This window comes from Dendrobates tinctorius, unplaced genomic scaffold (assembly GCF_039654945.1).
Source record: "Dendrobates tinctorius isolate UK_male_01 unplaced genomic scaffold, ASM3965494v1 ptg000250l, whole genome shotgun sequence".
NCBI classification, from domain to species: domain Eukaryota; kingdom Metazoa; phylum Chordata; class Amphibia; order Anura; family Dendrobatidae; genus Dendrobates; species Dendrobates tinctorius.
This window is the reverse complement of record NW_027361917.1, coordinates 42,123,061-42,267,239: the sequence shown is the minus strand read 5'-3', so window position 1 is coordinate 42,267,239 and position 144,179 is coordinate 42,123,061. Positions and strand designations below refer to the sequence as shown.

General features: G+C 44.1%; 1 protein-coding gene across 1 annotated transcript; it reads left to right on the top strand.

Annotated features, from left to right (window-relative positions):
* Positions 1–32,099: 32,099 nt before the first annotated feature.
* LOC141063377 (visual pigment-like receptor peropsin) lies at positions 32,100–120,875 on the top strand. The gene is made up of 6 exons (XM_073557399.1): positions 32,100–32,355; positions 38,215–38,420; positions 88,509–88,608; positions 111,248–111,352; positions 116,982–117,205; positions 120,347–120,875. Exons 1-6 carry the CDS (start codon positions 32,235–32,237, stop codon positions 120,797–120,799), a joined length of 1,209 nt encoding a protein of 402 aa, XP_073413500.1. The 5' UTR covers positions 32,100–32,234; the 3' UTR covers positions 120,800–120,875.
* The last annotated feature ends 23,304 nt before the right edge of the window (positions 120,876–144,179 follow it).

Here is a 144,179-nt window from a genome sequence, read left to right as displayed (position 1 = left end):
ACCACGCGGTTTAAACGAGTCACTTAGTTTTTCACCTATTTTATAGACTATTCATTTCTGCCTTCTAAATTGAGGTGTCTTCCCCTTTTTAATTTTATTTTCCCTGTTTTAATATTTTAACATTTTTCTAATTGCACGTTTTTTGTTCATTCTATTTATCCTTTATCCGACTTTAGATACAGCGGCGTATATTGCCTGAGTTGTGACCCTGTTCTTCAGTGGCGTCATCCATCATGATCACAGTGAAGCATTAACGGAGATGAATCAACCAATACTCATGACTAGTGTTGAGCATTCCGATACTGCAAATATCGGGTATCAGCCAATATTCGCGGTATCGGAATTCCGATACTGAGTTCCGATACTTTTATCATATCGAATACCGGAATCGAAAGTTCCCATAATGCTATGAGCCAGTTTGATTTGATTCAGCCAATGAGGAATCCTAAGAAGTGTGGGCACATCCTGTTAGGCATGTAGGCATGTTAACCCCTTCACGACCCATGACGCCTACGTAGGCGTCATGAAAAGCAGTGCCCAAACGACCTATGACGCCTACGTAGGCGTCATGCTATAAATAGCCCCCCTGCGGGTCGGGTGACCGGGGTCACTGAAAGGTCACCCGACCCGCACACAAAGGACCCTTCAGAGTTAAAACCTGGGGGTGTGGCTTAGCCCCCACATGCCTACGATCGCTCTGATTGGCTGTTAAAAGTGAAACTGCCAATCAGAGCGATTGTAATATTTCACCAATGAAAATTGGTGAAATATTACAATCCAGCCATGGCCGATGCTGAAATAGCATCGGACATGGCTGGACACCGAGACCCGACCCCCCCCCACACCGACTGACGGCACCGATCGGCTGCCGCCACCGTCTGACGGCACCGATCGGCAGCCGCCGTCATGATCTGCCCCTCCGCCTTCCCTCCGCCCCCCCAGCCCTCCGATCGCCCCTCCGATCACCCACTCTCACCCTCCTTTGTGCCTCCGACCTCCCACTATCCGTCCCGGTGTCCTGCCGTCCAGCGTCATGGGCGCCGCCATCTTGCAAGATGGCGGGCGCATGCGCAGTGCGCCGAATCGAATCTGCAACGCTGCAGATTCATTCATTTATTTTGACCACTATGATAAACTTTCATAGTGATCAAAATAAATAAAAAGTAAATCACCGCCCCCCTTATCACCCCCATAGGTAGGGACAAATAATAAAATATATTTTTTTTTTTTCCATTAGGGTTAGGTCCAGGGCTAGGGTTAGGGTTAGGGTTAGGGCCAGGGTTAGGGCTAGGGTTAGGGTTAGGGTTGGACCAAGGGTTAGGGTTGGACTAAGGGTTAGGGTTGGACTAAGGGTTAGGGTTGGACTAGGGGTTAGGGTTGGACTAAGGGTTAGGGTTGGACTAAGGGTTAGGGTTGGACTAAGGGTTAGGGTTGAACTTAGGGTTAGGGTTGAACTTAGGGTTAGGGTTGAACTTAGGGTTAGGGTTGAACTTAGGGTTAGGGTTGGAATTGGGGTTAGGGTTGGGTTGGGGTTGGGATTACGGTTAGGCTTGTGGTTAGGGTTAGAGTTGGGATTTCGTTAGGGGTGTGTAGGAATTAGGGTTGTGGTTAGGGTTATGATTAGGGTTAGGGGTGTGTTGGGGTTAGGGTTGGAGATAGAATTGAGGGGTTTCCACTGTTTAGGCACATCAGGGGCTCTCCAAACGCGACATGGAGCCACCATTTATTCCAGCCAATTTTGCGTTCAAAAAGTCAAACGGTGCTCCCTCCATTTCGAGCCCCGACGTGTGCCCAAACAGTGGTGTACCCCCACTTATGGGGTATCAGGGTACTCAGGAAAAATTGCACAACAACTTTGGGGGTCTAATTTCTCCTGTTACCCTTGGGAAAATAAAAAAATGGGGGCTAAAATAATTATTTTTGTGGAAAAAAAAGATTTTTTATTTTCACGGTTCTGCGTTATAAACTTCTGTGAAGCACTTGGGGGTTCAACGTGCTCACCACACATCTAGATAAGTTCCTTGGGGGGTCTAGTTTCCAAAATGGGGTCACTTGTGGGGGGTTTTCACTGTTTAGGTACATCAGGGACTCTGCAAACGTAACATGACGCCCACAGACCATTCCATCAAGTCGGCATTTCAAAACGTCATAACTTCCATTCCGAGCCCCAACGTGTCCCCGAACAGTGGTCCCCCCCCATATATGGGGTATCAACGTACTCAGGACAAACTGGACAACAACTTTTGGGGTCCAATTTATCCTGTTACCCTTGTGAAAATAAAAAATAGTGGGCTAAAAATCACTTTTTGAGGAAAAAAAATATTTTTTTATTTTCACAGCTCTGCGTTATAAACTTCTGTGAAGCACTTGGGGGTTCAACGTGCTCACCACACATCTAGATAAGTTCCTTGGGGGGTCTAGTTTCCAAAATGGGGTCACTTGTGGGGGGTTTCCACTGTTTAGGTACATCAGGGGCTCTGCAAATGTAACATGACGCCCACAGACCATTCCATCAAGTCGGCATTTCAAAGCGTCACTACTTCCCTTCCGAGCCCCAACGTGTGCCCAAACAGTGGTCCCCCCCCATATATGGGGTACCAACGTACTCAGGAAAAACTGGACAACAACTTTTGGGGTCCAATTTATCCTGTTACCCTTGTGAAAATAAAAAATAGTGGGCTAAAAATCACTTTTTGAGGAAAAAAAAATATTTTTTTATTTTCACAGCTCTGCGTTATAAACTTCTGTGAAGCACTTGGGGGTTCAAAGTGCTGACCTCACATCTAGATTAGTTCCTTAGGTGATATAGTTTCCAAAATGGGGTCACTTGTGGGGGGTTTCCACTGTTTAGGTACATCAGGGGCTCTGCAAATGTAGCATGATGCCCACAGACCATGCCATCAAGTCTTCATTTCAAAGCGTCACTACTTCCCTTCCGAGCCCCAACGTGTGCCCAAACAGTGGTCCCCCCCACTTATGAGGTACCAGCGTACTCAGGACACACTGGACAACAACTTTTGGGGTCCAATTTATCCTGTTACCCTTGTGAAAATAAAAAATAGTGGACTAAAAATAATTTTTTGAGGAAAAAAAAATATTTTTTTATTTTCACGGCTCTGCGTTATAAACTTCTGTGAAGCACTTGGGGGTTCAAAGTGCTCACCACACATCTATATTAGTTTCTTGGGTGATCTAGTTTCCAAAATGGGGTCATTTGTGGGGGGTTTCCACTGTTTAGGTACATCAGGGGCTCTGCAAACATAACATGACGCCCACAGACCATTCCATCAAGTCGGCATTTCAAAACGTCACTATTTCCCTTCTGAGCCCCAACGTGTGCCCAAACAGTGGTCCCCCCCACATATGTGGTACCAGCGTACTCAGGACAAGCTGGACAACAACTTTTGGGGTCCAATTTATCCTGTTACCTTTGTGAAAATAAAAAATAGCAGGCTAAAAATTTATTTTTTGAGGGAAAAAAAATATTTTTATTTTAACGGCTCTGCGTTATAAACTTCTGCGTAGCACCTGGGGGTTCAAAGTGCTCACTATGCATCTAGATAAGTTCCTTAGGGGGTCTAGTTTCCAAAATGGGGTCATTTGTGGGGGAGCTCCAAAGTTTACGCACACTGGGGCTCTGCAAACACAACATGGTGTCCGCTAACGATTGGAGCTAATTTTCCATTCAAAAAGTCAAATGACGCTCCTTCCCTTCTGAGCCATGCCGTGCGCTCAAACAGTGGTTTTCCCCCACATATGGGGCACCAGTGTACTCAGGACAAACTGGACAACAACTTTTGGGGTCCAATTTATCCTGTTTCCCTTGGGAAAATAAAAAATAGCGGGCTAAAAAATCATTTTTGAGGAAAAAAAAATATTTTTTTATTTTCACTGCTCTGCGTTATAAACTTCTGTGAAGCACTTGGGGGTTCAAAGTGCTCACCACACATCTAGATAAGTTCCTTCGGGGGGTCTAGTTTCCAAAATGGGGTCACTTGTGGGGGAGCTCCAATGTTTAGGCTCTCCAAATGCGACATGGTGTCCGCTAACGATTGGAGCTAATTTTCCAATCAAAAAGTCACAAGGCGCTCCTTCCCTTCCGGGCCTTGCGGTGCGCCCAAACAGTGGTTTATGACCACATATGAGATATTGATGTACTCAGGAGAAATTGCCCAACAAATTTTAGGATCCATTTTATCCTGTTGCCCATGTGAAAATGAAAAAAATGAGGCCAAAAAAAATTTTTGTGAAAAAAAAAAGTACTTTTTTTTTTTTACAGATCAATTTGTGAAGCACCTGGGGGTTCAAAGTGCATACTATGCATCTAGATAAGTTCCTTGGAGGGTCTAGTTTCCAAAATGGGCTCACTTGTGGGGGAGATCCAATGTTTAGGCACACAGGTACTCTTAAAACAAGACATGGCAACCGCTAAACATTCAAGCATATTTTACATTCAAAAAGTAAAATGGCGCTCCTTGCCTTCTGAGCCCTGCCGTGCGCCCAAACAGTGGTTTATGACCACATATGAGGTATCAGTGTACTCAGGAGAAATTGCTCAACAAATTTTAGGATACATTTTATCCTGTTACCCATGTGAAAATGAAAAAACTGATGCTAAAATAAAATTTTGGTTGGAAAAATTAAAATGTCCATTTTTTCATTCCATGTTGCTTTAGTTCCTGTGAAGCACCTGAAGGGTTAATAATCTTCTTGAATGTAGTTTTGAGTAGCTTGAGGGGTGCAGTTTTTAGAATGGTGACACTTTTGGGTATTTTCTGCCATTTAGACCCCTCAAAGTGACTTCAAATGTGAGGTGGTCCCTAAAAAAAATTGTTTTGTAAATTTTGTTGTAAAAATGAGAAATTGCTGGTCAACTTTTAACCCTTATAACTTCCTAACGAAAAAAAATGTTTACAAAATTGTGCTGATGTAAAGTAGACATGTGGGAAATGTTATTTATTAACTATTTTGTGTCACATAACTCTCTGGTTTAACAGAATAAAAATTCAAAATTTGAAAATTGCAAAATTTTCAAAATTTTCGCCAAATTTCCATTTTTTTCACAAATAAACGCAAAAATTATCGACCTAAATTTACCACTATCATGAAGCCCAATATGTCACGAAAAAACAATCTCGGAATCGCTAGGATACGTTGAAGCGTTCCTGAGTTATTACCTCATAAAGGGACACTGGTCAGAATTGCAAAAAATGGCCAGGTCATTAAGGTCAAAATAGGCTGGGTCATGAAGGGGTTAACTAATGGAATGGCTGTGATTGGCTGCTGAAATGATGTCATGATGCACTATAAAAGCCGCCGCCACCGCCATTTTGGGTTCACTCTGCTGTGCATTCAGTTAGGAACAGGACGCTGCTCTTCTGACTCTGAGTGACAGTTAGAGATAGCGATTTGCTTTATTTTGCTTTACCCAGGCTACTGTAGCAACCCCTGTGTGAAGCTTTCTTTTGCCTTGCAGCACTGTTCACAGCTGTCTGCAAGGTCTGTGTGTGTGAGTGCAGCTCACGGTGTAGTGTGTTCTGCAGCCACCTCTTGTTGTAGGCCGTTCAGCGTGCGTCACGGCCTCATACATATTTTTTTTTTTTTTAGAGCTGCTAATTTTTACTGATTTCTCCTATTAGTGTGCATCCATCCGTATCCATCTACATTGGTTGCAAACACTATATAGGAGTAGATAGCGGAGTCTTTCTGCAGCCTTTCAGTGCTAGTGCACAGTTCTCTGCACTGTAGTGTTCACGGCTGTCTGTGAGGTCTGTAGTGTGTTCTGCAGCCACCTCTAGTTGTAGTCCTCTCAGTGTGCTTCATTGCTTCATACATTGTCCTTTTTTGCTGTAGTGCTGCTTATTTTTCCTGAATTTCTCCTATTAGTGTGCTTCCATCCAGCTAGATTGGTTGCAATCATTATATAGGAGTACATAGAGGAGCCTTTTTGCTGGCTTGTGCCCTGCAGCCCCAGCCAGGTTAGTATTAGCCTATTTTTTGGAGCCTCATCTATTGCATTGTAGGTTACCTTCCTGCATTGTAATAGCTCCAAAAAGTTTGTGATACTATCGCTTTTACTTCTTTGGTCACATCCTTTTTGTTTTTTGGAAAAAAAACACGTAAATAAAGTTCACCAAACACTCCACTTTACAGTTGTGTAGGCCACATTAGCTCATAGTAAAGTGTAGTCCACACACTTTATAAAATTAGTGTTTCTTATACCTGTTAGCAGCTGTTAAGGAATAAGCACACTATGCCCTTAGTACTTTTCTGCCTATCTTTATCAGTCTACCAAGATGAAGAAGGCAGGGAGTAAGGCACGTTGTCGTGGAGTTTCAGCAGGGAGAGGACGTGGGGATTCTGTGCCTGCTGCGGGCACCAGTGACTCAGAATCCCCCAGTTTTAACAGGGAACAGTCCTTTATGCGCAGCTTTGTAGGAGCTCGCCGTACCCCACTGCTGCGGGAGGAACAAATTGAAGCAGTTGTCGGATGGATGGCAGCTAACGCATCGACTTCAATTACTTCCACATCCTCTCAGGTCCAGAGCACTGAAGAGCAACAATCTGTCTCTTCACCACCTGCCAAATTGCCCAGGCAGTCAGAGAGCCCTGGACAGGAGCCATCTCATTCTCTACTTCTGTTCTCTGAATCTCTTGGCTTGGAAAGAGGGGGCCAGCCAAGCAGCATTCTAGAATGTGAAGAAGAGGGAGTATGCAGTGATGCGCAACAGCTTTGTCTCTCTGAATCTGAAGAGGCGGGTGGGCCAGTGCCTATGGTCAGCACACCTCAGTACGCATCTGATGATGAGACTCAGGTGCCACTTTCTGGTGCATACTGTGCTGGCAAGACTACCCAGGAGAAGCAGGTGTTTGAAGAGGGTAGTGTAGATGATGAGGTCCTTGACCCATCATGGTGTGAGGAACAGGAAGGTGGTGGGAGCAGCTCTGAGGAAGAGATTCCCCGAATGGCCAAGACAGGAGGGAGAGGGAGGGGGCAGACTTGGTTGCCTGTTGGCTCCACTTTGGCACCCATTGGGAGCATTCCTCTTCCAAAACCCAAAACGGGTGCTCCCAGAACTTGCAGTGCGTGGTCCTTTTTTGACACAGTTGCAGATGACATTTGCTTTGTCAAATGCAAGCTGTGTAATCAGAAAGTCAAAAGAGGGAAAAGTGTCAGCAACCTCAATACCACAAATATGTGGAAACATGTGCGGACCAAGCATGTGGTGGAGTTACAAAGACACACTGAAGACGTAGGCCAACCTACAGCACCACCTACCACCTCTTCAGCTTGTGTTGTAGCCTCTTCCTCCAGCTCACACACAGCTGGTTTGGCTTCCTCACAGGATCGCCAAGGAAGAACCTCTGGCACTGTTGTACAGAGACCCAGTGTCATTACACCCACAGCACCACGTTCCCTGTCATCCTCACACTCCCAGGCCACTCTACAGCCATCGGTAGCACAGGCATAGGAGAAAAGGCGGCCATACTCGGCAAACCATCTCCGAGCACAGGCTCTGAATGCTGGCATTGCAAAACTATTGGCCCTTGAAATGCTCTCATTCAGGCTGGTGGAGACTGACACCTTCCGTAACTTCATGGCATTGGCAGTCCCACAATACAATGTGCCCAGCAGCTTTAATTTCAGCAGGCAAGCCGTCCCTGCCCTGCAAAAGCATGTGGAGGGAAAAATTAAACATGCGCTACTAAACGCCGTCAGTAGCAAGGCCCACCTGACCACCGATGCGTGGACCAGTAACCATGGACAGGGACGATACCTTTCCCTCACTGCCCATTGGGTAAATGTTGTGAAGTCGGGTACAGATCTTGAGAGTGGCGCTGTACGTGTTCTGCCAACTCCAAGGATTGCAGGAATCCAGTCTGTACACATTGACTCCTCCTCATACTCCAGTTCCTCAGAATCAGAGCTGCAGGAGCCGTCACGGTCTACCTCCACATGGACCCGTGAACGCTTACCTGTTACGACCGATATGAGCACAGCCGTGGCCAAACATCAACAGGCCGTACTGAAATTAATTTCTTTGGGGAATCGAAGCCACACAGCGCAGGAGCTCTGGAATGCCATCAAGCAAGAGAGCAACGTGTGGTTTGTGCCAGTGAATCTCCAGCCAGGCTTTGTAGTGTGTGACAATGGCCGAAATCTGGTGGCAGCTCTGGGCCTAGGCAACCTCACTCACATACCATGTCTGGCACATGTGCTCAACTTGGTCGTGTACAGTTTTTTGAGGGACTATCCGGATCTTGATGCACTGATGCACAAGGTCCGCATAGAGTGCGCTCACTTGCGGCGTTCCAGCATGGCAAGATCGCGCACTGCAGCTCTGCAGCGCCGATTCCGCCTTCCGGAACATCGCATCATATATGACCTACCCACCAGGTGGAATTCAACGTTACATATGTTGGAGCGGTTGTGTGAGCAGCAGGCAGCAGTAATGGAGTACCAGCTGCATCAGGCGCAAACAAGTTGCACTGCGCGCCATTCACATTTCACCACCACTGAGTGGGCCTCTATGAAGGACATCTGCCACGTTTTGGATGCCTTCGATGATTCAACGCGGATGGCGAGTGCAGATGATGCACTAGTCAGCATGACTGTCCCCCTTATCTGCCTGCTTCAAAAAACACTGCCAGCACTAAGGGAGGAGGTTTTGGAAGAGGTGGAGGATGAGGAGTCACAAATGCCATCTGCTTCTGGACAGTCTGCGCAACGTGGTTCCTCACAAAGGCCTAGGCAGGTGACACTTTGTGAGGAGGATGAGGAGGAGTCAATGGAGGAGGAAGACATCTGTCCAGAGGAGGGAGGTACACAATGCTCTAGTAGTCAGTTTGTAGAGCAAGGGTGGGGTGATGCAGAGCAAGCAGAGATGACGCCTCAAGAAGTGGACAGCGTTTCTTGGCCAGTTTAGTCTGCAGCACATGGTTGATTTCATGCTGCAGTGCCTGAGAAACGACCACCGCATCTCCCACATTCTCAACACGGCTGATTATTGGGTGTACACCCTCCTAGATCCTCGCTACCGGGACAACTTACAAAGCCTCATAACACCGTTGAACCGGGAGAGTAAAATGCGGGAGTACCAAAACACACTGGTGCATTCCATCATGTTCTCCATTTCACCAGAGAGCAGTGCTGCTAGTGCTTTACAAAGCAGCTCTGTGCGTCGGGGCAATGGAGGAAGCTTTGCACAAAGAGGGAGCAGAGGCAGCGCCTCAGCACAAGACAAGGCCAGTATGGCCCAAATGTGGCAAAGTTTTGTGTGCCCGCCACAAATGTCTACACCATCACAGACGGCACCAGTCAGCAGGAGGCAACGTTTCCGTCAAATGGTGACAGACTACATGTCTTGCCCTCTCAGTGTACTCCCAGACAGCTCTTCCCCCTTCAAGTCTCTAAGCTGGATACATGGCCAGAGCTTAGCCAGTATGCATTGGAGGTGCTGACTTGCCCTGCTGCTAGTGTATTATCGGAACGCGTGTACTAACAGACCGTTGCATGCGACTATCCTCCGATAACATTCACCGGCTTACTTTTCTGAAAATGAACAAGGCCTGGATCTCGCCGGAATTTGCCAGTCCTCTTCCAGATTAAATAATTGGTTGGCAACAGTATCCAGGTCTCCTGTTGTGTTCATGTTTCTACCACCTGAACTGTAATCCCTGGGCTCCAACACCGCCAGTTGCTGCTCAGAAGTGCCATCTGCACAGAGAAAAACACTAGCTCCTGTGTTAGTGGGGTTCAGTAACGCCAGCTGCTCCCCTGCTGCGTGTCCGGCAATATCTCCTGCTCCCTCCACATTCATCCCAACATCAGATATTAAACATGCTCCAATTAGGCCTCAGCCTACACCATGATTGACCCTGTGCTCCAACACCGCCAGTTGTTGCTCAGAAGTGCCGTCTGCACAGAGAACAACACTAGCTCCTGTGTTAGTGGGGTTCAGTAATGCCAGCTGCTCCCCTGCTGTGTGTCTGGCAATATCTCCTGCTCCCTCAAAATTCACCCAACATCAGATATTAAACTTGCTCCAATTAGGCCTCAGCCTACACCATGACTGACTCTGTGCTCCAACACCGCCAGTTGTTGCTCAGAAGTGCCGTCTGCACAGAGAAAAACACTAGCTCCTGTGTTAGTGGGGTTCAGTAACGCCAGCTGCTCCCCTGCTGTGTGTCCGGCAATATCACCTGATCCCTCCATATTCATCCCAACATCAGATATTAAACTTGCTCCAATTAGGCCTTATCCTACACCATGATTGACCCTGTGCTCCAACACCGCCAGTTGTTGCTCAGAAGTGCTGTCTGCACTGAGGAAAACACTAGCTCCTGTGTTAGTGGGGTTCAGTAACGCCAGCAGCTCCCCTGCTGCGTGTCCGGCAATATCTCCTGCTCCCTCCACATTCATCCCAACATCAGATATTAAACATGCTCCAATTAGGCCTCAGCCTACACCATGATTGACCCTGTGCTCCAACACCGCCAGTTGTTGCTCAGAAGTGCCGTCTGCACAGAGAACAACACTAGCTCCTGTGTTAGTGGGGTTCAGTAATGCCAGCTGCTCCCCTGCTGTGTGTCTGGCAATATCACCTGATCCCTCCATATTCATCCCAACATCAGATATTAAACTTGCTCCAATTAGGCCTTATCCTACACCATGATTGACCCTGTGCTCCAACACCGCCAGTTGTTGCTCAGAAGTGCCGTCTGCACAGAGAACAACACTAGCTCCTGTGTTAGTGGGGTTCAGTAATGCCAGCTGCTCCCCTGCTGTGTGTCTGGCAATATCTCCTGCTCCCTCAAAATTCACCCAACATCAGATATTAAACTTGCTCCAATTAGGCCTCAGCCTACACCATGACTGACTCTGTGCTCCAACACCGCCAGTTGTTGCTCAGAAGTGCCGTCTGCACAGAGAAAAACACTAGCTCCTGTGTTAGTGGGGTTCAGTAACGCCAGCTGCTCCCCTGCTGTGTGTCCGGCAATATCACCTGCTCCCTCCATATTCATCCCAACATCAGATATTAAACTTGCTCCAATTAGGCCTTAGCCTACACCATGATTGACCCTGTGCTCCAACACCGCCAGTTGTTGCTCAGAAGTGCCGTCTGCACTGAGAAAAACACTAGCTCCTGTGTTAGTGGGGTTCAGTAATGCCAGCTGCTCCCCTGCTGTGTATCCGGCAATATCTCCTGCTCCCTCCACATTCATCCCAACATTAGATATTAAACTTGCTCCAATTAGGCCTTATCCTACACCATGATTGACCCTGTGCTCCAACACCGCCAGTTGTTGCTCAGAAGTGCTGTCTGCACTGAGGAAAACACTAGCTCCTGTGTTAGTGGGGTTCAGTAACGCCAGCAGCTCCCCTGCTGCGTGTCCGGCAATATCTCCTGCTCCCTCCACATTCATCCCAACATCAGATATTAAACATGCTCCAATTAGGCCTCAGCCTACACCATGATTGACCCTGTGCTCCAACACCGCCAGTTGTTGCTCAGAAGTGCCGTCTGCACAGAGAACAACACTAGCTCCTGTGTTAGTGGGGTTCAGTAATGCCAGCTGCTCCCCTGCTGTGTGTCTGGCAATATCACCTGATCCCTCCATATTCATCCCAACATCAGATATTAAACTTGCTCCAATTAGGCCTTATCCTACACCATGATTGACCCTGTGCTCCAACACCGCCAGTTGTTGCTCAGAAGTGCTGTCTGCACTGAGAAAAACACTAGCTCCTGTGTTAGTGGGGTTCAGTAACGCCAGCTGCTCCCCTGCTGCGTGTCCGGCAATATCTCCTGCTCCCTCCACATTCATCCCAACATCAGATATTAAACATGCTCCAATTAGGCCTCAGCCTACACCATGATTGACCCTGTGCTCCAACACCGCCAGTTGTTGCTCAGAAGTGCCGTCTGCACAGAGAACAACACTAGCTCCTGTGTTAGTGGGGTTCAGTAATGCCAGCTGCTCCCCTGCTGTGTGTCTGGCAATAATCTCCTGCTCCCTCAAAATTCACCCAACATCAGATATTAAACTTGCTCCAATTAGGCCTCAGCCTACACCATGACTGACTCTGTGCTCCAACACCGCCAGTTGTTGCTCAGAAGTGCCGTCTGCACAGAGAAAAACACTAGCTCCTGTGTTAGTGGGGTTCAGTAACGCCAGCTGCTCCCCTGCTGTGTGTCCGGCAATATCACCTGCTCCCTCCATATTCATCCCAACATCAGATATTAAACTTGCTCCAATTAGGCCTTAGCCTACACCATGATTGACCCTGTGCTCCAACACCGCCAGTTGTTGCTCAGAAGTGCCGTCTGCACTGAGAAAAACACTAGCTCCTGTGTTAGTGGGGTTCAGTAACGTCAGCTTCTCCCCTGCTGTGTGTCTGGCAATATCTCCTGTTCCCTCAAAATTCACCCAACATCAGATATTAAACTTGCTCCAATTAGGCCTCAGCCTACACCATGATTGACCCTGTGCTCCAACACCGCTAGTTGTTGCTTAGAAGTGCCGTCTGCACAGATTAAAACACTAGCTCCTGTGTTAGTGGGGTTCAGTAACGTCAGCTGCTCCCCTGCTGTGTGTCCGGCAATATCTCCTGCTCCCTCAAAATTCACCCAACATCAGATATTAAACTTGCTCCAATTAGGCCTCAGCCTACACCATGATTGACCCTGTGCTCCAACACCGCCAGTTGTTGCTCAGAAGTGCCGTCTGCACAGAGAACAACACTAGCTCCTGTGTTAGTGGGGTTCAGTAATGCCAGCTGCTCCCCTGCTGTGTGTCTGGCAATATCTCCTGCTCCCTCAAAATTCACCCAACATCAGATATTAAACTTGCTCCAATTAGGCCTCAGCCTACACCATGACTGACTCTGTGCTCCAACACCGCCAGTTGTTGCTCAGAAATGCCGTCTGCACAGAGAAAAACACTAGCTCCTGTGTTAGTGGGGTTCAGTAATGCCAGCTGCTCCCCTGCTGTGTATCCGGCAATATCTCCTGCTCCCTCCACATTCATCCCAACATTAGATATTAAGCCCATGTATATTAAAGGGTATAATATCCATAAATATACGATGGAGCAAAGACTAATAGGTCATAAATAATATTGCTTACCCATAACAAAGGAGGATCAGCATAAGCCCACCAGCACGGCCCCAACGCACATTTCACATATAGCTTCCTCAAAGGGAGGTGACTTTTGGTCATTGTATTGTTGCAAGGTGAACCTCCATCCCTGTCTCAATTCACTGACAGAGTGAAACAGATTTTGCTCAAGAATATCCCTGTAATTCACACCATCCATCTGCCCCTTGATTCAACTATTTTCTCTGTCCATGGAACAGAAAAACATTCCCACAGCTTTATACTGCCACCACCATGTTTTACTGTGGGGATGGTGTTGTGATGATCTGTGTTGGTTTGGTGCCAGACATAGCGTTTACCTTGGTTCAATTTTGGTATCATCTGACCACAACACCTTTCTCAATACATTTGGGGTGTCTCACTCATGACTTTTGGCAAACTGAAAATGAGCCTTACAATTTGTGTGTGTAAGTAAGTTCTTTTTTCTGCCCACACTTCCATAAAGGCCACCTTTATGAAACTTATTGTGGACTTATTGTGGTTGTATGCACAGATACTCCGATATCGGCTTGGAAACTCATTAGCTTCTTCAGGGTTACCAGTGGTCTCTCAGCTGCCCCACTGATTAATGCCCTCCTTGCATGGGCTGGGAGTTTTGGTGGCAGAGCATCTCTTGGCAGCTTTGTTTTGGTACCATGTTCTTTCCATTTGATGATAATGAATTTGATGGTGCTCCCAGGGATTATCATATATTGGGATTTTTTTTTATAACCCAACCTTGACTTGTACTTCTCCACAACTTTGTCCCTGACTTGTTTGGAGATCTCCTTGGTGTTCATGGCATTGTTTGTTTCATGGTGCCTCTTGCTTAATCATGTTGCAGCCTCTATGGCTTTTCAGAAAAGGTGTGTGTGGAGACATGGGGGGATTAGTGGGTACTCTTATCCGCTGGCCCGAGACTGCATGGACCAGGGCTCATCCCCCTGAACGCCCGCATGGGCATAATACTACTCAGAGAACACAGGGTGAGGGTAAAACAGCATGGCAATACCTTATTGAACCACCAAACAGACAATAACTTATAGAACAATCACAGCAAAATACCCAAGATGATGCAAAATTACAGAGTCTCACTCTTCCGCTGACACGTCGGGATAAGAGCTGCTGCGACATCAGAGCTTCCAGGGCCAACTACCCCCACCAGTGGCACTCCGCTTTTGGCGTGCACCCAAAGAGAGAAGGTAATGACAATCTTAGGAAGCTGACAGTCCTTTGAGGCATGTGGCCAGGTGACTGGATGGTCACAACTTGCCTTCTCTGAACATATTCATGGAGCCAGGTGACCAGAGGGTCACACTTCTGGTTTCCCCAAATGTCTCCATGGAGCCAGATGACCAGAGGGTCACAATCCTGGCTTCCCCAAATGTATCCATGGGTTCAGTAGTAGTCAATGGAGTAGATCTAGATTCTTTCAGCTGGGGCTGTAATCCCTTAATCTGTGCATTGTTAAATCTGTGTCCCTCTTGATGGAACCATGTTGTCCTGGCAACTGTTCTTTTATGGAGTTCTGCCTGTAGTTTTAAAAGTAAAGCCTCTCTGATTCTTATTGCAGAATGATAGAAATCCCTTTTTATACCCACATTTGTGACTCAGGTCATCATCCACAGGTCAGGGGGGAGGTGGGATGAGTTTAACTATCATTATTTGATTATTAAATCAATCTACATAGTTCGTCCTTCTCTGTTTTGCAGGTCAACAAATTAGCTAGCCTGGTGCAATGAGCAATCAACATATTAACAAACGCCTATTATTGCATGACCCTGCGTCCCTGTCATCCAGAGATTGCAGACAATAAGTTATAAGAAACATGAACTCAAAAGTCAACATCCTGGCTTGTACTGACAATAATCTGTGTTTCTTGACCAATCAAAGAAAAACACATAAATTTAAAAGTAAACATAAAAATAATAGCCTAAGTCTCTGGGCCTCCTGAATATACGTCTGGATAATTAATATTGAATGCTATCTCATCACAGTGTGTATATACCAACAAAACAAATGACAATTAGATTGCACACAAGTGGACTTCCTTTCAATAAGCATGTGACTTTTGACGGGAATTGATTGCAACAGAGATATTTAAGAGCTACATAACAAAAGGGGTGTACATATATGCATATGCAAATTTTTAGTTATTTGATCCCATAAATTTAATTTATGCCTATATTTTTCTCACTTCACGAACTTAGACTATTTAGTGTTGATGATCACATACCAATCAGATTACAAGAATATTTAAGCACAGATTATAATGTAACAAAATAGGTAAAAAGCCAAGGGGGTGTGAATATGCGGTGGGGTGGGGGGGCAAATACTTTCGCAAGCCACGCTATCTATTTATTGCTCTACCATGCACACCCTGGGCTCCTTTTTAAAAAAAATAAATCCTAAAGCTAACCTCAATATGTTTCACCATGGCTTGCTTTACATAAGCCTGTAAGTATTTATTGCTGTGAATTCTTAATGGGTGAGTCACATCTAGGAGAACTACAAGTTACTGAACGTTTGAATCAACGGAGGGATTATAAAGGCATTGAACAAAAAACAAACTCCCCGAACTTCTCATTGTTTTGCCCATCAACACAGAGACACACACAAAACAAGAGCACTTAACCCAGAAAAAAAAGATCTTCAACCTGTCCAGAGCTCCAGGTCTGTTCTTTCTTCAGCTTTGCCTTAGGTTGCCAACAACTGTCTCATTAGTTAAAAGACTCCAATCTTTGAAGAAAGCTTGTCACATGTAACTCAATAAATGACAGCTAATTAGCATGTGAACTTTGAAGAGAGTTTATGAAAGTACAATGAAAGGTAGTGGATTAATGAGTGCTTCTTTTTTTCTCTCCTTTCAAAACCTACATTTCTTTTGTCTTGTGTGTACTTGCAGAAAAAAATTGAAGGGCATTGGGAAGGATTTACTTTCATGCCGTAAGCCACGGATGCACATCAGCCATGAAAAACAGCCTTCATGAAATTAAATCCATAACCTTTCCTGCAGTTTAGTGTGCTTGGTCAAACATTAATAGGTCACTGTATCTGCTATAGTCATGGGAAGTTTTTGAGAATAGTCTACAGCTATTCAATATGCTTTATGTTCCTGTCAAGTCTGTGTGTAATAATACATCTGTGTAAACTTTTGAATGGGGATAATATGGGAAAAAATGGATTCCTTCTTTTAAAAAGGACCTGTCACCTGATTCTTGCTGCTCAAACCACGATAAACATGAATTAGAACCTGGTTGCACAATTATAGCCAGGTATATTTTTCTCTTAATTGCTCTGGGATTTTAGAGAAAGTACACTCTGAGATACTAGGAGATGAGACTAGTTCATGATGCCCCATCCAGATTTTCCCAGTTCAACAGCAAGTGATTGACAGGTCTCTCCCATAGCAAGACATTGGTCAAAGGCGTAGAACGACGCTTGGAGAAGCTGGCTGTTGGTGAAATTAGGGTAGTCTCGTCTACGAATTCTTAAAATATACTGAAAGTGAAACTGTTTTTTATTTTTATTTCATAAATACTCATGAAAATAAGCAACTTTGTAATATATATAAGGCCTGTTTCACACATCCGTTTTTCCCCATCAGTCAAAATCTGCCGTTTTGCAAAAAAAAAAGGATCCGCCATTTTTCTTGGCGGATCGTTTTTTTTTCCCCATTGGCTTGTATTAACGGCGGATATCGACGGATGGTCATCCGTTCGATCCGGTTTTTTACGGATCCGCCAAGATTTTGCCGTCCGCTGAGCGGACAGGACGGACAATGAAACGTTTTTTTCCTCGGCCGGATCCGCATTTTCTATTGCGCATTCCCGGTAGAAACGTCTGTGTCTGAAATTTAACCCTAAACTCAGTTCTGGCGAGTCTCTCTCTCTCTCTCATTGTGGTCAGTACATAAACGGATCCGTTGTCCGCCATTTTAGCGGATTTTAACTGACCGAAAAAACTGATGTGTGAAACAGGCCTAATCAGAAAAATTAGCTTTTTTCCTCTGACAGAATTGATCATTATAAAAACTTTCAATTCTGAGGTAAAATCTGCATTCAGTGAAGACAGACATTCCCATTACTGAGACAGAAGATGGCAGCGACTACTGATGAGATTCTATCTAGATAGGAGGAGGCAGGAAAATCTCTGCCTCTAGCTTCTTCCTCCTCTTCCGGTCTACATAGCATTGTATCTGTAGGAGCTGCCATCTTCTACCTCAGTATTGGGAAAGTCTTTCTTCTCTGAATGCAGATTTTACCTCAGAATTGAGAATTTTCATGACTGATTAATTTTGGCAAAGAAATTAACACATTTTATTTTACTAATAAAACACATTACAGTTGCTTATTTTCTTGTGTACTATTGATTTTAGAAATAAAAATTAAAACAATTGTTACTCTTCATGACTTTTGATGTAGCCTATAGGTACGTTATGGAGATTGTGCACAGCAAAGGAGCTGTGCCAATGTGATCGCCACTGGGAGCTCAGCTTACATATTATCCGAGTTCCAGCTCTCACAGGCATGAGCGGTAACTGCACCATGCCAGGCTGTTTAACCCCCTAAATACACAATCAATAGCAATCACAGAATTTTGAAGGCTAGGAGAAGGATGGGCTCCCTCACCCGTCCAATCAGTGCCCCGCTATGTCATCTCAAGGGCCCAGTAGTTGTCATGGCAACCATGAGAGTGGTCTAAGAGGTTTGTGTCAGTGTCATACAGACAGGTATATTGCATTGCAGTTCTGGTACATTGCAATATATTATACCAGTGATGAGTGTAATGAAAGTTAAAGTCACATAGAAGGACTAAGTAAAAATGTAACAAAAACAATGTAAAATATCTTTAAGAAAATCATGAAATAAATAAAAAAAATTATATCAATAAATAGGTATATTTATTTATTTTTTAAAGGAACTTTGACATCACCGTGTCCAAACGACCTGACCTATAAAACTTTCCCACTAGTTAACCCCTTCAGCGAACACCGAAATAAAAAAAAAACATGGCAACTGTCATCTTGTCTCTCAAAAACCAAGTCACCATACAGCTCCATCAGCAGAGAAATTAAAAAAAGCTATAGGTTGCAGAATATGGGGATGCAAAAACAATTTTTTTTTCTATAAAATAGTTTTTATTGTGCAAAAGTAGCAAAACATAAAAAATGATATGTGATATCGCTGTAATTGTACTGACCTGAAGAATAAGACTGTCATCACTTTTGCCACACGGTGAGCGGCATAAAAATATTCCAGAAAACAATTCCTCAATTTCTGTTTTTTGCTCATTCTGCCTCCCAAAAATTGGGAAAGAAAGTGATCAAAAAATGTTCTGTGCCCAAAAATGTCAACTTGTCCCTCAAAGAACAAGCCCTCACATGACTCTGTCTGCAGAAATATAAAAAAATTATAGCTCTCAAAATATGGCGATGCCAAGTTTTTTTGTTTTTAAAAACATTTTTATTTTATGAACTGCCTGCTTAATTTATGGATGCTTGTCTCCAGAAGCATGAGCTGGGCATAACATACTGGTCACTACAATTGCAGATTTGCAAATTTCAGCTTGCAACATGCACTGCTGCATGTTCCTGGAAAACACCCATGGAGTCAAAATCCTCAATGCACCGATAGATAAATTCCCAAGGTGCAATTTCCAAAATGCATTCACTTGAAGGGGGATTCTGCTTTTCTGGTACTTAGGGGCTCTGTATATGGAGTCCGCAAACTATTCTACGATAATTGGTTCTCCGAGAGACAAATAGCGTTATGTCCCTCCTGAGTCTCGCCATGTGGCTAAGCAGTACTATACATCCATATATGGGGTATTGCCACCATCAGCAGAAATTGTGTGTCAAATTTTGGTGCCATTTTTATCCATCTCCCCATGTGAAATTGTAAAGTTTGTACTAAAACCAAATTTTTGTGCTAAAAATGTAAAAAAAATTTCTTCACTGCTCAATAGTTTTCAATTCTGTGACAGACCTATGGTGTCAATATAATCCCTACACCCTTAGATGAACTCATTGAGAGGTGTAGTTTGTAAAATTGGGTCACCTGTAGGGAGGTTCTGCTGTTCTAGAACCTTAAGGGCTTTTCCAGTGGGTTACGGCACCCACAGATCATAAGGTTATGTGCACACGTGTGGAATTCCCTCGGAAATATCCACAGGAATTCTGGAATTCCATGCCACGGGAAATATGCGAGAAATCCTCATTTTAAATTCCCACCTATTTCCCGCGGAAAAACTAGCGATTTGCAAGAGTAATTAGCTTGCAGAATGCTAGCGTTTTCCAAGCGATCTGTAGCATCGCTTGGAAAACTGATTGAAAGGTTGGTCACATTCGTCAAACATAGTGTTTGACGAGTGTGACCAACTTTTTACTATTGAGGCTGTCTATGCAGCCTCAGTAGTAAAAAGATCTAATGCTAAAAATAATAAAAAAAATAAAAAATAGTGTTATTCTCACCTTCCGGTGTCCCCCGCAACGTTCCCGATCCTCGCGATGCTCCCAGCAAGTCCCGGTCCCAGCGATGACTTGCGACATCCCCCCATTCCCCACACAGCATCTCTTCACCCCCCCATTCCCCAAACAGCACCTCATCATCATCTTCCCTATGCAGCCCCACTCAAGTAACATCAACCCCTTTCCAAAATCTATCCTCAGAGTACTCACACCGAGTCCTTGGTCTTCATTCCCATTTGTACAAAGGTCCATGGTGCAGCCCCTTGATACTCTCCTCACATGGCTCCATAGTGCAGCCCCTCATTTCCAGCTTCTCTCCTGCAGCAACCTCAGTAAAACACAGCTTCCTGCTATGGGAGCCTCACTGGACTGAAGGAGGCCCCGCCCCTTCCGGTTACATCATTGCCACAAAAATCAACTCCATTTTAGTCGCTACTGTCATAGGTTCAATTGTACTCATGTCTGTAAGATGTGAGTACAATTGATCCCTGGGAGCCGGTGCACTGCAGCTTCTCTGTGCTGGCTGTCAGTTTGACAGCCGACACAGAGAACAGCCGAATCCCAGTCCAGGGGGTGGCAAAATGCAGTCGCCAGGGGAGACTCTGCGGACCGCCGCATTAGGTGGCCCTTCTGTACTCCCCTTTCGGCTGCACCCGGGGCACATGCCCCGGCTGCCCCCACCAGATACGCCTCTGCTTGGCTCATTGATTGTAACAACCCTGCTGGCATCACTGCATGGCCTCCCATCCCCCGCACACCAACTTACTTTCTCCTTCAAGCCATGCTGTTAAATCTGTCTGTTGCCAGCCCTGAGCTCCATGTGCTATGCCTCTTGTTTTCCTGCTTGCTCTCCATGTTTCCTGACTGTGTGTATAGGGGGGCGGCGCCTGAACTCTCTGGTTCTTATGCAGTCTGGGTGCACCTGGGTAATCTGTCCCTGACCAATCACCTGGAGCCCTTGACTATTTAGTTTCGCCACTCCCACTGAAACATTGCCTGAGCAATGTCTATACTCAGTTAGTATCTCGCTCCTGAGGAAGCCAGGCCCTGTTCTGTGTGTCTCCTTCTCTGGAGGATTACTCTAGTCTTGCCTTGTACCCTGTCTGCCTGCCAGGAGGCTGAATATCCTGGCCCTTGAATCTTGTTCCCTGTACCTTGTCCGTACTCTGTCTGCCTGCCAGGAGGCAGAATATCCTGGTCCTTGTGTCTTTGTCCCTGTGCCTCTGTCTGAACTCAGTCTTACCTCTGTCTGTCAGTCTCCTTGTTTGTGGTTCCTTCCCTGCCGTGTCTTTCCTTGTGTCCTCTTTATCTGTGCATCTGCATGCTCGCAGCTTTATCTGTGCATCTGCACGCTCGCAGCTTTATCTGTGCATCTGCACGCTCGCAGCTTTATCTGTGCATCTGCACGCTCGCAGCTTTATCTGTGCATCTGCACGCTCGCAGCTTTATCTGTGCATCTGCACGCTTGCAGCTTTATCTGTGCATCTGCACGCTCGCAGCTCTATCTGTGCATCTGCACTCTCGCAGCTCTGTCTGCACGGCTCCCTAGCCGTTCTGCCTGCTCCGCACTCCTGCGGCTCTGCCTGCTCCGCACTCCTGCGGCTCTGCCTGCTCCGCACTCCTGCGGCTCTGCCTACCTGCACCTCCTGTGTGAACAGGCCCAAACCTGTTCCTTCATATTCCATTCCTTCCTGCCTATATCCATACCTGTACCTCCTGTGTGAACAGGTCCAGATCCTGTTCCAGCATACACCACTCCCTCCTGCCTACACCTCCTGTGTGAACAGGCCCAAACCTGTTCCTTCATATTCCATTCCTTCCTGCCTATATCCATACCTGTACCTCCTGTGTGAACAGGTCCAGATCCTGTTCCAGCATACACCACTCCCTCCTGCCTATACCTGCTGTGTGAACAGGTCCCTACCTGCTCCTTCTCATACCACACCAATCTGTCCTGTGTCTGCAAGCCGTGCCCGCCTGTCCTGTGTCTCCAAGCTGTGCCCGCCTGTCCTGTGACTCCAAGCCGTGCCCGCCTGTCCTGTGTCTCCAAGCCGTGCCCGCCTGCCCTGTGTCTCAGCCGTGCCTGTCGTGTCTACCTGCCTGCCTGTCGATAGCCTCTGTCAAGGTGTCCTGTTCCCAAGTGGGATCAGCAGCCACAGCCAGACACCACCCTGGAGTGGCACCCGGTAGCTACCTGCCGCACAAGCCTGACCTCACCATCAGAGGCTCCAGTGAAGACCAAGGAAGCTGCCGTAGTTACGCCCCTTCCAGGGTAGTCTGGTTTGTGGCACAGTGGGGCCACAACCCCCCGGCTCGCGCCATTCAGCCAAGGCGCGAGCGTGACATTGATTTATGTAGAGGAGGGGAAAAGTAGTGAGGGTGTTGGAAAACCAGATTGTGTTGTACCCATCCAAAGTGCTCCGTGCAGCAATTATGCCATCTGATGCCTTATACAGTAAAAGCACCTTCTTTTTGTACCCCACAGTAAAAATGATCCCAATAACAGTGCACATTTTGCGCTCACTCTGCCCGTCCACATGGTTATAGTCCCCGCTGTGTCGCTTCACATGGTAATAGTGCCCCCTTAATGCTTCCATATAGTAATAGTGCCTCCTTTGTGCCTCCACAAGTTAAAAGTTACAAGCAAAGGACATTTTTACTGTAAAGCAGTTTTGATGAATGAGGCGCTGTAAGTTATATTCAAAGCACACAAGGGGACACGGGTTTGTTTATCATGGCTTGACTACTATTGTAATCCCTCATCTGAACATTTAGGTAACGATAAATTGCTAGAGATATATAGATAGACATAGTGTAGTAGTTCAGGTTGAGATACTTGAAAATTGAACTTGAAACAAATAGACTTAATAAGCTTTACAACAAAGGTCATGGTAGTCAGGACTTCAGAAAATCACTTCGTCACAGCTGGAGAACTAACTAAGCCTAAAGCCAGAAAGTTGAAATCTAAACTGCCCCAGAGCAGGTCGCCAAAAGGAATAGACAGCCCCCAAACATATATTGTCGGTGAGACACAAACACAGGCAGAAAACAGACTGAGCAAACGGTGGGGCCCAAACTGTCTAGACAGGACAGGACTGAAAAGATACTGTCTGCAATCACGCACAAAACCCTAAAAAAATCCAACACTACTGATATACAAAAAACCTGAGGCCACTCTGGTATAAACTGGAAACAAAGCAAAAGATGCTAACATAACAGGGGACTGAACAAACTGACACAAGCTGTAACATATGGAGCAGAGCCCAGCGCTGCCCCCAGCAGGGAGTACGCTGAACCCTAGCAACAAAGCAGAAAGCAAAAAAAAGGCACAACCAGATTAGATTCAAAGGATTAGCAAAAGAATCACTTAACTGAACCATGCAGATCAGGCAGGGGACAAAAGAACTCCAAATGCACAAGGAGGAAATCACCAGCAACCACCAAGAGCAGCCAGCTCAATTATATGCTCCCAGCCGGTAATCCCAGGTTCCCAATTATAGTCGTCAGGTGGGGAACTTCCAACAACCTGGCCAGCTCCACTACTCTCAGTAACCACCAGAGGGAGCAGAGGGAGCTTCGGCTCAGAAATCCGAGCAAGGGAGTTCACAACAGACACCAGTCTTGTATTTCCAAAGCTCCGCTGCCATGAAAAGAAAATAGAAATTTGTTAAAGGGAACATGTCAGCAGGATTGTGCACAGTAACCTACAGCCAGTGTCAGGTCGGCGCTGTTATACTGACTAAAATGATCCCTTGGTTGATGAAATCCATCTTGTGGTTGTTGTTTAATCTTAATTTTCAGTTTTGAGTTAATGATATGCTTGTGCCCAGAGGAGGCCTGTGGGGGTCTTCATAATAATAATAATAATAATAATAATAATATAATAATAATAAATTTTATTTCTATAGTGCCGACATATTCCGCAGCACTTTACATTTCAGAGGGGACTTGTACAGACAATAGACATTACAGCATAACAATAATCACATAGATCATAACAGATACCAAGAGGAATGAGGGCCCTGCTCGCAAGCTTACAATCTATGAGGAAAAAAGGGAGACACGAAAGGTGGGTGGTAACAGTTGCCCTGATTGTATGGACCAGCCATAATGTTAAGTGTGTAACAGTACAGATGCAGAGGGCTAATGGATGCATAAAGCATGTGGGAACATGATGCGGGGAACCTGGTTATGGTAAAAACTTTTGGCTGTGCCACATAGGGATAGATTATGTTAATGTGTTGAGGCGGTAGGCCAGTCTGAATAAATGAGTTTTCAGGGCACGCTTAAAATTGTGGGGATTGGGGACTAATCGTATTGACCTGGGAAGTGCATTCGAAAGAATTGGCGCAGCACGTGTATAGTCTTGGGGACGGGAGTGGGAGGTTCTGATTATTGAGGATGCTAACCTCAGGTCATCAGCAAAACGGAGGGCGCGGTAGGATGGTATACTGAAACAAGGGAGGAGATGTAGAGTGGTGCTGAGCTATGAAGAGCTTTGTGGGTGAGGGTAATAAGGTTGTACTGGATTCTGGAGTGGATGGGTAGCCAGTGTAATGACTGGCACAAGGTAGAGGCATCGGTGTAACGATTGGCGAGGAATATGATCCTGGCAGCAGCATTCAAGACAGATTGGAGGGGGGAGAGTTTGGTAAGTGGGAGACCGATTAGAAGAGAGTTACAATAGTCGAGATGAGAATGAATAAGAGAAACAGTAAAAGTTTTTGTGGAGTCAAAAGTAAGAAAAGGTCGAATTCTGGAAATGTTTTTGAGGTGCAGGTAACAAGAGTGATCATATGTGGGGGACAAAGGAAAGCTCGTAGTCAAGTATGACCCCAAGACAGCGGGCATCTTGCTGGGGAGTAATAGTGGAACCACACACGGAAATGGCAATGTCGGGTATAGGTACAGTACATTAGTAGCGGGAAGAAACACAAAGAGTTCAGTCTTTGACAGGTTCAGTTTCAGATATAGTAAGGACATGATGTTAGACATAACGTTTAGACAATCGCCGGTGTTTTCTAGAAAGGCTGGCGTGATGTCAGGAGAAGAAGCATATAATTGGGTGTCATCAGCATAGAGATGGTACTGGAAACCAAATCTACTGATTGTTTACCCAATAGAAGAGAAGAGGAGGGGGTCTAGGACTGATCCTTGAGGAACCCCAACAGTAAGGGGAAGATGAGAGGAGGAGACAGTAAAGGAGCTGTCAGAGAGTTAGGAGGAGAACCAGGAGAGAACGGTGTCCTGGAGGCCAATGGAATGAAGTATAGTGAGGAGGAGCTGATGTTCCACAGTGTTGAATGCTGCAGAGAGATCCAAGAGAATTAGCATGGAGTAATGACCATTTGATTTAGCTGTTAGTAGATAATTAGAGACTTTAGTGAGGGCAGTTTCAGTAGAGTGTAGAGAACAGAAACCGGATTGGAGAGTGTCGAGAAGAGAGTTATCAAAGACATAGCGGATAAGATGGGAGTGGACCAGGCGTTCCAGGAGTTTAGAGATGAAGGGAAGATTAGAGACAGGTCTATAGTTAGCGGCACAGTTTTGGTCGAGGGATGGTTTTTTAAGTAGTGGATGTATGACGGCATGCTTAAATGAGGAGGGAAAGATACCAGAAGCGAGAGAGAGGTTAAATATTTTAGTTAGGTGAGGGGTGACAGCAGGGGAAAGGGGCTGGAGTAGATGTGACGGAAATGGGTCACTGGTGCAAGTGGTTGGGCGAGAAGATGCAAGGACCCTGCTTACTTCTTCTTCTGTGACTGGTTCAAAATCAGAGAGTGAGCTAGATGCACTGGGGGAGGGAGGACAGTGCATGGTATGAGGTGATTGGGAGATAATTTCCTGTCGGATCTGGTCAATTTTTTCTTTGAAGTAATTGGCCAGATCGTCAGCTCGAAGCTCCGTGGTTGGGGCCTGTACTCTTGGCTTGAGTAGAGAATGAAAAGTGTCAAAGAGACGTTTAGGGTTATTGGACAGTGAGGTGATGAGGGTGTTGAAATAGGTTTGTTTTGAGAGGTGAAGGGCAGTGTTGTATGTTCAAAGCATAAACTTATAATGGATGAAATCTTCGGGTAGGTTGGATTTTCTCCACAGACGTTCGGCGCACCTGGAGCACTGCTGCAGGAAATGTGTTTGCAGGGTGTGCCAGGGTTGTCGCCATCTGTGTTGTGGTGTTCTATGTATAGGAGGTGAAAATTCATCCAGGGGACTTTGAAGTGTTTCATTGTAATGCTTCAATGCAGAATCAGGACATGAGAGGCAGGAGATAGGGGCCAATGAAGACTGCAAGTTCTTCAAAAGTTTCTGGGTTTTAATGGCCTGTATGTTTCTATAAATATGGACAGTGGGGGTGACCTGAGCAACCTGGCAGTTCTTGATAGAGAATGAAAGAAGGTTGTGGTCAGAGAGCGGGAGAGGGAAGTTTGCAAAATCATCCACTGCACAAAGCCAAGAGAATACAAAGTCCAGGGAGTTTCCGTCTTCCTGCGTTGGAGAATTAGTAAGCTGCAAAAGGCCAAACGAGGAGGTTAGAGATAAAAGGTGAGTAGCAGATGGGGAAAGGGGAAAAGCAATGGGGATGTTGAAATCGCCCATGATGAGGGTAGGGATGTCACAGGAGAGAAAATGTGGAAGCCAAGTGGCAAAATGATCCAGGAACTGATGGGAGGGGCTGGGAGGACGATATACCACCGCCACTCACATTGAGAAGGGCATGTAGAGTCTGACGGCATGGACCTCAAAAGAAGGGAAGACAAGTGAGGGTACTTGAGGGATAACCTGAAAGGTACATTTTGGTAATAGGAGCAGACCAACGCCTCCACCTGCTCTATTGTCTAATCTTGGGGTATGAGAGAAGTGTAGTCCACCATATGAAAGAGCAGCAGCAGCAGTAGTGTCTGACTGCTGGATCCAGGTTTCTGTAAGAGCCAGAAGGTTAAGAGAATTAGAAAGGAAAAAGTCATGAATGAAGGAGAGTTTGTTACACACTGAGCAAGAATTCCAAAGGGCACAATTAAGAGAGACAGATGGCAGGCAGGGAATATTAATAAGATTAGAGGGGTTTCTGAGTGTAGCAGTTGGGGGGTTTGACTTTCTATAACATGGGGGACCAGGATTGGGAGCAATGTCTCCTGCGACTAGGAGAAGGAGGATAGAAAGAGTGAGCAGATGGTTAAGTGATTTGTGAGAGCATCTCTGATGTTGAATGGTGGGACTGAATGGATTTGTGCTGTGTAGCAATGTGAAAAGAGCATGAGTGCTATACATAGGAGAGGAAAGGAGTAAGGGGCCAATATGGACAGAGTGTAGAGAGTTAATACCAGGGCGGTTGATGTGTGTAAATGCAGCGGCCAGGATATAAATTATACAAATGCATATGGTAAATATTTGCGGTAGCCCAAATGTACAGGGAATAGATTAATTTATTTGTCTTACCTGTCTCTTGCCCTGTCTAACTGCCATGTTATAACTGCCAGCGTACTTTGATACATGTACTTCAATTACTTGTACATAAATGCCCCCCTGCATAAATGCCTTCCCCAGGTTAGCTCTGAATTTATAGAGGGCCAGTTCTAAGATCTTCCTTTTTTTTCTCTAATTACTCGTTAGCAATCAATCAAACTAAGCTAGGACAGCAGGACACAATAAATGTATTTAGCAGATAAACAAGTGTCCAGGCCTACATGGATCATAAACCACTTTGAAAAGTTACTTGACCTCAATAGCATAAGAGGACAAGCAGGGTGAGTTGAAATAACTATATACTGTACCTTTATATATGCTGCAAAGATGAATGATAGAGGTTGGACACATGCAGGATTCAGTGAAGTTGCTGGAAATAGTTAAATACCATAATATATGCTGCAAAGATGAATGATAGAGGTTGGACACATGCAGGATTCAGTGAAGCTACTGGAAATAGTTAAATACCATTATATATGCTGCAAAGATGAATGATAGAGGTTGGACACATGCAGGATTCAGTGAAGTTGCTGGAAATAGTGAAATACCTGTATGAAGAGAATAGAGATGCGTGTTAGATTCAGCCATGTTATAACTGCCAGCGTACTTTGATACATGTACTTCGATTACATGTACATAAACGCCCCCCTGCAAAAAAAAAAAAAAAAAAAATTCATGTGATGCTATTACTAACTATTCATACTGAAGACTGCTGACAGGTCACTGATACCTCACTGACCTGCCCCCTAGTTTACATGATGAATATTATATGCACATACTGAAAAAAAATCCTTCTGCAGGAAGGCGCCATCCGTGGCTCCTGCGCTGCAGCATAATCTCATATGTACCATTTTCCGCCATTTTCAAATGGATTTTTTTCTTTTTTTGGAATATCAGGATAACTTCAAGCATATTAATTATATACACAGTACATATTCAGCTATGCTGCAGCGCAGGTGCCAGATCTGCAGGAGGGTTTAGTTTCAATATGTATATAAAATATTCATTATGTAAACTAGGGGGAAAGTCGCTGAGGGATCAGTGACCTATCAGCAGTCTTCATTATGAATAGCTAATAAGAGCACCACATGAAGACCCCCACAGGCCCTCCCTGGAGCACTGTGCACAATTCTGCTGACAGGTTCCCTTTAAGGCCTGTTTCACACTTCCGTTTTTGACCATCAGTCAAAATCCGTCAGTTTTTGAAAAAAACGGATCTGCCATTTTTTTTGGCGGATCCATTTTTTTCCCCATTGAGTTGCATTACTGGCGGATCTTGACGGATGGACATCCGTTTGATCCGTTTTTTTGCGGATCCGCCAAAATGTTTGCGTCCGCCGGCATTCCTGGACGGACCCTGCAACGTTTTTTTTGCTGTAGGATCCGCATTTTACAGTGCACATACCTGGAGAAAGGAAGTCAGCCGGAAATTTAACCCTGAAATCCTTTCTGGCGGAGGAAAAAAAAATTCTCTCTCTCTCTCTCTCTCTCTCTCTCCTTCCCGGCCAGCGGTTCCTTTAAAATTCTTCATTCGGCGGATCCGTCAAAAAACGGTGGCATCCGTTCACATCAGTTAGGAACGGATCCGCTTTTCCGCCTTTTTGGCGGATTTTAACTGACACAAAAAACTGAAGTGTGAAACAGGCCTAAGCGGTGCTAAGTTGTTAAGGTTGGGTTTATCACTAAAGTAAAGAAGCAAAAGAGAATAACATTTTATAGAAAATGTATAAGGTTTTTCAGACAAAAAAACTATTACCTGTATTTTCTTTTTTTCAATTCTTCTTTAGCTCCCTGTAGCCATCGTTGTGGTCTGTTATTGTTTACATCCTGAACTTCCTGCAAGTTCATCCAAACTACATTTCCCAATTTCCCAAGAGGCAGAACTGAGTCTGTGCCACAGCTTCCTCACTCTCACCTTCAGTCCCCTCTCATTCTACCCACAAAGCACCATCCTGAGACTTCCTACACAGTCTCAAGATAGATAAATCACTTCCCACACAGTTTCTCCCTCCTAACAGTCCTCCCAGTTCACCTGGCATGAGCAACACTTAGACTCTCCTGCAGTCAATCATACAGGTGCTGACACTGGCATCACACAGGCTCAGTGTACTTAAGGGTAGCAATGAATTATATTTTTTTTCATTCATTTCAATGCCATCTAGCACTCAGCAATGCCCATTGCCATCTCCTCTTGCCAAACGCACTAAACAATTATTATTTATTATTTAGCAGCCTTAAGCTCTGTCTTAAACCATGGTGACTTGATAAGTGAACGCTTTGTAGGAAGATTGTTCTTCTGCCAGCTTAGATAGGTCCACCTGCATCTTCTCTGCCATTATCTTGATAGTATGAAGCTATAGGGTTGCTGGTCTTCCTCCTCTACTTGTTCCTTAGGGTGAAAACTGCAATGGAAATAAAATATAATAATGAGCATGCAGCAGATTTCAAATCCGCACCATAATATCATTTTCGTGCAGATTATTTTCATCATAGTGTGACTGGGATTTTGAAGAAGCCGTTTACAGATCCATGATGTGTGAACATGGACTAAGTTTCATTGTGCTCCTTTGGTTCTACAGAGGCAAAGCGCAGTTTGGACCACTAGCGTGACTATTCCGCTGGTCTAAAAAGTCAATCTTCAAGAGCGCACCACACTTAACATGCAGGAAGTCAGGAGGTTGAAGATGAGAAAACTCCTTTAAAGTTGCAACGTCCTGTCTTAAAAACAATTTTGTTTATTTTAAATGCTGCGCTTAGAGAAATAATACACACTGAGGTTTTATTATAGTGATTTTGGAGCAATCACATTTTCAGCTATAGATGTAGTACACTTAAGTGTTAAAACTGTATTTCTTAAGTAAGAAAAAATTAAAGATTTCCCATTTGTTAAGGCTTATCTTGCATATAGCCAGCAATATAATGTGATTCTAATTGGAAATTCTGTTGCACAACCCTAAAACAAAGTATGTAGTGTCATATTTTTGGGAAATACTGAATTCCTGTGTAAATGTAGACATTTTTCCTGTACAGTAAAATATAAATCCTCATATTTTTTTCTTGTGTAACTTAAATAGTTTAATCCCTAATGAGATTAACCTACTCTTACCAGGAACTTAAGGCAGCAATAATATTCTTGGAATTGAATTCTGTTTTAGTTTGTTCTATGCATTCTAAGAGTGGTCATAAAAGTGATATAGCTAGTATCCGGAAGCAGGTCATTTTATATGACAATTAATTTTTTTTTCACCATTTACTGCCTTTAATAGAAAATCAAGACACAAGGAAAGAACCAAGGTTGATACTAGAAAAGAGTGGAAAACATAAATAGGATGTTTATAAACTAATAAACACATAAAAATAGTCAAAAATAAAAATAAATATAAAATTGAACCTCAAAATCCTTCTTCAAGCCCACTTAGGGTATGTGCACACATTGCAGATTCATCTGCGGAACCGCAACATATTTGGCCCTGCGAATCCGCAGCAGTTTTCCAAAGGATGTACAGTACCATGTTATCCTATGGAAAACAAAAGCCGCTGTGCACACACTGTGGAAAAATCTGTGCGGAAACGCAGCGGTTTATTTTCCGCAGCATGTCAATTCTTTGTGCGGATTCCGCAGCGTTTTTACACCTATTCCATTATAGGAATCCGCAGGTGTAAAAACGCAGGCGAAATCCGAACAAAATACACATGAAATCCACAGGTGATCTGCAGTAAAAATGCCGGTATTTTGACCTGCGAATTCTGTAGATTCCACGCGGAAAAATCTGCAGACGTATCCGCAAAGTATGCACATACCCTTATACCACCATGACAATCCAGTTAAGTGTGATTTTGCATGTTCAGTACATCACATGCCAAAACAATAGCTGCTAAATCTCAAATCCATGCAAATTGTTCGTTGTCCCAAAATGTCTGCTAAAACAGTTCTAGGTACAAATTGAAAATTAGCAAATACCGTAGCACAGCCATGGTCCAGGTTAGTGCTCTCTGGCTGCAGACAGAACTGTGTGAATTTCCTGAGCTTCCGGGTACCATTTGATTTTCTGGCTTGGGTAATATTGTCCATGTTGCTTGCAGCGCACAGGTGACAATGCTCCAGGATAGGAAATCATAAACTGAGCCTGGAATCCCAGATCGGGTGATTCATGCAGCTCCTGTCCACCGTCAGAGAGCACTGACCTGGGCCGTGGTTACTCAAAGCGATCCACTCATCTCCAATTGGTACCTAGAATTGTTTTTAGCATACATTTTAGAACTATGAATTATTTGCATGGATTTGAGTTTCCAAGCATTTTTATTATTTTCAGGATTTATTACATGGGAATGTGATGTCCTGTACATGCAAAAATAAGACTGGACTGGATTGTCATGGCGGTACAAGTGGGCTGCAAGAGAGGTTTAATTTTTGGGTTACATTTTCTACTTATTTTTACTTTTGATTATTTTTATGTATTTAATGATTACTTTATAGACATACTGTTCTTCAGGGCCCGATTATACTTCCATTTAGACAAACACTTTAACCAGAATTTGTTGCCACTTTTCTATTGAAAACAGAGGAAGAAATCTCAATATTAATGGTGGCCTCGGCTTTTGGACAATTACAATTTGTCTATTATAAACAAAAAAAACCTCCTTAAAAAAAAGTAATGCCCCTATAAAATGTCAATGCTATGTCTGTTGTCAGTGTATTTTATTTTTCAGTCTCCTTATGAGAATTTGGGAATAAAATCAGAAAGATGGCGGCCTTAGTCTGTCACCCCGTGTATTACCTATTTTAGCGATAGTTAAATATTGCAATTTATTAAGAAGACTAATGGTGCCTTAAGTAAAAGCACTCTATCATTAGCACTCAGACTGCCCTGTCTTAATTTGATCTATATCCAGTAATGATAACAGACATGTCAGGTAAACCTATCTATTATATATGCTGTTCAGTGACATGCTGTGATGTATTTATAGCCCGGATTACAGAATGAGGAGGAGGGGGTCAAACGTTTACACCGCTCCTGTCTGCTCAGAAGATTTTCAGCCTTAATTTGTTAATCTTGAAACGTAAGACACAAGTGATTTCTAAATGCTGGACAGAAAGAAAATTCTCTCAATTCATGCCATCCTATAGGTAATTTATTATTTTCATTCAGACCACATATAAAATGTCCATACAGTTTCCACGGCCAGCACCATGGAGGAATAATAATATGACCCTACCACAAAAGGAAAACCCACTGTCAGAGCAAGGGGAGACGATAATAGGCGTATATCTTCTATCTCTAGGTATGTACAGACAGTATCACGTCTCATTATTACACATGAACATGATACTTTTTTTGTGTATGTTGGGTCCCATAAAGTTGAAACAATCTATCTACCTACCCGTCTGTCCGTCCATCGATCCATCTATCTACCTAACCAATTATCTTTCTATCCACCTATCTATCCATCTACCTACCTATTTATCTATCTATCTACCTACCTACCAATCCATCCATCCATCTATCTATTTATCTAGCTATTATTATTATTATTTATTGTTATAGCGCCATTTATTCCATGGCGCTTTACATGTAAGGAGGGGTATACATAGTAAAAACAAGTACAATAATGTTAAACAATACAAGTCATAACTGGTACAGGAGGAGAGAGGACCCTGCCTGCGAAGGCTCACAATCTACAAATCTATCTCTTTGCCTATCTATTGATCTTAACCATAGGATTTTGGGAATACAGTACATTCAGCGCATGTAATGCTTCTTTCATTGCCCTCAGGTTTTTTTCACTGTTAATTTTCTAGTATTTTTCAATGATATTTTGATGTTAAGGTTGTCAATGATATTAATATTGCCATTAGTTGTATCCTCACTGCCTTATAGTTGTTACATATGTCAATTCATTTGATACAGCAATTCACCTACCAGGATACATCAGCACAACTATGATAAGTAGATCTGTCATTAATATAAGTGGATCTGTCAGGATAACTGAGCAACAACCTCTTCCACTACACTCATGTCCTTTACAAAATATATATCAATGGAAGTACTTATCTCATTACATAAGTTACTTGTGTTTTCCTGCAATCAAGTACTTCAAGGAGACAAGCTAAAGTCAAGAAAGTCAATTCAGGATTTTTAATAGAAATACGAAATACTTGTGATGATAATGATGGATAGATATGGGATAGATAGATAGATAGATAGATAGATAGATAGATAGATAGATAGATAGACTATACAGATACAATTATAGGGGCAGACCACTTAATAATAGAATTCAACTTTTAATTGAGTCCCATTGCTGGGGCCAGCCAACCAGCTAATATTTATGGCAGACTCCTGACTTAGCCCTGACAGATAATGTTAAATAACAACACACAATCTTATTATCAATCATCTGTTATAAGCCATTGCCATAGCTGTCTGGCAGTGGCTTTCTCCCCTCTACCTATTGAAAGCTCATCTATTCTCAGCTGAACTTAATGTGTTTGGAGAACCTGGAAAAAAGATAATTTTTGGCCAAAAGAGCTTTCGACAGCAGTTATCTTCTAAGGTGTTTGGGAACCTTTAGTGGAAGAGGGAAAGATAGTTTAAACTAGATTAATAGAAATAAAGAAAGTGAGAAAAAGATGAATTACTGAGTAATGTATTTTATATAACCTGGGAAGAAGAGAAAATAAAAACTTTTCTGACCACATTCTTGGCTTACAAAAAATGGTTTCTAGTTGATTCAGGGATTGGACTGATAGACTTAAGGGGCATTTACACTGCACGATTATCGTAAAATATTGATAATCGTGCTGTCTACAGGATCATCTGTTGAACAAGTAAAATGTTCCTTTCTTGGCTTAAATTATATTTTGGTTTGCACAAAATATTAGAAGCGCATAGTCTGAGCTGCTTAGAATAATATCAGCCTATGTTTACAGAACTATTACAGATCGTCCAGTGTGCATTCAACGTTTGGTCTGCCTGTGTCTAGGCTTTTTGCCGATTAGCAAACAAATGGCGGATTGGTGGTTGTTTACTGCCACCTGTCGGCTAATGTTAACCGACCTTAAAGGGAAGGTGCCATAAAAAAAAAAAAAAAACATTTTCTCAGCAATCGAAAACATGTAAAGTATTAATGTTTTTATTTTTTTAAAATATTATAGTTTATTTTTAATTAAGTAAAATCTGAAAAATAATTTAAAAGGTTTAGTTTTCCACTTTTAAACACTGGGCAGAAAACCTAGTATATAACTAGCTTACATTACAACTGCAGTAAATATGGGTGGGGCCGGATCACATGTGTGTGATGTCATCTCGTTCATCCCCTTCTGGGTGTTTGCAAAAAAATAAGAGAGGATGAAGTTTTCGCTCACATTGCGAAGCCATTTTGTTGGTGACTACAAGGTGATACTACTGACAAATTGTCACTGAGGATGGCCGGCAGTGCTGATTCTGTTGGTTGATGCTGCTCACAGTAAGCTGGGGTTACATACGTGAAGTTTATCACATGAGTGATTAGATACGCTTAGAGTAACACGCAAGGATTATATTCAGGATTAAGTGTAATTTATCACATGATGGGATTAGATATTGCGCTCAGCAGAGTACATCACACAGGATGGGATTAGATATGCAGTATCTAATGGGTGACACCGCTCCATCCATTTCTATAAAATCTGTGGTGTAGTTTATGACTCCACTCCATCCACTTCTATGGGAGCAGCAGTGTAATGTGTGACCCCGTTCAGTCCACTTTTATGGGAGCAGTAGTGTAGTCTGTGACCATATTCTGTCCACTATATTACTACTCCCATAGAAATGGACAGAGCGTTGTCATGCATTATACCACTGCTCCTATAAAAGTGGACAGCATGTGGTCACGCATTACATCACTGCCCCCATAGAAGTGGACAGAACAGTGTCACACATTACACCACTGCACCCTTTGAAATGTGAAACCCTGCTCTGTCCTGCTTCGTCCACTATATTAATACTTCCATATTAGTGGATGCAGCACGGTCACACATTAATTGCATCATACAGTCCTCCATATAGTCCAGTTGGCTCCACATAGTGCTTTATAGTATAATTGCCCCACATGTAATATAAAAATATATAGATATCCTGTAAATATACACTGCTCAAAAAATAAAGGGAACACTCAAATAACACATCCTAGATCTGAATGAATGAAATATTCTCACTGAATACATTGTTCTGTACAAAGTTGAATGTGCTGACAAAAAAAATCACACAAAAATCATCAATGGAAATCAAATTTATTATCCAATGGAGGCCTGAATTTGGAGTCACACACAAAATTAAATTGGAATGTAGTGTCCTTAAAACAAAGTAAAATGAGGCTCAGTATTGTGTGTGGCCTACACGTGCCTGTATGACCTCCCTACTCTATAACACCTGGGCATACTCCTGATGAGGTGGCGGATGGTCTCCTGAGGAATCTCCTCCCAGACCTGTACTAAAGCATCCGCCAACTCCTGGACAGTCTGTGGTGCAACGTGACTTTGGTGAATGGAGCATGACATGATGTCCCAGATGTGCTCAATCGGATTCAGGTCTGGGGAACGGGCGGGCCAGTCCATAGCTTCAATGCCTTCATCTTGCAGGAACTGCTGACACACTCGAGCCACATGAGGTCTGGTAATGTCCTTCATTAGGAGGAACCCAGGGCCAACCGCATCAGCATATGGTCTCACAAGGGGTCTGAGAATCTCATCTTAGTACCTAATGGCAGTCAGGCTACCTCAGGTGAGCACATGAAGGGCTGTGTGGCCCTCCAAAGAAATGCTACCCCACACCATTACTGACCCACTGCCAAACCGGTTATGCTGAAGGATATTGCAGGCAGCAGATCGCTCTCCACAGTGTCTCCAGCCTCTGTCACGTGTGTCACATGTGCTCAGTGTGAACCTGCTTTCATCTGTGAAGAGCACAGGGCGCCAGTGGCGAATTTGCCAATCCTGGTGTTCTGTGGCAAATGCCAAGCATCCTGCTCGGTGTTGGGCTGTGAGCACAACCCCCATCTGTGGACGTTGGGCCCTCAGTGTTGGATTGCGACATCACATGTTAAGATTTCCTATGGAGTCGGACTGCAACCTGCAAAACAAATGTCACATATGTTTCCAAATCCATTGGAATTTCTGTCACTAGTGGCAAGTCTCACATAACTCTCTTGTCATAGACTTAAATACAAGTCACGTACCATTGCAACTTTTGTGCAATTTCTATGCGATTTAGCAAAATCAAAGCTTTAAAATAGTCACCAACAGCAAGTTGCACATAGGGATGGGTGATCTTAAACAATAAAGCTCATGGTCCGCACTGAACACTTACTGTTTGGACACGGACCCCAAACACAGACTTCACTAGGAAGTCCATTTTACTGTTCGGATTCGATACCCCGAACATCGGGTGTTTCTCGTGCTGCCACTTGCATGACAGCGTTAAGCCCCCGTCACACACAGCGATCTCGCTGCTGAGTCACAAGTTTTGCGACGCAACAGCGATATCACAGCGAGATCGCTGTGTGTGACAGCTATCAGCGACTGACCCCCCTGCTGGGTATCGCTGATCGCTGTTGAAATGTCTGGACATTTTTGGGGTCGCTGGTCTCCTGCTGGTCAGCATGCATCGCTGCGTGTGACAGGCGGGAGACCAGCGACCAGTGAGCAGGAGCTGGTAACTAAGGTACACATAGGGTTTCTAAGGGAGCTCGCTGTGCCTAGAAACCCGATGTGTACCTTAGTTACCAGCGCGCTGATGCAGGGAGCTGGTAAACAAGGGACACATCGGGTTTCTAAGTGCTGCACACCCCTTTGAAACCCGACGTGTACCTTGGTTACCAGCTCCCTGCATCAGCGCGCTGGTAACTAACATACACTGCGGGTAACTAAGCGACGTGCGTTGCTTGTTACCCGCGTGTCGCTGGTTCTGATCGCTGGTGAAGCTGCCTGTTTGACAGCTCACCAGCGATCACATAGCGACTCACCAGCGATCCTGACAAGGTGATATCGTTGTCGGGATCGCTGGTGAGTCGCTATGTGTGACGGGGCCCTTAGAAACAAGAGTAGCTCTGATCAGCAATAAGATTAATACCACCAGTCAAAGCGCTGTGGTTCTCACAGCACAGTACTTTTCTCCACTTGCACAGTGAGAAAAAGTCTCACGGTGAACTGCGGAGAACTCACCGCTGGACCCTGAGACTTTTTCTCACTGTGCTAGCAGTGATCTCACCAAGGTCACCACAGTTCAGGGACCCAGCTGGGAGCACAACTGACTTGTGGTAACCTCAATTAAGCCATTGCTAGTCACTGGTGTGTGCTCCCAGCAGCTCATTCCCAAGTGGTTCTCAGCCTGGATGGTCGCATCTTGGCACCCCACACCGTCTTTATTATTTACCTAAATAATTAAAAAAAAAACGGTGTGGGGACCCTTCTATTCTTGATAACCAACCTTGCTAAAGCTGACAGCTGAGTGTTGCAGCCCGCAGCTGTCACTTTTGCCTGGCTGGTTATCAAAAAACAGGGGAACTAATTATTTATTTAGAGCGCAGGCGCCTGCTGAGAAATACTCCTATCAGCAGTCGCCTGATCTCGCTGTTATCAGCGGCAACAGGCATAGACTGATGGTAGTACTAGTCCCAACAGCCGAAGCCTGTGACCGGAGGTAAACTTTTTATCTCCGGTCACATTTACGTGCTCACACTTTGACAGTGTGGGAATCGCAGCTGTCTGACCACCACTAATGATTTTACCGCCTATCAGAGGCAGTGTTGGATGTGCTGCCATGCACATCCAGAGGTTTGCTCATCACTAGTTGCAGACAAGTGAACAGATTGTAGCCCCAGTTTTAATGTTGTTTTTTGCTGAAATGTATTACATTATGGGTGCATACTTTAACCTGTTTTCCCAGTTAGATGTTTGCATTATTTTACTGTTATTGATATATTCTAACAGGCTGAAAGGTAAGTACAGTACATGTATAATGTAATGAAGTGTACAATATTACACAGCTACTATTACATCTGATCATTCATCATCTTCTCTAAAACTCTAATTATCACCATTAACTATTACTTACTAATAATCATTAAATATTATTATTAACAAATCATATGTTTCATTTTCAGGATGGATGTCATGGTTTGGAAACAGTATTGTCATTTTTATATTGTACAAGCAGAGGAACAGTTTGCTGCCCACAGATTACCTGACTTTTAACCTGGCAGTTTCAGATGCCAGTGTCTCTGTGTTTGGCTACTCCCGAGGCATCATAGAGATCTTTAATGTTTTTAGAGATGATGGCTTTCTAATTACCTCAATATGGACCTGCCAGGTAAGAAAGTTTCGAAAGCATGGACCTAGCTGTGAATGTATGTATATGTACTGGGGTATCCTCTCCCATTTATTTTACAATAATTTGGGGATCAGATGTCAAAGAATCTTATATAAGGGAACTAAAGTCAACAAGCTCTAAAAAAAAATCAATAGTACAGGTGAATATGTTACTTTGCAATACCTTATCAGAGAAATCTGTTTCATTCCCCACTTGCCACTTTTTTTTCCCTTGCCTTTGCCTCCTGAACTTATCACAAGCTCTGATAAAAATAGCACAACTTTGTCTTGCACTGATAACTCACCATGGTATGATACTACTTAGTCCATTATACTCTATGGAGAAGGAAAACAAGAGGAGGCATGAGGAGTAGAGTGAGGAAACAAGCAGATTAAGGCTGGTTTCACATTGGCATTTTTGTGTGCAGCGCATCGTGCACATCCATGCACATGCGTACCTATGTTTAACATGGCGTACGTATGGTCTTGCATTTCCATGTGCTCGTCTGCGTTTTCATGCGCATGCATTTTTTTCCCGGTGTGCGTCTAGACACACCGAATGCAACATGTTGCATTTTTGGGTCCGCCCAAAGGAGTAAAAAAACGCATGCATACGCTTGCGCACGGAATGCGTCAAAACACCACATTACAGTCTATGGGAACGCAGGCGTGCGCATGGATATGCGTACGTCTGTGTTTGCGCACACATGCATTTTAAGAGTAAACATGTTTACACACTGGTTTAAACCACCCCCTTCCCATGACACACGCCCACTGGTGTCCCATTGGTGGAGTCTGTTTCAAGGATTTTTCAAGGATTTTCCTCCTGTGAAATGTGACACCTAGAAAACCCATGCGCATAAAAAACGCAAACGCATGCAAAAACGCTTGTGCGTATTTGCATGCGTTTCTACTTGCGCGCAATGCGCTGCGCACAAAGACGCAAATGTGAAACTAGCCTAAGACACAGGAAAATTGTGTGAGCTTTCTAACAAGTCCTTCACATGAGAGCTTGATTTTCATTAACACAGCTTAGGGCTGCTATATGACTTACTCCATGCTGATGTTGTCTGCCTCTGTGTGATAAAAAATGAATGAGGAGCAGGAATACATCTCTATATGTTGCTGTGTAAGTGAGAAATCACAGTAGCTATTCTCCTTCCAGCTCAAAGACAGTTACAAATAAAAGGCATTTTACACTTCTATTTGACCCACTTTCATATGTACTATATCCAGGGGCATAGATCAGTGGCCCAAAGCCCAGAGTTCATGTCTTTCAATTTGACCTCAGTTCCTGCCACTTAAAATAAAATCTACACATACAGTGGGCACGGAAAGTATTCAGAACCCTTTAAATTTTTCACTCTTTGCTTCATTGCAGCCATTTGGTAAATTCAAAAAAGTTCATTTTTTTCTCATAAATATACACTCTGCACTCCATTTTGACTGAAAAAAACAGAAATGTAGAAATTTTTGCAAATTTATTAAAAAGAAAAACTGAAATATCACATGGTCATAAGTATTCAGACAGCCCCTTAGCTCAGACACTCATATTTAAGTCACAAGCTGTCCATTTCCTTGTGATCCTCCTTGAGATGGTTCTACTCCTTCATTGGAGTCCAGCTGTGTTTAATTAAACTGACAGGACTTGATTTTTAAAGGCACACACCTGTCTATATAAGACCTCACAGCTCACAGTGCATGTCAGACCAAATGAGAATCATGAGGTCAAAGGAACTAGCCAAGGAGCTCAGAAACAGAATTGTGGCAAGGCACAGATCTGGCCAAGGTTACAAAATTATTTCTGCAGTACTCAAGGTCCCTAAGTGCACATGGGCCTCTATAATCCTTAAATGGTGTTAGGGTCGGCGGAACGCACCAGATATAAATAATGGAAGGCGCGTTCGCCGCCCGGGGTCCACCGTGCGGTAGATGACAAGACCGCTGCTGGACAATGGCAGATACGCTAGAAGTGCGATACAGCGCTCGGGTTAACGTCACCCGAGAGCCTGAGAGCGGACTCTGTTTAGTCACAGAGACGCCAAAGTATGAACTAGACGTAAAGGCTGAACCTGTTAGCTGCACAGGTCAGCCGGCGTGTGGCGTCGCAGCCGCGAACACCAAAAGCTGCTACTACTGCAGCGCGGCCGTAACTGAAGCCGCTAAGCGACGATGCCGGAGGAGCCGGGCACCGACGGACGCTAGTGTAGGTGAGGAAGGCTCAGTGGCGTGTAGCCTGCCACAATCTGGAGCTGACTAACCCAACATACTGTCACCATTCGTAATATCCGAGGGAAGGGGTTTCATAATAAGTCAGACACCAGTCCATGCATCCATCACCATACACACACAGCATAATATGCTACACTAGCGCATGGCCGAGCCGCCATGCAGGCTTTTTATAGCCATGCGCTTCCGGGACCTTCCAGTACTATAGGAAGGACCAATCAGATCCGACATAGGACCTTCACATGTGACCCCTGCTCTCCACTGAGAGGACAAGTTGCGGGCATGCCCAGTCGCACGGCGCGAGGACTTAGCCTCTGGAGCAGTTCCCTGCAAAGCAGGTTGCGTTATCATTGCTGCACCAGAGGTGGCAGCAACATCCAGGCTCACAGAACGAGTCTGCGGGGAATGCCTGGTTCGCCGAGATTGCTGACCAGGAGTCCGAGCGGTCGGAGGAGAATGGGAGACCGCAGGATGTCTGGCTCTGGATTCCCGCTGTGCAGTGCCAGGAATCCGACGCCTAACATTACCCCCCCTCCTAGGGCCCCCCCCTCTCTGAGCCTCACTGCGCTCAAAGGCCGCGATCAGGAGCGGTGCGTGAATATTTTCCACCGGCTCCCAGGTCCGAGCCTCGGGCCCATGACCCTTCCAGTCCACCAAATAAAATTTTTTGCCACGGACAAACCTGCGCCCCACGATGGCGTTAACCTCAAACTCATCAGACGATAAGTCTGATGACCCGGCAGATGACTCAGAAAACCGGACCATGTGAACTGGTTTGAGGAGGGACACATGGAACACGTCCGAAATGGCCAAATGTGGAGGTAGAGCCAGGCGGTAGACCACCGAGCTAAGTCGCTCGAGGACCTTGAATGGTCCAATGTATCGCGGTGCGAACTTGGGAGACTCAACCCGCAGTTTAATGTTTCGGGTGGAGAGCCATACCATGTCGCCAGGGGAGAAGCTTGGCGCAGGCCGCCGATGCATGTCGGCGGACGCCCTCATCCTTTCTTTAGATGCCCGGATAGCATCCTGAGTGCGATCCCAAATGTCCCGGGCCTCCACTGCCCAGTCTGCCACCCTGGAGTCAGTGGAGGACACTGGCATCGGGACAGGGACACGTGGATGTTGGCCATAGTTTAGGAGAAAGGGCGTCTGACCAGTGGAATCAGCCACCGCATTGTTTAGGGCAAATTCTGCCCAAGGTAGCAAGGATGCCCAGTCATCCTGCCTGGCAGAGACAAAATGTCGTAAATAGGTGACCAAGGTCTGATTGGCTCTCTCGACCAAGCCATTCGTCTCGGGATGGTAAGCGGAGGATAGATTTAGCTCGATGCTGAGACGCAAACTGGGGACCACGGTCACTCACGATTTTGTCCGGCATGCCATGTAGACGGAATACGTGTTTAATGAACAAGGTGGCCAGACCTCGAGCGGAAGGCAGGCGTGCGAGTGGCACCAGATGCACCATTTTGGAAAAATGGTCGGTGACCACCCAGATGACCGTACTGCCACCAGACTTGGGCAGGCCAACTATGAAGTCCATGCCAACCATCTCCCATGGTCTATCCGCCACTGGCAGGGGAAACAACAGCCCCGCCGGCCTCTGTCTAGAGGGTCTGTTCCGAGCACACGAAACACATGCCTGCACGTACTCCTTGACATCTCGAGCCATATGTGGCCACCAATATGACCTTGCCAGGAGTTCGGCGGTCCGTTTTTTACCAAAATGGCCACCCACTCTGGAGGCATGTGCCCAGGCGAGGACCTCCGGCCGTAGCTGAGGAGGCACCAAGGTCTTGCCCGGTGGTACCGACTCGAGCGCAACTGGAGCCACGGTCGTAAAACTCTCCGGCGGGAGAATTAACCGAGGCTCAGCTTCTCCCTCCTCCGCTGAGACCACTGAACGTGAGAGAGCATCCGCACGGACGTTCTTCTCTCCAGAGAGGTAGTGGAGGGTGAAGCGGAATCGTGAGAAGAAGAGCGACCACCTGGCCTGACGGGAATTCAGGCGTTGGGCCGTCTGTAGATAGACCAGATTTTTATGGTCCGTATATACCAGAAAGGGAAACCGGGCTCCCTCAAGGAGATGTCTCCATTCAGAAAAAGCCAACTTCATGGCTAGCAGCTCCCTGTCGCCGATGGAGTAATTTTTCTCCGCCGGTGAGAAGGTCTTGGAATAGAAGAAGCAGGGGTGCTTCCGACCTTGAGCATCCTTTTGATAAAGGACTGCTCCTGCACCGACGGAAGAAGCGTCTACCTCAAGGATAAACGGCTTATCCACATCGGGACGATGTAATATGGGAGCGCCAGCAAAATGTGATTTTATAGCCGAGAAGGCCTTGGAGACATGTTCTGACCAAGCATTGGGGTTAGCTCCTTTCTTGGTGAGAGCAACCAAAGGAGCCACCAGTGTGGAAAAGTGTGGTATGAACTGGCGGTAGTAATTCACGAACCCCAAAAAGCGCTGCACCGCTTTGAGGGAATGGGGTTCCTGCCAGTCCATTACCGCTTGTAGTTTGGCCGGATCCATGGCCAGCCCCTGGGCCGAGATGATATAGCCCAGGAACGGCAAGGACTCCTGCTCAAACTGGCACTTCTCCAGCTTGGCAAATAACGAGTTCGCCCGCAGACGGTCAAAGACCCTGCAGACGTCTCTCCGGTGGGTGGTCAAATCTGGCGAAAAGATGAGTATGTCATCCAGATAGACCACCACCGAGGTAGAGAGCATGTCGCGGAAGACGTCGTTGACAAAATCTTGGAAGACAGCTGGGGCATTACAAAGGCCAAAGGGCATAACCAGGTATTCGTAATGGCCATCCCTGGTATTAAAAGCTGTCTTCCATTCGTCTCCTTCGCGAATGCGGATCAGGTTGTATGCACCCCGCAGATCTAGTTTAGTAAAGATCCGGGCCCCCCGCAACCTGTCAAATAACTCCGAGATCAACGGTAGGGGGTATTTGTTTTTAACCGTGATAGCATTGAGACCTCGGTAGTCGATGCAGGGGCGTAGCTCTCCGTTCTTCTTCTGTACGAAGAAGAATCCGGCACCAGCCGGTGACACCGATTTTCTGATGAAACCCCTAGCCAGGTTCTCCCGGATATACTGGGACATAGCCTCCGTCTCAGGGAGTGATAAAGGGTAAACACAGCCTCGGGGAGGCTCTGTGCCTGGCAGGAGATCAATCGGGCAATCATAGGAACGGTGCGGTGGGAGCGTCTCCGCAGACTTCTTAGAGAAGACGTCCGCGTAATGGTGGTAGGGTTTGGGGAGCGAGGAGAGATCCGCAGGCACTTCTGTGGAAGCCACCTGAACGCTGCCCCTCAGGCACCTTCCCTCACAGTCCTTGCCCCAGCCCAGTATCCTCCCTGAAGCCCAGTCAATATGCGGGGAGTGGCAACGAAGCCAGGGAACTCCGAGGAGCACCTGATCGATGCCATTGGGCATAATTAGCAGGGACAGAGTCTCCCGATGTGAGGGTGAAATAGAGAGTCCGAGTGGGGCTGTCTGATGGGTCACCTGAGATGGTAACGGTGCCCCATTTACCACCCTGATGGTCAGAGGTTGGGGGAGTATCACCAGAGGGATAGCGTGTCTCTGGGCAAAAGTCGAGGACATAAAGTTCCCCTCGGCCCCGGAATCCAGGGTGACCTCTGCCTCCCAGGAGGAGGACCCACTATCTAATGTACCCTGGAACACCGGTTTGGGTGAAAAGGGTCCCACCTTGGATTGACCACCACCTACGGCCACTGAACGTGGTCGTCTTTTCGGCCGCTGAGGGCATGTGCCAGCCGAGTGGCCCAACTGTCGGCACTGATAACAGCGCACAGAGGTTCGCATCGGACGCAACTTAGTGCCGGTGCGAGACACCTCCATAGGCTCAGAGGAGAGGTGCTCCTGTGCGGGAAATTTCAGCGGCTCAGTAAAGGTGGGAGCCAAATTAACCCTACGTTTGGATTGCGCTCGTTCCAACCCGCGCTCCGTGTAGCGGAGATCAATGCGGGTGGAAACGGCGATCAACTCCTCCAAACTGGTGGGAATCTCCCTAGTAGCTAGAGCATCTTTTACGTGCTCAGCCAGGCCTCTCCAAAACACCGGGACCAACACTTTGTCCGGCCACTCTAACTCGGAAGCCAGTGTCCGAAACTGGACAGCATGATGGCTAACCGAAAGTGACCCTTGTGTTAAAGATAACAGTTGGAGAGCCGTATCGTGGGTGATCCGTGGTCCCAAGAAGACTTGCTTCAGAGCCGCGAGGAACTGAGCAGCCCCCTGTACCACGGGATCACCACGTTCCCACAATGGCGTGGCCCACTGTAATGCCCGGCCAGACAACAGAGAGACAATAAATCCCACCTTAGCCCGCTCCGTAGGGAACCGTGCAGCCAGCAACTCCAGCTGGATGGAGCACTGACTAACGAATCCCCTACAGGAGGCACTATCACCCGAAAACTTATCGGGGAGCGGGAGGCGAGACATTGTCGGCAGGGGCAAAAGTGTGGGCGCACGTGAGACAGCCTCAGCGACTGTCTGAGCAGCAGCTAGCGCAGCATTCGCAGCTGAGTTGGTGCTCTCAATAGCCGCCAACCTGCTCTCCAGCTGCCGAATGTAGTGCTGCAGCTGCTGCACGTCTGCCATTGCCAGCCAGACCCTGGCGCTAGTGTAATGTTAGGGTCGGCGGAACGCACCAGATATAAATAATGGAAGGCGCGTTCGCCGCCCGGGGTCCACCGTGCGGTAGATGACAAGACCGCTGCTGGACAATGGCAGATACGCTAGAAGTGCGATACAGCGCTCGGGTTAACGTCACCCGAGAGCCTGAGAGCGGACTCTGTTTAGTCACAGAGACGCCAAAGTATGAACTAGACGTAAAGGCTGAACCTGTTAGCTGCACAGGTCAGCCGGCGTGTGGCGTCGCAGCCGCGAACACCAAAAGCTGCTACTACTGCAGCGCGGCCGTAACTGAAGCCGCTAAGCGACGATGCCGGAGGAGCCGGGCACCGACGGACGCTAGTGTAGGTGAGGAAGGCTCAGTGGCGTGTAGCCTGCCACAATCTGGAGCTGACTAACCCAACATACTGTCACCATTCGTAATATATATAGGGAAGGGGTTTCATAATAAGTCAGACACCAGTCCATGCATCCATCACCATACACACACAGCATAATATGCTACACTAGCGCATGGCCGAGCCGCCATGCAGGCTTTTTATAGCCATGCGCTTCCGGGACCTTCCAGTACTATAGGAAGGACCAATCAGATCCGACATAGGACCTTCACATGTGACCCCTGCTCTCCACTGAGAGGACAAGTTGCGGGCATGCCCAGTCGCACGGCGCGAGGACTTAGCCTCTGGAGCAGTTCCCTGCAAAGCAGGTTGCGTTATCATTGCTGCACCAGAGGTGGCAGCAACATCCAGGCTCACAGAACGAGTCTGCGGGGAATGCCTGGTTCGCCGAGATTGCTGAGCGGGAGTCCGAGCGGTCGGAGGAGAATGGGAGACCGCAGGATGTCTGGCTCTGGATTCCCGCTGTGCAGTGCCAGGAATCCGACGCCTAACAAATGGAAGTTGTTTGGGAACATCAGATGTCTTCCTAGACCTGGCCGTCCAGCCAAACTGAGCAATCGTGGCTCTTCTCCCTTGGTGAGAGAGGTAGAGAAGAACCACAAGATCACTGTGACTGAGCTCCACAGATGCAGTAGGGAGATGGGAGAAAGTTCCACAAAGTCAACAATCAGTGCAGCCCTCCACCAGTCGGGCCTTTATGGCAGAGTGGCCCGACAGAAGCCTCTCCTCAGTGCAAATGAGGATGAGTGACCTCATGGAGATCAACATCCAACACTGCAGAGACACCATCACATGTTTCTCAATGCAGTGATGCTAGAGCAATGCCCCCATCCCTTATGGGAAATATGCAAAAACATGTAAATCAACAGCCGCGGAGACACCATCACATGTTTCTCAACGCAAGCAACGACTAGCCAGGTCTTTCACCGGGAAGGAACAACCACGGGAAGGGCAGTCTCCAATGAAGGAAACCACCTATGCCAAAACATGGTATCCATCCACAGACAGCTGTTTCGGGGTATTGCCCCTCATCAGTGTGGAGTAGGAAACTGGCTAGTAGGAGCAATGCCTAGTAAAAGACTGTGAAAATGAGGATGAGTGACCTCATGGATGTTGATCTCCATGCTTGCGTTGAGAAACATGTGATGGTGTCTCCGCGGCTGTTGATTTACATCTCCTCAGTGCAAGACATATGAAAGCCAACAGAGTTTGCTAAAAAACACATGAAGGGCTCCCAGACTATGAGAGATAAGTCTGATGAGACTAAGAGAGAACTTTTTGGTGATAATTCTAAGCAGTAGGTGTGGAGAAAATAAGACACTGCTCATCACCTACCCAATACAATCCCAACAGTGAAACATGGTGGTGGCAGCATCATTGTTATGAATGAGTCACCGAGGAGGAAAAAACAAAAAGCAAGCTAAGCCCAGAAAACCGGAAAGGTTGGTAACTAGCGGATTGCAGACCCCTGATCCTATACACACAACTAGCAGTAGCCGTGGAGCATGCCTACGGTGGTCCTAGACGCCTCATCACGGCCAGAAAACTAAATAAGCCTAAAGAAAGAAAGGGAAAATCTTAACTGCCCCAGAGCAGACCCCAAAGCAATAGACAGCCCCCAACATGTATTGTTGGTGAAACAAGATGAAAACACAAACACAGATAGAAAGATAGGCTAAGCAAATGATGGGGCCCTCACTAACTAGAAAGGACAGGAAAGAAAAGCTGCTGTCTGCAATCACGCAAAAAACCCTACCAAAAAATGTCCAACACGTCTGATAGAAAAAGGCCCTGAAGTCGCTCGACTTCAAATCCCTATATCAGCACTCAGGTATATTCTGAAGACAGGGCAAAAGAGATCAATTGATCAGAGACAAAATGGAGATTTAGCCCAGTCCCAGCGAGGGCTGGCTTAACACAAAAACTAAGTAAACCAGACGAAAACTCATATGAACAATAGCAGAGAAAACTTAGCTTTAAGAAGGCAGGAACCAAACTGGAAGCCAGAAGCCACAGTCAGGAGAAATCACCAGCAAGAAACTAGGGAGTCGGCTGCCTTAAATCCAATCAGAAATTCCTGATGTCCAATCACAGTCCTCTTCCTCATGTGGCCGGTCTCTGCCATTTAGATCAGCTTCATTACCTCCCCTCACCAACAGAGGGAGTCCAGATAGAGAACTCACTACTCCTCTGTCAGCACAGCCAGCTCCATAACCCTCACCAGAAGCCAGAGGCAAACCCGAAAATGAGCTCACAACACATCATGCTATGGTGGTGTTTTTCAGCTGCAGGGACAGGACGACTGGTTGCAATTGAAGGAAACATGAATGAGGCCAAGTACAGAGGTATCCTGGATGAATACCTCATCCAGAGTGCTCTGGACCTCAGACTTGGCCGAAGGTTCACCTTCCAACAAGACAATGACCCTTAACAGACAGCTAAAATAACAAAGGAGTGGCTTCAGAACAACTCTGTGACCATTCTTGACTGGCCTAGCCAGAGCCCTAACCTAAACCCAATTGAGCTACTCTGGAGAGACCTGAAAATGGCTGTCCACCAACGTTCACCATGCAACCTGACGGAACTGGATAGGATATGCAAGGAAGAATGCCAGAGGATACCCAAATCCAGGTGTGAAAAATTTGTTGCATTATTCCCAAGAAGACTCATGGCTGTACTAGCTTAAAAGGGTGCTTCTACTCAATACTGAGCAAAGGATCTGAATACTTATGACCATAGTACCTACTGTGTATACTACAACACACTATATAAAGACTAGTGATGAGCAAAAGTGCTCGCGACTACTCGTTACTCGCCCAAGTATCACTGTACTTGGCGAGCACTGAGCATTTTCGGGATTACTTGGCGGGAACTCGGGTCTCCACCCAGCATTTTTGGTGGTGTTTAGAGACCCAATCACCATGCAGGGGTTGTCTGCCAGGCACTGTAACACTGCAGCCATCTTTGTTGTGGTCATTCAGTGATTGGCTGGTCGCACAGCATCATCAGGGGTATAAGAGACCGGACGCCACCCTGCTCGGCGCATTCAACTCCGGATTGAGATAGTGTAGGGAGAGCTGCAGCCGAGATAGGGTCAGATTTAGGGATTTATTAGTCAGTGTGGGTTCTACCATCCTAAACAACTAAAATCCAGCTAAAGCAACAGACCTTCTAAGGACTAATTCCGGAGTATATAGGTTGCAGTGTTAGGTAGGCAGGGGAGTGTATGTCGCTCTATACATATCAGTGCAAGGCCTGCAGGCACTGTATGTATGTATATAGATATCATTGCATACATCAAGAGGGCCCATTCCATTACTGTCTGCTGCTGCTGCTACCTATAGCATATATTGACCGTATATACCTAGCCCCAGGAATAGTTGGCTAGAAAAAAAATTTTTGCCAGGTTATTAGAGATTATTTTATTGCAAAGCAATAAAGAGCCATTTTTTTTTTCTCCATTTGCTTTTTGACACTGCACAATACAGCCAGATCCTTTTCCTAGCACAGCATGAAAATCCAGCAATTTTAAAGGGGTCCCAAAAATCACTTTTGAATGTGCAGAGAAATCTTTCATTTTTATGTGGTGCGATAGAGTAGAATTTTTTTTGAGTGTCTTACACAATTTCTTGACACCATTTTGCTGAACACCAAAAAAATATATGCAGGCCACATACTGGATTTTACAGTGTGGTATATCTGTGACACGCCTCATACATCCGTGTGCTAAAAATTTTGGCATTTTAGGCCGGTATTGCATTTTTTTTGTTGTCTAGTTATATACAGCACATTTTGCATTAAAAAAAAACAGGCCACATATTTTGGCAGTGTGGTATCTCCGTGCCAGGCCTCATATTTGCGTGCTCCAAGTTTGGCCATTTTAGGCTGGCATTCCAGTGTTTTCCTGTCTGTCACTCTAGTTATATACAGCACTATTTAGCATAAAAAATAAAAAAATACAGGCCACATATTTGGCAGTGTGGTATGGGTCGCCCTCCCAGGGCTGTGGGGTACTTGATACCGGGCCAGTGTCAGCGGGATGTGTCACAGCAGCGGTGACCCGGTCCGTGGCTCTGGGCGCCCAAGTATTAGGGGAGATTGAATGGTGGAATGTAGTTAATGGGATAGTTTGTGACGCCACCTGTGATGTTCGGCAAGTGAGATGTTAAGCCGACGCTGCATGCAGATCCACTGGGACTGATGGTATGGTGCAGCAAAGATGTAAAAGCTCCCCACAGGTGAAGCAGTACTCCCAAGGCAGTGTAGATGTGGTTGGCACGGGGATGTAGCAGTGCCGGAAGGGCAGGAAGCAGACAAAGACACAGCGGGGTGCAATTTCTGTACCTTTACTTGATAAATGCAGTCCAGGGTCCTGATTACAGATGGTACTGGAGCAGGCTAGCCTGGAAGCAGCTTAGGGATTCTCTCTCAGCAGATGGGCTGTGCAGTCTCCTCCTTAGCGCTTATTTGAGTGAAGTACTCCTAGTACTGAGTTACACTGAAGCTCCTCCTAATTCTCTTCTACTAGCACTCCTCGTATGGCAGACAGCTGTAGCCAATTTTTGATATGCTTGATTATTTTATTGAAAATAACAGTCACGCAAATCACCCAACGTTTCGGCTTTACTAGCCTTTTTCAAGGGTATCTTATCTAGGTAAAACAAAAAATAAACACCAAATCACAAAATATGAATTATTATACAAAATATGAATTATTATACAAAATAAATGAATTGCTGACTGATACATATTTATATATCAATATTAAATCTATGATATTGTAGACATATCACTCAAATAGCAAAGTTATAGATAGTTCTGATGTCCATCATTGGAGGCAGTTCACATTGAGCAGAAAAAAACATATTGACAAAAAGGTCAAAAAATTCACTAGAACCTAAGGCAGTTTCTGGTATAATAATAATAATAATTTTTATTTATATAGCGCCAACATATTCCGCAGCACTTTACAATTAAGCGGGGACATGTACAGACAATAAATTCAATACAAGTTAAGACAATTCAAACAGTGACATTAGGAGTGAGGTCCCTGCTCGCAAGCTTACAATCTACAAGGAAATGGGGGGACACAGTAGGTGAAAAATGCTTATCTCACCAGTGTGGTATAGAAAGAGGAAAAATATATATAAAATATTTTTTGTATATACCTGTGTAACCGTGAGGATAATGATAAGATTCTAGAAAAGGGAAAGGAAAAAAAAGGTTTTTGCCAAATGAAACCAAGTCCATAAAAAACATATTATATACACCACCATTATTGTGAAGCAATCAATTCCAGATGACAAACCTCTAAGCAGGATAAGCGGAGAACAGGACAGCGCCGCAGTCAAGGGAGAAGTGAATAGAACACCAGTGAATGAAACTATTTAAAGCATTTTAATTAGGAAAATGTGGAGCAGCTGAAAAGATAAGCTAGCGGTAAAGGCGCGTGAGGAGACCATCAGTCAGGACGGAAGTGTGTCATGTCAGAAAAAGCAAAGAGAAATAAACGATGTATGAGACATCTGTGTATGTGCACATGCGTCGTCCTGCACTAAAGACGGAAGTGGGGCATGTTCAGACCAGAAGAAAGGCTTGATAGCCAGCGAAATATTGAAAGCAATTATCTGTAAAGAATATCTATGGAGTGTTCGTATTAGACGCAGTAAATATGTGTGTCCACTATGTGAATAAACATACTATATAGAAAAAGTATTATAAACGCGCCTGGGAGGCAGATAATAAAATCTGATGATAGTAAGTATCATAATGAGCACCATCCACTATAAATACATAGCGGCGCAGCAATGTGGGCATATATAAAAGTGATGTGTATACATGCAAAAGGAAAAAGAAAAATAAGAAAAAGGAAAATAATCTTTGAAGAAAAAGAAAAAAATAAAAGATATAAAGGAAAAAAATTTTTGAAAAAATTTTTTGGGAAAAAAAGGGGAATTTTTTATTATTTATTCATATGTAATAAGTCATATTTAATATCCAATCATTGATAATGAAAATTAGAACCAGAAGGTGAGTACCATACTCCCACGATTAGGTCTGTGGAAACAAAAACAAAAAATATTAATAAAAACATATTCAGAATAATACATTCAAAATACATCACCGATCAACATTATAACCATAAGATAATAAATCTCAAAATAATAAAGAAGAAGGGATACATCAATTCCACCAAGCTAAGAAAAATTAGTGAAAGACTTCATATTCACGATTGAGACCGAAAGGTTCCAATGTTTGAAGCATATATATCCAATATGCCTCTCTTTCTTTCAATTTCTGTACCCTGTTGCCCCCCCGTCTAGCCAACGGTACACTTTCTATAATTTGGTAACGTAGTTGGGAGATACGGTGATTATAAGCAATAAAATGAGCTGGAATCGGTAATAAAGTTCTCTTGCACCTAATGGTTGACTTATGTTGTGAAATGCGGTCTCGGATATGCTGGGTAGTCTCCCCAACATATCCGAGACCGCACGGACATTTAATCAAATAAACTACGTAAGTAGAATCACAACTATGGTAATTTTTGATAGAAAAAATCTTCCCAGATCTAGGATGGGTGAATGTGTCCCCCTTCGTAATGTTAGAACATTGTAAACAATGTAAGCAAGGGAAAGTCCCATTGCGCTGTGGTCTAAGTAACCTTTGTCTATTGAAGTCACGTAAACTACCAATGTCTGCCCTAACCAACAAATCTCGTAAATTAGGAGATTTCTTGTAACAAATCAAAGGAGGAACTTGGAATTCCAAAATGTGAGGGTAGGACTCAGAGAGAAGGGGCCAATGTTGGCGAATGATCTTATGGAACAAATACATAAAAGGATGAAATGTATTGACAAAGGCCACCTTGTTAACTTTGGTAATCGATTTAACTGTAGACGAAGATGGAAGGGACAATACCGAATCTGGATAACCCCGAGATTCGAATTTTGATTTCATTTCGGCATAACGAATAGTGCGAATGTGATTATCTGTCACAATACGTTCAATCCGTAGAAATTGTGATCGGGGGAGAGATTTTTTAATGTGTTTGGGATGGCAACTCGTAAAATGTAAAAGACTATTTTTGTACGTTGGTTTGACAAATAAATCAGTGGAAAGAGAGCCATCAATATTTTTGATGACCCTGGTGTCAAGAAAAGGAATAGACTCCCCATAGTATTGCATAGTAAAAGATAAACCCCCAACTTTAGAGTTAATATCTTGAACAAATATCTCCAAAGAATTCAAATCACCAGACCAAATGAGAAATATGTCATCTATATATCTCTTCCAAAGAACGGAATATTGTTGGAAGAGGATGTGGGTATAGACAAATTCAGATTCAAATTCTGCCATAAAGATGTTGGCATAGGGAGGCGCCACATTAGAGCCCATTGCTGTACCTGATAATTGAATGAAGAACTTATCCTCAAACAAAAAGAAATTCTTTGTCAGAACAAGAGAACATAGATATACAAAATTCTTTCTTCTCTGTGCTAAATTCAGTATTCTTATTAAGAAAATTCTTAACAGAAAAAATCCCCTTTTCGTGGCTAATACTAGTATATAAACTCGTTACATCCAGGGTATCTAGATAACAATTAGTAGTAATTGCTCTCAATTCTTTAATAAAGGACAAAAAGTGTGATGTGTCCCTAAGCCATGAAGGAATAAGGTGAAGAAGTGGAGAAAGAATTTTTTCAAGGACCATAGATAAAGGTGACAACAATGAATTTGTGGATGTAACAATCGGTCTCCCCGGTGGGTGTGTCAGATTTTTATGTATCTTAGGGAGTGTATAAAATACAGGTGTGACAGGATAAGAATTGATCAAAAAAATCACCCAACTTAGTGTCAATAACTCCCCGTGATACAAAATGCTGAACAGTACTACGAACCTCCATTGCAATGGAGGAAGAAGGATTCGAGGACAAGGGAAGGTAAGTATCAGTATTGTTGAGTTGTGAGTAGATTTCCTTAACATAATATTGTCTATCCATCACCACAATTGAACCACCTTTATCGGCTGGTTTGATGATAAGCTGTTTATTTTGAAAAAGGCCATCTATGGCCATACGTTCAATTTTAGATATGTTACTCAAAATCCGATAACGGCCATTATGAATCAACCGTAGTTGATTACTAATGTCCTTTTGAACCAGACCAATATAGGTTTCTATTGGATGATATGACCTCGGAGGGGTATAACTACTAGGCTTATATAAATTCAATTCCTTTAATGTAAATTGATCCATATTAGGACATGAATCAGATAGAGTATTAATTGAAGAATTTTGTGTGGTAGATGGATCCTTAGTAAAATGAACCTTCAACCGTAAAGATCTGAAAAAACGATGCAATTCCTGATCTAAGGTAAATTCATTAAACCTAGGCGTTGGACAAAAGGAAAGACCCTTTTGAAGTGCAGACATCTCATTAGTAGACAAATTATATGATGAAATGTTATATACCAACTGATCCTGAGTTACCTGTGAGCGAGTCTGAATACGTGTAGTTGTGGTACTAGACCCTCCTTGATTTCCTCTATTGCTACGATTTCTTGAGTTTCTTCCCCGCCTTTGTTCGAAACTACGAAATGAGCCTCTAGAGCTCTCACTATCAGAGCTATTAGAGAAAGAGAGATCCCAACGTTTTGTAGATCTACGTTCTCTAGAAATATTCTGGTTTCTCCAATAATAAACATTATTACGTTGGTAGTCATCAGCATCTCTCAGGAACTTCAGTCTCTTCCGTTCCTGTAAATGGGTCTGAAATTCAAGATTAGATTTCTCAACCTGTGATTTTATTTTGTTAAATTCCTCCTGAGGGAGTATACTTCGTAGTTGCTGTTCGGCATTGTTGATTTCCGTGTCTATTGTTGATAACTCCTTCTGTAAAAACTCAACAGTGAGTAAAATTAAGTCCATAGAACACTTGTTAAGTATGGCCTCAAATTTATTACAAAAGTCCATCTTGTCAGAAAAGAGGGTAGGCCTGAGAGAAACTCGAAGGCCTCTAGGTATCCTCTTTACCCGATGATATTCAGCCAATGTAGCATAGTGAAGTTGATGTGCCGTCTTCTTTTTACACATCCTTTCGAAGTCACGAGATCGTAATTGGTCAGAAGGTGTATGGAGAAATTGACCAGGTATGTCCACCTGACCAATGATGGTGTTCGCCTCAGACTCATTGTAAGATAATGTGTCAAAAGACATCATGTCAAGGTTGTAAAATTATATCCCAAAAATAAGTAACATATATGATGATAAATGGGAAAGATACAACCAAGCCGTCAGGAAGAACAGAATTCTGATAATAAGAATAATAACCTGAGGCTGAAAGAGCTTTTTTTGATAAGCTTGATTATTTTATTGAAAATAACAGTCACACAAATCACCCAACGTTTCGGCTTTACTAGCCTTTTTCAAGGGTATCTTATCTAGGTAAAACAAAAAATAAACACCAAATCACAAAATATGAATTATTATACAAAATATGAATTATTATACAAAATAAATGAATTGCTGACTGATACATATTTATATATCAATATTAAATCTATGATATTGTAGACATATCACTCAAATAGCAAAGTTATAGATAGTTCTGATGTCCATCATTGGAGGCAGTTCACATTGAGCAGAAAAAAACATATTGACAAAAAGGTCAAAAAATTCACTAGAACCTAAGGCAGTTTCTGGTATCTCACCAGTGTGGTATAGAAAGAGGAAAAATATATATAAAAATTTTTTTGTATATACCTGTGTAACCGTGAGGATAATGATAAGATTCTAGAAAAGGGAAAGGAAAAAAAAGGTTTTTGCCAAATGAAACCAAGTCCATAAAAAACATATTATATACACCACCATTATTGTGAAGCAATCAATTCCAGATGACAAACCTCTAAGCAGGATAAGCGGAGAACAGGACAGCGCCGCAGTCAAGGGAGAAGTGAATAGAACACCAGTGAATGAAACTATTTAAAGCATTTTAATTAGGAAAATGTGGAGCAGCTGAAAAGATAAGCTAGCGGTAAAGGGGCGTGAGGAGACCATCAGTCAGGACGGAAGTGTGGCATGTCAGAAAAAGCAAAGAGAAATAAACGATGTATGAGACATCTGTGTATGTGCACATGCGTCGTCCTGCACTAAAGACGGAAGTGGGGCATGTTCAGACCAGAAGAAAGGCTTGATAGCCAGCGAAATATTGAAAGCAATTATCTGTAAAGAATATCTATGGAGTGTTCGTATTAGACGCAGTAAATATGTGTGTCCACTATGTGAATAAACATACTATATAGAAAAAGTATTATAAACGCGCCTGGGAAGCAGATAATAAAATCTGATGATAGTAAGTATCATAATGAGCACCATCCACTATAAATACATAGCGGCGCAGCAATGTGGGCATATATAAAAGTGATGTGTATACATGCAAAAGGAAAAAGAAAAATAAGAAAAAGGAAAATAATCTTTGAAGAAAAAGAAAAAAATAAAAGATATAAAGGAAAAAAATTTTTGAAAATTTTTCTTATTATCAGAATTCTGTTCTTCCTGACGGCTTGGTTGTATCTTTCCCATTTATCATCATATATAGACAGCTGTAGCCGCTATTCCTCTCTTGGCTCACTCCGTGCTGTTGTGCCTCCGAGTCTTAGATGGGGGTAGAACATTTACAGCCTCCTACTCCTCTGGTGTCTGTTGCAGGACCATTAGTATCCGTACAACCGTGGAGACCAGGCTCCAGTTCATGTGCTCTCGCTGTGAGGGAGCTCTCTTTCGTCAGCTCAACCTCCAGTTTCTCTCCTCACACTAACTGACCACTCCTTCCTCTTGGCCCTCAGAGAGCACTCCTCCCTTCAAATCCGGTTCAGAGTCCCCCCTGCTGGCCTGGAGTGGAACTGTGTTGCATTACCCTCCCGGGAGGAAGGCAAAGCCACTGTGGCGGCCATACTCCTGGGTGCGCCACAGGTATCTCTGTGAAAGGCCTCATATATCTTTGTGCTTTAAGTTTGGGCATTTTAGGCTGGTATTCCATTTTGTTTTCTGTCTGTCACTCTAGTTATATACAGCACTATTTTGCATTTTTTTAAAAAAAACAGGCCACATATTTGGCAGTGTGGTATCTCCGTGCCAGGCATCATATATCTGCGTGGTCCAAGTTTGGCCAGTTTAGGCCGATATTTCATTGTTTTTCCTGTCTGTTACTCTAGTTATATACAGTACAGCACTATTTTGCATTTAAAAAAAAACAGGCCACATATTTTACAGTGTGGTATATCTGTAACAAGCCTCATACATCCATGTGCAAAGATGTGGGCATTTTAGGCCGGTATTCCATTTTTTTGCTGTCTGTCACTCTAGTTATAGACAGCACTATTATGCTTTTTTTTTTTTTTTAAATAGGCCTCATATTTGGCAGTGTGGTATCTCCATGACAGGCAGGGCCAGCGTTAGGGGCAGACAGACCAGGCAGCTGCCTAGAGCCCCCGCTCCCCCAGGGGCCCCCAGCTAGCGGCACATCACGCAGCCGCTATGGGGCCCCTTGTGAGGCAGGGGTGCCCACCTGCTCCCGGCGCCGACTCCCCCGCCGCATTGAACTTAACGCCGGTACAGTTCACAGCAATGATGGAGGAGAGAGCGTTAGCTGACGCTCCCTCTCCCATCATTCCCCACTCTGCTTCTGGCACAGCGGGTGCGCGATGACATCATCGCACTCTCACTGTGTGCAGACAGAGCAGGAGACAGGAGCCGGGAGCAGCGCGGGCACGAGGAGAAGGTGAGGAGAGGTTTTTTTTTTAATCTATCGTTGTGTGTGCTGGACTGTGGAGCCACTCTCGGGGGGGTATGCTATGTGGGGCTGGGCTGTATATACCATGTGGGGCTGGGCTGTATATAGCATTTGTGGCTGGGCTGTATATACCATGTGTGGCTGGGCTGTGTATACCATGTGGGGCTGGGCTATATATACCATGTGGGGCTTGGCTATATATTCCATGTGGGGCTAGGCTGTATATACCATGTGGGGCTGGGCTATATATACCATGTGGGGCTGGGCTGTGTATACCATGTGTGACTGGGCTGTATATACCATGTGGGGCTGGGCTGTATATACCATGTGGGGCTGGGCTGTATATACCATGTGGGGCTGGGCTGTATATACCAATATACCATGTGGGGCTGGGCTGTATATACCATGTGCAGCTGGGCTGTATATACCATGTGGGGCTAGGCTATATATACCATGTGGGGCTGGGCTGTGTATACCATGTGGGGCTGGACTGTGTATACCATGTGGGGCTGGGCTGTGTAAACCATGTGGGGATGGGCTGTGTATACCATGGGGCTGGGCTGTATATACCATGTGTGGCTGGGCTGTATATACCATGTGTGGCTGGGCTGTATATACCATGTATGGCTGGGCTGTATATACTATGTTGGGCTAGGCTGTATATACCATGTGGGGCTGGGCTGTGTATACCATGTGGGGCTGGGCTGTATATACCATGTGCAGCTGGGCTGTATATACCATGTGGGGCTGGGCCGTATGTACCATGTGGGGCTGGGCCGTATGTACCATGTGGGGCTGGGCCGTATGTACCATGTGGGGCTGGGCCGTATATACCATGTGGTGCTGGGCTGTATATACCATGTGGGGCTGGGCTGTATACCATGGTGCTGGGCTATATATCATAGTGGGGCTGGACTATATGCTATGCAGCTGTGTTATATACCATGGGGGGTACATTTTACATTATATTCTATGTGGGAGGCTGTGTTATATAATATGGGGGGCTGCATTATATTCTATGGGGAGGTGGGCTGCATTATATTCTTTTTGGGGCTACATTATATTCTATGGGGGGTGATTGCATCATACTCTGATGGGGCTACATTATACTATATGAGGAGGCTCCATTGTATTCTATGGGGGGCTGCATTATATTCTGTGGGGGGCTAAATTATATTGTATGGGGGTTTCATTATACTTTATGAGGGGGCTACATTATATTCTATGGGGGCTGCATTATACTCTATGAGGGGGGCTGCATTATATTCTATGGGGGCTGCATTATACTATATGAGGGAGGTTACATTATATTCTGTGGAGTGGCTGCATTATACTCTGTGGGGTAGCTGCATTATACTATAAGAGGGGGGCTGCATTATATTCTATGGGGGGTTACATTATATTGTATGACGAGGCTGCATTATACTCTGTGGGGTGGCTGCATTATGCTCTATGGGGTGGCTGCATTATACTATATGTGGGCTGCATTATACTGTATCGAGGACTATGGGGAATACATTATATGAAGAACTATGGGGTACATTGTACTATGGGAAGTGAATTGTACTACATGGATGACTATGGCGGTACATTATACTATATGGAGCACTATGAGGAGTGTATTATACTATATGGAGGACTGAGCAGTGTAATTTAATATATGGAGGGCTATGAGGAGTGTATTATACTATATGGAGGACTGAGGAGTGTATTATACTATATGAAGGACTATGGGGCACATTTTATTATATGGAGGACTATGGGGTGTAAATGGTAGATGTGCTGCTGATAATATGATACTGTATGAGGACAGATTGATCCATTAGTGATTGTTCTGTCCCCATCATTCTTTCTCAGACGATGGAAAGAGGCCGGGAAACAAGTGTTGAACGACTTCAATATTGTCGATCACACTCATTTAGCGGCCTGAACTCAGAGCATGTAAATACAATTGAAATGCTTCTGTGTGATGTGCAATATGTTAGCATTTGGGGCCCCATTTAAAACTTTGCCTAGGGCCCCACTTTGCCTAAAACCGGCCCTGATGACAGGCCTCATCTATCTTTGCAAGAAATTTGGCCATTTTAGGCCTACATATTCTAGTGTTTTTGCAGTCTGTTACCATACTTATTGACACCAATTTGATAACCAAAAAAAAATTTCTAAGTACAGTCCAGATAGTTTAAAGTGTGGTTTTCCCGCACACGTATCACATACAAGTTCGCTCCCAATTCTGCCATTTGTAGTGAACGTGTATAATATTCTAGTCCATTTACAATGGGCAAGGCACATGGCAAGGGACGGGGAAGTCGATGTGATATGCATGCTGAGGCTGAGGCCGTGGGCAAGCTGAAATTGGGCCACCAAAAACACTCACATCTTCTCACTAGACCTTAGTGTCCGAAGTCCTAGGGGACCGCAGCAAGACAGCACTATTAAAGCCAGAGCATTGTGAAAAGGTTGTGGGTTGGATAGTGGAAAATACTTCCAGTTACTTATCCACCACCACCAGCACCCTGTCTTCCACAGGGTCAAGTCTGAGTAGCTGTGAATCTTGACCTCACATTCCTCACCCTGATCCTCCTTCCTCCCACCATGCTGCGTGCCCTGAGACAACTAATCCCACACTCGGACACTCCAAAGAGCTGTTCAGTTTTCCATTTATAGATTCGTGCCTCTTGCCTGGTCCACTTGAAGCGGGGCAAGATGAGATTCCATGTAGTGATGCATAAATCTTTGAGCAGCCACGGTCACAAGAGGTGGACGATGATGAGACACAATTGCTGGAAAGTCAGGAGGAGGACCAGAGTTTGGAAGTGGAAGATGAGGCTGTGGATGATATAGTAACTGACCCGACATGCAGAGCGAAGACAGCAGCACAAAGGGGGAGGGAGGCTTAGCACCCCTTCAGGCAGGAAGAAGCAGTGTGGTGGCTGCAGACAGAAGGCAAAAAAAACGTTCCCCGTAACACCAACGTGACAGAAGTTGCCAGTCCAACTGTTATTTCTTCCCGAGTCTGGTTATTTTTTAAAGACTCTGCCGATAACCCCAAACAGGCTATTTGCAACACCTGTCATACCAGCATCAGCAGGGGTAGAAAAACTACCAGCCTTACTACCAACAGCATGATCAGGCACATGGCAGTAAAGCACCCGACTTTGTGGGCCCAACCCCAGGCTCCAGGGACAGTGTCTGCGAGTGACACCACTGCTTCTTCCACTGTTGTGCGTGCAAGCTAATCCCCTGTTCACGGTACATGCGAAGATGCCTCCTGCCCTGCACCTACCATTGCCCACAGTCAAATAGCACCATCATCAAGCACGTCCACGTCCTTGTCCCAGCGCAGCCTTCAGTTGTCCATACCCCAGTCATTGTAACGTAAGCGGAAATACACAGCCAACGCCCCACAGGCAACAGTACTAAATTTGCACATTTCTCGTCTGCTTGCGCTCAAAATGTTGCCTTTTAAGCTCATGGAGATGGGAGCTTTCTGCAACCTGATGGCGGCAGCCGTCCCAAGGTACTCAGTCCCCAGCCGCCACTATTTCTCCCGTTGTGCCATCCCGGAATTACACAAGCACGTGTCCCACAACATTACCTGTGCCCTCAACAATGCAGTTACTTGAAAAGTACACCTAACCACGGACACGTGGACAAGTGCTTGTGGCTAGGGATGGTACATCTCGCTGGTGGCACACTCTTAAAATGCAAATAAATTTATATAATTTATACAATGTGATTTTCTGGATTTTATTTTTGCTATTCTTTCTCTCAATGTTAAAATGAACCTACCCTTAAAAATTATAGACTGTTCATGTCTTTGTCAGTGGGCAAACTCACAAAATCAGCAAGGGAACAAATATTTATTTCCCCCACTGTACATAAAACAATACATTAAAAAGATATTAAAATAATATTAAAAATATATTATCCACATACAGTACAGTGACCAGATAGTGATTACAGCTCAGTTACAAGTGACATTCATTCTTTTTAGGGTCGTTCACTTTTAAAACCTTTCCATTCTTTTCCATCTGTATCATTACTAGAGTTGAGCGAAACGGGTCGAAAAATTTCAAAAGTCGCCGACTTTTGGCAAAGTCGAGTTTCATGAAACGAAACCCGACCCTAGGATGAGGTCGGCCACGAGGTCGGCGACTTACGCGCCAAAGTCGCGTTTCAAAAGTTTGTTTTGCGCTCTTTTTCAGCCAATCAGGATCCACGGACACTGTGGGCAACGTGATGACATAGGCAGGGGTCACCACCATCTTTCAGAAGGGCATGCAAGTGATTGGCTTGCTTTGGTGGGCGTCACAGGGGGTATAAAGGGCGTGCACGCCGACCGCCATCTTACTTCTGCCGATCTCAGTATAGGGAGAGGTTGCTGCTGATTCTGTAGGGAGAGCGATAGGCAGGGAAGAAGACAAAAAAACTGCTTCTGCCGCTAGCGATTTGGCCTGCACAACACACCAGTCACTGTGTGTGCAGTGCAAGGGGAGGCTATATAGTGGTGTATCAGTGGTGTTGGTTGTTGGGCTGCCTTCTAAGGCTTCCTGACATTCCTGCATTGCTGTTTACCCACTGCTCCGCAAACTGCTTTTTTAAAAGCAATCCCATTTTTTTTTTTTGTCCTGCTGAGAAGAAAAAAAAACTGCTTCTGCTGCTAGCAATTTGGCCTGCACAACACACCAGTCACTGTGTGTGCAGTGCAAGGGGAGGCTATATTGTGGTGTATCAGTGGTGTTGGTTGTTGGTCTGCCTTTTAAGGCTTCCTGACAGGCTGGCATTGCTGTTTACCCACTGCTCCGCAAACTGCTTTTTTAAAAGCAATCCAATCTCCCTTATCCTCTAGTCACTTTTGTCACAGCTGTGCCATCGAGCCTGTCACATAGCGCTCAGATATTCATTGGGCCTCACACAATCCAAAAGTGTCCAGTGTCCAAAAGTGTGTGCAGAGATTCAAAATCTCCCTTATCCTCTAGTCACTTTGGTCACAGCTGTGCCATCGAGCCTGTCACATAGCGCTCAGATATTCATTGGGCCTCATACAATCCAAAAGTGTCCAGTGTCCAAAAGTGTGTGCAGAGATTCAAAATCTCCCTTATCCTCTAGTCACTTTGGTCACAGCTGTGCCATCGAGCCTGTCACATAGCGCTCAGATATCAGTGGGCCTCACACAATCCAAAAGTGTCCAGTGTCCAAAAGTGTGTGCAGAGATTCAAAATCTCCCTTATCCTCTAGTCACTTTGGTCACAGCAGCTGTGCCATCGAGCCTGTCACATAGCGCTCAGATATTCATTGGGCCTCACACAATCCAAAAGTGTCCAGTGTCCAAAAGTGTGTGCAGAGATTCAAAATCTCCCTTATCCTCTAGTCACTTTGGTCACAGCTGTGCCATCGAGCCTGTCACATAGCGCTCAGATATCAGTGGGCCTCACACAATCCAAAAGTGTCCAGTGTCCAAAAGTGTGTGCAGAGATTCAAAATCTCCCTTATCCTCTAGTCACTTTGGTCACAGCAGCTGTGCCATCGAGCCTGTCACATAGCGCTCAGATATTCAATGGGCCTCACACAATCCAAAAGTGTCCAGTGTCCAAAAGTGTGTGCAGAGATTCAAAATCTCCCTTATCCTCTAGTCACTTTGGTCACAGCTGTGCCATCGAGCCTGTGACATAGCGCTCAGATATCAGTGGGCCACACACAATCCAAAAGTGTCCAGTGTCCAAAAGTGTGTGCAGAGATTCAAAATCTCCCTTATCCTCTAGTCACTTTGGTCACAGCAGCTGTGCCATCGAGCCTGTCACATAGCGCTCAGATATTCATTGGGCCTCACACAATCCAAAAGTGTCCAGTGTCCAAAAGTGTGTGCAGAGATTCAAAATCTCCCTTATCCTCTAGTCACTTTGGTCACAGCTGTGCCATCGAGCCTGTCACATAGCGCTCAGATATCAGTGGGCCTCAAACAATCCAAAAGTGTCCAGTGTCCAAAAGTGTGTGCAGAGATTCAAAATCTCCCTTATCCTCTAGTCACTTTGGTCACAGTTGTGCCATCGAGCCTGTCACATAGCGCTCAGATATCAGTGGGCCTCACACAATCCAAAAGTGTCCAGTGTCCAAAAGTGTGTGCAGAAATTCAAAATCTCCCTTATCCTCTAGTCACTTTGGTCACAGCTGTGCCATTGAGCCTGTGACATAGCGCTCAGATATCAGTGGGCCTCACACAATCCAAAAGTGTCCAGTGTCCACAAGTGTCTGCAGAAATTCAAAATCTCCCCTGTCCTATAGACACCTTGTACCTTGTTTTACATTACTATATAGTTTGTTGGATTTTGTCTACATTTCTACCAAAAATGAGGAAGGCTGGTGGAAGAGGCCGTGGAATTGGGCGGGGGTTGGCAGCTGGTAATGATGGTGTTGGTGGTGAATCTGATGGTAGTGGCAAGAGCAAAATAGGACCGAATGCAGGAGGTGTTGAGCCTGCGTCATCGTCTGGCTACATAAGGCCTCGAACGCTTAGTTTTCTAGGAGTTGGCAAACCGCTTTTAAAGCCAGAGCATCAGGAAAAAGTTTTGTCTTACATTGCTGACTCAGCCTCCAGCTCTATCGCCTCCTCTTCTTCAGTTGTAAAAAGTAAAAGCACTGAGTCGTCATTGGAGGCTCATGTTCATGAACCACACCTTTCCTTGTGTCCTTCACCCCAACCAAGATTGAAGGATGACGCAGGCCATACTACTGATTACTCCATGGAGCTGTTTTCACATACCATGCCTGGATTATCAAGTGAAATGGTGAATTACCCAGGCCAAGATGAATCTGACATGGAGTGCACTGATGCACAGCCGCTGATGGATGATTCTGCTGGTACATTCACTCAGAGCACTACATTGTCCTCACAGTGTACAGAGCCAGATTCTGACCCTGATGAGACTCAGGTGCCCCTTCCCGCACACTATACCACCATACACGGTGACACAGAGGAAGGTGCACATGACATAGAAGAGGAGGTGATGGATGACCCAGTTGTTGACCCAGATTGGCATCCATTGGGGGAAGAGGGTGCTGCTTCCAATAGCTCAGATGAGGAGCATCCACAGCAGACATCGACATCGCAACAGCTGTTATCTGGCAGGCCCGGAGCACTCCAAAGACAGGTTCCAAACATCAAAAGAGTTGCTGGACAGCTTGTCCAGAGGGTCAAAAGATCACAGCGTGCTAGGCCGCAAAATGTCTGCCAAAGTAGGAAGAGTGCAGTGTGGCACTTTTTGAACAAAATCCTCATGATCAGGCCAAGGTTATCTGTAAGAAGTGCGCAAAGACCTTTAGCCGAGGGAAAAATCTGAAAAATTTGAATACCAGTTGCATGCTTAGACATTTAACCAGCATGCACTTGCAAGCGTGGACACAACACCAAACCTCAAGTGCCACATGTGCAACTGATCACAACGAAGGTAGTCAGCAACGCTACATTGTTTCCCCCACTGTAAGCCCACCGGTTAGCACAGCAGCAAATGTTGAGGTGTCGTTGCAAGGCCACAGCAGTCAGGGAATCCCACTATTATATCAACGAAAGACTGATTCTAGGCCATCAGAAAGAACACCAACTCCATCACCATCATCAACCCTCTCTCAGTCTGCCCTGTCCACCGTTACTTCCACCATATGCAGCTCTCAAGTCCAGCTCACCCTCCCAGACACTATGAGTAGGTCAAGAAAGTACTCAGTCTCTCATCCGCGTACACTGGGTTTGAACGCCCACATTGCCAAACTAATCTCGTTTGAGATGATGCCCTTTCGGTTGGTGGAAAGCACAGCTTTCCGCGAACTCATGGCCTATGCAGTACCACGCTATGACCTACCCAGTCGCCACTTCTTCTCTCGCAAAGCCATCCCAGCCCTCCACCATCATGTGAAAGACCGCATTGTCCATGCACTCAAGCAGTCAGTGAGCGGAAAGGTGCACCTCACAACTGATGCATGGTCCAGTCGGCATGGCCAGGGCCGTTACGTGTCCATCACTGTGCACTGGGTTAATGTGGTGGATGCAGGGTCCACAGGGGACAGCGGTGGTGGGACAGTGCTGCCTAGCCCACGGTATAGGAAACAGTTGGCTGTAGGCGTTCGACCCTCCTCCTCCTCCTCCTCCAGAAGCGAAAGCTCGTCCACAGAGCGCAGTCGTACGAGCACTTCATCTGCAGCTGCCACTGTTGCACACGATGTGTCCCCCTATTGAGCAGCTAGTGGAAAGCGTCAGCAGGCTGTGTTGCAGATGATGTGTTTGGGCAACAGACACACCGCCGAGGTGCTGGCCGAGTACTTGAAGCGACAAACTGAGTCATGGCTGGGCAGTGTACATCTTGAGGCAGGCAAGGTAGTTAGTGATAACGGCCGTAATTTTGTGGCAGCCATAGCCCTTTCAAAACTCAGCCACATACCTTGCTTGGCTCACACCTTGAACCTGGTGGTGCAGTGCTTCCTCAAAAATTATCCGGAGTTAACAGCCCTGCTCCAGAAGGTGAGAAGACTGTGCGCGCACATCCGCCGGTCGCCTGTACACTCCGTTCGTATGCAGAAGCTGCAGCGATTGCTCCACCTTCCCAACCACCGCCTCATTATCGACATTGCAACAAGGTGGAACTCCACCCTGCACATGGTGGAGCGGCTGTGCGAGCAGAGGCAGGCCATAATGCATTTGTGGGAGGATACACGGCCAGGCACTTTGAGAGCAGACATGGAGTTGACAGGTGTGCAGTGGTCGAAGCTGAAAGACCTTTGTAAAGTCCTTCAGTGTTTTGAGGAATGCACACGGCTGGTAAGCGCAGACGACGCCATCCTAAGCATGAGCATCCCACTTATGCGTCTGCTCATGCAAACTTTGACGCACCTTAAGGAGCAGGCGTCTGCAGCCAATGTTGATGAGGAGGAAGAGGAGGAGGGAATCCTTGATGACATTCAGCCATTGTCTGCTCAGGGACCTCTCCTGGACGAGGTGGAGGAAGAAGAGGAGGAGGAGGAGGATGATGGGGATGATTACTTAGGGGAGGAGGATGCATCTCGTGGGGCAAGTGAAAATGTTGGCGTGGCAAGGTCTGGTACAGGGTTTGTGCGTGACTGGAGGGATGTGGATTTGCCAGAAAGTGCTCCTCCAACCAGCACTCGCAGTGCATCATTGACACCGGGAACATTGGCCCACATGTCAGATTATGCCTTGCAGATCCTAAAAAGGGACCCCCGCATTGCCAAAATGATGAACGATGACGACTACTGGTTGGCCAGCATCCTGGATCCACGCTATAAAGGCAAATTACAAAACATCATGCCACAGGAGAACCTTGACCTAATATTGGCTAATAAACAAGCAACTCTGGTAAATCGGTTGCTTGAGGCATTCCCAGCACACAGCAGCGGTGATGGTTCTCACACGAGCCGTACGGGCCGGGGGTAGCTTGGCAGAGGTGTTCGTGGTGCACACAGCAGAAGTGGCGTTGGAGACAGGGGTTTCATGACAATGTTGTGGACTGATTTTTCAAATACCGCTCACACAACTGGTAATACTGCATCGATGGAAAGTGACAGGAGACAGCAGTTGTCAACTATGGTTACAAACTACTTTTCCTCCCATATCGATGTTCTCCCACACAAGTCATTCCCCTTTGACTATTGGGCCGCTAAACTGTACACCTGGCCTGAATTGGCCCAATATGCCTTACAGGAGCTCGCTTGCCCAGCTGCAAGTGTGCTATTGGAAAGAGTCTTCAGTGCAGCTGGATCAATCCTGACAGAAAAAAGGACCCGTCTGTCAACCCAAAATGTGGATGATCTATCCTTCATTAAAATGAACCATGCATGGGTTTCCAAGGATTTTGTCCCACCTTCCCCTGATGACACATAGGGTGACAGAAAAATGTCTTGCTTTGGTCCACCTCTTCCTGGGACTTCACCTATTTCGCCTTTTGCATCAGCTGAATGTCCAACATCAACATATGCCACTTTCTAAAACTCCCTAACTGTGCTGCCTCCCCCCCATGGCCGGGGTCACCACCTAGCGCACGACACCGTGCGAGTGCTGTTGCCCTGGACAGGTGGGTAGGCCGACTCTTGGGCGCGGGCACTGGCACAGGGTCCCTCATAGTGCAATCAAGTGTCTCTGACGGTGGTGGTGCACACCCGCCGTCAGACACACCGCTGTACTATGAGGGGCCCAGTGCCAGTACCGACGCCCACGAGTGGGCACCCCTTGCTTGGGCAGGGCTCCAGCATTTGCAATCTTTACCTCTCCCTGCTCCTCCGCTGTGTAATCTGGGCCGTCAAATCCATACTGTGCCTGACACCGTCTGAGCCTGCCTCCTGATGTATAGACATATATTTTGAATGTGTACGCTATCCATACATGTTATCCGGGGAAACGGTACCCTTTCTAACCTTTGTGTAATCACGTGCAATCCATACTGGGCCTAACACCGTCTGAGCCTGCCTCCTGATGTATAGACATATATTTTGAATGTGTACGCTATCCATACATGTTATCTGGGGATACGGTACCCTTTCTAACCTTTGTGCAATCACGTGCAATCCATACTGGGCCTAACACCGTCTGAGCCTGCCTCCTGAGACATATATTTTGAATGTGTACGCTATCCATACATGTTATCCGGGGAAACGGTACCCTTTCTAACCTTTGTGCAATCACGTGCAATCCATACTGGGCCTAACACCGTCTGAGCCTGCCTCCTGATGTATAGACATATATTTTGAATGTGTACGCTATCCATACATGTTATCCGGGGAAACGGTACCCTTTCTAACCTTTGTGCAATCACGTGCAATCCATACTGGGCCTAACACCGTCTGAGCCTGCCTCCTGATGTATAGACATATATTTTGAATGTGTACGCTATCCATACATGTTATCCGGGGAAACGGTACCCTTTCTAACCTTTGTGCAATCACGTGCAATCCATACTGGGCCTAACACCGTCTGAGCCTGCCTCCTGATGTATAGACATATATTTTGGATGTGTACGCTATCCATACATGTTATCCGGGGAAACGGTACCCTTTCTAACCTTTGTGCAATCACGTGCAATCCATACTGGGCCTAACACCGTCTGAGCCTGCCTCCTGAGACATATATTTTGAATGTGTACGCTATCCATACATGTTATCTGGGGAAACGGTACCCTTTCTAACCTTTGTGCAATCACGTGCAATCCATACTGGGCCTAACACCATCTGAGCCTGCCTCCTGATGTATAGACATATATTTTGAATGTGTACGCTATCCATACATGTTATCCGGGGAAACGGTACCCTTTCTAACCTTTGTGCAATCACGTGCAATCCATACTGGGCCTAACACCGTCTGAGCCTGCCTGCTGATGTATAGACATATATTTTGAATGTGTACGCTATCCATACATGTTATCTGGGGATACGGTACCCTTTCTCACCTTTGTGCAATCACGTGTAATCCATACTGGGCGTGAGAACGGCTGGCGAGCTGTTAAGCAAGCTACAGCACCTGTGGTTTGCACACGTAAGTTTTTCATTTTTTCAGGAATGACGGTTAGGCCTAATTCCGGAACTGCGGTTGACCTGCACTTACTGGGAAATCATTGTTCGCGGGTAATAATTGTAATCAGTGATCCCCATCACTAACGTTGTTCAGCGGGTTATCTGCACCTGTAAGCGACAAACGCTGGCCTTTTCAGTGTAGCGCACATGCAGCCACGGACATGTAAGGGCATGACACACCAGTTATTGGCCAATCTCATGTGCCAGAGCCTCACGTGTCCCTCTAGTAAGCCGGACTCGGACGGAGTCTCGTTCGTTAACGGAATTAAGCTTGCAATGTGTGCATCTGTTCTGTAGCTGGCATGGTTGAGGTTTCCCAGGTGGAATCGAATTTAACCGTAGGCTCCACTCCTGGTGGTGCCCTTCTGGACATGCCTTTAAGGTTCAGCTTTGCAACCATACTGCCCACGTAAAACAAACACTTTGCCTTCATGAACGCTGTTTGGAGGGTCATGACTCGTGGGAATAACGCCGCCCAATCAGTTAACCTGCTAGAGAGATCCTTCATTGCTCCCAAGCATGACATCACACTCCCTAGGAAGAAGGTAATGCCACTGTGGCGACCGTACTCCTGGGGGCGACACAAGTGCACTGATGCCCAGCCACTGCTCGATGAATCTGCTGGTACATTGACCCAGACCACTACATTCCCCTCGCACGCTACACGACCTGAATCTGACCCTGATGAAACTCAGGTTACCCTTCCCATATACAGTTCCATCTTACACGGTGACAAAGAGGAAGCTGCAGATGAAAGTGCAGGTTCGGCCCACCCGCCATCAGACACACCACCGTACTATCAGGGGCCCTGTGCCAGGGCCGTCGCCAACGAGTGGGCCCCCCCTGCTTGCCCAGGATCACAGCACTTGCAAAGTTGAAATACTGTGCAGTGAGATGGAAGATGGGGACGACGAGGAGTCCAGACAAGTACAGGGATTCCCTAGCGAGGAGACTTATTTGATTGTTTTCAATATTGGGACAGCAATTTTTGGGGAGCACTATACTCTGGAGAATGATAGATGGGGCCCACCATACACTGGAACATTCCAAAGGTGGACATCAGACACTGGAGCAGCATTTACAGGGCCCATTATACACTAGAGCATTAGAAATGGGGCCCATTATGTTTGGAGCATTATTTGGGCCCATAAGACAGTGGAGCTTCATCCATGGGGACCAACATATACTGTAGCATTATGTGGAGCTCATCATATACTGTTTTAAACATTATATGGGACCAATGATTCTGTATGGAGAAATAGATGGGCCTCGTCATGAGATGTAAAAAGTGAGGTATTTTTCATTGTACTATACCGCTATTTCTCTGCCGTATCGGAGCATGATGAGTTGTGGTATGTGTTAAAGGGGAGCTCTTTCGCCCAGGGCACATGAAAACCTGCAGCCAGCCCTCCCCCCCCACAACTTTAGCCAAATAACCCCCATTTTTCAGTGCGTAACTTGTATTATGAAGTTAATTAAGGTTGACAAGCTTAAGTAAGAAGAATTGATGCTTTTGGCATTCAAATGGGCACTGTAGGTGTGTTTCCTGTCCTCCTCTCACTGCCGACTTTTATTCCCCATTGACTTACATTGGGTTTCGTGTTTCGGGACGACCCCGACTTTTCCCTATAATCGGACGATCTTGCTCGACCCGACTTTTGGAAAAGTCGGGTTTCACGAAACGAAACGCGACCCTAAAAAAAGAAAAGTCGCTCAACTCTAATCATTACTATTATTAGCTCCTTTCCCTAAAATTGCTACATATACAGTGCACGTCATAGAGAATGCGTCTAAAAATAATAGTGTCCCATGGAAAGTAAAAATACCCCCCACTGTACTATCTAGAAAATAATAAGAATCCCGTTTTGTCCTTGAACAGTAATGATGTCCCATATGCTCCTTTGAAAGTTATAGTATCCCCAATGCCCGCCTTCAAGTAATGACAACCCCTGAGTGGATACATAAAAATCATGGGGCCGCATAGCAAATGTCCTAATTAGACCCCTAAAGGCCCCAAAAAATCTTTTACTGAGCAGGTGAGATCACGGCTCATTTGCGCTGTCACAGAAAGGCATACCTCCAAATTTTTGAAGACAAGGTTAGGGACTTACACAGCCCCTTAGTTTACTCAACTACTACAATATTTATTTAATAGCCCCTTTAGTATGATATCCTCCAAAATGAACCACACACAGTATGATGCCGCCACAGTGCCTCTTCACAGTATGATGTCCCTTGTCATCCCCCAAAGTGTGATGTCCTCACAGCCCCTCTTAGCACTGACTATCAGCTAGCTAAGCACTACCAGTTAAATCAATGGAATGTGTAAGGAATTTTTTAGTACTCAAAATCTTAAGGAGCCCATACACTTTAGACAGCTGTCGACTTGCATTTTGAATCAAATTCAGTATGCTCAATCCTGTTTACCCCAGACATCATCTGTCCAGAAGGGTAAAGATAACCTGCCTTATTCTAATATGGACCCCAAAAGGTTGAGGTGCCACTCCCTTTATTCCGAACATTATTGTTAGCCATTAGATTTTCTGAAGCATACCTCTGACATATCAAGTAATCATTTTTGGCTGAATTTCCCTTTTCATTCCCAGGTAATATTATATTACATGAGTTATTAGCATATTGTAAGGATCCGCGAACACCTGACTAAGCGGTTCCCTGCTGTACTCAAGCTAACAAGGTTTAGCATCCATTTAAGAATGTCAGTGTTGCTATTCGTTATAAGGTCCACTTTTTAGATACGAAGTCATTATCTGGAAAGCTGCAACAGAAATGTCTTTGATTACAGAACAATAACGTGCCCTCTCTACTTCTGGGAAGGAAATAAAACTCAGCAAAACCAATTGACAAAAAAAATCGGATGTGGTTTCTGTGACTTGTGCAGCAGCTTTATTAGCAGATAATGGAAGGATTAGAGCTGCAGACTAAGTTGACATACAATAGCTACATTGGCAATCTGTTTTCAATCCATCCTAACTCTGTTAAAAAGGGATTAGGAGAGAAATGTTGGTAAAATATTCAATGACAGTTGAGATGTGATAAATAAACAGACAAAGCGCAAAGCATTGAGCAAAGTGAAATATTTGTTTCATCATAATATACTCTATCGGGGTATGTGGACACGTTGAGTGTTTGCAGCAGATTTTTGTGGCGGCAGTAAAAACACTGTGTTAAATACGCATATTTTTTACATGTGTTTGGTGCCTGTTTGCTACAAAAATGTTAAAAGATTTGACATGCTGCATATTTAAAAAAAAATGCTTTGGTGAATCAAATCCACAAGAAAAAAATAAGCAGCAAGTGCATACATTTTCAGAAATCTCATTCACTTCGCTTGTACAGAAAAACATTGTACCGTGTCTTTTCACTCATGTTTTTGGGAAAAACAAACATTAATTTCAATGGAATAATAATTTGGCCTCCTCATTAATTCACACATCAAGTAATGCGTTATTAAAATACGATACTTACCGTATTTTGTGGACTATAAAACGTACCGGAATCTAAGATGCACCCCAAATTTTTTAGGGAGGATAACTTTTTTTTAATAAAATGGTAGTTAGCTACAGTAGAGCGGGGTACCAGGAGGTAGGGTCATTGCTGCAGGAAGTTGGTGGCGGTGGCAGGAGCTGGGAGAGGCAGTGTAAGGCTGCGGCGAGCTCCGGGCTTTCAGAAATTGTCGGGGACTTTGCATACTTTTCACTGTGGTAGACTTTGTCAAGATGGCCATTGAATGAGGCACATGCGTAGATTGAAATCTCGCCTCCTGATATCTAAATCTGCACATGTAGAGCCTCCAGTGACCGTTTTCCCAAAGTCCACCAAAATTAAAAGGATGGGAAGTGCGGGACTTTAGCTATTTTCTGGAAGCCCTAACCCCTTCCTGTAACAATGTCCCTCATCATGGCCACTTGTGTCTCATTCCTGGCCCCATGTCTAATTCCTGTCTGTTTTCCCATCGCGGTCCCATATGTCTCCATCCTGCCCTCAAATCTCCTTCCATCCTGGCCCCATGTGTCTCCATCCTGCCCCGAGGCCTATTGTGTTCTGCAATCTTGGCCTATATTTCTCCATCCTGCCCCGAGGCTCCATATGATCTTCTATTCTTGCCCAATGTGTCTCCATCTTGGCCTCATGTGTCTCCATCTTACCCCCATATGATATCCTATACTGCGCTGAGGCCCCAAATAATCTCCCATCCTGGCCCCATAGAAAAAAAAAGCTAGAGACTTACGCGCTGATATCAGCTGCTGATCTCTGATTGGCTGGCGGCTATTAACTGTTACTGTGCAGGAAGCCAGTGGCTTTGTGTACGGCAATATTTTAACTGAACATGCGTATCAAAGATACCAGCAACAAATTTGGTGTCCTTGATAAAACTTGGTGTATCGGTGACTAGAGGCTGTAAATGGTGATCTACCCATGCCCCTATTTTCTCTCCCAATGCGCCTATGCTGGCTACTACTGGTCTAAATGGTGGTTGGAATACATTTGTATGTACTTTTGGGAGGGCATGATATATGGGGATTGTGGGGTGTTCCACATAAAGATATTCTGATAAATTCTTATTGATTGCCCCAGTAAATAGACCTTCCTGTATCAGTATCAAATCAAATATCAACTTGTTATACTCATTAGCAGGGTCCCCCATCAATTCTCCATATTTGTTAGTGTTTTCCAAATACTGTAAATTAAAATCAATTTCCTATACAGACCTGCATTTAGTAAAACAATCATACCCCCTTTGTCCGCCTGGTGATCGAGAAGGTCTCTATTGTTTTTAATTTCGGAAAGTGCTTCCCCCCCACCCCGAGTAAAGTTGTCATTTGATTCATTTTTTTGAATAGTATTTAAATTTAACCATTTCCTGTTCTATCTGCTCCTGAAATTGATCCAAGGGTACAGGATGCGATTTTAAGGGATAACAGAAATGGTTTACTCATCATAAAGTCATCGTTAAGATTAGAGATTGTGTTTCGGGATTCTAATTCCATAAGTTTCACATGTAGTAAGGTTTGTTGTTCCTCAAAGCTTTAGTAATATAAATGTTCATCTAATATGGCGTTATAAGAGTTACAGTTGTGCTCAAAAGTTTAGATACCCCAGCAGAGGAAGATGGAGGAAGAGCTTGCCAACACTGTTTTTGGGGGGTGTTTTTGTATTTGTTTTTAGGAAGATGGCTTAAAATAACATAGAATAAAAAGAAAAAAAAAATCTTGAACCAGGAGGCGAAGGGCCAAGTGGAGAAGGAGGACGTTGAGGGACTTACCCTGAGACATCCAATCTAAAGCCGTCTCAACATGTTCTGGCCTCATCAGTCGTCCTTAATATAAAATCCCTGTAGCAGAAATCATCACAAATAGTGGTGAATGCTAAATACTCTACACCACATGCAGGCATTAGCCCATGGTGAACAAACCAAGAGAAAATGAGTCTTAAGGTACTGTCACACTAAATGATCGCACCAGCGATCACGACAACGACACGACCTGGGAGAGATCGTTAGAACATCGCTATATGATCGTTAGTTAGCTTGCAAACAGGAAGATCTCATAAACGACACATCAGCGATCAGCGATCTGTATAACGACCTCGGGAGTCGTTGGGACCTGTCACACAGCATGTATTGTTAAAGACCCAGACCTAGATAGGCGTGATTGAGCGCATCATTTTCCACTCCCCTCAACCCAGATTGGTCTTCACTATATGGCACGGTATGGCATGACTGTTGCTGTCACAGCTCTCGCTTTGTGATTGGACGACTGAGTAATAAAGGACGACGCAATAGCGCTCCCTTTCATTGTTCTCGAGCGCTGTGGTTACCTTAATGCGTCCTGCCCGCCTTCTGTGATTCAAGACCTGAGATCCATTGTGTGGCGCTGCTGCGTTCGCCCTCGATTCATTGATTCCATCAGGATCTCCATACAGTCTTGTAAGGTAGGCACTTATTTTTATAATTTTTTTATTTTAACATTTTTTCGTGTCATTAACATTTTTGAATTACATGTTTGTTTAGCAGCCTTGGTAGTTTTCCTTCCACCGCCCTCCGCTATCACATATTTATCTCGGACCTTTTTTTTTTCTGCCGCGCCCACCATTACTGTGTTGTTGGCCATCACTGTAATTTTTTTTTGGGGGCCAGCCATGTTATTTCTGCCGCGCCAATTTCTTGCCAGCTTTGTTATTTGTCGTCTATCTCTGTGATTTTTTGGTGCAGCAAATTTTTTTTCTGCTGCGCCCACCACTGCCTTTTTCTGCAGCTGTGTAAACTGTTGTTGTCCATCTAATTTTTTTTTTGGGTGGCAGGCAGCCATTTTATTTTCAGCCATGCCCACCTCCGCCATTTTATGATCCTAGCTGTGTTATAAGTTGTTGGTAATGTACGCATTTTAATTTATCCTATTCTTTAATAAAACAAATGTTTCTATTAGTATTGTGCCATTTTAACATTATCCTTTCATTATTACAGATGGCTGATAAGTCTGAATTCCTGCGGGACTTCATAGAGATTTACCGCACGATGCCTTGCTTATGGAGAATAAAGTCGGCTGATTATAGTAACCGACTTAAAAAGAAGGAGGCCTACCAAAAACTTGTCGAGCTTACAAAACAACATTACCCCAGTGAGCCAGCTGATGAAGCATCGGTTAAAAAAAGGATTCAGGCCATACGCACAGTGTACCGAAAAGAAGTGAACAAAGTCGAGAATTCAAGCAAGTCGGGAGCGGGGTCGGAGGATGTTTATGTGCTGAAACTTTGGTACTTCGAACTTCTCTCTTTCACAAGGGACCAAGAAGTTCCGAGAAAAATGGCATCTATCTTGGCACCAGACCCAGTGATCCAGCATGACTCCCCTGTCGGTGATGTAAGTACCTTAATTTTACAACTCATAGTAATGTACGTGGCCATTAGGAATAGAATTTATGAATAATTAAGGAAACATTGACACAATAGCAGTCGTTATCCCTTAACCTATTGATAATTGATCTAGCTTTACGCTAGATGCCTACCTATTTGACATACCGTTGAAGGACATATAATAACCATTGATACAACCCCCTTTATTCATCTTGTAGCTGTATTTGGCTGTTATACTGTGAAGGTATATTTCTTTTGCTTGTGATGTAACATGTATTTTCTGTTCCCATAGGACACAGAAGAGGCTGGCATTTCTACACCCATAATCACGCCAGAGCAAAACAGCTTCGCAACTACGACACAAGAGGAGGAAACAGAGACACCATCCCCATCTGCACCATCCGCCTCTGTGCCGAGGCAACTGACATTTTCCGGGCGCAAAAGGAAGGCCCCCACCTCGGAGACACCACAATTTATTGAACTGGCAAAAAAAGTTTTAACTACACCTCAGAACCTGACCGGCTTTGCGTTCTATGCAAATGAAAAGCTGCCAACACTAGACCCAGTTCAGCGTCTCCATGCAGAAAGGCTTATGCTACAAGTTTTGAGTGAAGCCTCAATGGGGAAACTTACAGACACAATAGCTTTCATGGACAGACGTCAGTACCCCCAAAACGCTTGGCCGCAGAATCCTGACACTCCAGAGCCAACAATGTGGAGGGAGCATCCGCCAAACCAAGGCCATGTTCCTGCACCTTATTATTTAACTCCGCCTAGGCACCGTGTAAATGAAAAAGATCCATATTTTTTACAATTGTAGTTGTGCCAATTTGTTTTTTAGAAAATTTTGTTTTGTATATAGTTTTACATATTTTTAATTTTTCAAATTGTTTAAGTTTTTTTTAAAATAAAAATGTAATATTTTACATGAATTGTGGTGTCGTTTACTTGCCTTTGTTTCGTATTAGAACATTGTGGTTAACAACACTTAAAAGATGGCTGTGCACATGAACATCTTTTACTAAAAGTAATATCCAGCCACGTATATAATCAGAAAATATAAAAATTTTTATTTCTGATATATTTAGAAACTCTGTTTTTTTTACATCTTTTACAACATCAGAAACAAGGGGGTTTAACAAAAAAACATAAATAAACCTAAAAAAAAAAAATTATTTACTGGCTACTGCCACCCTCTTGTACACCCGCCAAGAACCTCTCCAGCATCACTCCGTGTACGTCCATGGCTGCCAGAGTGACAGCCATAGCTGCTCTCATCCGCCGGTGAGATGCCAGCAGTGCCTGTGCTGTGGGTATTTCTGTGGATGAAAAGGCAAATGTAAACCTGGCAACTATAGAGACAGTAGAAACAAAAGGTACATGGCTTTTGTTTTTATCCTTACAGTATTGGGTCGGAACAGTTCTTTCTGGGGAGGGGCTAATAGCCCACCCTAAAGCACTGACACCAACGGCTTCACAAGATGCGCTTGAAGGGAGAAGGCTTCATCGCCCACAAACACAAAATTAAAATTGGCGGTGGTGTCCATGTTGGTTGGCAAGTGCAGTTCAGAGTTATTCAAGCGTTCACCAAAAATAGTGTGCTCCAAAACGCCTCCGTCCGAAACCCTCCCGTTCATGCCAACATCAACGTTTATAAATTCATAATTTGCGTTCACAAGGGCTATGAGGATCACGCTGAAGTAGCCCTTGTAGTTGTAGAAATAACTTCCGCTGTTGGCTGGTTGTGTGATGCGCACATGTTTGCCATCCAAGGCACCACCACAGTTAGGGAACTGCCAAATACGTTCAAAATCAGATGCAATTTTTTTCCATTCCGCCGCGGATTTAGGAAAAGGCATGTAGCTCCGTATACTGTGGACGATGGCGTTGCATGTCTCTGGGATTAACACGCTGAGGAGTGATCGGGAAACAGCTGCAGAAAATTGCAAGTCTTTCATTGAACGTCCGGTTGCCAGAAATCGCAGTGTGACAGCCAAACGTTCCTCTGCTGAAACAGCTGCACGCATCCGTGTATCCTGCCATTCAATGAGTGGCCTCACACATTCCAGTAGGAGCTTAAATGAATCCTCCGACATCCGTAGATAATTGCAGAAATCCTGCGGATTCTTCTCCTGTAACTCCCTCACTAGATGCATGTGGGTGAATTTGGACCGCTGCTCAAGCCATTCTCTGGTCCACATGCGACGCTTTCGTTTGGAGTGCCTCTCTTCCACCCGCGCCTCTTCTTGTCGATCGCCCTCCATCAGTAAAGCTGCTGCCACAATCACACGTTCCGCGATGGACATGTACATTATGTGCAACCTGCCCGGTAAAAGGAATAGAAAAGTTATTTAGAAAGTTTAAAAAAAAAACTTAATAGAGGATCAAATATTACAAAAAGATTTACTCACAAAGCAACAAAAATCAAACAATAGATGCGGTGTGCACTGCTAAAAGAAAAAACAGTAGATATAACAAATTGTAATAAGATTAAAATAGTTAAAAAATGGGAACAAAACAAACAAAATATATGTACCTTGCTAAGGAAATCCAGAAAACCAGATGGTAGAAATGCCAAAGATGAATCGCAGTTGTGACTCCGACAGAATCCAAAACCAGCCTCACACGATACTATACTCAGCACGCACAAAGGACCAGAATGAGGTGTAATCCAAGCGCAATGGAACAATAGATGGGGACGTACTGTGACGTTTTCATTTATTGCTGGGGTGATGTAGTGGCCACCAATCGGTACTGAGGGGCGTTATTACAAATGAAACCTAGTCCCGCCTGCGCCGCTGACATATGAGTCGCCAATGAGATCGCTCGTCGTTCATAAAAGGGGTCAAACACTACGATTCAGGCACACCAGCGGGACGCCAACGATCAAAATACGGTCCTGAACGTTCGTGCATGATCAGCGACATCGCAGCGGGGGCCACGTCGCCACAACATGTCACACGCAGCGACATCGTCAGCGATGTCGCTGCTGCGTCAAAAAAATCGAGGTCGCTTTAGCGATATCGCGAGCGATCTCGCTTAGTGTGACATACCCTTAAATCCACAAATAAAATTACTTCATTTTTTTATTAGTATTCACAAAAGACTCTATAAAATACATAGACACAAGTGAACAACCATAAATATGACAATGCGTTACAAAGAGACTAAGGTGCAACTATGTGCAGGGTTGCTAACAGCAAACAAGATTATCATATCTAAAGCTAGTGCCATTATGCTCCAGAGGCCCCATGGGTACTAATTAGCATAGGTGAAATAATCCCCCAGTGAGGTGTGAATAACAAAATAATCCCCAGCTAATAGTCCTCAGGTCATAACCGCCAAGTCCAAGTCATTGCTCACCCATTTGTCGTCAGGACCACCACACACTGCGTCCTATGCGCGTTTCTCGTGGGCTTCTTCCGGGGGCTGTTGCGATGTCTACTGTCTAAAAGGTCCTCATAATATAGGCCACTTACAGGTGCAAAATCATGGGCTAATCAGCGGCGCATGTTTTCAAGTCCGTGAACAGGATGTGACGCCACACTCGGTGCCAGGAAGACCGCACGCGTCACGGGAAACACCAATGACACGCACACATCATCCAGTGGTGCCAGTGGGACGCCTCCAGCCCAACATCACCGCAGACATGCGCACTAGCGATAAAGATAGTGAATACACATCACAGCGGGGGATTGATCACAGCATACCAGTTAATAGATAATTTACATGGGCTTGCCATCGCATTATATCGAATGGTGTATACCAGACATATTATGTTAGGTAGAAAAGCGGTACTGCACCTGGGGAATTATTTCACCTATGCTAATTAGTACCCATGGGGCCTCTGGAGCATAATGGCACTAGCTTTAGATATGATAATCTTGTTTGCTGTTAGTAACCCTGCACATAGTTGCACCTTAAGGCCCCGTCTCACTAAGCAATCTCGGTAGCGAGATCGCTGCTGAGTCACAACTTTTGTGACGTAACAGCGATCTCACCAGCGAGATTGCTGTGTGTGACAGCGATCAGCAAGCGGCCCCCCTGCCGGTATCGCTGATCGCTGGAAGAAACCTCTGGACATTTCTTTGGTTGCTGGTCTCCCACTGGCCAGCACGCATCGCTGTGTGTGACAGCGGGAGACCAGCGATCAGGTGTAAAAAAATAATAAAAAAAAATAAAAAATATAGTTATTCTCACCTTCTGACGTCCTGTTCAGCCATCCTGCCTCTCTCCACGCTCCGGTCCCAGTGATCCTTTGCATGAATGACCGCGAGACTTTGTTATCCCGCGAGACCGTGACATCTCGCGGTCATTCGTGCAAAGGATCACTGGGACCGGAGCGTGGAGAGAGGCAGGATGGCTGAACAGGACGTCGGAAGGTGAGAATAACTATATTTTTTATTTTGATACTATTTTCTACAGCGATAGTCAGCGATGCCGGGCGCTCGGCGTCGCTGTGCTGATCGCTGGTGAAGCTGTCTGTGTGACAGCTCACCAGCGATCACATAGCGACTTACCAGCGATCCTGACACCTTCATATCGGTGTCGGGATCGCTGGTGAGTCGCTTAGTGAGACGGGGCCTTTAGTCTCTTTGCAACACATTGTCATATTTATGGTTGTTCACTTGTGCCTATGTATTTTATACAGTCTTTTGTGAATACTAGTAAAATAATGAAGTAATTTTATTTGTGGATTTAGACTCATTTTCTCTTGGTTTGTTCACTCATCAGTCGTCCAGCAGTAGTTGGGCCTAAGAAATTATGGAGACTGTCCTGTCACCTGCTTACACCAGAGGAAGGTGTTTCATTTGGGCACATAGGCACAAAACTACCACATCCTCTACCTGCAGCAGCTACACCACCACCAGCAGCGTCAAGGTCATATCCATGCCCCCTATTTAATGCTCTCCTTATTTTTTCCACCTCAAAAGTACACAGCAGAGAAAAGAAAGTGCCCAGCAGAGTATTACACTCTTAGGCTGAGTCCACACGTGGCGTTTTTTTCGCTTTTCCACGGCGGTTTTAACCACGCGATTTTGCCGCAAAAACGCGAAAAATAAGCATCCCATGCATTCCTATGGGATTCCGCAATGCTGTGCTAATGCTGCGGTTTTTACCACAGCGGAATCGCTTCACGGTAAAAAACGCAGCATGCTCATTAATTTTGTGGAATCGCGGCGATCCCGCACCCATAGGAACGCATTGTTCTGCTTACTTTCCGCATGTGGCTGTGCACACCATGCGGAAAGTAAGCAGAACATTTGCGGATGGTACCCACAGCCCTGAGGAGAGGAGACTGTCCTCCGGGCTTTGGGTACCATATCCCTGTAAAAAAATAGAATTAAAATAAAAAATATTGTTATTCTCACCTTCCGACGTCCCGCGCAGCCTTCCCGCCTCTCTCTATGCTCCCGGTCCCAGTAATCCTTTGCGAACGATGACGTCCGTTCTTGCGGGATCGCGAAGTCTCGCGGTCATTCGCGCGACGTCATCGCGAATGACCGTGAGATGACGCGATCCCGCGAGAATGGACGTCATCGCGGTAATTCGCGCAAAGGACTACTGGGACCGGGAGCAAGGAGAGAGGCGGGAAGGCAGCGCGGGACGTCGGAAGGTGAGAAGAACAATATATATTTTTTTTATTATTTTTTACATCCTATCTTTTACTCTTGATGCCGCATAGGCGGCCTCAATAATAAAAAGTTGGTCACACTCGTCAAACACTATGTTTGACGAGTGTGACCAACCTGTCAATCAGTTCTCCAAGCGATGCTACAGATCACTTGAAAAACGCTAATAACGCTTGCAAAATGCTAGTTTTTCCACTGGAAAATCGCAGGAATTTAAAATGCGATTTTCCCGCGGAATGGAATTCGGAATTCTCTCGATAATTTCCACAAGAGTTCCGCTATGTGTGAACCCAGCCTTAGGGTACTCTGCACCAGGCTGTTTGGGCACTCTACACCAGGCTGTTATGGCACTGTGCACCACATTGTTAGGGCACTTGGCACCAAGCTGTTAAAGCACACTGCACCAGGCTGTAAGGGCTCTACACCATACTTTTATGGCACTCTGCCGCAGGCTGCTATGGCACTGTGCACCAAGCTGTTAAGACATGCTGCATCTGGCTGTTAGGGCACACTCACCAGGCTGTTATGACACTCTTCCACACAGGAAGCAGGGTGAAACACACATTAGGGCCTGGCATCTACCATGAATGAACCATTAAATGTAAGAATATCTCTATGCTAACTATTTTTTCTGTATTTGATGACTCATACTTATTATTATAACACAACAGGATCTGATTCTTACAGGTTTAATAGCATTGGTATTTTGCACTAGCACTTTAACATTCTTTAATCAATTGTCTACTTTACATAGTTACATAGTTATATAGGCTGAAAAAAGACCTAGGTCCATCAAGTTCAACCTTTCTCCACCAATTGCTTTTTTTGTCACTAAATTAACTATAACCCGCAATGTTATGTGTATTGAGGAATTCATCAAGCCCTTTTTGAAAAGCTGATATAGTGTCTGCCATTACTACGTTTTATGGTCGGCATTCAACAGTCTAACTGCTCCAACTGTAAAGAACCCTTTTCTATTTAGCTGTTGGAATCGCCTTTCTTCCACCCATAATGAGTGCCTCCTGGTCCTTATTATGGTCCTTGGAAGGTGTAAGTCATGCGCCAGTCCTTAGTACTGACCACACATATATTTATACATATAAAATAAGATCCCCTCTGAGGCATCTTTTTTGTAAGCTAAACAAGCCCACCTTTTTCAACCTAAATGTGGGGCTCAAAACTGGATCCCATATTCTAGATGTGGCCTCACAAGTCATTTATAAAGGGTAACAATACGTTGGGATTGCAGGATTTTATCTCTCTTTTTACACCCTAAAATCTTGTTTGATTTTGCAGCTGCTGCTTTCCTATTGCTATTTTTATTCAGAATATAAGCCCTTACTATAAGATCAGCTCAAGACCACTTCTCAGTCATATATATTCATGCAGGTGCTATTGGACATTTGTTATTTCTATACATCTATTACACATACGCATTACCAATATTTCACTATGTGCCTTGCATTATTTGTTGGTTATCTGCCCTATAGATTTTATTAAATTCTAGATCTTCATGGTATTCACTAATTGGATGAGAAGGAGACTAGAGGGAATTTTCACCAGGAATTTATCTCATTATCCTATATGATTTTGTTCTATAGTGTGCTGTTTAATATCCTTTGGACATTCAATTCTAAATGTGTATGAGCATTAATCTTCTACGACTTGGATCTTACATTATTGGCTTTCTGACACCATTGTGCCCTATGTCTGTAAGAAATTCTTGCTCTTGATATGAATATAGGAAAATTGTCTTTTTATATTTTCTCTAAATAAACTTTCAGAATTTATTTTGAAGTTGTATTGCAGTTTTTGATTTCCCATGAATCTACCTCATCCCATGGGATTTTAGGCCCACCAGCTTTCTACCATTCCCTTGTCCGGCTTCAAAAGGAAAACATGCCAGGCTCGCCATCTCAGCTTCACCTGCCCCAGGCATAGACCCAGGATCGTCTTCAGGATGGTTACCATTAAAGCTGGTGACAACCTGCACACCACTCAGCCTGGGGCCCCTTCTTGCCAAAGCAACTCTATCCCCCACGGCTGTCCGACTGTCCTTGCTCACTGCTGCATCTGCACTGAACAATAACGAGGAAGTGCCTCCCTATATTCCACTGCTCTATGCTGTATTCATCTGTAACTCATCCCAACTGGAAAACCCCTAATACTCACTATACTCACTACTCACTATACTATTCTATCTCATTCTCTGTTTCTATGGTGCCCCTCACTATTGTCCTATGCTATTATCCTATACTATCCCTAATCTTATAAACTACATATCAACTACATACACAATACAGCAACATTACAGGAACACATTAGCATTAGCATTGGTAAATGACAAGATACCGCACATAATCCAAGTGAACAATGTCCAAAGAGGGGGAGGCATGTGAAGGCCTTGGTCACCGCTTTACATATACAGGCCGGGTCATGTGTTGCGCTGGCCAATCACAGCCAAACTTGGCACGGATGTGCTGGCTCCAGAAGTGCCCACAGCCAAAAAGCTTGTTGATTGGAATCCCTGCCGAAGAGTAAAAAAGAAAAAGCCAGTATTCGGAGTTCAGCACCGGACACTAGGTGTCTGGAACATACTCCAAACTTTACAGTCTGGGCTTGCTCATCCCTACGCATTGTACATAAGTACAGTATACACTTGTACATCTCAAAAAATTAGAATATCATCAAAAAGTTAATTTATTTCAGTTCTTCAATACAAAAAGTGGCACTCATATATGATATGAAAAATTTCCTGGTAGACGGTTGTGCTGACTTTGGTCTTGATAAAACAGAGAAAATACACCAGCAGATGACATGGCTCCCCAAACCATCACCGATTGTGGATACTTCACAATGGTGTTATAAAGTATTCTAATTTACTGAGATATTGACTTTTGGATTTTCATTGGCTGTAAGCCATAATCATCAACATTAACAGAAATAAACCCTTGAAATAGATCACTCTGTTTGTAATGACTCCATATAATATATTAGTTTCACTGTTTGTTTTGAAGAACTGAAATAAATTAGCTTTTTGATGATATTCTAATTTTGTGAGAATCACCTGTACAAGCATCCAGATATGAAAAAAGACACAATTAAACAGTGAATAAACTATATAAATAAAAATATGCAAGCTTTCAGCATTGCAGAAACCTTCACATAAATATATAACAGCAGGCAGTAGTAAATAAACTACACAAGTTATCACAGTAAACATTTTAGTAATCATGCATCATCTTCCCCCAGATTGCTGCAATAATTACAGTAATTACAATCATCCACACCTCCAACACTGATTTATTAACATGGCAACAATAATTTGCATCTATGATCCATCTTATGCTGTTCGCATCCTCACTGCCCCCCACTGTTTGTCAAAGATAGCGACCATGAAAACATGCACCAATCATCCATCACTTGCGTTTCATGTTGGATTCACACTGTACGATTATAAATTCCTAATAATCGTGTAGTGCAAACAAGCTGCCAATCTCCCGATGAATGAGCAAAATATTCGATAATCAAGCTTAATGATTGTTAGGCTGGCATCGTCCATTGTAAAAAGGGCATGTGTACTTGAGATCAAAGACAGTCTATGTGCACTAAAAATGTATTACTGTCTAATTAGGCCATTAAACGATTCCCAATAGGCAAATATGTAGCCAATCAGCAGACCTATAATGTCCTCCTTTCTGGCATTCATATAATAATAATGTCCCCCAATGTAGCCTACACACAGTATATTGACGCCCATTGTATCTCCAATACAGTATAGTGTCTCCCATTCTGGCCCCCATACAGTAACAATGTCTCCCATTCTGGCCCCCATACAGTAACAATGTCTCCCATTTGGACCTCCATACAGTAATGATGTACTCTATTTTTCAACCATACAGTAATAATGTCCCTAATTCTGGGCCCCAATATAGTAATAATGCCCCATTCTAGTCCCATATGCAGTTATAACTGTGCCCCATAGATTATAATGTTCCTCTTTGTGGCCTCAATATAGCAATAATGTCTTCCATTCCTGCCCCATACAGTATAATGTTGTCTATTCTGGTCCCTATGTAGCATAATGTCCCCCCATTATGGTTCCTATAGAGAACTATGTCCCTCATTTGTGGTCCCCATACATTACAATGTCCCCACACACAGTATAATGTCCACCTTTCTGGCCAGCTAAAGTCTAAAGCTCCCCTTTGTGGCCCCCATACAGTACAATGCCCACATCTGTGACGTTCTTTACATGGCAATTAAAAAAAAGCAATAATTAATACACTCTCTTCTCCTCATTCCCATGATGAGCAGCTCCTTCTTCTGAAAGTGTCAAAGGGCTGTGTAATGCATAGATGTCAGTGCGCTGCCTGCGATGGGGATGCCAACATCAGTTGCAGCTGCTAGTCTTTGATAGGCTGGTGGCATGTAAAGATATTGTGGGGCAGGAATTGAGTGGATCTCTGCTCTACAATATTTTTCATCAGTGTGTGCACCTGAAGACGCACATTCAGCTGAAAATAGAGCTCACGCTAATGAGCTCCCCTCCAATTCGGGCCCGTGATCCTCACGCCTCTACCTGAGACGTTGCGACTTACTGCTGTCTACTGACCACGGCACAGTGTCTAAGGCTGATGGGAGCAGCAGGAAAGAGCAAACCATAGTTTTAAATAACCCCAGATATTTGATATGGTATCTCTTATGTTAATTGATTAATTACCTTATATTCTTTTATGGATAAGATAACAGATGACAAACATTTCTTTTAGGGCAGTAAGAAATTCTATTAATCAATATATGAACATGACAAATGCTCATTGCTTAGGGCTTTGGCTTTGCTTTTGAAATGTGATCTAACGAGAAAAGGAAGACCTCCTTTTGGTCTCTTGGGATAGTTTATGGCTCATTGCTTATCAAGGGATCACTGGAAATTACGTCAACCGCCCTTTGGCATATTGATGAGTCAGATATGTTAAGGCAACATATTTGTGTCCTTGCATCCTAAATTATTGTTTCTATTGACAACAAGTTAAGGTTATATCCTAAGGATAATCAACATGAAATCCAACTAATAATTTCTAGTGCCACAATATATATCTAAACTCGTCTGTTCCACCAGTAGTGCAAATTACCCAGAAACAGAAAATGCACTATACACATGAAAATTAAAACACATATTTTATTAAGACAATTAAAAATAACAAACTGATGAAAACCTCTGTTGTCAGACACAAAACGCTGAATTCATCCAAATTCATAGACAATTTTAAAGAGTCAAGATAATGCTTTGAGAATAATTAAATAAGTGATATCAAGCATAAGGCAACCATCAAATAAGCCAAACTAACTATTTTTTACATATAGCCTGAAAAAATCATGGCAAGATAACAAAAAGAAGAAAGGCTTCTCTTGAAACTATTGCATGAATAGCTCTCACTTACTCACTCTACAATTATCAGTGACCGCTGGGTAGTGATCATTGCAACCAAATTTGCGGTGAATTCCCTGACTAAATCCATAGTCTATAAGCACTGCTTAATTAAAGCATATATGTGCCAAAAGTATGAAAATCAGCGATCAAACAAAAAATCACTTTTATGACTCACATGGATGTGTACAGCTACGTGTCTCACTCCCCGACGCGCGTTTCATCCTCTTCCTCAGGGGGCGTGTGAGAGCTATTCATGCAATAGTTTCAAGAGAAGCCTTTCTTTTTGTTTTCTTGCCATGATTTTTTCAGGCTATATGTAAAAAATAGTTAGTTTGGCTTATTTGATGGTTACCTTATGCTTGATATCACTTATTTAATTATTCTCAAAGCATTATCTTGACTCTTTAAAATTGTCTATGAATTTGGATGAATTCAGCGTTTTGTGTCTGACAACAGAGGTTTTCATCAGTTTGTTATTTTTAATTGTCTTAATAAAATATGTGTTTTAATTTTCATGTGTATAGTGCGTTTTCTGTTTCTGGGTAATTTGCACTACTGGTGGAACAGACGGGTTTATATATATACTAAGGATGCGCTGAAGATTTTCCATCTGGATTTGCAGACAAACAAATCTGAAGTGTATGTCAGCACCAGAAAAGTGGATAAAACTTCAACAAATTCCATCCATACATGTACAGAATGATTCTTAAAAAATGGGGAAAAATTGACATACAATGAGAATTTCAAGTCTGCAGTATGGTAACAGTATGCGGATTTTAACTGTAAATTTCATTCTCTGCAATTCATAGGTTGAAACCTGTGGCAAACGTGAGAAAAAATTTGCAAGGCACCCGGATTTCTTCAATACCAATCTCCTAAACAGAAAATTATTCTGCCATCTGAACATAACACTCCCAATATAAAAGTTATTTTCACTGACTTCACATCAGGGAACCTACATTATTCCTTACATTAATCTTTTGGTAACAAAGCAAAAGGAAAAACTTCTCTAAAACCCCAATTTCTACCGACCAGAGATAAAATTTCCATAAAAACTGTAAGAACATGAGGGCTAGAGGTTTTAACAGAACAGTGATATAAAATTCCTCTATGTAATCTTTGTGTAAGCACAATTATATTTCTCTACAGCAGTATTCCCCAACTCCGGTCCTCAAGAGCCACCAACAGGTCATGTTTTCAGGATTTCCTTAGTATTGCACAGGTGATAATTGCATCACCTGGACAGGCAAAAATTCAAACACCTGTGCAATACTGAGGAAATCCTGAAAACATGACCTGTTGGTGGCTCTTGAGGACTGGAGTTGGGGAACACTGCTCTACAGCATCACTTTGCGTTTGATACCTCATTATGGGTATGTGCGTGTGTTGGCAAAGCATCACATGCTAATTAAAATGCTGTTCTCAGGAAGATTAATTTTATTTTAAATATTAAATTAATAGAAGTATCTTACATCTGTTTTCACTTCAGGTGGATGGATTTCTCACTCTACTTTTTGGCCTCGCCAGTATAAATACCCTTACCCTAATTAGTGTAACTCGCTATATTAAAGGTTGTCATCCACAAAGAGGTAAGTAAGCATTGGAGAGATACATTTACCTACTGGTTTCTTAAACTCCCTTTTCATTTCCATATATTCCATGCATCTTTACTGTGAATGAGTGGAGCAAAACTGACCTACAGTGGGTTACCATAGCAGGAATCTGTGGAAAAATATTCCTTGAAATATCCGTACGTTAAAGAGGTTTTAAGGAAATAAGAGTTAATCTTCTACAAAATTCTGAGCTCTTGACCATGATAAAAAATTGGAACCCAATGTATTGTATATGGAAACCCCTTTAACCATCAAATCTGAAATCGCGACTGGCTCGAATGATTTTAATATTTGATTTTTGCAATATCTTCCTGCAAAAATAGTTTTTATCAACTGCAAAATCTCAAACGGTTAAACCCATGATGACTAGAGTTAAGCTAAAAGATTTGCAGGACCCTGGTCCAGCAACCATGCCGTCATTCTGACTCAGCCAGACCAGAACCTATGAGACTCCTACCTCAGGGCAACCCCAGCACCTCTTTAGATTAGTAAGTTTGGAACGAATAGTATCATCATTGCACGCAAGACGTCATGACGGGTCTACCAATCAGAAGAAGTGCCAAAGATACCGATAAGCATAAAGAGGTTTGTAGGGCTCCCATCCTGCAGCCGTGGACTACTGACTTCGCTGATGAACCAGTTTCCTGCAATCTTTTTGCTCAAATCTAATGCAGTCATAACATTTATAAAAATTAAATTGATGTTTATACATTTGTGGAAAAAAAATGATTATCACTAATTTATTCTTTGACATTACACATTATTTTCAAAGACACATCTTACTTTCAGCTCCATGTTTAGCTATAGATGTTCTTCTGCATGTCAGGTTAAGACTTGAAGTGTCACTGTAATATATGATTAGGAAAAAGTGGCATCATGCTCACCTCATGGCAGCCTGTAGTTACCCTTTTCCTACCTGGAGGCTCTCTGTAAATCCTCAACAATCACCCAAATATCCAACTAATGTACAATAGATGATAGTAGATGGAAATAATACATCCTAAGTCCCTATGACTCTGTGAGACTCATGTTTATGATAGGGGAGGTGATTTCAGAAGGATAAGCTGATAAATGTATTACGGCCAAACTGTGAACGTACCGATCACTTACTGGCAGTAGAAGTCAAGGGAAAGATCAGGCATGTAGGATGTCAAAACATGCAAAATTATTTGTTTTCGAGACAGATAAACTCACTAACAGAAGTGAATGTAGATGCTTGATCACTTCTTCCAGATGAGAAAGAACATTTACATTCCACTTAATGACATAGTTAAATAACTTAAAATTGTAGGCCAGCATCTTCTATTTACCTCCCGAGCAGTCATAAATTTCAGACTAGTCAATACATCAAGGAACTCATCACCCTGATGACCCTGAACACTGCTTCTGGTTAATACATCTGTAAAAAAATGAAAGATGAACAGGGTCATTGCTGGAGCAAACTAGAACAGGAAGATTTTAGAAATACATCAGCAGTGACGTAGTTTGCTCATTTTCACCCTTTGGACATTGACCTTACACCCTTGCCTCCGCAGCTAATTTTTCATTTTTACGTTTGCATTTCTCCCTCCTCTCCTTCTAAGAGCTGTAACGTAATGTCTTTGTTTTTTCATTGACAGAGCTGTAGGAGGGTTTGTTTTTTGCCGGATAGGTTACAGTTTTGAATGACATCATCCGTATTACCGTAGAATGCTCTTAAAAATTTTAAATAAATTCCTAAGTGGGAAGAAATGGTGTAAAAATGTAATTCCTCCACTGTTATTTGTGTCTTGTTTATACATCTTTCATTGTGTGGTAGGGGCCAGGATTGGGGGGTGGACCACTGCTTACCCTGTCCGGATGACACAGGCACCAAGCGATGCAAGGACGAGGCGGAGACAGATTTCAGTTGTAAAAGTTCCGGATTTATTCGTCGTCCTCCTGACGACCACAACCATGTACCGCAGCCTCTTTACAGTTCTCTGTCTCCAGGCCCGGGTACCTGCACCTTTGCTTCAGTCAAAGTAACGTCCCTCACAGATCTTTTGCTGGGGTTGACCTAGACCAATCTACCGCCAGTGCTTCACCTGCCAGAGGTCGTCATCCAATCGGTACCCCCGGGCCTCGTCTGTCCTGCGGTCCGTCAGGTCAGGGCCACCCCCCTGACTGTCTCTTTGTTGTCCGTCCCCTGGTCGAGCTCTTCACTGTTCACCATCTTCTACCGAGCTCCTCCCGGGACTAGCATGTCTGGAACCCTATCCTGTTCTATTTATCCCCTCTCTCACCGGGAATTCCTCTCCTGGGTTCCTATCTCCCCGCCCCCCATGACTAAGCGTTTCTCAAGCCATAAGCTGATGTTGAGTCCTAAGCTACTCCCCCCTGCCATCTTGTGGTCATTTCTCGGTACTGCACTATCCTATCTACCTTTCCTAGCTGTCACCCTTCTATCCTGTCAATCTCCGTCTCTTGTGCACAAACCGTCCCCTCCTACTATCAGTCACATCTGTCCGTGAAGTCACCTTCCTCACACTTGTATAGTGCAAATGACCTGGCAGGCTGGCAGCATGATTCTCTAGGTCAGTATGATTACGGCGATACTAAAACTGCAAAGATTTTTTCTATTAAAAGTAATGCAAAATATTCAGATGGTTGCAAAATTAAAAAAAAAAAAAAATATATATATATATATATATATATATATATATATAGACACCAGCTATGATAGTCAAAATGAGAAAACAAATCCAGAAAATCACCTTTTCTGATTTGGCAAGATTTATTTTTCAAAGTATAGTGGAAAAAGGTATTTGGTCATTGTTGGCAATGACAGAGGTCAAAATGTTTTCTGTAAGTCTTCACAAGGTTGGCACACACTGTTGGTGGTAGGTTGGCCCATTCCTCCATGCAGATCTCCTCTAGAGCAGTGATATTTTGGGCCTGTAACTGGGCAACACAGATTTTCAAATCCCACCAAAGGTTTTCTATGGGGTTGAGATCTAGAGACTTGTTAGGCCACTCCAGGACCTTCATAAGCTTCTTACGAAGCCACTCCTTCATTGCCCTGGCGGTGTACTTGGGATCATTATCATGCTGAAAGACCCATCTATGTTTCATCTTCAATGCCCTTGCTGATGGAAGGAGGTTTGCATTCAAAATCTCACGATACATGGCCCCATTCATTCTTTCATGTACACAGATCAGTCGTCCTGGTCCCTTTGCAGAGAAACAGCCCCAAAACATGATGTTGCCACCCCCCATACTTCACAGTAGGTATGGTGTTCTTTGGATACAACTCAGCTTTCTGTCTCTTCCAAACACGATGATTTTTGTTTCTAACAAACAGTTCTATTTTAGATTCATCAGACCATATGACATTCTCCCAATACTCTTCTGGATAATCTAAATGGTCTCTAGCAAACTTCAGACGGGCCCAGACATGTATTGGATTAAGCAGGGGGACACGTCTGGCACTGCAGGATCAGAGTTCCTGGCAGCGTAGTGTGTTACTGATGGTAACCTTTGATATTGTTGTCCCAGCCCTATGCAGGTCATTCACTAGGTAACCCTGTGTGGTTCTGGGATTTTTGCTCACCATTCTTGTGATCATTTTGACCTCACGGGGTGAGATTTTGCATGGAGCCCCAGATCAAGGGAGATTATCAGTGGTCTTGTATGTATTCCATTTTCTCATTATTGCTCCCACAGTTGATTTTATCACACCAAGCTACTTGCCTATTGCAGATTCAGTCTTCCCAGCCTGGTGCATGGCTACAATGGCTACAATTTTGTTTCTGGTGTGCTTCGACAGCTCTTTGGTCTTCACCATAGTGGAGTTTGGAGTGTCACTGTTTGAGGTTGTGGACAGGTGTCTTTCATACTGATAACAACAAACCACTGCCATTACTACAGCTAATGAGTGGAGGACAGAGGAGCCTCTTAAAAAAGAAATTACATGTCTGTGAGAGCCAGAAATATTGCATGTTTTTAGGTGACCAAATACTTATTTTCCACCATAATTTGAAAAATAAATCTTGCCAAATCAGACAAGGTGATTTTCTGGATTTGTTTTCTCATTTTGACTCTAATAGTTGTGGTCTACCTATGATGTCAATTACAGGCCTGCCATCTTTTTAAGGGGGAGAACTTGCACAATTGGTGGCTGACTAAATACTTCTTTTTGTTGGTTTATGTAACTTCTCTGCAATCAGTGAAACCTGCTTGAGAGACCAGTAACCATCCTGAATTCTGTCCTGACATTGTCCTGATTTTTAACACTCACCTCTGTCTGACACTTGCATCACTTCATTGCTCCTCCTCCTCTGGAGATGAGGCTGCATCTTTCTGCACTGACATAAGCTAAATTGTAATACACACTTCTTCTGTGAATGGATTTACCAGGGACTTGAACTCATGTTCATGCAGCAGCTCCGTCTATGAGTCACAGCTCACAATAAGTGACATAAGAGAGTTTAGTGACCTTGACCTATATTGCAGGTTGTGAACCCAGGAGCAGATTTTACATGTCCATAAAGATACATTCTATATAACAATGTATTTCTATGTTCTCTGTATACTAATGGTGAAGATATAATTTTTGTTCATATAAAACTTTTAAAAATAATAAAAAGCAATTACAAAAATGACAATAAAAACCACAGCTTCACATCTGCACTGAAAATGCATCATATAAAAAGGAAAAGTAATAAAAATGCAGCAATAATCAGAATATTTTTATTGTGTAGTTTAGTGAAGGCAAAAACGATGTAATTTTGCAATGTGTAAACACGGCCTTAGGGCTCTTTCACATGTCAATGTCTCCGATACGTCTGGTGACAGTTTTCACCCGTACCAGAGACACTTACATATGTAGACCCATTCAAGTGAAATGGGTCTGTGCTAATGTCAGTGTTTACATAGTGTGTCTGTGGTCAAAGCATGCTGAAATGTCCATTTTATTTAACCCCTTAATGACCAGGGGTATTTTTGGTTTTACATTTTCATTTTTCCCTCCCCTTCTTTCCAGAGCCATAACTTTTTTATTTTTCCGTTTATATGGCCATGTGGGGGCTTATTTTTTGCGGGACGAGTTGTACTTTTAAATGACATCATTGGTTTTACCATATCATGTACTCGAAATTGCAAAAAAAGTGCAATCCCACACTTGTTTTTTGCTTGGCTTTTTTGTTAGGTTCACTAGATGCTAAATATCACCTGTCATTATGATTCTCCAGGTCATTACGAGTTCATAGACACCAAACATGTCTATGTCCTCTTTTATCTAAGTGGTGAAAAAAAATTCTAAAGTTTGCTAAAAAAAAAAAAAAAATTGCGCAATTTTCCGAGACCCGTAGCGTCTCCATTTTTCATGATCTGGGGTCGGGTGAGGGCTTATTTTTTCCGTGCCAGACTGACATTTTTAATGATACCACTTTTGTGCAGATACGTTCTTTTGATCGCCCGTTATTGCATTTTAATGCAATGTCTTGGTGACCAAAAAAACGTAATTCTGGCGTTTTTAATTTTTTTATCGCTACGCCGTTTAGCGATCGGGTTAATGCTTTTTTTATTGATAGATCGGGCGATTCTGAACGCGGCAATACCTAATATGTGTATGTGGGATTTTTTTTTTTACGGTTTTATTTTGATTGGGGCGAAAGGGGGGTGATTTGAACTTTTAGGTTTTTTTAATTTTTTTTTATTTTTAAACATTTTTTTTTTTTACTTTTGGAATGCTTCAATAGCCTCCATAGGAGGCTAGAAGCTTGCACAACCCGATCGGCTCTGCTACATATGGGCGATGAGCAGATCGCCCATATGTGGCAGATTTACTGCTGTGCTTTCAGCGCCGACCACCAGGTGGTGCTGAAAGCCATATGCCTGGAACAACCACAGAGGTCTCATAGAGACCTCTGGTTGTCCAGGCAACATGACGCCGACCCCCGATCACGTGACGGGGGTCGGCGGTGACGTCATTTCCGGCCCGGCGGCCGGAAATGCTATTTAAATGCACGCTGTCAGCTTTGACAGTGGCATTTAACTAGTTAATAGGCGTGGGCGGACGGCGATTCCGCTCGCGCCTATTGCGGGCACATGTCAGCTGTTCATAACAGCTGACATGTCCCGGCTTTGATGTGGGCTCAGCGCCGGAGCCCTCATCAAAGCAGGGGAAATGTCTGATGACGGACTGTGTCCGTCATTGGACATTAAGGGGTTAACAGCAGCATGGGCCACAAAACGTCCCACACATATGCATACTGATGACAAATGGATGACACCCGTGTGTCATCAGTGTGACATGTACTGGGAATCAGCGGTACTGTTTGCGCTGTTCTCCAGCACATGGTGCTGAAGACAGCTCACATCATTGCCCCTGCTCTGTGATCAGTACGAACATGGGACATTGTTGTGAGTTGTTTTCAACTAATAACAGGAAGAGAATGGGGCGGCTGATGGGTGCATTGATCAGCCAGCGCCTGGTAAAACTAACAGATTTGGGCTGCAACCCTCAGCTGTTAGCTTTAGCAAGGCTGGCTATCAAGAATAGAGGGGTCCCCATGCCATATTTTTAATTATTAAATAAATAATTATAAAAAAACTAGATTATGGCCCGATGCTATCGCATCGGGAGGATGCGATAGCATCACACCTCTTGCCATGTTAACCCTCAACACACACTCCTCAACACACACTCCTCTCACCTTTCACCATCTCCACTCACTCTTTCACTCCACATACGACCCCTTCTCTCACTCCGTCTCTCATACTCACGCCGTCATCGCCGCTGCTCCACGATCCCCGACATCTTCTTCCGCCGGCGCCATCCTGGATCCAGACGTTGTCCACGCCGGCGACATGTTCTTGCGGTGACGCCATCTTGAGTATCGTGAAATCCCGCGATAGTCAAGATGGCGTCGCCGGAAGAACATGTCGCCGGCGTGGACGACGTCGGGATCCAAAATGGCGTCGGCGAAATCTCGCGAGTTTTCGCCGACGCCATTTTGGATCCCGACGTCGTCCTCGCCGGCGACATGTTCTTGCGGCGACGCCATCTTGACTATCGTGGGATTTCGCCGATCCAAAATGGCGTCGCCGCAAGAACATGTCGCCGGCGTGGACAATGTCGGGATCCAAAATGGCGTCTGCGAAATCTCGCGAGTTTTCGCCGATGCCATTTTGGATCCCGACGTCGTCCTCGGCGGTGACATGTTCTTGCGGCGACGCCATCTTGACTATCGCGGGATTTCGCCAATCCAAAATGGCGTCGCCGCAAGAACATGTCGCCGGTGTGGAGGACGTCTAGATCCAGGATGACGCCGGCGGAAGATGATGTCGGGGATCGTGGATCAGCGGCGATGACGGCGTGAGTATGAGAGACGGAGTGAGAGAAGGGGTCGTATGTGGAGTGAAAGAGTGAGTGGAGATGGTGAAAGGTGAGAGGAGTGTGTGTGTTGAGGGTTAACATGGAAAGAGGTGTGCGGTGACGGCACCGGTTACAACTGGACGGAAGTTATTACAACCGGAAGTTGCTTAGGGCATTTATTATAAAAAAATGGCCTGGGGTCCCCTCTATTTTTGACAACCAGCCAAGCTAAAGCAGACAGCTGGGGCTGATATTATCAGACTGATAAGGAGCCGTGGATTTTGGCCCCCACTTGCCTGAAAATAGCAGCCTGCAGCCATCCCAGAAAAGGCGCAGGGGACAATGATATCTCCGGTACTGACTTTTCCAGTATCAGAAATATCAGGACGTGTGAAAGAGCCCTTACAGACACAAAAAAATCCAGATGTCGAATAGCAAAGCTACATACGCATTACAAAGTTCTGGCTGCTACAAGTATTAATAAAAATAAGCCCACAGGATCTATCTAGAGATGAGCATGATGCACAGATGATGTTGCACCAGCCCTGGCTATTAGAGTTGAGCGACTTTTGGTTTTTTAGGGTCGCGTTTCGTTTCGTGAAACCCGACTTTTCCAAAAGTCGGGTCGAGCAAGATCGTCCGATTATAGGGAAAAGTCGGGGTCGTCCCGAAACACGAAACCCAATGCAAGTCAATGGGGAATAAAAGTCGGCAGTGAGAGGAGGACAGGAAACACACCTACTGTGCCCATTTGAATGCCAAAAGCATCAATTCTTCTTTCTTAAGCTTGTCAACCTTAATTAACTTCATAATACAAGTTACGCACTGAAAAATGGGGGTTATTTGGCTAAAGTTGTGGGGGGAGGGCTGGCTGCAGGTTTTCATGTGCCCTGGGCGAAAGAGCGCCCCTTTAACACATACCACAACTCATCATGCTCCGATACGGCAGAGAAATAGCGGTATAGTACAATGAAAAATACCTCACTTTTTACATCTCATGACGAGGCCCATCTATTTCTCCATACAGAATCATTGGTCCCATATAATGTTTGAAACAGTATATGATGAGCTCCACATAATGCTACAGTATATGTTGGTCCCCATGGATGAAGCTCCACTGTCTTACGGGCCCAAATAATGCTCCAAACATAATGGGCCCCATTTCTAATGCTCTAGTGTATAATGGGCCCTGTAAATGCTGCTCCAGTGTCTGATGTCCACCTTTGGAATGTTCCAGTGTATGGTGGGCCCCATCTATCATTCTCCAGAGTATAGTGCTCCCCAAAATTTGCTGTCCCAACATTGAAAACAATCAAATAAGTCTCCTCGCTAGGGAATCCCTGTACTTGTCTGGACAGGTGCTGTAGCTTGCTTAACAGCTCGCCAGCCGTTCTCACGCCCAGTATGGATTACACGTGATTGCACAAAGGTGAGAAAGGGTACCGTATCCCTGGATAACATGTATGGATAGCGTACACATTTAAAATATATGTCTATACAGCATGAGGCAGGCTCAGACGGTGTTAGGCCCAGTATGGATTGCACGTGATTGCACAAAGGTTAGAAAGGGTACCGTATCCCCGGATAACATGTATGGATAGCGTACACATTCAAAATATATGTCTCAGGAGGCAGGCTCAGACGGTATTAGGCCCAGTATGGATTGCACGTGATTGCACAAAGGTTAGAAAGGGTACCGTATCCCTGGATAACATGTATGGATAGCGTACACATTCAAAATATATGTCTCAGGAGGCAGGCTCAGACGGTGTTAGGCCCAGTATGGATTGCACGTGATTGCACAAAGGTTAGAAAGGGTACCGTATCCCTGGATAACATGTATGGATAGCGTACACATTCAAAATATATGTCTCAGGAGGCAGGCTCAGACGGTGTTAGGCCCAGTATGGATTGCACGTGATTGCACAAAGGTTAGAAAGGGTACCGTATCCCTGGATAACATGTATGGATAGCGTACACATTCAAAATATATGTCTCAGGAGGCAGGCTCAGACGGTGTTAGGCCCAGTATGGATTGCACGTGATTGCACAAAGGTTAGAAAGGGTACCGTATCCCTGGATAACATGTATGGATAGCGTACACATTCAAAATATATGTCTATACAGCATGAGGCAGGCTCAGACGGTGTTAGGCCCAGTATGGATTGCACGTGATTGCACAAAGGTTAGAAAGGGTACCGTATCCCTGGATAACATGTATGGATAGCGTACACATTCAAAATATATGTCTCAGGAGGCAGGCTCAGACGGTGTTAGGCCCAGTATGGATTGCACGTGATTGCACAAAGGTTAGAAAGGGTACCGTATCCCTGGATAACATGTATGGATAGCGTACACATTCAAAATATATGTCTCAGGAGGCAGGCTCAGACGGTGTTAGGCCCAGTATGGATTGCACGTGACTGCACAAAGGTTAGAAAGGGTACCGTATCCCTGGATAACATGTATGGATAGCGTACACATTCAAAATATATGTCTCAGGAGGCAGGCTCAGACGGTGTTAGGCCCAGTATGGATTGCACGTGATTGCACAAAGGTTAGAAAGGGTACCGTATCCCTGGATAACATGTATGGATAGCGTACACATTCAAAATATATGTCTATACAGCATGAGGCAGGCTCAGACGGTGTTAGGCCCAGTATGGATTGCACGTGATTGCACAAAGGTTAGAAAGGGTACCGTATCCCTGGATAACATGTATGGATAGCGTACACATTCAAAATATATGTCTCAGGAGGCAGGCTCAGACGGTGTTAGGCCCAGTATGGATTGCACGTGATTGCACAAAGGTTAGAAAGGGTACTGTATCCCTGGATAACATGAATGGATAGCGTACACATTCAAAATATATGTCTATACAGCATGAGGCAGGCTCAGACGGTGTTAGGACCAGTATGGATTGCACGTGATTGCACAAAGGTTAGAAAGGGTACCTTATCCCCGGATAACATGTATGGATAGCGTACACATTCAAAATATATGTCTCAGGAGGCAGGCTCAGACGGTGTTAGGCCCAGTATGGATTGCACGTGATTGCACAAAGGTTAGAAAGGGTACCGTATCCCTGGATAACATGTATGGATAGCGTACACATTCAAAATATATGTCTCAGGAGGCAGGCTCAGACGGTGTTAGGCCCAGTATGGATTGCACGTGATTGCACAAAGGTTAGAAAGGGTACCGTATCCCTGGATAACATGTATGGATAGCGTACACATTCAAAATATATGTCTCAGGAGGCAGGCTCAGACGGTGTTAGGCCCAGTATGGATTGCACGTGACTGCACAAAGGTTAGAAAGGGTACCGTATCCCTGGATAACATGTATGGATAGCGTACACATTCAAAATATATGTCTCAGGAGGCAGGCTCAGACGGTGTTAGGCCCAGTATGGATTGCACGTGATTGCACAAAGGTTAGAAAGGGTACCGTATCCCTGGATAACATGTATGGATAGCGTACACATTCAAAATATATGTCTATACAGCATGAGGCAGGCTCAGACGGTGTTAGGCCCAGTATGGATTGCACGTGATTGCACAAAGGTTAGAAAGGGTACCGTATCCCTGGATAACATGTATGGATAGCGTACACATTCAAAATATATGTCTCAGGAGGCAGGCTCAGACGGTGTTAGGCCCAGTATGGATTGCACGTGATTGCACAAAGGTTAGAAAGGGTACCGTATCCCTGGATAACATGTATGGATAGCGTACACATTCAAAATATATGTCTCAGGAGGCAGGCTCAGACGGTGTTAGGCCCAGTATGGATTGCACGTGATTGCACAAAGGTTAGAAAGGGTACCGTATCCCTGGATAACATGTATGGATAGCGTACACATTCAAAATATATGTCTATACAGCATGAGGCAGGCTCAGACGGCGTTAGGCCCAGTATGGATTGCACGTGATTGCACAAAGGTTAGAAAGGGTACCGTATCCCTGGATAACATGTATGGATAGCGTACACATTCAAAATATATGTCTCAGGAGGCAGGCTCAGACGGTGTTAGGCCCAGTATGGATTGCACGTGATTGCACAAAGGTTAGAAACAAACAGCAACCTTGTACGCCTTCAGAGTCCTCCTGGATGGAGAAAGAAAAATGTTGTGAAGAAGAAACGGAGAGTGGTGGTCATGGGGGATTCCCTGTTGAGAGGAACAGAGGCCGCTATCTGCAGACCGGATATAACTTCAAGAGAAATGTGCTGTCTTCCAGGTGCAAAAATTAAAGATGTGTCTGACAGGATATCAGGACTCTTCAGACCTACAGATGACTACCCTTTCCTGCTACTACATGTGGGGACAAATGACACCGCAAGAAATGACCTGGAAACCATCTGCAGAGACTTTGAAGACTTAGGCAAGAAAGTGAAAGAACTGGGAGCGCAGGTGGTCTTCTCTTCCATCCTCCCAGTGGATGGCCATGGAACAAGGAGGTGGAATAAGATTCTGCAGGTGAACAACTGGCTACGTCGATGGTGCCATCAGCAACGATTTGGATTTCTGGATCACGGAGTGAACTACTTATACGATGGACTACTTGCTAGAGATGGGGTGCACCTTACGAAGACTGGAAAGCAGGTATTTGGAAGTCGCCTTGCTACACTTGTAAGGAGAGCTTTAAACTAGAACAACATGGGAAGGGAAGCAAAAGACCAGAAAAAGCCATACACCTGACAAATGCTACTGAGAACTCTGCTATTAGAAGTGGAAAGGAAGAACAAAGACAAAAGAATCTAATTAAAAAAAATATTGGAGAAAGAGAAACCAATCACAAACTAAAATGTTTCTATACTAATGCACAAAGCATGGGCAACAAACAAGGAGAATTGGAACTACTAACACAGGAAAAGAAATATGATGTCATTGGAATCACTGAAACTTGGTGGGACAATACACATGATTGGAATACAAGACTAGAAGGATACAACTTATTTGCAAGAAACAGACTTGATAAACGAGGAGGGGGTGTCGCATTGTATGTTAGAAATGCGTATATCTGCACAGAGATTGAAGCTTCAGAGACTGGGAGTTCTGTGGAAACTGTTTGGGTAAGAATACAAGGACAGAACAATGGAAAGGACACCATTGTAGGCATTTACTACAGGCCGCCTGTGCAAGCTGAAGATATGGATGAACTCTTTATGCATCAAATGGCCAAGTTCTCCAAAAAATATGACATAGTTGTCATGGGAGATTTCAACTATCCAGACATTTGTTGGGAATCTCTCTCAGGCAAAACTAACAGGTCAAGGAAATTCTTATCCTCTCTTGCTGACAACTTTATCTTCCAAAAGGTAAAGGAGAAAACAAGGGGAACTGCTACCTTGGATCTAATCCTTATAAACAGGGAGGAAATGGTTGAGGAGGTAAAAGTGGCTGGGACCCTAGGAGGTAGCGACCATGCTATTTTAGAATTTTGGATAACTAGAGGCGGAAGACCTGTGAAGACTCAGACGTCAAGGTTAGATTTCAGAAAGGCAGATTTTAAGGGATTCAGAAAGAGAATTGGAGGGATCCAATGGCTGGATATCCTTAAAGACAAAAATGTCCAGGAAGGATGGGAAATCTTGAAAAATGAAATTCTCAAAGCACAGTTGTTAACAATTCCGAAAAGAGGGAAGAATAGGAAGCATTTAAGGAAACCAGGATGGATGAACACAGAACTTAAGCACATGCTAAAAAGGAAGCAAAAAATGTTTATAAAATGGAAAGAAGGAGGCATATCTAAAGAAGAATATAATGCTGTCTGCAGAACCTGCAAGGCACAAATCAGATTAGCTAAAGCTGAAAATGAATTGAGGCTTGCAAGAGATGTCAAAAGCAATAATAAAGGATTTTGGGGATATGTCAAAAGTAAAAGAAAAGTCAAAGATGCTATAGGATTTTTACAGGATGAAAATGATGAAATGGTAAGACAGGATGTTGAGAAGGCTGAACTTTTAAATTCCTATTTTGCATCCGTTTTCTCTCAGAAAGGAAATGTAACATCAACTGCTATTCACTGTCCTATTAAGGGAATAGAAGAATCCAGGATATCTATAAACAGAAAGATAGTGAGGAAACACTTAGCTAACCTAAATGTATTCAAGTCTCCAGGTCCAGATGAATTACACCCCAGAGTACTAAAGGAGATAGCAGAAGAAATTTTTGAACCCCTCTCCATAATCTTTGAAAATTCTTGGAGAACAGGAGAAGTGCCAGAAGACTGGAGAAGAGCAAATGTTGTTCCTATCTTCAAAAAGGGGAAGAAGGTGGACCCAGGCAACTATAGGCCGGTGAGTCTGACTTCTATACCAGGAAAGATCTTTGAACAAATTATTAAACAACATGTATGTCAATACCTGGATAAGAATGAAGTGATTAAACAGAGTCAGCATGGGTTTGTAACTAATAAGTCATGTCAGACTAATTTAATTTCCTTCTATGATGGTATTACTGATTGGGTGGATCAAGGAAATGCTGTAGATATAGTATATCTTGACTTCAGCAAAGCATTTGACAAAGTCTCTCATACAATCCTTATTGAAAAAATGACTAAGTATGGAATGGACAAGGCAACTGTTAGGTGGATTCATAACTGGCTTAGTGATCGGACCCAAAGAGTGGTCGTAAATGGCTGCACATCCAGTTGGAAGAATGTCTCAAGTGGGGTACCACAGGGCTCTGTCCTGGGCCCTGTATTGTTCAACATCTTTATCAACGATTTAGATGAAGGAATTGAGGGTAAACTGATTAAATTTGCTGATGACACAAAGCTAGGAGGGATAGCTAATACTAGAGAAGAGAGAGAGAGGATTCAAAAAGATTTAAATAAACTGGAGAAGTGGGCAGCAACTAACAGAATGGTTTTTAACAGGGAGAAATGCAAAGTACTACATCTGGGCAATAAAAATGAAAAAAGCATATATAGAATGGGAGGAATAGGGCTAAGTGACAGCACATGTGAAAAAGACTTGGGTATACTAATAGATCGCAGACTGAATATGAGTCAACAGTGTGATGCAGCAGCAAAAAAGGCAAATGCAATTCTAGGATGTATTAACAGAAGCATACAGTCTAGATCACGTGAAGTAATTATTTCCCTCTACTCCTCTTTGGTCAGACCTCATCTGGAATATTGTGTCCAATTTTGGGCACCACATTTTAAAAAAGACATCAACAAACTGGAGCAAGTTCAGAAAAGAGCGACCAGAATGGTGACCGGTCTGCAAACCCTGTCTTATGAGGAAAGGTTGCAGGATTTGGGAATGTTTAGTTTGCAAAAGAGAAGACTGAGAGGAGACTTAATAGCTGTCTACAAATATCTAAAGGGCTGTCACATTGTAGAAGGATCAACTTTATTCTCATTTGCACAAGGAAAGACTAGAAGCAATGGGATGAAGCTGAATGGGAGGAGACACAGATTAGATATTAGAAAAAACTTTTTGACAGTTAGAGTGATCAATGAGTGGAACAGGCTGCCACGAGAAGTGGGGGGTTCTCCTTCAATGGAAGTCTTCAAACAGAGGCTGGACAGACATCTAACTGGGATGATTTAGCGAATCCTGCTTTGAGCAGGGGGTTGGACCAGATGGCCCAGGAGGTCCCTTCCAACTCTACGATTCTATGATTCTATGATTCTATGAAAGGGTACCGTATCCCTGGATAACATGTATGGATAGCGTACACATTCAAAATATATGTCTCAGGAGGCAGGCTCAGACGGTGTTAGGCCCAGTATGGATTGCACGTGATTGCACAAAGGTTAGAAAGGGTACCGTATCCCTGGATAACATGTATGGATAGCGTACACATTCAAAATATATGTCTCAGGAGGCAGGCTCAGACGGTGTTAGGCCCAGTATGGATTGCACGTGATTGCACAAAGGTTAGAAAGGGTACCGTATCCCTGGATAACATGTATGGATAGCGTACACATTCAAAATATATGTCTCAGGAGGCAGGCTCAGACGGTGTTAGGCCCAGTATGGATTGCACGTGATTGCACAAAGGTTAGAAAGGGTACCGTATCCCTGGATAACATGTATGGATAGCGTACACATTCAAAATATATGTCTATACAGCATGAGGCAGGCTCAGACGGTGTTAGGCCCAGTATGGATTGCACGTGATTGCACAAAGGTTAGAAAGGGTACCGTATCCCTGGATAACATGTATGGATAGCGTACACATTCAAAATATATGTCTCAGGAGGCAGGCTCAGACGGTGTTAGGCACAGTATGGATTTGACGGCCCAGATTACACAGCGGAGGAGCAGGGAGAGGTAAAGATTGCAAATGCTGGGGCCCTGCCCAAGCAAGGGGGGCCCACTCGTGGGCGTCGGTACTGGCACTGGGCCCCTCATAGTACAGCGGTGTGTCTGACGGCGGGTGTGCACGACCACCGTCAGAGACACTTGATTGCACTATGAGGGACCCTGTGCCAGTGCCCGCGCACAAGAGTTGACCTACCCACCTGTCCAGGGCAACGGCACTCGCACGGTGTCGTGCGGTAGGTGGTGACCCCGGCCATGGGGGGGGAGGCAGCACAGTTAGGGAGTTTTAGAAAGTGGCATATGTTGATGTTGGACATTCAGCTGATGCAAAAGGTGAAATAGGTGAAGTACCAGGAAGAGGTGGACCAAAGCAAGCCATTTTTCTGTCACCCTATGTGTCATCAGGGGAAGGTGGGACAAAATCCTTGGAAACCCATGCGTGGTTCATTTTAATGAAGGTTAGATCATCCACATTTTGGGTTGACAGACGGGTCCTTTTTTCTGTCAGGATTGATCCAGCTGCACTGAAGACTCTTTCCGATAGCACACTTGCAGCTGGGCAAGCGAGCTCCTGTAAGGCATATTGGGCCAATTCAGGCCAGGTGTACAGTTTAGCGGCCCAATAGTCAAAGGGGAATGACCTGTGTGGGAGAACATCGATATGGGAGGAAAAGTAGTTTGTAACCATAGTTGACAACTGCTGTCTCCTGTCACTTTCCATCGATGCAGTATTACCAGTTGTGTGAGCGGTATTTGAAAAATCAGTCAACAACATTGTCATGAAACCCCTGTCTCCAACGCCACTTCTGCTGTGTGCACCACGAACACCTCTGCCAAGCTGCCCCCGGCCCGTACGGCTCGTGTGAGAACCATCACCGCTGCTGTGTGCTGGGAATGCCTCAAGCAACCGATTTACCAGAGTTGCTTGTTTATTAGCCAATATTAGGTCAAGGTTCTCCTGTGGCATGATGTTTTGTAATTTGCCTTTATAGCGTCGATCCAGGATGCTGGCCAACCAGTAGTCGTCATCGTTCATCATTTTGGCAATGCGGGGGTCCCTTTTTAGGATCCGCAAGGCATAATCTGACATGTGGGCCAATGTTCCCGGTGTCAATGATGCACTGAGAGTGCTGGTTGGAGGAGCACTTTCTGGCAAATCCACATCCCTCCAGTCACGCACAAACCCTGTACCAGACCTTGCCACGCCAACATTTTCACTTGCCCCACGAGATGCATCCTCCTCCCCTAAGTAATCATCCCCATCATCCTCCTCCTCCTCCTCTTCTTCCTCCACCTTGTCCAGGAGAGGTCCCTGAGCAGACAATGGCTGAATGTCATCAAGGATTCCCTCCTCCTCTTCCTCCTCATCAACATTGGCTGAAGACGCCTGCTCCTTAAGGTGCGTCAAAGTTTGCATGAGCAGACGCATAAGTGGGATGCTCATGCTTAGGATGGCGTCGTCTGCGCTTACAAGCCGTGTGCATTCCTCAAAACACTGAAGGACTTTACAAAGGTCTTTCAGCTTCGACCACTGCACACCTGTCAACTCCATGTCTGCTCTCAAAGTGCCTGGCCGTGTATCCTCCCACAAATGCAATATGGCCTGCCTCTGCTCGCACAGCCGCTCCACCATGTGCAGGGTGGAGTTCCACCTTGTTGCAATGTCGATAATGAGGCGGTGGTTGGGAAGGTGGAGCAATCGCTGCAGCTTCTGCATACGAACGGAGTGTACAAGCGACCGGCGGATGTGCGCGCACAGTCTTCGCACCTTCTGGAGCAGGGCTGTTAACTCCGGATAATTTTTGAGGAAGCACTGCACCACCAGGTTCAAGGTGTGAGCCAAGCAAGGTATGTGGCTGAGTTTTGAAAGGGCTATGGCTGCCACAAAATTACGGCCGTTATCACTAACTACCTTGCCTGCCTCAAGATGTACACTGCCCAGCCATGACTCAGTTTGTCGCTTCAAGTACTCGGCCAGCACCTCGGCGGTGTGTCTGTCGCCCAAACACATCATCTGCAACACAGCCTGCTGACGCTTTCCACTAGCTGCTCGATAGGGGGACACATCGTGTGCAACAGTGGCAGCTGCAGATGGATTGCTCATACGACTGCGCTCTGTGGACGAGCTTTCGCTTCTGGAGGAGGAGGAGGAGGAGGAGGGTCGAACGCCTACAGCCAACTGTTTCCTATACCGTGGGCTAGGCAGCACTGTCCCACCACCGCTGTCCCCTGTGGACCCTGCATCCACCACATTAACCCAGTGCGCAGTGATGGACACGTAACGGCCCTGGCCATGCCGACTGGACCATGCATCAGTTGTGAGGTGCACCTTTCCGCTCACTGACTGCTTGAGTGCATGGACAATGCGGTCTTTCACATGATGGTGGGGGGCTGGGATGGATTTGCGAGAGAAGAAGTGGCGACTGGGTAGGTCATAGCGTGGTACTGCATAGGCCATGAGTTCGCGGAAAGCTGTGCTTTCCACCAACCGAAAGGGCATCATCTCAAACGAGATTAGTTTGGCAATGTGGGCGTTCAAACCCAGTGTACGCGAATGAGAGACTGAGTACTTTCTTGACCTACTCATAGTGTCTGGGAGGGTGAGCTGGACTTGAGAGCTGCATATGGTGGAAGTAGCGGTGGACAGGGCGGACTGAGAGAGGGTTGATGATGGTGATGGAGTTGGAGTTCTTTCTGATGGCCTAGAATCAGTCTTTCGTTGATATAACAGTGGGATTCCCTGACTGCTGTGGTCTTGCAACGACACCTCAACATTTGCTGCTGTGCTAACCGGTGGGCTTACAGTGGGGGAAACAATGTAGCGTTGCTGACTACCTTCGTTGTGATCAGTTGCACATGTGGCACTTGAGGTTTGGTGTTGTGTCCACGCTTGCAAGTGCATGCTGGTTAAATGTCTAAGCATGCAACTGGTATTCAAATTTTTCAGATTTTTCCCTCGGCTAAAGGTCTTTGCGCACTTCTTACAGATAACCTTGGCCTGATCATGAGGATTTTGTTCAAAAAAGTGCCACACTGCACTCTTCCTACTTTGGCAGACATTTTGCGGCCTAGCACGCTGTGATCTTTTGACCCTCTGGACAAGCTGTCCAGCAACTCTTTTGATGTTTGGAACCTGTCTTTGGAGTGCTCCGGGCCTGCCAGATAACAGCTGTTGCGATGTCGATGTCTGCTGTGGATGCTCCTCATCTGAGCTATTGGAAGCAGCACCCTCTTCGCCCAATGAATGCCAATCTGGGTCAACAACTGGGTCATCCATCACCTCCTCTTCTATGTCATGTGTACCTTCCTCTGTGTCACCGTGTATGGTGGTATAGTGTGCGGGAAGGGGCACCTGAGTCTCATCAGGGTCAGAATCTGGCTCTGTACACTGCGAGGACAATGTAGTGCTCTGAGTGAATGTACCAGCAGAATCATCCATCAGCGGCTGTGCATCAGTGCACTCCATGTCAGATTCATCTTGGCCTGGGTAATTCACCATTTCACTTGATAATCCAGGCATGGTATGTGAAAACAGCTCCATGGAGTAATCAGTAGTATGGCCTGCGTCATCCTTCAATCTTGGTTGGGGTGAAGGACACAAGGAAAGGTGTGGTTCATGAACATGAGCCTCCAATGACGACTCAGTGCTTTTACTTTTTACAACTGAAGAAGAGGAGGCGATAGAGCTGGAGGCTGAGTCAGCAATGTAAGACAAAACTTTTTCCTGATGCTCTGGCTTTAAAAGCGGTTTGCCAACTCCTAGAAAACTAAGCGTTCGAGGCCTTATGTAGCCAGACGATGACGCAGGGTCAGCACCTCCTGCATTCGGTCCTATTTTGCTCTTGCCACTACCATCAGATCCACCACCAACACCATCATTACCAGCTGCCAACCCCCGCCCAATTCCACGGCCTCTTCCACCAGCCTTCCTCATTTTTGGTAGAAATGTAGACAAAATCCAACAAACTATATAGTAATGTAAAACAAGGTACAAAGTGTCTATAGGACAGGGGAGATTTTGAATTTCTGCACACACTTTTGGACACTGGACACTTTTGGATTGTGTGAGGCCCACTGATATCTGAGCGCTATGTGACAGGCTCGATGGCACAGCTGTGACAAAAGTGACTAGAGGATAAGGGAGATTTTGAATCTCTGCACACACTTTTGGACACTGGACACTTTTGGATTGTGTGAGGCCCAATGAATATCTGAGCGCTATGTGACAGGCTCGATGGCACAGCTGTGACAAAAGTGACCAGAGGATAAGGGAGATTTTGAATCTCTGCACACACTTTTGGACACTGGACACTTTTGGATTGTGTGAGGCCCAATGAATATCTGAGCGCTATGTGACAGGCTCGATGGCACAGCTGTGACAAAAGTGACTAGAGGATAAGGGAGATTTTGAATCTCTGCACACACTTTTGGACACTGGACACTTTTGGATTGTGTGAGGCCCAATGAATATCTGAGCGCTATGTGACAGGCTCGATGGCACAGCTGTGACAAAAGTGACTCGAGGATAAGGGAGATTTTGAATCTCTGCACACACTTTTGGACACTGGACACTTTTGGATTGTGTGAGGCCCACTGATATCTGAGCGCTATGTGACATGCTCGATGGCACAGCTGTGACAAAAGTGACTAGAGGATAAGGGAGATTTTGAATTTCTGCACACACTTTTGGACACTGGACACTTTTGGATTGTGTGAGGCCCACTGATATCTGAGCGCTATGTGACAGGCTCGATGGCACAGCTGTGACAAAAGTGACTAGAGGATAAGGGAGATTTTGAATCTCTGCACACACTTTTGGACACTGGACACTTTTGGATTGTGTGAGGCCCAATGAATATCTGAGCGCTATGTGACAGGCTCGATGGCACAGCTGTGACAAAAGTGACTAGAGGATAAGGGAGATTTTGAATTTCTGCACACACTTGTGGACAGTGGACACTTTTGGATTGTGTGAGGCCCACTGATATCTGAGCGCTATGTGACATGCTCGATGGCACAGCTGTGACAAAAGTGACTAGAGGATAAGGGAGATTTTGAATCTCTGCACACACTTGTGGACAGTGGACACTTTTGGATTGTGTGAGGCCCAATGAATATCTGAGCGCTATGTGACAGGCTCGATGGCACAGCTGTGACAAAAGTGACTAGAGGATAAAGGAGATTTTGAATCTCTGCACACACTTTTGGACACTGGACACTTTTGGATTGTGTGAGGCCCACTGATATCTGAGCGCTATGTGACAGGCTCGATGGCACAGCTGTGACAAAAGTGACTAGAGGATAAGGGAGATTTTGAATTTCTGCACACACTTGTGGACAGTGGACACTTTTGGATTGTGTGAGGCCCACTGATATCTGAGCACTATGTGACAGGCTCGATGGCACAGCTGTGACAAAAGTGACTAGAGGATAAGGGAGATTTTGAATCTCTGCACACACTTTTGGACACTGGACACTTTTGGATTGTGTGAGGCCCAATGAATATCTGAGCGCTATGTGACAGCCAGGCTCGATGGCACAGCTGTGACAAAAGTGACTAGAGGATAAGGGAGATTGGATTGCTTTTAAAAAAGCAGTTTGCGTAGCAGTGGGTAAACAGCAATGCAGGAATGTCAGGAAGCCTTAGAAGGCAGCCCAACAACCAACACCACTGATACACCACTATATAGCCTCCCCTTGCACTGCACACACAGTGACTGGTGTGTTGTGCAGGCCAAATTGCTAGCAGCAGAAGCATTTTTTTTTTCTTCTCAGCAGGACAAAAAAAAAAAATTGGGATTGCTTTTAAAAAAGCAGTGTGCGGAGCAGTGGGTAAACAGCAATGCAGGAATGTCAGGAAGCCTTAGAAGGCAGCCCAACAACCAACACCACTGATACACCACTATATAGCCTCCCCTTGCACTGCACACACAGTGACTGGTGTGTTGTGCAGGCCAAATCGCTAGCAGCAGAAGCAGTTTTTTTGTCTTCTTCCCTGCCTAACGCTCTCCCTACAGAATCAGCAGCAACCTCTCCCTATACTAAGATCGGCAGAAGTAAGATGGCGGTCGGCGTGCACGCCCTTTTATACCCCCTGTGACGCCCACCAAAGCAAGCCAATCACTTGCATGCCCTTCTGAAAGATGGTGGTGACCCGTGCCTATGTCATCACGTTGCCCACAGTGTCCGTGGATCCTGATTGGCTGAAAAAGAGCGCAAAACAAACTTTTGAAACGCGACTTTGGCGCGTAAGTCGCCGACCTCGTGGCTGACCTCATCCTAGGGTCGGGTTTCGTTTCATGAAACCCGACTTTGCCAAAAGTCGGCGACTTTTGAATTTTTTCGACCCGTTTCGCTCAACTCTACTGGCTATCCAATAGCTGTGCCGGGGACGCCGGAAGGTAAGAGAGTCGCGGCCTCCCATCCAGCCACCAGTTAGCATTGATCTAGATGCTGGACTAAAGTCCCATGAAATGATCCACTCCTCTCTAGTCCTAACTGTCTCAGATACAGCGGACAGTCCCAGATTAGGTTCTACGCATTGCAGTCTAGAATGTCACTGCTGAATTTTTCTCACTGCCACCGCCCCTTTGACATTTCCTCCTGTCAGGGTAGAAAGAAATGGAGGGCCGAAGTGAGCTGATGTGTACAAACAATGTCAACCTCTTTTTTTAAATGCCACTGTCAGAGAGTTATGGAGGCATTTAAATGGTTAAGAGCAACAATCGGAACTCTGCTCCAGTCACTGTTAGACACAGATGCCATTTATGTAACATAGCCAGCATCTACTGCTAATAAATGGAGCGCAGAAGCCCCTATGTCCTCTCCACACAAGGGCATCCCAGCACTAATGTACCAATACGTCAATTTGCATTAATTGGTTAATGAGTGTAACTCGATGATCCATTTAGGCTAAAGTTGTACTTTCTAATTTTCTGTGAATTGCTCTTCTTTACCAAAGACATCAATAATGCTTATGTTATGTTCTACAGCAAACTGCATTAGCAATGGCAGCATTACAGTATCATTGATCCTGATCTGGATTGCAGCTTTGTTCTGGTCAATGGCACCCTTACTAGGCTGGGGAAGCTATAGAGGTGAGTTGCCTATAAACTGGGTTATTGCACATTAGAATGATAGTGGTTCTGAATAATTAAAGCAGAATCTAAAATGTAAAGCTAAAAACACACATGGGAAAAAATATTCTTAAATTAAATTTTAGAGATGAGCAATTTGATTTGCGCTGCCCTAGTCCAGCACCCAACGCAATCTTATACGTTTACCATGGCCTTCTTATTATTACCTTCTGGATGAAAACTACCATAGTGTGGTGAAACGCGCATTGAGAGTGTTCCGCTATAGCACCCACATTCACCCCAACATGTCAGGTACATGCCATCGGATAATTGAGCTGCATATTATCTTTATATTGCAGCAGACTTTCAATGCTCATCATTATTTTTAGTAAATCTGTCCCAGTTTTATGCTATTGAGATGTTATATACCTTTGAGAATATATTGCTCTTCATTCTGTCATTGGCTCATTATTTGAAGTGATGCATATATTTTATCTTTGCTATATATGCACTGCTCAAATATATTATTCAAATGTTACTTGAATGGTTTTACAATAGTTCCTCATTCTGGTTAATAATTCATATTTTTATAAATATTGAGGAAGTGTATATTTATTGTATTATATTATCAGTGACAACTGCTTGATATAGTTTTCAATGTATACAGCTCTAAGAAGCCCTCATTTCTCTTCCTTTATTTCTTTTATTATATTCACATGTAAAGCGTTATAGAATACATGGCGGTATAATAATGTATAATAATTTATTATTTTATTGGAAATAAAATTATTTTTATAAAGTAAACAAGTCGAGCATCCGGTCTAGTCCTCCACGGCAGCCAGTGTTTGCTTCTGCACTTGGCGTCCACGTCACATGAGGCCTATTCCTGCTTATGTCGAGGTGCCTAGTAAGTGCCAGGCTGTTATGGAGAACCGAACTGGACGGAGAACTAGTGCAGAGTGAAACAAATTGCTCCTCTATATTAAACCCTGAGACAAATTTAAAGAACTATTGATAGGGAAAAAGCACCCATAACATTTTTCTTGGAAGTCTTACAAGCCCTAAATTAAGTCAGTTCAATCACTAAAGCAGTCTTTGCTCCCTCCTCCATGGTTTTGGAGAATTGAACATATGGTGGAGAACAAACTTGTGCAGTTGTGAAGATTGAACAATATATTGTCTACTAGGTTTGTAATGATACAGTATATACGTTACAATGTTACAAAAATGTAGTTTTAAGGTTTTAAGTGAAGTATGCCCCATAGCAGTTACCATTGTCCTCTTCTGTGTGTATCTTTTCTGGTGATGTATTAAGTGCCTGTTCATCATTTTTTGCTGTCTGTCAATGTATGTCTGTTTCCTCAGGGTGTGATCAATCTGGGTTGAAGGTGTGGTGGGTATGAAAAAGTAAGAGTCTGTGGGATTTTCTCTGAGTAGTAAGTGGAAGTTGGTGAGAAGCCATTTTTGGATTCTTTAAAAGCTGATGGAACAGTGAAAGATGAAACCTTAAATGAATCAGCCTTGGTGGTGCAGCACCAATATCCTTGCATTCCTGTAGTATGTGAGAAAACCTCAAATTTTGAAAAGTGAAAGAAGCGTTCATGCTCGCAGTATACATAGATTTAGGTGGTACATCTGCAAGATTGATTTTCCTAAGGCCATTTTGTATACCTTTCCTTCAAATAACTGGAGACAGGCCTATGTGGTCAATTAAGATGAATTAAAGCCATAGTGTCTGTATCATCTTCATATCAGGTCAAGCTTGTGATCCTACTTTAGACAAAATAGAAAAGAGACGGTAGCGCATATTTCATAGGTCCTGAATGCCTGCAATCACGTCATATCATTAGAGTTGAGCGATACCGTCCGATACTTCAAAGTATCGGATCGGAATGGATCGGCCGATCTTAAAAAAAAGTATCGGTATCGCCGATTCCGATACCGGAAGTCCCATTCAAGTCTATGGGACTTCCGGTATCGGAATAAGAAAAACCCTGTTTTTGCCTTGTACAGCCTCTCTGGGGTCTGTACGGGCCTTTCGGGGGGCTGTGCCGGCCTGCCAGGGGGTCTGTGCAGGCTCCGGTGGTCTGTGCCGGCCTGCCGGGGGGCTGTTCCGGCCTGCCGGTGGTCTGTGCAGGCTCCGGTGGGCTGTGCCGGCCTGCCGGGGGGCTGTGCCGGCCTGCCGGTGGTCTGTGCAGGCTCCGGTGGGCTGTGCCGGCCTGCCGGGGGGCTGTGCCGGCCTGCCGGTGGTCTGTGCAGGCTCCGGTGGGCTGTGCCGGCCTGCCGGGGGGCTGTGCCGGCCTGCCGGTGGTCTGTGCAGGCTTCGGGGGTCTGTGCAGGCATCGTCCGATGGGACTACAAGTCCCATCGGGCGATGCCTGCTACCATGACAGTGATTGACACATTAGCCAATGATGGGACAGTAGTAGTCCCATCATCCGGCTAATGTGTTGAATGTAAAAAAAAAAAAAAAAATTACATGCTACATACATGCTACATACATACAACATGCATACTACATACATGCTACATTCATACTACATACTACATACATGCTACATTCATACTACATATATACTACATGCAACATACATACTACATATATACTACATGCATGCAACATGCATACTACATATATACTACATGCTACATACATACTACATATATGCTACATACATACTACATATATACTACATGCATGCTACATACATACTGCATGCTACATACATACTACATGCTACATACATACTACATATATGCTACATACATACTACATATATACTACATGCATGCTACATACATACTGCATGCTACATACATACTACATGCTACATACATACCACATATATACTACATACATACTACATGCATGCTACATGCTACATACATACCACATACATACTACATACATACTACATACATACTACATGCATGCTACATGCATGCTACATGCTACATACATAACACATATATACTACATGCATGCTACATACATACTACATGCTACATACATACCACATACATACTGCATACATACTACATACATACTACATGCATGCTACATACATACTACATGCTACATACATACTACATATATACTACATGCATGCTACATACATACTACATGCTACATACATACCACATACATACTACATACATACTACATACATACTACATGCATGCTACATACATACTACATGCTACATACATACCACATACATACTACATATATACTACATGCATGCTACATACATACTGCATGCTACATGCATGCTACATACATACTACATACATACTACATGCATGCTACATACATACTACATGCTACATACATACTACATATATACTACATGCATGCTACATACATACTACATGCTACATACATACCACATACATACTACATACATACTACATATATACTACATGCATGCTACATACATACTACATGCTACATACATACCACATACATACTACATATATACTACATGCATGCTACATACATACTGCATGCTACATGCATTCTACATACATACTACATGCTACATACATACCACATATATACTACATACATACTACATACAATACATTCATACAATACATACATAGACATACAGTACATATAACATAGAGTAACATACTTACCAATACTTGTCACATTGTTCCCCGAAGCCATTGTCTTTTACGGAATAAATATTAACATAACAAACCACAAAAATACTCACCCACGATCCGAAGCAGTCCACGAGTGTGTCCCACGACGATCTTGGGTAGAGAACTGCAGCATCAGCTGATGCTGCCGTTCTCTACGGGCTGCAGGAATCCAATGACGGAAGGTAGGTATCCTTCCGCACTGTATTCCTCCGCCACTTAAAAAAAAAAAAGTCCCTAGTCTCACTTTATGCCATTGCTGTGTGGGAATTTCCCACGCAGCAATGGCATAAAGTGAGACTAGGGACTTTTTTTTTTTAAGTGGCGGAGGAATATAGTGCGGAAGGATATCTACCTTCCATCATTGGATTCCTGCAGCCCGTAGAGAACGGCAGCATCAGCTGATGCTGCAGTTCTCTACCCAAGATCGTCGTGGGACACACTCGTGGACTGCTTCGGATCGTGGGTGAGTATTTTTGTGGTTTGTTATGTTAATATTTATTCCGTAAAAGACAATGGCTTCGGGGAACAATGTGACAAGTATTGGTAAGTATGTTACTCTATGTTATATGTACTGTATGTCTATGTATGTATTGTATGAATGTATTGTATGTAGTATGTATGTAGTATATATGTGGTATGTATGTAGCATGTAGTATGTATGTAGTATGTATGTAGCATGCATGTAGCATGCAGTATGTATGTAGCATGCATGTAGTATATATGTAGTATGTATGTAGCATGTAGCATGTAGTATGTATGTAGTATGTATGTGGTATGTATGTAGCATGTAGTATGTATGTAGCATGCAGGTAGTATGTATGTAGTATGTATGTAGTATATATGTAGTATGTATGTAGCATGTAGTATGTATGTAGCATGCATGTAGTATATATGTAGTATGTATGTAGCATGTATGTAGCATGCATGTAGTATGTATGTAGTATGTATGTAGTATGTATGTGGTATGTATGTAGCATGTAGTATGTATGTAGCATGCATGTAGTATATATGTGTTATGTATGTAGCATGCATGTAGTATGTATGTAGTATGTATGTAGTATGTATGTGGTATGTATGTAGCATGCATGTAGTATGTATGTAGTATATATGTGGTATGTATGTAGTATGTATGTAGTATGTATGTAGCATGCAGTATGTATGTAGCATGTATGTAGTATGTATGTAGTATGTATGTAGTATATATGTAGCATGTATGTAGCATGTAGTATGTATGTAGCATGCATGTAGTATATATGTAGTATGTATGTAGCAAGTAGTATGTATGTAGCATGCATGTAGTATATATGTAGTATGTATGTAGCATGCATGTAGTATGTATGTAGTATGTATGTAGTATTTTTTTTTTTTTTAACATTTAACACATTAGCCGGATGATGGGACTACTACTGTCCCATCATTGGCTAATGTGTCAATCACTGTCATGGTAGCAGGCATCGCCAGATGGGACTTATAGTCCCATCGGACGATGCTTGCACAGACCCCCGGACATCAGCACAGCCCCCCGGCAGGCCGGCACAGCCCCCCGGCAGGCCGGTACAGACCCCCACAGGGTGCACAGACCACCGGCAGGCCGGCACAGCCCCCCGGCAGGCCGGTACAGACCCCCACAGGGTGCACAGACCACCGGCAGGCCGGCACAGCCCCCCGGCAGGCCGGTACAGACCCCGGGCAGTCCACACAGCCCCCCGGCAGGCCGGCAGAGACCCCCGGAAGGCCCGAAATGACAGCGCATCATGATGCGCACACACCGCGCATCATGATGACGTCATTTCGGCTGTCAATCAACTTTGAACTGCCGATTCCGATGCCGACTTCCGATATTGAAAAAATATCGGAAGTCGGTATCGGAATTCCGATACAGCAAGTATCGGCCGATACCCGATACTTGCGGTATCGGAATGCTCAACACTACATATCATAAATTGTTCTAATTTTAGTTTGGTTAAAATATTAACTACTCATTGTCTCATTTTCTTAGATCGCATGTATGGGACTTGTGAAATTGACTGGACCAAAGCTAGTTTCTCTACAATTTATAAATCATATATTGTGTCCATTTTTATTTGCTGTTTCTTCCTACCTGTGTTGGTCATGGTGTTCTGCTATGTTTCAATAATTAATACGGTGAAGTCAAATCGTGCTTTAACTACAGAAGGAAATTTATCAGAAAGGCAAAGGAAGATGGAAAGAGATGTAACCAGGGTATGTTTCATGAAGCAAGTATTAATTACATATTCAAGAAGTAGTAGTACTGAAAACGTGGCTTAATATATAATTATTAAATAAAACCTTGGATAATAACAAAATGAGCATACACCCTGCATAAAGTAAATAAATTGAAATAGTACATGTACTGTAAATAACATAGTGTACATACAGGAAAGATGTATATCTTTGTACCATGATAGCCAGTAGATAGAAAAATATTCAGGATTGAGAGTCCTCAGTGGTTGATACCTTTTAATGGCTAACTGAAAAGATGGTAACACATTGCAAGCTTTCGAGACTGCTCAGGTCTCTTCTTCAGGCTGGACTAATACAAAATCTGAAGTCACATATTTTTGCACAATACAACACAGAAAAAATGCAATGGAAAAGACAAGTGACGTGAAGCAGAACTATCAATATGGGAGAGGGAGAAACATAAAAATTGGACCAGTACATAGATAAGGAGTCCGGATGTTTTATAGTCCTCTGATTGGGGTCTCCTAATGTGTTGTGATGCCCCCACCAGGTCTTGAAAGCAAATTCCTTAATTGATGTAAAAAGACATAAATCCATGCGACACATTCATTCCAGTACTGAGAGTGTCAAAGGTCGTCATAAATTTATACTCCCAAACTCGTCTCTCTCTCTGAGAATTGAAGTTACCTTTCAATACCAGTAATTTCATATCCATGCTGCTGTGATCAGGGATACAAAAATATTTTGCCACAGGTAGATCCATTCTTTTTTTTCTTATTGTGTGACGATGAGCATTCATCCTTGTTCTAAGCTTTTGCCCTGTCTCCCCCACATACAGACCCCCAGTTGGACATATAGTGTACATAGATAACACTATTTTGATTAAAAAGTGTAAAAGCCATCCCACTGTGACAATGTGTAAGCCTGTCGGGATGGTCCTATCTCTAGTATTAAAACCTCACCTTGTGTCAGCCAACCTCAATATAGATGTGGGCAGAGCAGGACCCAGGACTGACTGTTCAGACACATGCCCATGGGAAACTGAATGAAATTCCTAGCTCAAAAAGGGGAAGCCACACCCCTATTAATATACAATTAATGCCTTATCAGTTTTGAACTACTAGTAATCGCAATGGGCCCGATTTATTAACAGGACTCCAGTCCATCAGCCAAGTCAGTAGTCTCTGGATGAAAGGATCTCAAATCTCTTGCCACCGGGATTCCCTGCATGGTTTCTGATCAGTTGGGCTAGCGAGATGTAATCCGCTAGCCCAGGTGATGAAAAGCCGCTCTGGGGTTCACCAGAAAGGTAAGAGATTTGCAAACCTCACGTCCAATGGTCAGGAACTACTGACGTGGCAGATGGACCGGCGTACCAAAATATTGATCATCCCATTTTGAATAATAGTAGTTTCAAAGTGATAATGTATTAATTGTATTAATTTCTGTCATGTTTTCAGATACTTAGCCAAAAATTTGATTAGAAACACCAAATTTATCTACATACAGTTAGCCATAAAGCAAAAAAAATTTATAAAGCTCCATAGAAAACGCTTTAACCACGGCCAAGGTAACAATTAAAAGGTACACAAATTTATTGTAAACTTCTTATAAAAACATAAATAATAAAAGTCAGACAAAATACCATAGGTGCAGATAAAAAAAATGGTGGGTACACCCAAAAATAGTAAAATAAAATTCCTGGTAGAACCTCCAAAAGAGAATTTGTTTATACATATTACTGGGACTAGTAGATGGGGACCCACCACATCCAAGCGAAATGTGCATCGGGTGTGGTGGGTCCCCATCTACTAGTCCCAGATAATTATACCTCCCTTTGTCCTTGTGTCACACTACAGGCTTTTGACTGTGTGGCATTGTTCCATACCCTTGGTACACTACATGCATATTTACAATTATGCTACTATATTATAGGGTATTGTGCAATGTAAATTATGTTACTTTCCTAGCCTGTTTATACTTGGAGGTTATTTTCTTAATTCCCTTGTGATTGTTATTTTAATGTGCATACTGGACTAATATTGTACTTACACTGAAAATATTTATGTACACACGCACAACGTGATCATTAGTTATCATTAGTGCCTGTATTAACAGACACTAGCTACATATATACAGCTCTGGCAAAAATTAAGAGATCACCACATCAAAACCCTGTCATGGGCAGCCCATTCTCCAGACCTGAATCCCATTGAATACCTCTGGAATGTAATCAAGAGGATGATGGATAGTCACAAGCCATCAAAGAAGAACTGCTTAATTTTTTGCGCCAGAAGCAGTGTGAAACACTGGTGGAAAGCATGCCAAGACGTATGAAAGCTGTGATTAAAAATCATGGTTATTCCACAAAGTATTGATTTCTGAACTCTTCCTGAGTTAAAACATTAGTATTGTTCTTTCTAAATGGTTATGAACTTGTTTTCTTTGCATTATTTGAGGTCAGAAAGCAATGTTTTGTTTTTTTTTAATTTTGACCATTTTTCTTTGTCAGAAAAAAAATACAAAATTTATTGCTTGAAAATTCGGAGACATGTTGTCAGAAGTTTAACAACTAAAAGAACAAGTTACATTTTACTCAAAAATATATCTACAAAAAGAAAAATCAGACAAACTGAACATTTGAAAGTGGTCTCTTATTTTTTGCTAGAGCTGTATATGCATATAAAAAAATTCTCTTTTGGAGGTTCTACCAGGATTTTTTTACTATTTTTGGGTGTACCCACCTTTCTTTTTTCTGTACCTGTGGTATTTTGGCTGACTTTTTACTGTTTATGCTTTTATATGCAATTTGCAATAAACTTACATACCTTTTAATTGTTACGTTGGCTGTGGTTAAAGCATTTTTTCAAAAATTAGATTGGATTAGCTTTGGCCGTCAATGTTTGAACAATTACCGTATTATTATTTATTTATTTATATAGCACCATGGTGCTGTACATTAAGGCCATTGGTGAAAGACAATGTAAATGAATGTTCTCAGTGAGATAGGCCCAATGAGAGGTGGGTCTGACAGGGCAAGAGACTCTCCTTTTGTGACACTTTCTCTGTCTAATTACCATATATTAGAATATTTCAGTACTGTAACATTTACAAGTTGTTTTGAACATGTTAACTTTATCTTTATTTTATGATTCTCAGGTTTCAATTGTGATTTGCACAGCCTTCATTATTGCTTGGTCTCCATATGCTGTTATATCCATGTGGTCTGCATGGGGATTCTATGTGCCCAGTCTTACCAGCATATTGGCAAGCCTCTTTGCTAAATCTGCCAGTTTCTATAATCCTCTGATCTACTTTGGGATGAGCTCTAAGTTCAGAAAGGATCTGAGTATTTTGCTTCCATGCACGCAAAAGAGTGGCAAGGATCCAGTCCGACTGAAACGTTTCAAACGTCTAAAGCACAAACAGGAACCTGTACATCAATTCAGGCATAAAAAATGCAACGAAAATCCAGAACCACAAGCAGCACCATGTGAAGACTCTGGGGTGGGAAGCCCTAGCAATAGCCCTCCACTGGAAATGAAAGATGTCTGCACCTGTCATTTAGATATAGCACCTGATAATCCTAGTTATCAATGTGATAGGTTATGAATTTGTATAAATAACCAGGTTTTCTTAAACTGCATGACTTTTCCTAAGCCAAAGTAAATGTAAGCAAAGAACTACAAAAATAAAAGATCTCATTTTAATTTTTAATAATTATGTGTAAGCTCAACAACTTAAGAAATATCACTTCATATTGCACGCTACACTCCACAATTACATACTTCAATATTACAATGCAGTACTTAAAAAAGTGTAAGCAGAAAATTATCTAGTATTTAAATCAGGTTTTTATGTATTTTTTAAAAATATTTTATAATTTTTTTTTACATCACTATCTTCTGTATGTAAAAAAAATTATGAAATCTTGCCATTTTAACACTGCCACTAATTGAAATATTGGGCCCGTATTTCCTGTGCTTTTCAGCAGTCATTGACTAACTTTCATTCATCGACTCATACAGAGGTAATTTATACACATGCACTTTTCAAGGGCAGTTTCACACGTCCAGATAATTCCGGTACCGGAAAAACCGGTACCGGAGCTATCCGTGTCCGTGTGTCCGTGTGCATACGGAGGCCATCCGTGTCACATCCGTGTGACATCCATGTGCTCTCCGTATGTCCGTGTGTACCATCCGTGTGCTGTCCGTGTATTTGAAAAATTGGTTTCAATGTTAACCCTTTGACTTTTAAAAATGCACACGGATCGCACACGGACAGCACATGGACAGCATCCGTGTGCGGTCCGTGTTTACACGGACCCATTGACTTGTATGGGTCCGTGTGATCCGTGCTGTTGCACAAAAACGGACATGTCAGCGTGTTTTGCACACGGACACACGGTCCGTGAAAACACGCTGACATCTGCATAGACACATTCATTAGAATGTGTCTATGTGTGTCAGTGTCTCCGGTACGTGAGAAAACTGTCACTACACGTACCGGAGACACTGACATGTGAAACTGCCTTAAGAGAGAGGGAGCAGGTGAATTGTGATAATCAGCTACTGTGAATGGTAGATCCTGTAGTTATCTACTGTATAATAGAGGAGTTACTGGTAATTTTTATCCTCCCTGACATGGTAATGATAATGAAATAAAAAAGTAAGTATGTGTCTAGTATAACGGCCTATATAGACAGATAAACGACCACCGGATTACTTGTAAACTGATTGACAGTCACTGCACCATCTTGCTCACAGATCGCACAAATAATATGATCGTTCTGTGCACATAGCACATCATATTACTAGCAATGTCCTGAATAGACAGGGAAATGTACTGCTAAAAACATTTTTTTTATTTTAAGCATACTGTTAATCAGCAAACAAGTGTTTCTATGTCTCTAGACATGCTTGTTTCCAATTATTGGACTGTCTAAATGGGCCCTGAAAAGGGAAGTATGAAAACTAGTAGATTTTTTTTAGAGTTGAGTTTTTTCTGATTAGAAGATTACATCATGGGGGGCCTCTGGGAGTCTGAATGCGGGAACACCAAAAATTTTCTCCATTTTAGTGCCACTTTCAGAGAATGACATCGGCATTTAAATGGATATTAGCAGTGACTGAAGCTCAGCTCCAACCACTGCTCTTAGACACAGATGTTGACAATGTAACATAGCTGGATTCACACGTGGGTAGAGGAAGCTCAGCTCCTGAGACTCCTCCACATGCTTGCACCTACCTACTTACCTACCTGTATGTCATGTTTTGCTAAGGAGTTAATGTGTGAGGACACTATTACCATGTACTATAACTGTAGAAAGAAATACTATGTGCAGACACAAAGATGGGGCCTTAATACTATATTAGAGGCAGTGTAATAAGAGGTCTACCTAGGTTTTCTGGCACCTGGGGCAAGAATTCAGTTTGGCGCCCCACCCCCACTCTCCCCCAAGCACATATGCGATTTGCACATGATGAATTGCTCTCCCCAATTTTCTCATTGTTCAGTGAAAAACTGAGAAGAAAGAGAATCTCGTTGTCACGTGACCATCAGTATGAAAATCGCATGAGTGAGGTGGCCATGCGATGACTGATGGAACCTGCAGAGCTGAATCCTGACAGTGAGTATATTACACGCTGTTAGGATTGGCTAGAGAGCCAGAGAACCACAGGAGTTTTTAGAATAAAATGTAGTCTTTATTAACATATACAAGAGATAAAATTACAAGACACATGCATAGACAATGAATTCAATGTATACACCAAAGCCGGGAAAATGTGATGCTGCGCTCACCATAAATACCAGCCACAATAGCGTGACCCCAGTAGCCAATCTCCCATGTCTTAAAGATCAAAAATAGACCAAATAAAATCCCATTGTGAAAGTAACTCATGGTGCCATAATAGGATCAGGCTTACCATATAGCCTGATTATCCTGCTTTAAAGTATAAGCAACCACCATATAAAGGTAGATACACGAATGGGACAAAAAAGTGGGAGAGACAACATGAGGGGCGGCAGAAAATACTCACATCAAGGAGCGCAGACACCGCAGCCTGGGACACCCCGACGCGCATTTTGCCAACCAGCGTTTAGCTTTCTCGAGGGGAAGTGCACTAGACGTGGGTGCAGGGCCTTTTAACAACGTCACAATTAGGTCACCTGATCATAAGCAGATCGGCACAGCCTGTGTCTGTTCGTGACTGGGGACTTCCCGTCCTCACTCGCTTTCCGGCCAGGCACCGCCGGGTGTTCGGGGTTGGGGGATGCTGGGGAACTGCGCATGCGCCGCCTACACACGGCGCTTGAGGAACAGATCAGCTGATGATCAGGTGACCTAATTGTGACATTGTTAAAATTTGGCACAGCCTGTGTCTGATCGTGACTGGGGACTTCCCGTCCTCACTCGCTTTCCGGCCAGGCACCGCCCAGTGTTCGGGGTTGGGGGATGTTGGGGAACTGCGCATGCGCCGCCTACACACGGCGCTTGAGGAACAGATCAGCTGATGATCAGGTGACCTAATTGTGATGTTGTTAAAAGGCCCTGCACCCACGTCTAGTGCACTTCCCCTCGAGAAAGCTAAACGCTGGTTGGCGAAACACGCGTCGGGGTGTCCCAGGCTGTGGTGTCTGCGCTCCTTGATGTGAGTATTTTCTGCCGCCCCTCATGTTGTCTCTCCCACTTTTTTGTCCCATTCGTGTATCTACCTTTATATGGTGGTTGCCTTTAAAGCAGGATAATCAGGCTATATGGTAAGCCTAATCCTATTATGGCACCATGAGTTACTTTCACAATGGGATTTTATTTGGTCTATTTTTGATCTTTAAGACATGGGAGATTGGCTACTGGGGTCACACTATTGTGGCTGGTATTTATGGTGAGCGCAGCATCACATTTTTCCGGCTTTGGTGTATACATTGAATTCATTGTCTATGCATGTGTCTTGTAATTTTATCTCTTGTATATGTTAATAAAGACTACATTTTATTCTAAAAACTCCTGTGGTTCTCTGGCTCTCTAATATTTCACAGTGGAGTGGTTAAATGCACTTATAGGGTGTGTGTATACTCGGTGTTAATGTTACGATGAATCTGGTATTGGTTGTACTGTTAGGATTGGCTATAGGGCTTTATTTTATAATTAAAGGGTGCGTCCAGGTTTGAGATCAAAGTCTGCAGTTACTTAATGTCACAGCGCTTGCACTGCGCACTTTTAGGATTCTCCCTTGCCGGTGGCAAGAGTGGAAGGTTATGTATACTTCTGGCCACATTACGACAAGACGTTTATGTAAGTCGCCGACACAAGATAATCCTGGTAGCATGCAGAAGTCTGAAGTCACAAAGAATGACTGCAGACTCAGCACAAACTTGGACAACCTCTTTAACCCCTCAACAACTGCCGATACGCCTTTTATCGGTGGTAGTTAAGGGTACTTAAACCACAGCACCGTCAATTAAAAATAGCACCCCCCAGAGAACATGATTTGAGTCAGTATTTACCGACCCCGGTGTTGTGATCGCCGTTATTAACCGTATAACGGCAACCGCAACAAAAAAAGCCGTGATTTCGCATCAGAGGGGAGAGAAATAGGGTCTCTGTGTCCCCCGATCAGTCTTCCATACCTCCCGGTGTCCCCCTGTCCTCTCACATCTCCCGCAGCTCCCGGCATCTTCTTCCTGTAAAGAAAATGGCGGGCGCATGCGCACTGCACCTGCCGAGATCAGCTGGCCGGCACTCGGCGGATTCCATTAATTCAGGTACATTTTGATCACTGTGATATGGTTTATCACAGTGATCAAAATAAAAAAGTAAATAACCCCCCTTTATCACCCTCTTAGTTAGGGAAAATAAAATAATATATATTTAGTTCCATTTTTCCATTAAGGTTACAATTGAGCTAAAGTTAGGGTTACAGTTGGGATTAGAGTTAGGGTTGGGATTAGGGTTGGGATTAGGGTTAGGGTATATTTCCATGTAGCGTATGTTGTAAGGATTTGCTGCAAATTGAACGCTGCGTTCAATCTGCAGCGTCCAGATGTTACAGCATAGTGGAGGGGATTTTATGAAATCCCATCTCCACTATGCGTGCAGGGACGCGGGTGTCACACCCGAAATTACGGACATGCAGCGCATCTTTCTAGGCTGCGGCATGTCTATTTATCTTGTGGAGACACTCCATCTCTGCAAGATAAATAACCCAGTCTATGGATAGGATGCTGTGATTTAGCATGTGTTCAATGAGCACACCTGGAATCACCGCACGCACAAAAGCCGGCAGCGTTTTGGCGGACCCGGGTGTTTGCTGCGTCCAAAGCGCTGCCAGCACACAGGGTGGAAACATACCTTTAGGGGTGGGATTAGGGTTAGGGGTGTGTTGAAGTTAGGGTTGTGATTAGGGTTATGGATAGTGTTGGGATTAGGGTTAGGGATGTGTTGGGGTTAGGGTTGGAGTTAGAATTGAGGGGTTTCCACTGTTTAGGCACATTAGGGGGTCTCCAAATGTGACATGGTGCCACCATTGATTCCAGTCAATTTTGCGTTCAAAAAGTCAAATGGTGCTCCCTCCCTTCTGAGCTCTGCCGTGCACCCAAACAGTCATTTCCCCCACATATGGGATATCAGCGTACTCAGGGCAAATTGCACAACAACTTTGGGTGTCTAATTTCTCCTGTTACACTTTGGAAAATAAAAAATTGGGGGCTAAATTATCATTTTTGTGGAAAAAAAATGATTTTTTATTTCATGGCTCTGCGTTAAAAACTTCTGTGAAGCACTTGGGGGCTCAAAGTGCTCAAAACACGTCTAGATAAGCTTCTTGGTCGGTCTAGTTTCCAAAATAGGGTCACTTGTGGGGGTTTCCACTGTTTAGGCACATCAGGGGCTCTCCAAATGCAACATGTCGTCCGATCTCAGTTCCAGCCAATTCTGCATTGAAAAAGTCAAACTGCGCTCCTTCCCTTCCGAGCTCTGCCATGCGCCCAAACAGTGGTTTACCCCCTCATATGGGGTAGCGGCGTATTCAGGAGAAATTGCACAACACATTTTTTGGTTCATTTTCTCATGTAACACTTATGAAAATAAAAAAAATTGGTTCTGAAATAAATTTTTTGTAAAAAAAAGTTAAATGTTAATTTTTTCCTTTCACATTGTCTCAGTTCCTGTGAAGCACGTAAAGAGTTAACTTCTTGAATGTGGTTTTGAGCACCTTGAGGGGTCCAGTTTTTATAATGGTGTCACTTTTGTGCATTTTTTGAATGTATACCCCTCAAAGTGACTTTAAATGTGATGTGGTCCCTAAAAAAAGGTTTTGTAAATTTTGTTGTAAAAATGAGAAATAGCTGGTCAACTTTTAACCATTATAACTTTCTAACAAAAAAATTGTTTCAAAAATTGGGCTGATGTAAAGTAGACAAGTGGGAAATGTTATTTATTAATTTGTGTGACATATCTCTCTGATTTAAGGACATAAAAATTTAAAGTTTGAAAATTGCAAAATTTTAAAAATTTGCCATATTTCCAATTTTTTCATAAATAAACACAAGTCATATCGATGAAATTTTACCACTAGCATGAAGTACAATATGTCACAAAGAAACATTCTCAGAATCAGCGGGATCTGTTAAAGTGTTCCAGAGTTATAGCCTCATAAAGTGACAGTGGTCAGAATTGTAAAAATTGACCTGGTCATTAAGCTGCAAAATGGCTCTGTCACTAAGGGGTTAATGCTCCTAACAAATAAAAACATGATAATTAGTCAGCATTGTGATTATAAAGCTCTTAAATAAAAATTTATGCCCTACGCTGAGCATAAATAAATAATTGCCCTCACTATATTTCCTGCACAAAATATCACCCTCACTCTCCCTCTTATGGTACGTAAGACCTCTCCTTTCCATACTGGGCCCTCTCTTCACATTGTCCTCTTAAACTGCATCCCCCTGCTGCATCCCCACAAACACACACCCACTAAATCCCCCCACACTGCATCTTTGGTGCCTTCAGCGCCTCAGCCCATGATCACTTATCACCTTTCCTCTTATATCTTCTGTGCGCTGGTGAGTGACGTCAGCAGCGTTATCAGATAACCTGATCATGCTGCTAAGCGTCACTCTGATCCAGCGGTCAGAGCTTTCGATTGTACTCACATCTGAAAGATGCGAGTACAATTAATCTGTGGGAGCTGGCACGCTGCAGCTTCTCTCTGACGGCTGTCAGCTTGACAGCCACCCCAGTCCAGAGGTTGGCAGAATGCATCCACCGGGGGAGACAGTTCGGACCGCTGCACTAGGAGGCCCAACTGCGCCCATATGCCGGCTGCGCCCCGGGGCACGTGCCCCGGCTGACCACCCCCAGACCCCCCTATAACTATTTGGGGGCACTGATACTGCATGTGGACAAACAGTGGAACCACAATTAAGCAAATTAGGAGTTTGTTTATAGGTTGAGAAATCGATGAGAAGAGTGATAGAAAATACAGGAACTCAATATACAGTATCTGGGCCAATTTTTGGAGAGTAAACTTGAGCAAGTGAAGAACTGCAAGATAGGCAACGTCAAATGTGAGTAGTTGAATTTACTGGAACTGTAATCCCTTATATGGTGTGCAGATTCCCTAAATAGAACAGGACTTTTCAACTATATATTCACTGTGTCGGTGGTAGTGCCTTTGAAGTAGTATCACCAGCAGCTACATCATTTGCTTATCTGCTGTAGTAGAAAGTATGAAATACTCCAAGTCCGGCAGAAATGTCATACCTATAATAACCATTATCTTGAAAACATCCTGTTTACGGAAACTCTATTCCCACACCATAACAGTACACACAGGCATACCATACTGTCCCAAAAATAGGCAAAGAATTTGATACAGTTTCCTCATTCTTATACATTGCCCCAGACTAAATGAAACTCAAGAAAAAAAAAACTGAAAAACTTAGATCTGCAGTGAATTGATTCTCTAAAAATCACAATACTGCCAAACCTACAAATGCTCTAGAAAGATGTCTGTAACAGTGTGAGGTTTCGTAGGACTCTATACAATCCATTTCAAGTTCTTTAAGACAAACTCAGCATTGTAATGTCAAAGTGGCCTTAATATAGTATCAAATGGTAAATTATTTTAACTAATGGCCCATTTAATAGCATTGCACGCTGACAGACTTTTCATGGGTTTTTTTAATTAAAAATGGTACAAAAGTTCTCAATCATTTGTGATCACACAGATCACTATTTGCAAGACATTGACTCAGACTACGGTGTCACTGTCATAGGTAACATCGTTTTGTGATAAACACATGATGTGCCATATATGCCATAAAGCCCTGCTCTTCCTCCCTACTAATATGTTTACTGAAGGCAAAGAAGACCAATTGTGGCCTGTGTTTGGTAGTGCTATTGCCATGATGGCTGGTGTCAGTGATGGTGCTGCTTCCGCTCCTACTAGCAATTCTCACAATTTTAGTGACGTTACGGGCTTTTTTCTTTTATACTACCCTGTCATTGGAATTGCCACTTTTTCGTGTACCGTACATTATAGAAACTAAAATGAACTTTTGACAATCTTTTCAACTCCAATTTTTCAAAACTTGACAAAAAGGACATAAAAATAAATGCTAGGTACAAGAAGCAAAATATTAAAAATCCACAGTATAAGGTGTGCTGTGTACAGTTTTAAATTTTGACTAATAAAACAGGTGTGTGAAAACAGACACTCAAAATTACATTTCTACATTTTTTTTCTACATTTTTAAGAAAATTCAATCACTTTTCTAAAATTGATGAGAAAAATAACAGCATCAACACCTGCAACAAAGGGCCTTTTTGGTGTGGTGTGTATAGATGTAAAATTTAAATACTCAGAAAAATATGCTAAAAGAAATAGCTTGTGGCACAGACACTTTGTGCGGTACACAGTCTCAGTTAAATGTCAGGATTTTGAGGAATTTGCTTTTGTATAAAAAAAAACAAAAAGACAATTATTGTATTCTTACTTCACAAGAATGATTGCACAAAAAATTCAAAAACTCAATGTAATCACTTTTGACTAGAAAGCAAATTGTCTATGATTGACATTGATTTCAGAGTTTTTTGTTTTAAATATTGTGCTGCCTTGCTTCTGCTTTAAAGGGCAATATGAATTAAAAAAAAAAACAGATACCAGCTACACCAAATCACTCATCATGAGTCTGGCACTGCTGATTCTAGCATCACCTTATTTCTCTCTACAGCTACAAATTGAGTGTCTATTAATCACAGGTTACTTCAGTAATCTTCTTCACTGCTGAAGTTTTACAACATATTATTATTATTATTATTTATTTATATAGCACCATTGACTCCATGGTGCTGTACATAAGAAGGGGTTACATACAAATCACAGATATCACTTACAGTAAGCAAACTTACAATGACAGACTGATACAGAGGGGAGAAGACCCTGCCCTTTCGGGCTTACATGCTACAGGATGGTGGGGAAGGAGACAGTAGGTTGGTGGGTTGCTGCAGTTCCGGTGTTGGTTGAGGTGATATCTCCGGTAGTGGTGAGGAGGTAGTGGGGTCATTGCAGGCTGTAGGCTTTCTTGAAGAGGGGGGTTTTCAGGTTCCCTCTGAAGGATCCGAATGTGGTTGATAGTCGGACATGTTGGGGCAAAGAATTCCAGAGGATGGGGGCTATTCGGGAGAAGTCTTGGAGATGGTTGGATGAGGAGCGAATAAGTGTGGAGGTCTTGGGATGACCGGAGATTATGTGAGGGAAGGTATCGGGAGATTATTTCAGAGACATATGGGGGAGACAGGTTATAGATGGCCTTGCAGGTCAGTATTAGTAATTTGAACTGGATACGCTGAGGGAATGGAAGCCAGTGAAGAGATTTGCAGAGGGGAGAAGTGGAGGGGTAGCGAGGAGAGAGATGAATTAGCCAGGCAGCACAGTTAAGGATGGACTGGAGAGGTGCGAGGGTGATAGCAGGGAGACCACAGAAAAGGATGTTGCAGTAGTCGAGGCGGGAGATGATGAGGGCGTGCCCAAGCATTTTAGTAGATTGAGGGTTGAGGAAAGGACAGATTCTGGAAATATTTTTGAGCTGGAGGCGACAGGAGGTAGAAAGAGCTTGGGTGTGTGGTATGAAGGACAGGGCAGAGTCAAGGGTTACTCCGAGGCAGCGGACTTCCGGTACTGGGGAAAGCGTGATGTCATTAATTGTGATAGATAGGTCAGGTAAGGAAGATCTGTGAGATGGAGGAAAGATGATGAGTTTAGATTTGTCCACATTGAGCTTGAGGAAGCAAGAGGAGAAGAAGGAGGATATGGCTGATAGACACTCCGGGATTCTGGACAGCAGAGAGGTGACGTCTGGGCCAGAGAGGTAGATCTGAGTGTCGTCAGCATAAAGGTGGTACTGGAATCCATGGGACTTTATGAGTTGACCCAGGCCAAGGGTATAAATTGAGAAGAGTAGGGGTCCTAGAACAGAGCCTTGGGGGACTCCAACAGAGAGAGGGTGAGATGAGGAGGTAGTGTGGGAGACGCTGAATGTGCGGTTTGAAAGGTATGAGGAGATCCAGTATAGGGCGAGGTCTTTGATGCCAAAGGAGGAAAGGATCTGTAGTAGAAGGCAGTGGTCAACTGTGTCAAATGCAGAGGACAGGTCTAGAAGCAGGAGTATAGAGTATTGTCCATTTGCTTTGGCTGTAAGTAGGTCGTTAGTAATTTTGGTCAGGGCTGTCTCAGTGGAGTAAGGGGGCGGAAACCAGATTGTAGATTGTCAAAGAGCAAGTTAGATGAGAGGTGGGAGGAAAGATCAGCGTGGATGTGCAGCTCCAGGAGTTTGGAAGCGAATGGGAGCAGTGATATTGGGCGACAGCTGGATGTAGCGGTTGGGTCGAGGGTTAGCTTTTTAAGGATAGGCGTGATTGTGGCATGTTTAAAAGCAGAAGGGAAGGTACCGGACGTTAGCGATAGGTTGAAGAGGTGGATTAGGGATGGGACAAGTGTGGTGGTGAGGTGAGATGGGATGGGGTCAAGTGCACAGGTTGTGAGGTGCGATTTGGAGAAGAGACGATTAAGCTCCCCTTCAGTGGTGTTGAAGAGGGAGGTTATGGGGTTTGGGCATTGGTCTGGTATACAAAGGGGTTGTGGTGGTTGAACAATGAAGACTTGCCTTGTTTGGTTGATCTTATTTTTGAAGTGTGTGGCAAAGTCCTCAGCAGAGATGAGAGAGGTTGGAGGGGGCAGTGGTGGGCGGAGGAGGGAGTTGAAAGTTTTGAATAACTGTTTGGGATTGTAGGATAAGGAAGATACGAAGGTTGTGAAGTAGGCCTGTTTAACAGAGGTGAGGGCAGATTACTGTATGGAATATTTGTCCAATGCTGTAGGGCTTTCTCTGCCTTTCTATGTTGCTGAACTATGACTCATTATTTTGAATCACACTAAAAAGACTGCTTCATTCTCTACCTAGACTATTAGATAGGCTATGATAGTCCCTTCAGATTGGTTGCACTTTACTATGTGATAAGAAAGCTGCAAAGCATTATAAGGACTTCTAAGTGGCTGTTCTTGCCATTTCACTTCTGTAGCTGATGCAATCTTCTGCAATGTGTAAAATGGCAACAGTCAGTTTTTTGAAAAATTGCTCAAATTGAATTGTAAATTCACAAGGACTGTGAATCTCATAATTCAACTCAAATTGAATGTGCATTTAATCAATATGGTCATCTCTATTAACATATCTTAGATGGCCATGACCTTTGTGAGTACTACCTTTGCGAAACCTCATTTGGACCCTTCTATCAAAGACTTCTAACACAGGCAAATTCAGAAGAAATTTTGATCACCACATGACTTATAAATATTTGATAAAGACTTGTGATAAGCGAGCATGCTCGCCACTACTCGGTACTCTTCCGAAACACAGAAAAATACAGTAAAACAAACGTATAAACATACTCTGCTGCAAAAAAAGTAACAGTAAATAGCAAGTGTTAGTAAAAAGATAATAAAACAGGGTATTTGGTTGATACGTTTTTTGCAAAAAATGTATTCTAAGCCGCTCTACCAAACGTCAAGGTAACCCCATCAGAGCAGTCCCTAACTGATGTATTTAAAAACCTGATCATGTGTATAGTACCTATGTGAGCAGGATTCAGACAGGTAGTGTCCGATGTGGACACGCTGTAGAAGACAGCTTTTATGTGCATGACCCAGAAGGGAGGGGTGGAAACCTCCCTAATCTTGCAGAAACAAGAAACCAATTGAATACAAACACATGGGTCATGCACACAGTGAACAAGTCTGTAGCACAGTGTTCATACCACCAGAAGACTGAAACACAGTAAAACACACATATAAAAGTACTCTGCTGCATTTTTATACGTTTGTATTTTTTTACAGCAGAGTTTTTTTTATACATTTAGTGGTGTGAACACTGATAAAAATAGTTAGGCCAGCTATTTAAAACTGTGGCTTCTGTCACACGGATCACATATAAGTTCCCTCCAAATTCAGTCATTCGTAGTGAATGTGGAAAATATTGTCCTCCATTTAAAATGGGCAAGGCACGTGGCAAGGAACAGAGAACTGGAAGTGATGGTGATGGTGCATGCAGAGGCCGAGGCCGTAGGCAAGCTGAAATTGTGCAACAACAAACACCCACATTTTCTCACCTGAACTTCCTGTCCCAATTGCTAGGGGACAGCAGCACACCACTTTTGAAACCAGTGCAGTGTCATAAGGTTGTTGGTTGGATAGCGAATAATGCTTCAAGTGACTTTGCCACCACCTTGACCACCCTGTCTTCCACTTGGTCAAGTCTCAGCAGCCAAGAGTCTGGACCGTATACTCCTCACCCTGATCCTCCTATCTCCCACCATGCTGAGTGCCTAGAGACAACTGATCCCACACTTGGACACTCCAAAGAGCTGTTCACTTTTCCATTTATAGATTTGGGCCTCTCGTCCGGTCCACTTGAAGTGGGGCAAGAGGAGATTGCATGTAGCGATGCCCAAATATTTGAGCAACCACGTTCAAATGAAGGCAATTGTGGGAAAGTGTCACAAGAGGTGGATGATGATGAGACACAATTGCCAGAAAGTCAGGATGAGGACCAGGGTGTGGAAGTGGAAGACATGACGGTGGATGATATAGTAAAAGACCCAACCTGACAGGAGGACATGCAGAGCGAGGATAGCAGCACACAGAGGGAGGGAGGCATAGCACCCCAACAGGCAGGAAGAAGCAGTGTGGTTGCCACAGACAGAAGGCGGGCAACCGTTCCCTGTAACACCAACATGACAGAAGTTGCTAGTCCAACTGTTAGGTCTTCCAGAGTGTGGTTGTTTTTTAAAGACTCTGCTGATAACCCCAAAAAGGCCATTTGCACCACCTGCCAGGCCAGCCTTAGCATGGGTAGCAAAACTACCAGCCTGGCCAACACCAGCATGATCAGGCACATGGCAGCAAAGCACTTGACTTTGTGGGCCAAACCCGAGGGTCTAAGAACAGTGTCTGTGGGTGATACCACTCCTTCTTCCACTGTTGTGCATGCAAGCCAATCCCCTGTCCATGGTGCATGCGAAGATGCCTCCTGCACTGCACCTGTCGTTGCACACTCAACTAGCACCATCATCAAGCACATCTACGTCCTTGTCCTAGCGCAGCATTCAGCTGTCCAAACCCCAGTCCTTGGAATGCAAGCACAAATACGCAGCCAACGCCCCACTACTAAATTCCCACATTTCGCCACTGCTTGAGCTTGAAATATTGCCTTTTAGGCTCGTGGAGATGGAAGATTTCAGCAACCTGATGGCGGCAGCTGTCCTAAGGTACTCGATCCCCAGCTGCCACTATTTCTCCCGGTGTGCCATCCCCCATTACACAAGCACGTGTCCCACAACATTAACCATGCCATCAACAATGCAGTTACTGAGAAAGTTCACCTAACCGTGGAGACGTGGACAAGTGCTTGTGGGCAGGGATGGTACATCTCCCTGACGACACACTGGGTTAACATAGTGGAAGCTAGGACCCAGTCGGACCTTGAAATGTAACACGTCCTCCCGACGCCGAGGATTGCGGGCCCTAGGTCAATCAGTGTTGCCCCCACAGTCTATAGCTCCTTCACCTCATCCTCTATCTCCAAAATGACCACATTAGTCACAATCTGCAAGAACTGCAGCACTGCCTCAGCCAACGGCAACAGGCAGTGCTGAAGCTAATATGCTTAGGTGGCAAACCACACAATGCTGAAGAGTTGTGGACAGCTCTGAAAGAGCAGGCAGATGTGTGGCTGACACTGCTAAACCTACAGCCAGGCACGGTTGTGCATGGCAATGGCCGGAACCTGGTGGCGGCTCTGAGGTGAAGCGAGCTCATACACGTACCATGCCTGGCCATGTGCTTAACCTCGTGGTTCAGCGGTTTCTCAAAGCGTATCTGGAGCTTCCAGATCTGCTTGTCAAAGTACGCCGCCTGTGTGCCCATTTTAAAAAGTCAGCTACAGCTTCTGTCGTCTTTGCCATGCAGCCTCCGGCTCACCGACTGGTGTGTGATGTCCCCACACATTGGAACTCTACAATGCAGTTGTTGGGAAGGATTTGTGAGCAGAAGAGGGCAGTCGTTGTCTACCAGCATCAACAAGGCCGTTGGTATTCAGTTCAGACTCCACACATAAGACCTCAGGAATGGACATGGATGTCAGACATATCATCCTCCAAAACTGTGAGTACTCCACCAAGATGGCGAGCGGCGATGATGCCATAATTAGAGTCACCATCCTGCTTCTTTGTGTTATGAAACCCTCTCTGCTCACAATCAAAGAGGATGCATTGCATACGGAGCACGATGAAATGGAGCAAGGAACCATACAGGGTGATTACACATACCAGCCTCCTCTCATCCCAACATGGTTTGGTTGACAATGAGGAAAAGGAGGAGGAATAACAGGAGCTAATTTCATGCACTATAGATGGTACTACCTGCACAAATGTCATACCTTCTGTTCAGCGTGGATGGTTGAGGACATGGAGGAGGAGGAGAGCATGGTCAGTCGTCCTCTTGTTGAGGACATGGAAGTCTTAGCTGTAAGAAGTCAGGCATGAATGGCTGATGTTATGTTATGCTGCCTTTCCCGTGACCCTCACCTTCTCAAAATTTTGGGTGTCAGTAATTACTGGTTGGTGACACTTCAAACCAATACTACAAGGAGAACTTTCTATCTCTTATTCCCGAAGCAGACAGGTCTACTAAAATGGCGCAGTACCAGAAGGCCCTTGTTGTGGATTTATTTAAAACATTTGCATCTGAAAACGCTGGCGGCAGAGGTCACAGTTCGTTGGACAACCAAGGAGTACAGGAGAGAGAGACACAACTACAATCCAGCAGAGGCAGGGGAACACTCTCAAAGTTCTGGGAGAGTTTTCTCAGACCCTCCCATCGCACAGGCCCGGCCCTAAGGTACTCTCACAAGAAGTGCAAAGTGTTGGAAGATGCTGAGGGAGTACCTTTCTGACCGTACCAATGTCCTCCGTGATTCCTCTGTGCCTTTTAATTATTGGGTATCCAAGCTGGACATGTGGCATGAACTGTTTCTCTGTGTCTTGGAGGTCCTGGCCTGCCCTGCCGCTAGCGTTTTGTCAGAGTGGGTTTTTAGTGCCGCTGATGGAACTAACTGATAAGCACATCTGCCTGTCAACTGAAAATGCTGACTCTTATAAAAATGAACAAGGGCTGGATTGGGCCAGACAACTCTACACCACCGAACAGCAGCGTAACAAACTCAAATCCACTGTCTTTTTTTGGGAGGTCTATTCCCATGCACCTCTTCACACCCACACATACCCGCTCTAATGGGAACTTTTTTTTATGAGGCCATCCTCCACATTTCTTCCAAGGGGCATTGGAGTGCCTCCAAATTTTTGGCAGCCCTTGCATTCACTGCTAAGGTAAACAGTATGGGAGACCGACGTCCTAATAATTGGAACATTGTTTTCAGGAGGCCCTCCTCTACGTCTCTTCAAAGGGGTATTGGAGTGCATACAAGATTTGGGCAGCCCTGCCACTCACTGCATACACAACAACAGTATAGGAGACCCACTGTTTAATAATGGGAACAACAAAGCATAGTCGGCTGATGGCTCTAAGAATAGTGAGTGCCGACTGCTGGTCCTTTAAGAATAGTAAAGGTCATCTGATGGCCCTATAAAAATATGCTTTGTGACTTTCAGAGTCCCTCCTTCATAAATGAAACAGAATGTGTCTGATGATGTGTCACACACCACATGGCCAGATAAGGTTGTAAAATGTTAAAATAACATTTCTCAGTGAATGCACTTGTCTTGGTTGAAAGCAATGCTAAAGTTCAAAAACGCATCAAAATGCTATGTGTGAACATAGTCCAAGGTGTGGAGGAGCAATTTTGGTTTTGGTTATTTATTTTGCCTTATATACAAGTCATTACTCTGGAAAGGATATTCCTTAACGTATTTCCCAGGAAAATCCATTTTGGTTTAGTTTTTGTATGTTTTATTGTGAGTCTGTAAAAGTGGCGTTAAGACTGACAACATTGTTCACAGCAGTGACCTGGGAGTCAGAAATGCTTCCAGGGGTCTTCTCTATGCTGTTCCCATCGATTTCTGAAATTTCTAGTCCCTCTGCAGACCACTGGGGGGGCCGCCAAAAAAATGCTCGAGCTTCCCATAGACTTACATTGGGTTCGTTGCTCGGGTCGAGCACCCGAGCTTTCCATTTGGTCGACCCGAGCATTTTAGGGCTCGCCCATCACTAATAAAGACCAAAACTATAGATCAGCAGATCTTTTTAAATTTAAATTCACCAGCTTTGCTGAAGTGTTCGAGAGAGAGAGAGAGAGCCCTGCTGCCCATAAGAGCTTACACACTACAAGAGAGAGGAGAACCAAGCTGTTCATAAAATCTTAAAGCAGTTAGTATTCACTGCTCTTCAGTGTCAGCCTGGAGTCTTTCTGCAGCTGTCGGGCGGTCACGTGTGCCTCTACTTCAGAGTAATTAATATTCACCTCTCTCCATGCCCATGCGAGTGGAATGCAGTGAATATTCATTTCTCTAAAGTAGCGGCACACGTGACTGCCGGCAGCTGCAGGAAGGCTCTGGCTGACACTGTACGTGCTACTGAAGAGCAATGAATACTCACTGCTCTCTGCACGCACAGCCCCGATGTACAGAGCAGTGAGTATTCCAATAGCTGCCCTTCCTCTTGCAAGCAGTGCATGACGTCTCTTCCATGGGCAGCTTGAAAGCTGGCATCGGAACAAGATGCTGCAAGAGAGAGCAGGGAAGGTAAGTGTAATGGTTTGTATTTTTGAATGTTCTCTAATGGGGCCATACATACCAGGGTGGGGGCCAATCATAAGGATGGAGCCATGCATACCAGGACTGGGTTTGGGGGCCAATTATGCAAAGACGCTTATAAAAGGAAATGAATATTCATTGCCCTCCATGTCCATGGGCGTGGGATGCAGTGAATATTCATTCCTCTTTAGCAGCGGGCACAGGAGTTCATTGCAACTGCTGGCTTCAGGTATATCCTGGTACCTTAAAGATGCAGAACTCTCTCTCCTGTTATCCACTGTTCTCTGCACTGGGTGGGTAGGGGCGCTGCTACATGCATGCCCAGATCTTTGCTTAACATTGCTGCCCCCTCTATCTCTATGACCCACTCTCCAGCATATGCCTCAGCTCAGTCAGTCTATCGTTCGCCATCTGGATTACAACCCTAGGCTGTGGTCCCCCCTTATGTGGTCGTTCACAGTCTCAGTTGTCCAAATGTTGCTCTAGGGTCACCCAGCTATCCTCCAGCAATCACTCTAGCTCTCTCTCAGAGCAAAGGGCTTTGAGCTCCTTCTTGAGCCTCTTGTAGATGGAGTCTGCTATCTCTTCTGCCAAGTCACCTAACTTTCCCTGGTATGCTGTCCAGAGATAGGTGATCCCACCAGCTGCCACCACTTGTGAAGATCTGAGGTTGTGGGTTGTAATAATCACCTAGGCAAGTTAACGATGCAACTACTTTTTTATTCCATACGTACATGGTTTTACAACAGATCCATGTAGATGGCCAAAATACAATGTACGCTGTCCACAAAATCCATTCCCATGGCCGATAATCCCACTGCCCCCATACCAGGCGATATTCACTACCTCCCACCTTTTGGTTGGCCCATAGATTTTGTATCACCCGCCACTTTAGTCTGCAGTTAAAGTCCAGGCTCCTCCAGACAAAAAAAAAATAACACAACCAATGTCCATGTATCCAGGACTAGCAATCCTTAAGAAAGTTTATGAAATCCAGATGATAGATCCCTCAACTGTAGCAGGGGGATCCATTCCTGCCCATCTGGCATCCGATTTCTAAAACTCCATAGGCCATCCATCCATTCACCTCAGCCTGCATCCTTTCCTCTAAACGTCACCCCAGCAACATTTCTTTGTCAGTCCTTAATACCCCAAGCTTCACCCCGGAATTGAGCCAGGCCCTTGGGAAACACTCCCCTCCCAAAGCTAACTGTTCATTGGTGGGGTTGCCTCACTCTGGCTGAGCCTCGTCACCTGAGATGGCATGTGAGACCCTCTGTAGTGATGGCTCCCCTGGGTCTACTATCCCTATCCACACAATGGGCATAGTTGCTGGGAGCACAATGGCTTGAGACCTTGAGATACAGATGAGATTAATAGAATGATTGCTTTACGTTTACCTTTAGCAATATCCTGTCTGGCCTTAGGTATACATAAGATCCAGCCTGCACATCTTCCTCTGCTTGCTGTTGTAAGGGGATAGAATGATACAATTTCCTTGCTCTGCCTCCTTTAGTGTTCTTAATGTTTTTATATTAATCCAGTGGTACTGCTACATGTCATCATGTATTATCACCCTGAATCAATGGTATTGCCGCACTGTTATATGTGTCGCCATTTGCTGTAAATATGTTGTGTTTCATTGTATAATGCTTTGTTTTAGGTAGGGAAAGTCTAGTGCACCCTTTGGACACTAGAGGGGGCCACTTTAGTATGTAGAGCTCTTTGTAGGATAGGGTTAAGTGTAGGAGGGCCTGCCGGAAGTTAAGGCTAGGTTAGAAGAAAGTTAGCTCAGATGGGGCCAGGGTGCCCAAAGTGTCCACATGGGCTATGGACGATGGATGGCTCGGCAGCCACACAACGTTAAGTAGTTAAAGTCCAAGTTATCCACGGCTATTGGACATCAGTACAGTGAGCCAGAACAGTAGAGAAGATGTGGCGACTCGTAGCCTGGCAGACGCTCTTAGTGTGGGAGTCGAACGGAGTTAGGAACAGAAGGATGCTGTAACTTCACAGGGAGCAGTACAGATGGGTCGGATGTTTTTCCAGAGTAAACTGTGTGGATAATAGCTAGACCTGCAGTTCAAATCAAATACTAAAACAGAATGAATGAGGAAAACAAATCAGCACATTCAGCACGGTGTTAAAAAACACCATAATAGAAAAAGGCAAAATAAGGTAAAATAATATATTACAAAGATACATAACTTTAGTAAGGCTGATGATATTATATAGGGCCAGAGAGTGGGACATTTCCACTAAGAGAGGGTGACAAAACTAAGACATCACGTCTGCATATATTATTGCTAGTACTATTGCCATTGGGGGGGGCTAAAAGGGAGATACTGTTACTGTGCATCACAAATGGTCGGTACTATTGCAATTTTTTCTTCATCTGGTGCAATATATGCGTGGGAGAAAAAGTGTGGATGGTGCTGTAGACGTGATCAGTCATAGATGTGTATGCAACTTTCTGCAGAGAAATCCTGACTGGAAGCAGTAATAGCGGTCTGTGCAGAATGAAGAAGAAAATCGAAAATTAATGACTATATTGCTCATACCTGTAGTATATGCACGTACACGATCTACGTAGCTCCTCTGCATAATGTCACCGGTGCTAATATTAGTTTTAATACAGTGTTGATGCCGTTCTTCTTTTTTTGTGATGTATTCATAGAATCATAGAATTGTAGCGTTGGAAGGGACCTCCTGGGCCATCTGGTCCAACCCCCTGCTCAAAGCAGGATTCGCTAAATCATCCCAGTCAGATGTCTGTCCAGCCTCTGTTTGAAGACTTCCATTGAAGGAGAACTCACCACTTCTCGTGGCAGCTTGTTCCACTCATTGATCACTCTAACTGTCAAAAAGTTTTTTCTAATATCTAATCTGTATCTCCTCCCATTCAGTTTCATCCCATTGCTTCTAGTCTTTCCTTGTGCAAATGAGAATAAAGTTGATCCTTCTACAATGTGACAGCCCTTTAGATATTTGTAGACAGCTATTAAGTCTCCTCTCAGTCTTCTCTTTTGCAAACTAAACATTCCCAAATCCTGCAACCTTTCCTCATAAGACAGGGTTTGCAGACCGGTCACCATTCTGGTCGCTCTTTTCTGAACTTGCTCCAGTTTGTTGATGTCTTTTTTAAAATGTGGTGCCCAAAACTGGACACAATATTCCAGATGAGGTCTGACCAAAGAGGAGTAGAGGGAAATAATGACTTCATGTGATCTAGACTGTATGCTTCTGTTAATACATCCTAGAATTGCATTTGCCTTTTTTGCTGTTGCATCACACTGTTGACTCATATTCAGTCTGTGATCTATTAGTATACCCAAGTCTTTTTCACATGTGCTGTTGCTTAGCCCTATTCCTCCCATTCTGTGTATGCTTTTTTCATTTTTATTGCCCAGATGTAGTACTTTGCATTTTTCCCTGTTAAAAACCATTCTGTTAGTTGCTGCCCACTTCAGTTACTATGTAGTGTTAATATGTGGTCAGCTTTTGGTGTTGTGGTATTTATCTCTTGTATGTGATATTTTGGGCTATATGTGATATTTTGGGCTAATTAAACCTAGTATAGTTGATTTTGTTCAGTTTGTGGTTATACTTAATGCAGTGAGGCAAACACATGTCTTTATAGGATCTGGAAAGATACACCCATTAACTAAGCATTCTTCCAGGAACAGCCTAAAGTCGGCACCCCAAATAGCTTTGGATTTCAGGTCATACTGCATTTACTATCAGTAGTTTACATGACATGCTTACTATGTGTTTGTTTGTTGTTGCTCATTTCAATCAATGCCACCCAACAGGTTTCCTACTACCTACTGGGCAGATATCACACTTGCCGTTACTGAAGAGCACCTCAAAGGGGATATTAGGTTTTATCTGAAGTTGTGACCACCATTCTGCAAGTTCCATCAGATTACTTGGTACTCAAGCTCTATGAGATGACTGACCTCTGAGCACATGAGTGAATATACATTAGAAATTGATGTATTTAGATATTCTGGATCTTGAAATAAAAGTGTATCTGAAACAAAAACTTTGTGCCTCATCATGTATTAAGTACTGCACTATTTGACTAAAGGTCCCGTCACACTAAGCGATCTCGCTAGCGAGATCGCTGATTTTGTGACACATCAGCGATCTCGCCAGCGAGATCGCTGTGTGTGACGGGGATCAGCGACCGGCCCCCCTGCCGGTTATTGCTGATTGTGCTTGAGCGGCCTGGGCCGTTTTTCGATCGCTGGTCTCCCGCTGCCCAGCGCGCATCGCTGCGTGTGGCAGCGAGAGACCAGCGATCAGCAACGCTGGTTGCTAATGTAAACGTCGGGTATCCAGGAGCCGCGGCTCCTAGATACCCGCTGTTTACCTTGGAAACCGGCGTACACGCTGGTTTCCAAGGTGAACGTTGGGTATCCAGGAGTCACGCGGCTCCTAGATACCCGCTGTTTACCTGGGAAACCAGCGTGTATGCTGGTTTCCCAGGTAAACAATGGGTATCCAGGAGTCGCGTGGCTCCAGGATACCCGACGTTTACATTAGAAACCAGCGTCGCTGGTCCTGATCGCTGGGGCTGTCTATGTGACAGCTCACCAGCGATCAGCCTAACGATGTCCCAGCGATCCCATCATGTCGGATCATTGGTGGGATCGCTGGGACATCGTTTAGTGTGACGGGGCCTTTAGTCTTTAAGTCATTAACAGTGACTAGCCCTAATTTGACATCACTTTATTCTTGAATTTATGGATTCGTTCAGTTGGAATAAAAATTGTGAAATGGTTACACTTTCACTTGTCATCTAATATTTTTCTAGCAAGATCAAACGTAAGTCTGTTGCTGACAGTTCACCATCAAACCCCATGAAGCTGATGGAAACACCACTGATCCACAAAAGCTTACGTTTCATCTAAAAAGTGCAGACAGATCAAAACTCCCCAAAAAAGTAAAATTGCTTAAATAGGCCCTATTTACCAGCTGTGTGAAACCCTACTGAAGAAAAAGACATTTGAATCAATTTAAGGCTACTTTCAGATCTGGTATGTTATTTCAAGCTTTCTGTTCCATAAAGTGGACAGAAAACTGAAAATGATGAAGCACCAGCTCTATTATTTTTGGAGGTCATCAGTAGAGATGAGCGAACTGGTTTGGAAAACGTTCAATCTCAAATTCAGCACCAACATTGCACATTCGGATTCATGGTCGGATTCCTGAGCATTTTCTTCAAATTCTGCAAAATTCGGCCAAAGTTCTGTAAATGATCGAGTTTCCACTAATGCTTATATTAGGACTTTGGCTAGGATAGTGGTGCTGTATGATGATTGAGGGGGGACATGTTTGATGAAGGGAGATGTTGGGGAGAAGTCAGAGTAGTAGCAGACTATTTATTTTTTAATTAACTTAATATGTGGAGATTCCAGCAACCAATCAGGGTGCAGAAACCATCCACAATGTCCAGACACAAGGGCTTCTGTCATAGGCTGCCAAAGACACAGGTCCCTCTCCATATAAAAAGTGGACATGTTTTTGTGCTATTTTGTCAGTGTAACAGTGCAGAGTGGCTGCTACTGATGCTGCTAGTCAGATAGTTCAGATAGATAGGATCCTACGTAAAATTGACCTTTCAGGTTCTAAATTGCTTGGGCTAATAGTATGGGCCATACACCAGGCCACAATTCAGAATCTAAATCATTTGTGCTAATAGTGTGGGCCATACACCAGGACACGTTTCTGAATCTAAATAATTTGTGCTAATAGTGTGGGCCATACACCAGGACACGTTTCTGAATCTAAATAATTTGTGCTAATAGTCTGGTCCAGCCAGGTGTCCACATTTCTGAATCTAATTCCTTTCTGCTAATAGTGTGGGCCATACACCAGGCCACATTTCTGTATCTAAATCATTTGTGCTAATGGTGTGGGCCAAAGACCATGCCACGTTTCAGAATATAATTTTTTTTTTATAATAGTGTGGACCAGAGCCCAGCCCATGTTTTAGAATCTAAATCATTTGTGCTAATAGTGTGGTCAAGCCAGAGTCCACATTTCAGAATCTAAACCCTTTCTGCTAAGAGTGAGGGTCATGCACCAGGCCACAGTTGAGAATTTAATTTGTTAGTGCTAATAGTGTGGGCAAGACACATTTCAGAATCTAAATCCTTTTTACTAATAGTGTGGACCATACACCAGGCCACATTTCATAATCTAAATTGTTTGTGCTAATAGTGTGGGCCAGACACCACACCACATTTCAGAATCTAAATCCTTTCTACTAATAGTGTGGGCCAAACACCAGTCCACATTTCATAATCTAAATCTTCACTGCTAATAGTGTGGTCCAGACACCAGGCCACATTTCTGAATCTAAATCCTTTCTGCTAAAAATGTGGTCCAAGCACACTAACTCAGCAAATAAATACTGATTGTTAATTTAGTGACAGGTGACTGAAAGGTCTGGGTCTAGAGTTGTGAAGCAGCTGGTTAAAAGAGGGGAAGGGGACATCCAACATGAGTGGGAAAAAGCAAGGTTGTGGTGAAAGTGGAAATGGGCTTGGTGTTCAAGGTGTACGTGGGTTAAATGGTAATGTTAATGAAAACTCTAATTAACAAACACCATCTTGTCCTATCCAAAGACAACTTACATCTGTTACTGGACTA

Bases quoted from the DNA above. Each gene is read 5' to 3' on its own strand.
- LOC141063377 (XM_073557399.1), top strand. From the start codon at position 32,235: ATGTCCATACAGTTTCCACGGCCAGCACCATGGAGGAATAATAATATG. The intron at 32,356-38,214 runs GTATGTACAGAC...TTTCATTTTCAG, and splicing joins CGTATATCTTCTATCTCTAG to GATGGATGTCATGGTTTGGA. The intron at 111,353-116,981 runs GTGAGTTGCCTA...TCATTTTCTTAG, and splicing joins AGGCTGGGGAAGCTATAGAG to ATCGCATGTATGGGACTTGT.